General features: G+C 35.6%; 11 protein-coding genes, 1 non-coding gene and 1 pseudogene across 19 annotated transcripts; 9 read left to right on the forward strand and 4 right to left on the reverse strand.

Moving 5' to 3' along the window:
- The first annotated feature begins 357 nt into the window (after positions 1–357).
- LOC109013363 (BEL1-like homeodomain protein 9) lies at positions 358–6090 on the forward strand. The gene is made up of 4 exons (XM_018995423.2): positions 358–1829; positions 4716–5086; positions 5229–5289; positions 5401–6090. Exons 1-4 carry the CDS (start codon positions 897–899, stop codon positions 5956–5958), a joined length of 1923 nt encoding a protein of 640 aa, XP_018850968.1. The 5' UTR covers positions 358–896; the 3' UTR covers positions 5959–6090.
- A 3143-nt stretch (positions 6091–9233) lies between these two features.
- Positions 9234–15267, forward strand: LOC109013364 (mitochondrial substrate carrier family protein B-like). Of its 4 annotated transcripts, none has more exons than XM_018995427.2 (7): positions 9234–9896; positions 11260–11436; positions 11574–11720; positions 11898–11999; positions 12085–12155; positions 12266–12333; positions 14739–15244. In XM_018995427.2, the coding sequence occupies exons 1-7, from the start codon at positions 9669–9671 to the stop codon at positions 14747–14749; spliced, it is 804 nt and encodes a 267-aa protein (XP_018850972.1). In that variant the 5' UTR covers positions 9234–9668; the 3' UTR covers positions 14750–15244. The 4 variants fall into 4 exon arrangements, with proteins under 4 accessions (XP_018850972.1, XP_018850969.2, XP_018850970.2 ...); XM_018995424.2 differs by having other exon boundaries at positions 9429–9896; positions 14708–15267; XM_018995425.2 differs by lacking the exon at positions 14739–15244 and adding an exon at positions 12484–13675 and having other exon boundaries at positions 9476–9896.
- A 2008-nt stretch (positions 15268–17275) lies between these two features.
- LOC109013366 (uncharacterized mitochondrial protein AtMg00810-like) lies at positions 17276–18546 on the reverse strand. Its single transcript, XM_035689117.1, has 2 exons — positions 18394–18546; positions 17276–18295 (listed from the first exon to the last, which is right to left on the reverse strand). Exons 1-2 carry the CDS (start codon positions 18544–18546, stop codon positions 17276–17278), a joined length of 1173 nt encoding a protein of 390 aa, XP_035545010.1.
- A 21244-nt stretch (positions 18547–39790) lies between these two features.
- Positions 39791–41026, forward strand: LOC108990699 (annotated as a pseudogene).
- Positions 41027–46472: 5446 nt separating this feature from the next.
- On the reverse strand, positions 46473–52827 carry LOC108990705 (protein RETICULATA, chloroplastic-like). Its single transcript, XM_018964747.2, has 7 exons — positions 51943–52827; positions 51704–51802; positions 50103–50323; positions 49824–49893; positions 49662–49741; positions 48014–48078; positions 46473–46851 (listed from the first exon to the last, which is right to left on the reverse strand). The coding sequence occupies exons 1-7, from the start codon at positions 52540–52542 to the stop codon at positions 46658–46660; spliced, it is 1329 nt and encodes a 442-aa protein (XP_018820292.1). The 5' UTR covers positions 52543–52827; the 3' UTR covers positions 46473–46657.
- Positions 52828–57379: 4552 nt separating this feature from the next.
- Positions 57380–57453, forward strand: TRNAV-CAC. Its single transcript has one exon. It is a non-coding gene; the product is annotated as a tRNA-Val (tRNA).
- A 33-nt stretch (positions 57454–57486) lies between these two features.
- LOC108990704 (PRA1 family protein A1-like) lies at positions 57487–61544 on the forward strand. The gene is made up of 8 exons (XM_018964744.2): positions 57487–57814; positions 58381–58421; positions 58511–58589; positions 59665–59751; positions 59826–59914; positions 60038–60109; positions 60225–60353; positions 60839–61544. The coding sequence occupies exons 1-7, from the start codon at positions 57657–57659 to the stop codon at positions 60326–60328; spliced, it is 630 nt and encodes a 209-aa protein (XP_018820289.1). The 5' UTR covers positions 57487–57656; the 3' UTR covers positions 60329–60353; positions 60839–61544.
- A 4412-nt stretch (positions 61545–65956) lies between these two features.
- Positions 65957–75190, forward strand: LOC108979970 (RNA-binding protein cabeza-like). Its single transcript, XM_035689118.1, has 4 exons — positions 65957–66122; positions 66357–66535; positions 70302–70418; positions 74792–75190. The coding sequence occupies exons 1-4, from the start codon at positions 65957–65959 to the stop codon at positions 75188–75190; spliced, it is 861 nt and encodes a 286-aa protein (XP_035545011.1).
- A 7398-nt stretch (positions 75191–82588) lies between these two features.
- On the forward strand, positions 82589–82987 carry LOC118348138 (glycine-rich protein 5-like). The gene has a single exon (XM_035689119.1). It carries the CDS (start codon positions 82589–82591, stop codon positions 82985–82987), a length of 399 nt encoding a protein of 132 aa, XP_035545012.1.
- An 18894-nt stretch (positions 82988–101881) lies between these two features.
- LOC108990698 (protein FAR1-RELATED SEQUENCE 6-like) lies at positions 101882–102547 on the forward strand. The gene has a single exon (XM_018964736.2). The coding sequence runs from the start codon at positions 101882–101884 to the stop codon at positions 102545–102547; it is 666 nt and encodes a 221-aa protein (XP_018820281.2).
- Positions 102548–108886: 6339 nt separating this feature from the next.
- LOC108990697 (uracil phosphoribosyltransferase-like) lies at positions 108887–114635 on the reverse strand. Its single transcript, XM_018964734.2, has 12 exons — positions 114519–114635; positions 114284–114376; positions 113992–114070; positions 112860–112918; positions 112021–112098; positions 111651–111732; positions 111363–111411; positions 110513–110574; positions 110158–110225; positions 109268–109323; positions 109140–109187; positions 108887–109054 (listed from the first exon to the last, which is right to left on the reverse strand). Exons 1-12 carry the CDS (start codon positions 114597–114599, stop codon positions 109003–109005), a joined length of 807 nt encoding a protein of 268 aa, XP_018820279.2. The 5' UTR covers positions 114600–114635; the 3' UTR covers positions 108887–109002.
- Positions 114636–126137: 11502 nt separating this feature from the next.
- On the forward strand, positions 126138–135444 carry LOC108990701 (delta-1-pyrroline-5-carboxylate synthase-like). 2 transcript variants are annotated; one of them, XM_018964738.2, is made up of 20 exons: positions 126138–126327; positions 127392–127463; positions 127743–127846; positions 128522–128624; positions 128800–128961; positions 129674–129951; positions 130059–130209; positions 130337–130501; positions 130641–130718; positions 131015–131104; positions 132339–132425; positions 132546–132632; positions 132709–132805; positions 132882–132985; positions 133093–133168; positions 133605–133755; positions 133860–133928; positions 134694–134760; positions 134856–134926; positions 135093–135444. In XM_018964738.2, exons 1-20 carry the CDS (start codon positions 126145–126147, stop codon positions 135169–135171), a joined length of 2274 nt encoding a protein of 757 aa, XP_018820283.2. In that variant the 5' UTR covers positions 126138–126144; the 3' UTR covers positions 135172–135444. The 2 variants fall into 2 exon arrangements, with proteins under 2 accessions (XP_018820283.2, XP_035545478.1); XM_035689585.1 differs by lacking the exon at positions 126138–126327 and adding an exon at positions 126572–126848.
- A 632-nt stretch (positions 135445–136076) lies between these two features.
- On the reverse strand, positions 136077–139011 carry LOC108990703 (NADPH-dependent aldo-keto reductase, chloroplastic-like). Of its 4 annotated transcripts, none has more exons than XM_018964741.2 (8): positions 138980–139011; positions 138472–138597; positions 138310–138360; positions 137653–137729; positions 137395–137482; positions 136983–137258; positions 136458–136703; positions 136077–136327 (listed from the first exon to the last, which is right to left on the reverse strand). In XM_018964741.2, exons 2-8 carry the CDS (start codon positions 138589–138591, stop codon positions 136241–136243), a joined length of 945 nt encoding a protein of 314 aa, XP_018820286.2. In that variant the 5' UTR covers positions 138592–138597; positions 138980–139011; the 3' UTR covers positions 136077–136240. The 4 variants fall into 4 exon arrangements, with proteins under 4 accessions (XP_018820286.2, XP_018820284.2, XP_018820287.2 ...); XM_018964739.2 differs by lacking the exon at positions 138980–139011 and adding an exon at positions 138829–138971; XM_018964742.2 differs by lacking the exon at positions 138980–139011 and adding an exon at positions 138793–138834.
- Between the last annotated feature and the right edge of the window lie 5168 nt (positions 139012–144179).

Below are 144179 nucleotides of genomic sequence, written 5' to 3' on the forward strand. Positions count from 1 at the left end.
AAACAAAATTCAATCAACTCAAAGAATATGTTTGAAATTTTTAATCCAACACAAAAAAAAAAAAAAAACTAAATGATAAAATAACAATAAAGAACGTGTTATATATAATTGCTCCTTATTTAGAGCGTAAGAATGTGAGATTGCTCGTTTTTTAATTATATTTTTATATAAGTGTTTAAAAAAATGTGATTTTTTTTTTATTAAAATAAAATTATATATAATATAATATATTTTTTTATTTATCATATGTATATAATTATATATAATATATAATATAGAAATGATGAAAAGAATCTTTTAAAAAGATTTTCACAAGTTTTTGCAAATCATATCCCTCGTATCATAAATCATAATAATAACGACAAAAACAAAAATAAAAAAAGCTCCCCACTTGTCAGAAATATCTGAAACACAACACAATACAGTACAGTCAGTTAGTTCAATCATTACCGAAAATAGCCGGTCATCGTCCCGTTCCTCAAACGCTATGCGCTCTCACAGCCAGTTCCCCCTGAGGGAGAGAGGAGATCAAAGGATTTGGTCGTAAATCTGTATGTGTCTGTGAGTGAGTGAGTGATTCACAGTCACAGAGAGAGAGAGATCAGTGCGTATGAAGATGCGTGTGTATGCGTCTCTATTCTCCCTCCCAATACTCTCTCAATCACTTCACGTATCCCCTGGCTGCGATGAATAACCTCGTGTCAGTCTCTGCCATAACTTTTTCAGCTCAGAATCACATCATGATAGCCTCTCATTTCATCATCACCTCCCCCCATCTCTTTCACTGTTCAAGCTTCTCTCTCCTGTAATTATCCTCCTCTTTGTTACCCATAATAATCCCCGTAGGGCTTTTAATTCTTTACCCTTCTCTTTCCCCTGTCCCACTTCTTTTGTCTATGGCGGAGGGTTTCGAGCCCTACCATGTCCCTCAACAGAGCAGAAGAGATAAGCTCAGAGTAGTCATCTCCCAGAACCATCACGGTGATGTTGTGGAACCCACCACCGCGGCCAACCTCCAACACTGCGCAGGTTTACTCCCTCTCTACGATCCCGCGCTTCTCTCCACCGATTTTGTAAGTTGCGCCAACGCTTCCGCCCACGAGTTCCACCACCAGAACCTTCAGCTCTCGGGGCCCACTGCGGAGGCTTGTAAAGCAAGCGGCTGCTCCGTGAAAGAGGAAAGCGTCAATCTGATGGGGTTCGTGGGAGGTATGATGAACGGTGCGTCGTCTTCTTCCTCGGCTCCTCACCCCTCGTACTTAGATCGCCACCAAAACTCTTTGCCTAATATTCCGAGCTCTATCCAAGACATTAACAGTATCCCTTTTCTTTATCCCCCTCGAAGTCTTCAGAACCTTCGAGATTTCGATCAGAGCTATAGTGGTGGTGAGGTTATGGGGTTTAAGCCAGAACCACTCTCTCTATCCCTGTCTTCTCATGCGACCCAACAAAGCAATCTTCCACTGGAACTAAATTTTCAGAGATATGGGTCAAGTACTTGTGGGTATGTGATTCCCAGCATTGTTGGAGGCAGTGCCTCGGCCTCGAACGATGTGTCGCGGAGCTCCGTCCCGCTCGGGCCGTTTACAGGTTACGCTTCGGTTCTCAAGGGATCGAGATTCTTGAAGCCCGCACAACAGTTGCTAGAGGAGTTATGCGATTTCGCCGGTCGTGGAATTTACGCTGAAAAGATAGCAGCGGATTCGTCTTTAATGGACTCTCCCATGGAGTGCCTGAGTTCAAATGGAATTGTAGACACTCCGCTGAGTTGTGGGGATGGGGGGGAGATTCGGAGAAAGAAGTCTAGGCTTATTTCGATGCTTGATGAGGTATGCTTCACTAATTTGATGGGTGGAATTATACCCGTTTGCATTTTTTTGTTTGTTTGTTTGGTGCATCTTTCGAAAACCAATTTCTCCATTGAATAGATAATTCTTTTTTTTATTTTTTATTTTTTATTTTTTATTTTTTTTGTGTGGATTTTCTTTCTTTCAAATTTGGTTCATAGTTTTTTAATCTGATCTTTTATGAAACCCAAGATTCGTCTCTGAAGAAGCAACTTCTGGAATTTTTTTTTTATTTTGCTTGATTGGTTGTTGAGTTAACCAACGTGCAGTTTGTGGTGTTGCATGGATAAGTTTAATTAATTTACTATTTATAGCTTCGTCAGCTGTGTTCTTTGTGCATTAGATTCTGTTTTAAAGGATTGATAACATAATAACATTGGCGATCGCAAAATCGTCTTTTGGAAAAGGTGACAGTAGGGAATATATGCACTAATATTGGCATTCGTGTTTGACAGCCGTAGAATGAGTTCTGGTAGCTGGGGACATGTTGCCACCGAGTTTAATTAGGGAGTAATGTGCATAAAGTGAGTGAAGGAATCCGTTTGAAAAGATTTATACTTCTATAAAGTGCGTAAATAAAGCATATGATATTCCATAATTAAAGAGCACGAGATGAGTAGATGACAAGGTGTCTACCCGCGTTATTTGATTGGTCTCAGCCTCTTGAATTTAGGCGATCACAATAGGGTAATCTCTGTTTGGATTTAGAGATGAGTTGACATGATTTTAGTTGAGTTGAATAAAATATTGTTAGAATATTATTTTTAATATTATTATCATTTTCATTTTGTTATTTGAAAAAGTAGAATTTTTTATTATATATTGTGTGGAAATTTTGAAAAGTTGTAAAATGTGATGAGATGAATTGAAATGAGTTGAGGTGAGTTTTGAATCCAAACGAGGCAAATCTTGAACATATATATATAAATATATATATTTTTTTTTACGACGGGAAACCACTCTATGACAGATCCCTTTGGACTTGCCCAAATTAAATTAGAATAACCAAAGAAGAATGCCGTAAGGGTGGCTAGGTGACTGATCCATACACATGTATACTACACACGCACTAGGGTTGCAAGTTGCTCTTAAAGTTTGTAGGCAGCCATTTATGTTAGCTAGTTATGAAGAATTTGTGTTGGTAGTTAGTTGGTCTCTCCTATAAAATATTTTAAATAAAGCCTCATTTTATTAGAATTTGTGTTGGTAGTTAGTTGGTCTCACCTATAAAATATTTTAAATAAAATCTTATTTTATTGAAAATTTTGAAAAATATTCAATAAAGTAATTTATATTTTATTGTATTATAATGAAGAGTGACTCACTTAAATTTTGGCTTAGGCCTCAATTTTTATTGAGTCACCCCTAATAGGGAGTAGGCTGCATTATGATTCATTTCTTTAGTTTCTGGTCAATAAGAAGTGCTTGTCACTTCAAATTTGTTAAGAACTTAAGAGTCATGCTTATTTTACCCTTTTCAGTGAGGTTCTTTGAGCCTTTAAAATTCAGTAACCTCTCCCATTCACTAAGATTTTTACATCTGTAAACAGGACCGTAAGTTGCCTTCTGAGGATCCCTATATCCATCCATTTTATATAGAAGTAGCTCAATTACTAACCTCAATTACTAACTAAGGGCATGCTTGGGTAGTAAGATGAGATGATAATTCTGTGAATAGTAGTGAAATAGTTTGAAATAAAAAGTTTTATTGGGTTTTGGGATATGTGAGAGAAAAAGTTAAATAAAAATATTATAAAATTTTAATATTATTTTCGTTTTGAAATTTGAAAAAGTTGATTTTTATTTTTGGTGTTTTGTTTGGAAGTTTTGGAAAGTTGTAATGATTAGGTAACGATTAGATGAAAAAGTTGAAGATTTGAAACAAAAAAGTTTTTTTTTGTGCTAGAGTGATGTTCGAGAAGGAAATTATGAAAAGTTATGAGATGAGATGAGATATTCTCGAGTCATCTCACTTCCTAAACATGGCCTAAATCTATGTTAGTGTAGATTCTAGAACTTGAAAGGTTGACTGCATTCTGTGTATCTTTATTTATGTCAAGTTATTTTAAAAGCTCAATCTGTGAGATTGGTCTGATCAACACCTGGGTTATATTATATATAAGCTGACTTGGGTTCAAATCTTACCTAGAACAAAGAAAAAGGAAAATATCGTGTAAATGATCCAATTAGCCGGGGTTAAGTGTAAGTTGGGTTGAGGTGGATGCCTTTTCCTCGATAGTGATTTCAGTAGTCCCATGTTAGTTGTAAACAGCTATGAAAAAAGGAAAGCCCACACACATTTATAATGATTACAGGATAGATGAGAACGAGCATTAACTCTCTATAAACAATGATTGTGGTGTGTATACATTCAATGAAGTATTGTTTTAGGTGATTTTCTGCTCTTTTACCAAATATAAAACATGTTCAGCTAATTATGTGGATGCTTGTGTGCATGTGAAGCTGTAATAATATTTTGTATGCTTTGTTGCTTCAAAAGTACGAATTGATATTGCAGCCTTTTCATTTGTTTGGGCCCCGACCTCAGGATAGGTTCCTGTTCATTAGTAGACTAATTAAAATGTGTTTTTAATTATAATGTCATGAAGGGAAATACAGTGTTTTTCTTTTCTACCAAGCGCGCACCAATTTTTAGCAAATGAGGCTGCAATGAGAAATGGGTTGTTTTGAACTGCTTGCAGTTTGCAGCCTTCTAACCTGTAGAATATTCTCAAGTTCTCAGTAAAAGAAGAGAAATGAATAATGACTTGGAAAAGAAGAAGAGGATAAATGGATAATTTGATGGGATATGATTATCTTGTTCCATTCTTGAGTATTTTTTTTTCACTGTTTTCTCATTTCCACTAGGTGTACAGGCGGTACAAGCAATACTATGAACAGATGCAGGCTGTAGTAACATCATTTGAGAATGTTGCTGGGCTAGGCAATGCTGCCCCCTATGCGAACTTGGCTGTCAAAGCTATGTCCAAGCATTTCAGGTGCTTAAAGAATGCGATTACCGACCAGCTTCAGTTCACCAATAAGGCTCGTGATCATGGAACACATGGGAAAGATGAAGCTTCAAGATCTGGGAATAATGACAGAGGACTTTATTGTCAGAGACCTGTACACAGTTCAGGATTCCTGGAACACCAACCTGTTTGGCGACCCCAGAGGGGTCTTCCTGAACGTGCTGTAACCGTTCTCAGGGCATGGTTGTTTGAACACTTTTTGCATCCGTAAGTAGTTTAATGAGCTGGTTAATGATCAAGAAATATAAAGTTCCACAAATGGAATAACAAGTCATCCCCCCGTTCCCTCCCCCCTCACCCTCATTTATGATTTGTTGACATTCTCTCCGTTTACTATGTTATATTACAGTTATCCAACTGATACAGACAAGTTAATGTTGGCTAAAGAAACTGGCCTATCACGGAGCCAGGTGTGCCATTCCTCTCAAACCCTAGTATTGTGTTTCATTTTCACTCATTTCATGTCACGTTGATCTGAGGTGGATGTTCAATTGGTTTTGACATTTTCTATTGTGAGCCAGGTTTCTAACTGGTTTATCAATGCAAGAGTAAGGCTTTGGAAGCCGATGGTGGAAGAAATTCATACTCTAGAAACACGGCAAGCCCAAAAAGCTTCACAAAGGGATGAGCGAACTGCCAGCAGATCAAATGATCATTTAAGTTCGGCAAACACACATGGATCCAACAACCCAACCCCTTCTAACCAAAGGGTTCAAGACACCCCATCAAAACGCACCAGAAATGAAGTTCCTGATATACCTCTGGTGGGGAGCGAGGAAGCGCATAACTTATCCTTCAACTTCTCATGTCATTCTCATGCTGGTGGAGGTGTAGGTGTAGGTGTGAGCATGGCAGGTGGAAGTGGTGGTGGTGGTGGTGGTGTTTCTCTAACATTGGGTCTTCATCAGAATAATGGGATTGGTTTATCAGAGAACTTTCCCATCATTAATGCAGCTCAGCGCATTGGCCTCGGCCTTGAGACAAATGGTGAGGGATACGTTATGGGAGGTTTTGAATCACATAATCGGAATTTCGGAGATGTTATTGGGGGGCAGCTATTACATGATTTTGTGGGCTGAAGATCATATGTTCAGTTCAAGGTGATCTGTCTAAACGTCATTTAATTAATTGGATATAATTCCTCAGTTAGATGGGCTCTTACCAACTCCATATATAGAAAGAGAAGCCAGCTGTTATTTTAAGAGGTATTATTACATCATGATCATCGCATTGCCATACTAATGCTCTCATCTCAAAAGCGACTCTCTCCCTTCTCTCTCTCTCTCTCTCTCTCTCTCTCTCTCTGGCGACTACTCTTTTGGAGCTAGCGTTTCTCTTGTTTACTGAGTATATTTCCAAACATCAATCAGACAGTGGTGTAAATGTTTAACAGAGTACGTGGCATGGTAGAACAAGACAGGAAACTACAGTGTGGGCCATCCGTACGGTTGTCGTCTTTTGATTGAGATTTATACAGTTGTGTTTTTTGTTTCTGCTTTGTCTATATACGTACTATGACGTTACGATGAACGTTAACAGGCTCCTCCTACATTATAACAAAAAATTGCCATGGGATTTTAACCAAAGTTCGATGACTAGAGAAAATTTATCATTGGACAAAACGAGCTGCTGCACCGATCGACAGAATCTTAAAAAAAAAGGCAATTTTTTCTTTGGACCGATCCAGAAATAGAGTAAAGGGTAGCAAATCTTTTAAACCAATATGGTTTTCTAACCCATCAGAAAAAGCTTGTTTCGTAATGATTTCAGTGATCATTCTTTTTTTTTTTTGATAAAGCGGATGGTATCCTTCGTTGAGAGGACTTAAAAAATTGATTTGAAAAACAAGTCAATTATAATTGTTAGTATCTTTTCAGTACACTTTTGTGACTGACATGGTCTAGTCCAGACAGTAAATTTTTAAAGATCTAGATCTTAGAGAAAATACTACCTCTGTCCACGACAGAGATTACAAAGTTCCATATTCCGACTAAGCAGAGTAGGGTATACCAAATCCCGTCAATGCGGAGGGGAGACTAATATTCCATTCGGACTAAAGTCCGAAGACACTACTTTTTTTAAATTTTTATTAACCTAGAAACTATATTAAACAAACAAAACTACAAAGAAAAAACAATGCACCAAAAGAAAAACAGAACACAGGCTGCTGTGGCGCGTGCACTGCACGCGCCACTCTGGGAAAGGAACCGACAGTCGACCTTAGAGATCCCGGACTCATAGACTCCAGAAACACAACGAGTGGTGTTGGCAGAGGGCTTCCCGGTGGTGCGTGAAGACCACGCGCCAAACGATGCAGAAACTACGAGCTGCGCGTGCGGGCTACTCCTCGCTCCGTTTGGTACCGCATTCGGTGGTCTTTAAGATCAGTGGCAGGGCAACACCATGATAGGGCGCGTGCTGGCCTATGGGCGGCGGGAAGACCTAGATCGGTGGTTCACTCTTATTTCGCCTGAAAATACACAAAAACACAAAACAAAAACTACATAGAAGAGAAGGGATAGAGGAGGTGGAGGAGGAGGAGGAGATAAAGGAGAGAGTTTTCGAGAGCGAGAGCTTCAGTGATCATTCTTGGTTATATGGGTATATATTAGAAAAATTCATTTCATCAGTTACTATTTACTATCACACGTTATAAAAAAATTATAAGTGATATGTGAGAGTAAATAATGACTGATTAGTAGAATTCTTCTATCACACATTATGAAAAAATTATAAATGATATGTGATAATAAATAGTAACTGATGAGTAGAATTCTTCATATCTTAGATATCAATTTGCACTTAATACTTTTAACATTGATCAAATTAATTATTCTATTAAAATTTGTTACTAAACCGTTCTTTTCGTATTCTAAATAAAAAATTAAATAAATTTTATTTAAAAAAAAAATCTGACTTTCCAAAAATGTTTTTGAAAAAAAAAAAAACGTCACCCACGAGGTGTGCTCAGACCAAGATGGTCGTCGACAGCCGTCCTAGCTGGCACGACTCTCCCATGACATATAAGATGGGCCAGTTGAAGCCCGATTACTTTATGGGCTCCAAATCTCTACCCTGGAGGTTCGTTTGGGTTCCACTGTAATAAAGAGAAGATGTATGGGCCTGCAACCCTAATAATGAAATTTTACACATGAATTTTCATCAAACATTTCTTTGTTTTTTTTTTTTTTTTGTTTTTCTCATTATTTGTCTGCAATAAAGTGTTGGGAGCGGAAGATGTGAACTTGAATCTTTATAATTTGAAAACTTATAATAAACTTATAGTTATCATCTATTTTATCATCATTTTCTAAACATCTCAGGATGCAGTATCAAATGATTGATTCACAAATTGAATATAATACACTATCTTTAATCATTTAATATCACATAATGAGATGACGAGCGAATGACAACATTACTATTATAATTTATATCTTTTATTTGGTTTTTATGTTGAGACTAAGACTCGTTTGGATAGTGAAAGTATTTCATCTCATCTCACCATTACAATTTTATCAAATTTTCACACAATACAAAATTTAATAAAAAATTTATTTTTTTCAAATTCTAAAATAATAATAATATTAAAAAATAATATTTTATTCATCTTTCAATTTTTATCTCAACTCACTATCTAAATTACACTTAAGAGTATCTTAGATGATCTGTGAATAGTAAAGAAATAATTTGTAAATAATAAATAGTTTGTAAATAATAATAAATAATTTGTTAATAATAATCAACTAGACTGAAAATATTTAAGAACGTTTATATTTTAGCTAGGGGTGGCCCCGCGCCACCCCTTCCCCACACCCCGCCCCGCATGGGACAGAGGGTGAGGTTTTCACCCCCATCCCCTACCCCCGGGATGCGGGGGCGGAGTGCGGGGCAAATTTCCAATCCGTCCCGCATCCATCTACTTAAAAAAAGTAATACATTTTACTTGATTTAAAAATTAATTTTAAGTGTAAAAGTAATTAAAAATACATTTTTAGACCCAAATTATAAATTTAAATTTTGTAAATATGATTATAATTTAAAAACTATGTAATTTCTAAATTTACTAATGTATATTTTGTGTAAATTATAATGTATTAACTTTTAAACTATATAATTTTTAAATTTGTCATTACATATTTTGTGAACAAGTTTAATAAATTGTAATATATTTATATATAGACAATTTGTAAAATATAAATATATATGTTTTTATATATAATATATATAAAAAAAATGTAGGCAGGGAGGAGTGAGAGAAATGGGGGAAAGAGGTTGGACCCTCCCGCCACCCGTCCCTACCCCCGGCCCTGCCCCGCCCCCGCTAGGGCCTTTAGATGTGAGGTGAGAGGGCTCCGCCCCCGCATGAACGGAGCAAAGTTGCCCGTTCTGCCATGTGAAGGTAGGCGAACGAAGGCCCTGGGTGTGGAGCCCCCGTGCCCGCCCCTAATTTTAGCCCTTAAATTTGGAACAGATTCTAAACTTTGAATTTTAAATTAGATAAAAAGAAAACTATATAAAATAATGAAATTTATTTGAATGAAGAATCCAAATCGTACCTTTATCTCTTGTAGCTTATAAAAGCCCTCGTAAATGTCAGGCGTGATTGTCTGTCTCACGCGTTTTAGAAGTTAACGCAGTATATTCCTATTCCTTCTGAGTAGGATTTCCCTTTCGGTTTCACTTTATCTATCTTTCGATGAACATTCCTTGACCCCATGATCTCCCCATTTTTCCGATTCTTGGGGTCTCTGAGATTTCTTGCCTGTCTTTGAAGCCCGAGACTTTAATGGAAGCTCGAGTTGGTGTGGTTGTCGAAGGAGAGCAGAGAGCTCTGAACTCTGCTCACGGTTGCGTCGTCGACCGGAAATTTTTGCAGCAGCACAACCACACGAACCAATCACTGAAACAGAACTCTCAGATTGGGACGGTCCAACAGCTTCTCGCCGGTGGTATTGCGGGTGCTTTTGGAAAAACCTGCACGGCGCCTCTGGCTCGCCTTACGATCCTCTTTCAGGTCCGTTCTTTCAGTCTGTTTCTGATTTATAATCTGACATACGGAAACTTGTCGTTATTTATATTCTTCCGTGGGCCGTTACGGTTTGTGAATTTGAAACCTCACTGGGAATTGGGATTTTGGTTTGGGTTGGGGTTGGTTTCGTTGGTAGTATTAACGTTTCAAAGTTTTCTATTTAACGCGGATTTGTTAATTTGGGTTGCAATCTCTGTTAAAGAGGACACCAGAAGGTTTGGGGAAAAAAAAAACAGGCTTCATTTTCTTGGAAGCATACAACATAAATAATAAGAGAAGAAGGGGGGACAATGACAGAAGATATTATCTCGAAGCTCTGTACTATTTGATTGCATACATGAAACTGTAACAATCACTAGAGAAGATAGGATAGGAATTGCAACACAGCTCACTTAGAGGGTGAGTAGCCTCCAGGGAATGAGAGAGAAGAGAGAAATTCTAGAACTTTGATTCAAATAATTCTTCAGATGCTTTCTATAGGAATGCTGCGATGGATAATAAGTGGAACCTCTCTAACGGTTTTCCACAGAGTAGTAGCCAATCACTGGCCTTACTAGCTACAGTACAATTACTACTAATGGCCATGCAAGGCCTTACAGGAAATACAAGACAACAATTCCAAATAACCAAATAGGCTCGTGGCTCATAACCGAACTGACGCTTGCCTTCACTTCCAAACGGAGCTCACTTCATGTCCTGGCCCACGAATGGCCCAATGCGTGTGACAGAAACTCGTCTTGGATTTACAATTACCTCACTGTACCCATGTTTTAATCTTCGTGGGGAATATGCGAGGAATTGATAAAGAAAAGCAGTTTGATTTGATCTTTATCATGGACAGTTTTGTGTGAGTGCAACTTTTTTTTATTGTTCGGAAAGGATTGGTAGTAGGAAAGATTTCATATTGAGTTACTCACAAAGTTTGCTTATGTGATCATCAACCAATGGGGAAGAAGCTGGAGAAGCTTGCTTCATTTTTTACAAGTACGTAAACATTAGAAAGTGTTAGGTACAAATTAGCATGTACTGATTTTTTTCCAGAATGTTATATTTTCGTCACATTCATTTGAGAAATATGAATTCCAATTGTGGGGTTCAAATGAAAGTTTGTTAGTTTTTAATGACTAGAAGCACCTTTCTGTATGAATTTTTCAGAGAAGTAATGTTGATGGGTTTCATTGCTTTAATTGTTGACTATCAATTATAAATGATGCTAAGTATCATCATCGGTTTAATAAACTTCAAACTTAAACATGTAAATTGGTCTGTAATTTCCATCAACAATTTTTTTTTTCTTGGCACTTATTTCCTCCAACCGCTTAGGGTTGTTCTATATCATTCTTATTAGGTGCAAGGCATGCACTCTGATGTTGCAGCACTGAGTAAGGCTAGCATATGGCGTGAGGCTTCTCGAATCATCAACGAAGAAGGGTTCAGAGCCTTTTGGAAAGGCAATCTGGTTACGATTGCTCATCGTCTACCTTATTCTGCAGTCAACTTCTACGCATATGAACGCTACAAGAATGTGAGTGCCTATGTACTTTGAGTAATTCTGATATGCTGTTAAAAGTAGAATTTTTTTAATCGGTAAAAAAGAGTAGAATGGTATATTATCTTTGCAAGATGCGTAATATCATCTGTACATTTTTGTATGTTCTGCAGCTGTTGCATTCGATTATTGGGGAAAATCGTAGAGGTAATACAAGTTCAGATCTTTCTGTGCACTTTGTAGGTGGTGGATTGGCAGGAATAACAGCCGCCTCTCTTACATATCCTCTTGATCTTGTTAGGACACGTCTTGCAGCACAGGTAATGTTAGCATAGCTTGGGTGGTTTTTCTTATCCTGTCTCTGTGTGTGTATTCTCTCTCTCTCTCTCTTTGAGGGGTTAGAGTTAAATCAACTGTGAAAAAATGGCAAAAAGCCATTCCTTGTGTCTTTTGAGTTGAAAGTTTGTCTAAATTCAATTAATTTTTATACTCTGCAGACAAATTCAGCTTACTACAGAGGCATCTGGCATGCATTTCACACCATTTGTAGAGATGAAGGTTTTATGGGTTTATATAAAGGACTAGGAGCAACACTTTTGGTAGGCTTTTATACTTTTCCTATTCCTTATTTAAGGCTCCATTTTATTGACCTCAATTGGCATTCGAATGCTTTGTATGGTGCAGAATGTTGGACCCAGTATAGCAATAAGCTTTTCTGTTTATGAGACCTTGAGATCTTTTTGGCAGTGCCAAAGGTGAATACTCCATATTTTTGTTGAGGCATGATCGATATGGAGTTGTTTTTGCTGCATACTGTTCCGTGCAGCCTGGTTGAAATATTCTTACATTTTGATTTTGGCATCAGGCCCAATGATTCCACTGTCATGGTCAGTCTTGCTTGTGGCAGTCTTTCAGGCATTGCATCATCAACTGGTGAGTTCTCTGAGACCAACACTCCCTTTATCAGTCTTTGATGCATCAGTTACCTGGGTTTTGAAACAATGTTTTTACATTGCTTTGCAACTCTGATCATGTTGCTTGAATGTGTGGTTGCTGTTTTTTCTCACTCTAATTTTAATTCAGTCGCAGTAAGAAGAAATTGCATGCATAGATGGGACAAATCCAACCAAGAAAAAGATTTTACTTTCTTATTTCCAACCAAACCCTGTATTGACGTGACTTCATGGAAATGGTGTTGGAAAGTAGAGGAGTGGAAATATTGTTACACCACCTTCCTCTAGGGTTAGGAATGCTACCAACATTTAAAATATTTTCATGCAAGTCAGGTATAAAAGATTCCATAAAACGAAAACAATCCAAATTTTATTAGATAAATAGAGTCATGGTAGCACTTGTTAAAAACTTTTCCAAGTCTTGCACTTATTCACAAATTTTCCCACTAAATACAAAGAACATAAAATTAAAATCTCTTGGAAAGGTATAAAGTTCTAAGATCTGGTCTCATCCTCAGAAGCTAGGTCTGGTTCTCCAGCTCCTTTGTCATAATTTCTTCTCATGGGAATGTTAACATATAAACAATTGAATCACATACTCTGTAACCACATTGCACAATAAAAGTCATAGCCAATTTGGATTTCGTTTTAGAAAAGAACATGCTCATACATACATGTTGCATGCTTATGCACTTAGTTTCACTTTCCTTGTTAGTTGGTACCGCTGTTGACCCTTGTGAGTTAGGGTTAATGATCCTTGTATCTTGATTTTGGCCTCAACCATATGTTAGGAATCCATTCATGGGGATGACATCACTAGATGCACTACCACTTTGCCTGTCCTGGTGTTGCAATCCGTCCTTACCTTATGGGACCATCATACTTAGCATAGACAGTTCAGTAGAATCAGTATGTAGCGTACATGTCATACATTCAGCTATGAACTTGCTTTTTGCCTTGTCTTATCTTGTCTTATGGGATCTTATCATGCCTCTTCTTATCATGTCCTTGCCTTTCATTGGTGCATCACATAGTTTGAAGCATAGTAGACATGATCATCACATGCGGACGCACATTTACAATTTGATGCCGGACAAAATTTAGATTAATTCTAACGGCTAGTTCCAACAGATAATTGAAACAGAGAAGACGAGATTCTTCCAAAATACAGAGAAAACTCAAAATAATATTGATTAATAGTAAAATTCGAAAATTATTTTATGAAGCCTACAAGCTGGACTTAAATAGTTGCAAAATTCGTAATTATGAAGATTTTTCCAAAAAAATCTAAATTATTGTATGAGAAATAAATACATAAATAAACAAGAATCCAACTAAAAATTAGGCCAAAATCAAAATCAGAATCACTTCCAAAACTTGAAACCAAATATATACTAATAAGGTAAAAATGAGTATAAATATATGATTTGAGGGAAAATAAATACTATTGCCCTTAATCTAAGGAAGATATTAAGCTTTTCTTCTATATTTGTACAGATTCATCTTTTTAAGGTAGTACTTCAATGCAATCAACGTAGGATCTGGACGTAGATACCCCATATCAATTTTGGTTTGCACCACAAGTCCTTTGCATCCATTATTTTCATACATAAATAATAAAGGTGCATGGTACGTGGGCTATCAAAGAACAAGTCATGCTTCAAATAGCTATGGATCAAAATATGTGCATATCATATATAGATCGGAAAAGAGATCGCTTGTTTACAAATTTACAAAAGAGTGTGATTATAGCAAAATCAGTGGGACCATGATTTCTTACATAAAATAGATAAAAGGGTGGCATCACGATTACTTACAACTTCTAATGACCTGAGGAAAGCCAAAGCCAAACTAAGCCCATACTACAACAGGACTAGTCAATGTTAGGATTGAAGACCCTTAAAATCATTATGAAGAGCTTGAACTTCTCCTTTTCAAGTAATATGTGATCTCATTAATCAATGCCTTGTCTTATGTGGTACTCATTTGGCTTAGGCACTTACAGACGGGTAAACTGGTAAAGGCTAATAGGAACTTCTATTCTGAAGAGATTTGTTCGGAATTGCTGTTCTTTTTCTTCCCATGCTGATATCACTGTCGTCCACTGATATAAATAATTATAGACTTGGAACTTCTATCCTGAAGAGATAAGTTAGGGATTACTGTTCTTTTTCTTTGTTGATGTCACTGGCATACACTGATATAATTATGGACTTAACAGAGTAAATTCAAAAAGAAAGTCATGGCTAATGTGTACTAGACATTAATTATTTGTTGTTTTCTTTGTCAAAAAAATATTTTTTGTTTTCAATATATCTGTGTGAGTATCTTTTCCTCTCTTGATTACTTTCTAGCAACATTCCCTTTGGATCTCGTGAGGCGAAGGATGCAGTTAGAAGGGGCTGGTGGTCGAGCCCGTGTCTATAATACTGGCTTGTTTGGGACACTAGGTTACATAATCCGGAATGAAGGCGTGCGAGGCCTGTATAGAGGGATTATGCCAGAATACTACAAGGTTGTTCCCGGAGTAGGCATCATGTTCATGACTAATGAGACGCTAAAGATGCTTCTGTGACCCATCCCGGGAAGTTGTTAATTGCCAAAAGTTTCCCGTTTTCTGCCATTGACTATGCCACCAAGCTAACAAAGTCATAGACTCACTCTGTTTTGCAACATGGGAAGGTGGAGAAGAGAATGAAGTTCATAAAAGACACGAGGTAGGTAGAAGAATAGTTTCGGAATTTATGTTGAGAAATTATGTGGTGGTAGATTTTATCCTTGCTACCACGAGACCATATATATATATATAGATATTTTTTTGTATAGATTTTCAATGAGCCATACTAAAGCCTCGTTTGTTTTTACAAATGAGATGAATTGTGATAAAAGTTGAAAGTTGAATAAAATATTGTTACAATATATATTTTTTAATATTATTTTTATTTTGGGATTTGAAAAAGTTAAATTATTTATTTTATTTTATATAAAAATTTGAGAAAGTTGTAATGATTAGATGATATGAATTGAGATGAGTAGAGAAATTTCCTGAAAAAACACGAGGACCAAGTGTACCCAAGTCCAATATGATTAAGTAGTAACATATTCATGTTGCTGTTGGTGATCATATGATCACTATAGTTGTGTTGTTTAGCCAGCTTTTGTGTTACTTGCCTGCCCTTCTGCAGAATTACCTTTCCCAGGTGCTCATTTTGTTAATAGATCTGTATGTGTCCCATGTTGCAGAGAAATGATTACTTCTTTTAGATTAAGAAAAGGTATTAAGGACTCTTTTCATTGAAATATATTATGTTAATGTAATATTGGTTCTTTGGCTCAAGATAATAGACTTGGATTACAGAAAGTGTTTCGCCTTCTGCTATGGGGTATTGCCCTGTACATTCATTGAAGAAAAAAATTCAGTAAAAGGCAATCCAAGAAGATAATCTCTATGACGGATCCGTGCTCTGAGAATTACGCGACAAAATTTTCGAAACCATGTTACTAAATCCATATCTTTAATTAATTTGTTATATATTAATTAATTAATCTAGGTAGACTCTTACCATTTACTTATTTACTACATGCACTTAAGAAGTATCCTTGACATCTATTCACATTTCCCATTAGGTTAGAGCTGCTTGAATACAGGTTATGAATGCTATTTTGGCACAAGTATTTCTTCTTCTTCCTCATAAAATTTCCACTTTTGGATATTGCTTGGATCATTAAATGAATTATATGTTGCTTACAAGATTCCAAGAAACCAGATGCAGAAGAAAATTTTATTTTAGTTTTTGTTTAGATTTTCATGATGATATGTGAAAGGGGTATAAATAGTAGGCTCAACAGACCAGTCCATCAAAAGGCCACCACCAGGAGACAAGTGAGGAGATAAAGGAGGGGACAATGAAAAATAAATGTCAGATGGGAAGAGGAAAGAGAGGAAAATGAGGAAAAAAAATGAGAAATGTGAGGAAAACAAGTTAGATACGCGATATAAAGTTGATTTCCTCACCTACCACTGACAGGGCTACAATAAAAGGGAATTTGAGACCTGGGGAAAGGGAGACTTCTAGACTTCGAATGAATGATTAAGAAAAGATAGAGGTCATCTTCAACCTTAAGACAAGAGCTCTAAACTTCTCCAGAAAAGAGGTCATCGACCTCTATTGTACAGAGACAAATGAGAGACTCTAAAATAATCATATTATAGTGGATTTGTCCTCCAAATGATCCTGGACGTAGGTCATGTGTCGAACTATGTAAATCTGTGTGTCTCTATCTCTATTTACATTCCCAATATTTTTTTTTCTATTCACTGTTATTGATGTACGTACAAGCATTGTACTACCGCCTCGGACCGCCATTGAGGGTTTCAAACGACACCGAATGAGGCCCTGTTACCATCATGGGCTGGAAATGACTATTTCTCCTATTTCAGCCTGTTGTACAATTTTTAGCATTAACAATATGAATATGCAATCTAAAATATGTCTTGTTCTTTTCCTAAGTAAAGAGCTAATAGAAGAACACAGAGTTACACACCAACAACCTTCACCAAACAATAACACCAATGGTATATAGATTATCAGCACTTAAAAAAGAATCCAACTAGGGATACAGAGAAAGCAGCTCACCACCTCTCGAAATCTATCAAAAGGATAAAAGTTAAAACAAGTTATCAAGAATGAGAAACTAGAAGGTTCTTGTATCGATGAATACTGAAACTGCCCCAAATGTCCAAGTGAGTAAAAATAAAAATAAAACTAATACAAGTATTTATACTAAAAGCTAAATAAATCAGCCTAAAAGCTAAAGTGAATACAAATGAAATGTCAGGTAAATACAAAGGAAATGTAAAGTATAAAATAAAATGCAAGTACACGTGTGTAAAAAAACTATTTTACATCTTAATACACCCTTCAAGATGGAGAGTAAATGGAATGAACTCCCATCTTGGTGATTAAAAACTGAAATTGTTGAGAGCCATGAGGCTTGGTAAGAACATCTGCAAGTTGGTGCAGGGAAGAAAGATGAAATGTTTTGATGACTTCAGCTTGTATTTTGTCTCGGATGAAATGACAGTCTAACTCTATGTGCTTAGTCCGTTCATGAAAGACTGGATTGACAGTGATGTGTAGAGCATATTGACTGTCACAAAAAAGCTGAGCACTATGAGAATGAGAAACGTGAAAATCAGATAGAAGGGTTAGAAGCCAAACTATTTCACAAGTAGTGGATGCCATGACCCTATATTCAGTCTCAACTGAAGAACGAGAAACATTATGCTGTTTCTTAGTTTTCCAAGAGATCAATGTGTCACCAAGAAAAACACAGAAACCAATGGTAGATATTCTGCTGTCAGGACAAGAAGCCCAGTTTGAATTTGCAAAAGCCTTGATTGTTAGTGAATTATGAGCTGGAAAAAATAGACCAAGACCAAGAGTATTTTTAACATATTGCAAAATCCTATGAGCTTCATTCAGAAGAGGTAGTCTAGGTTGATCCATTAATTGACTAAGTCTCTCAATTGAGTAACACAAATATGATCTTGTAATTGTAAGGTAGAGAAGCCTACCAATTAACCTCCGAAATACTGTAGGATTTGGCAGCAAGTCACCATCATCTTTACTAAGCTTCAAATTTTGCTCCATAGAGAAAGATATTGGTTTACATGCTAAAAAATCAGCATCTTGTAAAATTTCAAGAGCATATTTTTGCTGACACAGTGAAATGCCATTGGGTGATCTGGCCACCTCTAAGCCAAGAAAATACTTGAGGGAACCAAGATCCTTGAGCTTGAATTTAGCATTAAGTAAAGATTTCAAAGACTTCATAGCTTCCAAATCACTACTAGCTATCAAAATATCATCAACATAAACCAATAGAGCAATAAAAGAATGACTAGTGGAGTTAGTAAATAAGGAATAATCAGATTTGGACTGCACAAATCCCAAATCAAGAAGAGTGGCAGAAAACTTAGAGAACCATTGCCGAGAGGCTTGTTTGAGGCATTAAGGGATTTATTCAATTTGCAAACTTGTGACCCCCTTTTAACACGAAAACCAAGAGGTAACTTCATGTATACCTCCTCCAAAAGATCACCATGCAAAAAAGTATTGTTGACATCAAGTTGAATAAGATGCCAATTCTTAACATCAGCAATGGCTAACAAAGTTCTGACAGCAGTCATTTTGGCAATAGGTGAAAAGGTTTCAGAATAATCTAAACTTTTTGTTTGAGTAAAACCTTTTGTCACAAGCCTTTCTTTGTACCTCTCCACAAAACCATCAGAAACGTACTTAATCTTATAAACCCATTTATAGCCTATGGGTTGTATACCTGGAGGCAAATTGACAACAGTCCAGGTATTATTGAATTCTAAAACATTTGGAACAAGAACTCGTACATGTCTTGCAGGCTAATATCGAGAATTCCTCCAGAATTAAATTTGAAAATATCTCAAAAATGTCGACTAAGCAAAATTAAGATTTTACCAGATTGATGTTAAATTTTTGCAAATACATTTAACTTTTTCTGAACAGCCATTTCTTCTTGAAATCATGACCGGTGGTGGAAATTCGTGGTCGTGGGTAATGTGTCGTGTCCAATTATGGACATTTGATTATATGGATTAATTAGAATACGATCCGTTAAGTTAAACGGGTCAAATATTCAAACTCTAACATGACTCATTTCAACCATGCATTTTTCATATAAATGGGTTGAACTAACCTCATAACTCATTTGACCTGATTAACATATATAATCTCACATAAAAGTTAAAATATATGTTTATTAGTAGCCATAGTATCTAAAAAAATAATAATAAGACTGCCTACTAACAAAAAATATAATATTTTTTAGATTTTAACCTATAATAAAATCAATATTATATATAAAATCAACAATAAACAATATGAGCATAGGTCTAGAAATATTACAATCCTAATAATAAAACATAAGTATATTGAGAAATACCAATATCACAGCTGAACAATAATTAAATTGTAATTTTGAAATAAAATTTAAACTGGTTATTGCGGGTTGATTTAAGGTTAAATAAGTGACTCATTATTGACCTGTTTATTAAACGTGTCTCAATGGGTCAACCTAGTTTTACCCAAACCCATTTATATCAAAACCAAACCTGCTAATTTCGTGTCGTAAGGCTTGCGGTTCATTCATCTGACCATACATAGATCCACTTGCAATATTTTGTTCACTAACTAATTAATAATTACCGAAAGTTTCTCATTTATGGTTGCTCACTAGGTTTGCTACCCGCGCCCCCTAGACAGGGGATGCACTTGCCCTGCCCCCCGCCCCTGCATGGGCAGTGGGACAATTTGGGCCCCTAAACCCCAACACCACCCCATAGCGGGTGTTTTCGTTTGGTCGTCTGCCCCACCTCGCCCACCAATGGCACTGGAAAAAGCCAAAAAATCTAAAAAAAACAACTGAAACATAGCAACAAATCTATATGTCCATCAAATCTATCATCCAACAACAAATCTAAAAATTACAAAGACCAAACAAGACACGACAATAAAATAAAATAAAATAAAATAAAGGCCACGACCCATGACAAGACCACGGCATGGAGAGAATGGCGGAGGGAGAGAGAGAAAAGAGGAGAGGAGAGAACTGAGAAGTTAAGAACAATGGAGAGAGAGAGAGAGAGAGAGAGAGAGAGAGAGAGAGAGAGAGTTAGGGTTTTCTAATTTATATACTCATTTGTAAGTATAAAACGACGTTATTTGAGATTTTCTCCAAAATGATGTCATTTTATACTTAGGAACTTGTTTATATATTGTAACACCTCATTCCCTTAGGATATGTATGTCACGTACATTCATAAATATAGCCAGTCAAGAGATCTTATAATTTAATAAATATTTATTTTATAAAAAGAATTATTTAATAAAATATGTCTCCCTTAATATTAAATAATAAAACTTTACTGAATAAATTGTTTGTCATAACGGAATTTATTCTAAGAAGTCTATAACTATATCAACTGCTCCATCTAAGCCTGGCCCACCTACTCACTTAGGTGGTTAAAAGAATATGAAATAAAACTAAAATGAATCGAAAACTCAATACGAAATCCATCATAACGTAAACATACTAATCGTAAGGTTTTTCATAAAATATTTCATGCTGAGAATTTAAAATCATGATTGTTCATACGTATGTTTATGGCATGCATGACTTGTCTTGAGTTATCTGATTATCTAATTGATCTGAGTTATCTAATTGTCCAACTGATATGAATTATCTAACTGTCTGAATTGCCAACACGCTTAACTTTGTCCAAGATTGTGTATAGGTCCACATCCTGTAGCCACATGGGGAACTACTGATCTGATTTAATAATATACTTTGGTGGATCACACTTGAGTCTGTGGCTTGCACATCCACCCTGACTACATTGGTACCATGCATCTGAATGACCATTTTATTAACTGTTATGAGGTCGTCTTACACTTGATCTTATAAAAACTTACGTGTCTTATGAAACGTGACATAAATGAGATTCAAAATACATATATAAGTATAATATGCGGAGTGAAACATGATATGAATTATGATGAATGACGTGCTTGCAGATATCATGACATGCATGGTACATAAATATTAGCTTCCAAAGAACTGACTTTAATAAAAATATATACTAGTTAACATATGCTAACTTTAATTTATGATTAGGTTACTTACCTCGTAGTGTTGCTTCCGAAATGTCACTTCATAACTGGTTACCGAGAGAAAGGAAAGAGAGTACGACAGTATAGATCTGAGGGCTGAGATATTCCATGACATCAACAACAAGAGAGGAAGGGTGGTCGTGTTCTTTAGGGTGTCTACTGGCTGATTCCGGTGAGTGGGTGTCTCGGTTTAAGGAAGGGAGGGCTACGGTGAGGGTGGTTTGTAGTGTTTGTGGTGGTTTGCCTTATCTACAGGGGATGAAAGTTGAGTGGTGGTCATTTCTGGGTGTGGCTGAGCAGCCGATGGTGGCTGGTGCTCATATGTGTGGTGCAACCCGAGAGGACGAGGGACTTTCAATGCTTGTAAACCGAGAGAACAATAAAGCAAGAACAGGGGCTTGTTGTGAGAATAGTTGTGTTTTGAATTCGTAGAGAGAGGTTGTGTATATAGAGGAAGGGCTCGACATGTTTGATTTGGGGTTGAACATCGACTGTTGTAATCAAAAGTTTCGGTCATCTTATTAGGTAAAAGATGGAGGGTGACTGAGAGTTGGATTTGATGTGAGTTTTATGTTTCATCTATATACAGTGGAAGGGACCGACTTGATGAGGTTAATGTTATTGATGAGGATTGTGTGTAATATGATGGTGGTGGGATTTGGTAATGGGAATTTGGGACCGAGATAAATATGTAAAATTGATCCGGTTAATAGCTAAGAGTTTAAGAAATAAGATGGAGAATTTCAGATCGAATCAGCAGTTCATTTGATGTAGGACTCGGAGCGACTGAGACTGTAGGGAATGTCGATTGCTGATGATTAAAATGAGAAAAATCTAATTTTCATGGTTTAACTGCATTTATCTTAAAATAATAATATTATTAGCAATAGTAATACTAATCTTTAAAAAGTTTATGATAACGTCAAAATTAATAACTAAACTAAGATTATTTTATTGTTATAGTTTTATTTCTTCTTATCATCATCATCATCATCATCATCATCATCATCATCATCATCATCATCATTATTATTATGATCCGTACGTTACACACACACACATATATATATATATTTTTATATATATGAATTTGGGTCGGCTGGACGGGATAAACCCCGGGCTATAGAAGTTTTTGAGAAATACTATCTCCAGGATGAGATAGAGAGAACCTTTTCATTAATGATTTATATTCATGTGATTACACAACTGTACAAAAGTTACAGTGGAAAAAATTGACGTAAAAACAATATATACACATGCAGTTGGTTATTTCCTAAAAATACATGCATGCAGACATATTTGACTTGGAGGAAGTTATGGGATTTTATCCTTTGTCATGCAAAAATTTCGGAGAAGATTCTGAGGGACGTTGCACAAATTGCTGAGTGTTCTTATTATCTATCGTTCAAGGATCCTGGGATTCCTATGATGCAGATCTAGCTTTCAGGCATGAGCCTAGCCGGCCCGGGCCCTATCCCCTGGCAACTAAAAACGTGTGGGCATCCGTTCACAGATCCCCCATTTGCGGGCGGGGCGCCACCCACCCCTATTGCTCATTGCTTTGTTAGAGCATCTTCATTGACTTAAATAAAGCTGAAGGATAGTTAAAATTTAGATAATTTATGTCAAAAAGACCCTACATGATAAGATTTGGCATCTCTAAAATAATTTAGATTTCTACTATAGTGGTTGGCTAAAGATTGAGAACCACAATTGATTCATAAAATATTAAAATATTAATTTATTACTCCAACCACTTGTAGGTGTTTATGTATGTGCATATTTTTTATTGACATTGAAATATTGGGTATGTTGTTAGATATTTGGTTAGTGAATAAGTAATTTAGATAGAATTTTAAATAAGTTTAATCTCAATTTTTGGTTATTAGCATTAAATGACGTTTGAAAATATAATTTTTTTAAATATTAATTTAATTAGAATATAATTATTATTAATATTAAATTAGTAGAATTATAAAATGTGATACAAATAAATTAAATAAAAAAATTATTAATTAAATAATATTTTATTATTATATAGAGAGTGAATGACTAATCTAATGTGGGAATTGAATTTAAATAGAATGGACAAATGCAAAAAAATATAATATTGGCTAAATTTTAAAGATGCATTTGGTCAAGCCAATGAGAATACTCTTAGATGCTGATTTTAAAAATATATGCATGATAAGTTCGGCTCCATCCTTTTTCACTATATACCATTGACTTCACTTTTTCACTTGTATGGTTCAATAGTACTGTTACGGCCTAATTAATAAACATGGAGTGCATTTTATAATTATCATAAAATCTACTCGTACTAGATTTGAAAAGAATTAAACTGCAATCCCCTTCAACTAAAAAGGCCTGCTGTGAGCTAGGTTACAATAAGCTAGCTAAAGAAATATGAGGTTTTAAGAATTTTGTCCGAAAAGGAAAAATCTCAATTATTACTTACATAAAAATAAAATACGTAATAAACTAAAAATCTTACCAAAAACCTAGCCCAAGCTGAAATAAAAATCATCTCTGAAAGTGAAAAAAAATATTTTCATAAAAGAAAAAATAACTTAAATTGATGATTTGGAGTAGGGGTGGGCAGCGGGGGCCCACACCCCACTACCCCACACTGCCCATGTGGGGCCCCTCGCCCCGCTAGGAGAATGCCCAATGGGGGTGGGTGGCGGGCTGACTCCAACGGGGCCCCGACCCCCCGCTCAGCTATATATAAAAAAATAAATTTTAAATATTTATATAAATAAATAAATTTTATAATATATACAATTTGTTGAAAACTTGAAGGTGTATTCAAGTTACTGGATTGCCTTGACCTCCTAGGCCAACCTTATAGGAGGTCAAAACAATCTAAAATATAACTTTAATGAGTTTAATTTTTTTTTTTTGTATTTATAAATTTTAATTTATAATTTGGGTTCAAAAAAATATTTTTGGAATTGTTTTAGACCCAAAAATAGTTTTTAGACACAATTAGTCATGGGTAAGTATTGGAATGGGCGAGGAGCGGGACGGATAAGATTTTTGACCCCACCCCCCAGCACCGTGGTGGGGTTGAAAACCCTTCTGCTGCATGGTGCGGGTATCACTCCTAATTTGGAGGGAAAAACGGCTGATTTTAGAGTAAAAAAAGAGACTATCTGTAATAACCGGGCTTAGGCCCAGCCCCTTTATTTTGGTCAGATGCAAGCCCAGCCCACGAGCTGGTTGAGTGAAGAACGGCGCCGTTTGGTGCAGGGATTTACTTCCCTTGCACTGTTTTTCTTTTTCCCCCGTAAACCCTCATTGCTGCAGAACGTGTTTTCCTCCATGCCGTGCAACTGCTCCCACGCCCAAGCCACGATTTTATGTGTTTCGGATCTGCACATGAGTGTTTTCCTCATCACTCTTCCGTATTAATTAGATCCTCTCTTGCATGAATTGATTTTTTCATCTTGGCTAGCATTTTCGGAGTCCCGTGAAGCTTGCATTGTTCTGGTTCTTCGAAGTGTTGTTCGGCCTCTTGAACAAGTTGGTAATATTTTTTTTTCTTCTTCCTTTTTTTTTCTTTCCTGCAATCCGAATCGCCTCCTTCATTCTTGTTTATTATTATTATTATTTTTTTTTCTTTCTCTGCTGTTGTTTTTTTTTTCTTTCTTTTCCAGTTCGCCTGGTTTGCACGCACGGCCTCCTTTGATTTTTTTGCTACTCGAATTTTTCTGCACACACACGGTTTGACTTGCACACACACATTCTGATATATTCGGATTGTTTATCACACACACACACGCTGATTGTTTAACCGTGCATTACACTTAGTTTTAAATTTTTCACTTTGTGCAAACCACTAGTTCTTTTCAGTGGAAGGTTTTGTGAAATTCATTTTGGGTTGGTGCATTATTTGTTAGAGCGGTGGAGTGTGTGGGAATTGTGGATGTGTAGGAGTATAGTTTCGGAATGATTCGTGAGACAGTTTGAATTTTATTATAATTTATTATTGTTTATTTGAATTGTATTATTTTTATTATTGTTTATTGGAATTTTATTATTTCAGACTCTTTAGTGTAAAACAATGGGAGTTTTGGAACTAGTTGTATTGGATTTTGTGCAAGTTTTGAATTGTTGAATGAGTAGAGTATTGATGCGTGCACTGAAATTGTTTTATTCGAAGTTTGGAAGCGAAGTTTGGATTGGATTATGTTTTAAAGATTGGAGTTGCTGTGGTTGGTTTTTGAAATGATTATAGTCGGTTGGTATTATTAGAAGGTGTGGATGTTTTGAGTTTCAATTGCGAATGGTTTGAAGAGAGTTGTTCGGATTTAATTGTTAGATAGTTATGGAGCTGTGAAGGGACTGTTTGATTTTTATTCATTAAATAGCAGGCTACTAGATTGGTTATTAAATATTGGATATATGTTCTTTTGTTTAGGTGGTGTTACTTTTAGAGTTCCGGCTCAAGGTGTTGATAATTCGAAGAAGTCAGGTAAGCGGGGTTTATATACTAGTTTTACATAAAATAAATGAAAGGAGGTTGACGTTGAGAATAAATGTGTTTAATTTTTGAAAGAGATGATCTGAAAACAACCTCAAATGTTTATTCTGCATATGCATAAATTCTATACAAAGGAAAGTGTTTTTCTGTCATGACTGGTGTAGACATGAGCTAGTTTTGTGTACTTTATTTCTGAACTATGTAAAGAGCGAATATGAAAATCTGGAAGTTTTGTTATGAACAAATGAGAATATTTTGTTTATGTTTATCTCGAACATGTGAAATGATCTGAAGCTTTTCAGTGTTTTGTTTTGATATGATGTGTCATCTGAGAATCTTGGCATGATGTTCTGATTCTGTATATGATTGTAACCGGATTTTCGATGAAATCCGTTCTGTTTCTGTTAAGGCCCAGCCACGGGTATAATGGTGGTTTATAACCCTACCACGGGGGTGAAACATGGAAAATGGCCCAGCCACGGGTATAATGGTGGTTTATAACCCTACCACGGGGGTGAAACATGGAAAATGGCCCAGCCACGGGTATAATGGTGGTTTATAACCCTACCACGGGGGTGAAACATGGAATATGACCCAGCCACGGGTATAATGGTGGTTTATAACCCTACCACGGGGGTTAAACATGGTATTGTCCCGATGTGATGCTAAGAGATGATTTAATTATAATGTTTCAGTTTGGAAATGCCAACGGAAGTTCTTTTTGGAATAAGTTTATTTTCTGAAAACTTCGCTCTAATGTTTTGTAAAAGTTTTGTTTCTGCATTCTGAAAGTAAATGTTTTGTTCGGCTTATCAAATGTTATAAATGCTCATGTTTACATGCTGGTATATGCTCCTTGCTTGCTGAGTTGTTGATAACTCACCCCGTTAATCTTCATAATATTTCAGATGACATCGATGGTTCAGCTGAGGATCAGTATTAGAGTCTATGGAGAAGATTAGCACTGATTTGTGGTTGGGTATCTCATGTTACTAGTGTTGGTGTTAGAGACTAATTATTTTCTTAAGTTGCATCAATGGATTTAGACGGTTTATGGAGATTTATGTTAATGTTTTATTATTTCTAGTTGTTATTTGAGACAAGAAGAAGAGTTGATTTTATTTGGGTTATTTGGATTGAATATTGGATAAATGAACTTATTTGATGTGTTTAATTGAAGTATTTACGTTCGATTTGAGTTTTGGGAAAGTGGATATATTATTGATTTTGGGAGTACTCTAGCCTTGTTAGAGCTGATTATCAGGTTTTATGAGTTAACTCTCCGGACCCTCGGGGTCGGGGCGTTACACTATCAAGCATAGCTTGGTGACCCACAATATGCATGCCGAAAAAATCTTTCCAAATTTGAGTCATATGCACTATTATGGTACCCGTGTCGAAAGTTATGGCCAAAATAGTACTACGTGTGTGCAATAATATTGCCCAAATCCAAGGAATTTTCACCATTAATTTTTGTCATATTTGCACTGATCTGTCTTTTCGAAATAGTCTATTGCTATCAACATCAAATCTGCAAACTTAGAATCATCGGACCCAGATCTTCTGCATCATAAAGATTCACATGATCAGATATATTCACAAGGCTTAAGATTCTTCAGTTACAGAGGTAAGCTTCAAGAACACTAAAGCACTTGGTTATTTATGCAGACAATTAGTTTCTGATATGAGGAATTTTCTCTTCAGTATCTATGAGTGTAATGATAATTTAGAGAAGATTTCCTGTAAGGAAAGATCTCTAATCCCTGAGAAAAAGCAGTCAAGGTAGAAGTTACTGCCTATGGAAAGTAAGGTACCTTGGAAAAATCATTGGTTATGAAAGAACAGAATCATTGATGATTCTGGTTAGAGCACCTTATCACGGCTTTATACCATATGCCCCCCTCGCAATATATTAATAAATCTCCACTTTGAGGATCATCATCATGTTAACACCATGAATCGTTATAAATTCCTATCATCATACACAAGAACTTCATCCCTTCCAGCTAGATAGTGGAAACCTTCAACAGATCACCAATTTGCTTTGTGTCTTCCATCTCTCTTGTTTGTTTCCCATTGATGTTCAATTGCGTCAGGTACAGGTAATCTGCATCCTGAGGTTTAGATCACTATCTTTCGTTGTATCTAGTCCTTGGGAAGCAGATTATCTCTTCCTTGCCCGCAATGAAAAGCTTGAAGATAACCTGTAGAGGCCAAACTTCTTGATGGTCCGCTAACCTGTCGAAGGAAATCTCTCTCTCTCTCTCTCTCTCTCTAAGATATCTTTGCTGCTGCATTTTCAGGTTAACATGCTTAAAGAGCTAGGGCAAAGAAGTAGTTCATCTTCCTGAACAGTGAGTCCTTGTGGTCGTGCTGGCACACTGCAGAGGAATTGCTGCTCACTAAATGAACTTCTGCCCTTGTTCTGAAGATTTTTGCTGCTTATGCACAAGCATGTCTCGTACATAAATGATAAATGTGTTGTACGTCTCCATTAATGGCGTGATCTCTACATGGAATGTTGGCGGACATATTCTTCGCAAATTACGTATAAAGTATAATGAATTATCGATCACAGTTTAGACATGCATGTATTCTCAGTTAATGACAGCGTGGTGATCCAGCTTCAATCTGCCTAACTCATGAAGATAAACTACGACAGCACAAGACAATAGTGAAGTACATTATTCATGCAGCTCAATTCAAATATCTGGCATGCATGCCTCATTTTAGGTTTGAATTAGTTATACGTACCCTAATGAAATGACGTTTTATTTCCTACTTCTTAGTTGCAGGTTGAGATTGTGTTCTTCACATGCTAAAAGAATCTTCTATTGTATTATCTTTATTACCACAATAAACCTACTCAATTTATTGGCAATAAGATTAAAAAAAAGAGTTTCGAAGATAAAAGGTTTGCTACCATTTATGACTATTAATTCAATATACAGGGACAAAATGACTTCATTTTCATCTTATATACAGTGATTGTTGATTTCTCATTGTTTGTCTTTTCTCACCACTTAACTTTTTCATCATTTTATTATTGCTTTTACAATAAAGAAAAAATACTATTAATCTTAGGGTTGTAAATAAAAAAAAATTATTCGACAAACCACTCCAGATCGGTTCAGTCAAGCTCGAGTTTGGCTCAATTCATTTATTCAATGAGCAGTTTGTGAATACAAAATTATGATCGATCATTAAGCGATTCAACTTGTATGGAGTTCGGCTCTATTCATATAAGCTTGTATAAACTCAAATAACTTTGTATTTATTATTCATTATTTTTATATTTATAATGAGAGGAGTTAAAACATTTAAAAACATTGGAGGAAAACATATTCCTGATACGCTTAGATGATCAACTACATTTGGGTAATGAGATGATCTTAGATGTTCTGTGAATAGTAGTGAAAAATGATATAAAAATAATAATAAAATATTGAATAATAGTAAATAATAGTGAAAAATAATGATAAAATATTGAATAGTAGTAGAGTGATCTTGAAATCACTCCACAAACACAAACCTGTTACTCAAATCAAAGTTTGTTAGCCAAAATTTGTAGATAAAGTTATAAAATAAAATATAAATAACCCATTTTTAATTGTTTAAACGAAGCAACTCGCAAATAAACTCGAACTTGCTTGAATATTAAATGAGTTGTTTGCAAATATATATAAAATCTAACTCGATGATAGATCAAACTCAATTTGCATTTGAATATTATAAATTAAATGATCGAACGAGTCTTGACTAGCTACTCACTGTTCGCTCCAAATCGACTCGTTTACACTTCTAATTCATCTTATTGTCCTAATTGGTTTTTTCGTTATTTACTCTTTTAGCCTCCTTACCTCTTAACAGTTTTAAGAATTTCTGAAACACATTTCTAATATTCCCGCACGTTTCGAAGGTCGATCGACGAACAGTTTTAAGAATTTCTGAAACACATTTCTAAAATTAACTTAAAAAAAAAAAAAAAAAATCTTCAATCGACCAAACGAGGCCGAAGTAGTGATATATGATCTCTACCCTTTTCTCAGCTTTCTGATGAACTCCGAAAGAAATATTGTATGCTCATCTGCAAAACTTAACAGTATCATAGATACCATATATATATATATATATCGGAAAAAGTACGTAGTACTCATGAAAGTCGATCTACTATATATATATCGATCCCTTCTCTTGCTATTCCAGATTTGACATCAGAATCTATATATCCACACAACCGACCTCCATCGATCCCTATATAAAAAGGGAAATCTCGTATTGATCAAATGGTTCCAAGTTAACTTTGAACATCTTTAGCCTAAAATAGCAGGTGACATCTCGTCCACATGATAAGATGTTTATCGAATTGAAGTAAAATATATAACTCAGAAAAGCGAGCAACTGGCGGAACTATTTGTTTCCAGATTCCAGAAATCTTGTCAGGCCAGCTGCATACGTAGAAAACAGTAGCATCGTAACTAATATTCCTGGCCACTAACTTAGCGTTCGGACCCCTCAATCCTTTTCCGGCATTGCTTTTGAACATAAAAAAGGGCTTTACATGAGTACTTTGTTTTTCTCCACCATCCACTAATCATTAATATTTCGTCACTCTACTATTTCATGATAAATGGCCAACCAAAGGTATTTTAATCTTTCTATATATAGTAGTTTTTCCTTGATCTGTTTTTTTCATAAAAAAGGGTTCGCTTTACATCCAAATACACCTGTTTGGTGTCTTGAGCAAAGGTTCTAAATACAAAGCCAACTCCGCGACTCTCTCTCTCTCTCTCTCTCTCTCTCTCTCTCTCTCTCTCTCTCTCTCTCTCTATATATATATGTGTGTGTGCGGCGCGCGGGGCATGTGCATCAGTGCATGTGTTAGATCTACATGCGAAGAAGTTTAATTTACACGCCAGCATGACTTAATATAGTATGTTAGATAATTTTATATTAAAACATTATTAAAAAGAGGTTTACAATCTAATGTAAAACATTAAACCACGTCATTGTAAAAAATTTTTTTGTGTCAGATTGGTGCATATATATGTAATTCTATAGTTAAAAGAGATTTCAAATAGTGAAGTCTCGGAAGAAGATAGTAAATTTGTCAACAGAAGTAAAAGAATATTGAATTTGGATGCTTAGATAACTGTTGCAATTACAACAAAACAATAGCAGTATCAAGAAAGTTACAAGAACGACAAAGTCGATGTAATGAATTAAAAGATTATATATGTAAAATTAAACAGCTCCGGTCATGACGTGACTTGGCTGATCTGCTGTACTCTCTCTTTCATGTTTGTTCTCGATCTTTCACTTGTATGTAAGGTTACATAAGCTAATACCTTAAAGTCTAACATATGTACGTCACAAAAAACAAAAGCAAAAACCAAAAAGGCAAAATAAAAGTGTAACGGAGAAAATTAATTGCAAAAACATTACGTACTAACCCGAGGAATAAAACGATAAAATTGAAAATTAGAGGAATAAAAAGGGCGTAAAACTCAAGAAATTGACTACGTGCTTAATCCAAATATTTGCATGGATATATATATATATATATATATTATATAACATATATTCTACGTTAAGAATTATACAGACTGTTAACGTCGTGTTTAATATGTTTTTGCTGAACATTAAGGACACAATAGTTTTTAGTTAGTTAATGGGGGAAAAGATGATTTGAAATCGCCATTTCTGCAGTGCATTAATCACCGATCGAGGACTTATTAAGTGGCTGATTTTCATCCTCCGGGTGACTTTCCCGAGGTGGAGGAAGATGGTAAAGGGTTTTGATCTGAAATGGAGGAATTCATGATGTTGCACCCATCTCTCCTTCTCTCTACTCCCATGGAGCGACTGATCGATTGAAATCATGGCGGCCTACGTAGAAGAAACATTTCTCATTCTCTTCATTCCACCTTGCATCAATAGGAATTAGCACAACTTCATTTTCCCAGAAAAGAAAAAGATCAAGATCACCAAACAGCCAGTTGCCTGCACTTTTCCTTCTCATAAATCGACCAATATCGTTCATGAGAGCCAGCAGGTTCACGACGATTTAACTGGGGCACTTCGATCGAGGACATACAAGAAGTATGGGACCCTAGACATTCTTCAACCAAGATCATGTTGCATGCAATCTTCATCTTCCACCAATTCTGGGCAACTGAGGAATTTCATGAATTCATTTTATTCCATCAAGAAGAAAATCGTACTAATATTCCATCAGATCTTTAGAAATTATTCCAAAAACAAAAAGACGAATTAAGTTGATACGAATCTTGTTGGTCGTGGGTTTTGTGTGTGGGTGGCAATGCATGTAAACGAAGACCATCCATGCATGCAGACGAAAGGGGTCTGCTTAGTGCGCAAGCAGCTTAATTTTGAAGCCCAGCTTTTCATAGAATATACAATGATCTATAAAAACCTTGAAAGAGATGCGTGAACGTACGCCACTGAAAATATTCAGCCTTTAATCATCAGTACAAACTTCCAATCAATTATCTGGTGAATGAAATATATCATATATATAACTCCGTGAACCCAGATGCCAAGAATTGAAATCCTAGCAGCCGTACTCCCCAAACACATTCAGAAAAATCGAAAGAAAAACAAACAAAGATAACATTCAAAAGAAATTCACTACAAGAAAACTGTTTATTTGCGATCAGTTAATTCTAGCGAAATGACTATTTGCAACTAAAATTGGTTACAAATAGTCTTTTGGTTGCAATAAATTAATTACAAAAATCTATTTTTCTTGTAGTGATATTAGACTTTTATGCATGAATTTTGCTACTCATCATCCTCACACATCATACATTACGCATATTTTTATTTTTTTTATGAGCTTTGCTATTCATTATCCCCACACACCACATAACATACTTTTTTTTTTAATTTTTTTTTGGGTTTTATTCTTACTAAACTAATTGAATTATTCTACTCATCATCTATATACCACACATTTGTTAAGAGAAAAAAAATTAAAAATTAAAAAATTATGTGTAGTGTGTAGTGTGAGGATGATGAGTAAAATTTTTCTTTTTTTCTTTTATATAAATAAGAGATTACTCGTGGAGATGGAAACTTTGTATTTGAATCTACAAAAGCTTTGTGAGATCTTAAACTAATTGTAATGTCTTTCTTTTATATAGTAATTACAGATATGGCCATAGTCTAAGCACTCTTAGTAATTTTTTCTTAGAGAAAAGATCTATTTATAAGGTCTATTTTTTTCATGCTCAGCACACTGCTGATGCTTTTAGTTAAAGAGTCAAAGACCATAGTTTGATTGATCGATCCACTTCGCCAACAAATCTCGTATTTAGTTTATTTCTATTCTTGTCAACTTGTAATTGGTTGAATATAATCAACAACTTTAATTGGCATAAATAGGTACAAATTATTTATTTATCCCCTTTAGGTGTTTTCGGTTCTGTTTCAAAATTTTCCAATTGTCTTTCTTAAAATCTTCCACTTTAGTATGAAGGAAATGCATGAAAAAAAATTATATTCATCATCCTCACACACCTGCATGCACACACCATACTTATTTTTATTTTTTTCTTTTATTCTTCTTAAACTAATTGAATTCTTCTACTCATCATCTATAGTACACCACATATTTCGTAAGAGAAAAAAAAAGTATGGTGTGTGATGTCCTGTGGGGATGATGAGTATAATTTTTCATATATATATATATTTATGATAATCAAAGCTTTGGATTTTTCTATATAGCACCTAAACCATAGGAACTCACCATTCCATTGAACTGCAACATGAAAAGTGATCACGAACTTATCAGAAGCAAATCAATCTTAGGATACTTAATTAAAAGGAACATCACGACAATGGTTAATTTGTATACGAGAGAGAACAACTGTTTGGTTCGAGAGCTAGCAGTACTCAATCTCACATAGGATTTTCTCTCGTTCTCACTAGAATGTTTGAAGGAAATATGAAGACATGCGGGCCTCAAGTATGGAAAATCGTGTATATATATCCTATATATATAGCATATTAATTATGTTTACTCGACAATTTCACCCTTTGGTGCTTGGCAATTTTATGACAGACAAGTTAAAACTACTTGAAACTTGGGTATTCGATCTTATGCGGTTTGCTAAGTTACTGTTTAAAAAACATGCTGTTTTCTTGAAATGATTAACATATCAATGAGTAGAGAACTAACAAGTTTAGAGACAAGCATCTGTAAGAAACTGAAGGTCTGTATGGATAAAAACAGAGGAGGCCAACTTGCCTTATTCCTTTTGCTATATTCATTTAAATAGTACAACTTTACAAGAGTTAAACATGGTAACATAGTAACGTACAAAACATAAATTAAATATGTCAATATACAAGATGGAAAGTATGACAAAATAGCAAGATACACGTGAAAGAGAAAATCAAGGAATTAAGGTTATGATGCACGCTGATTCTGGAGGAGATTAATTGCAAGAGCAGTTTTGGAAGGTTGTGATTCACGCTGAGTCTGGAGAAGATTGGCTGCAGAAGCACTTTTGGAAGGTTGAGGAATACTTGGTCTAACACCCCCCCTCAAAGTGATGGGGAGCAAAATCACCATTAGTTTGGACCTTAAGAAAGTGAATCTCGGAAATGTTTGACCCTTGGTGAATAGATTTGCAACCTGATCTTGTGTAGAGATGTGTTTCACTTGAATGTCTTTGTTTAGGACTTTTTCTCTGATGAAGTGATAGTCTACCTCAATATGTTTGGTCCGAGCATGAAATACTGGATTAGATGCCAAGGCAATAGCTCCAATGTTGTCACACCAGATTGATGGAGTTGAAGGTAGAAGCAGTCCTAGTTCTTTCATGAGCATTCGGATCCAGTATATGTCAGCAGTAGCAATGGCCAAACTTCGATACTCTGCTTCTGTGCTACTCTTGGAGACTATTGGTTGTTTCTTTGCTGTCCATGTGATGAGGTTTTGTCCTAGAAAGATGCCATAGCCTGTTGTGCTTCTACGGTCATCGGGATTGCCCGCCCAATCGGAGTCACAATAAGTTTGTAACTTTATATCACCAGAGTAAAATAAAGGCCATAATCAATACTACCCTTAAGGTAGCGAAGCACATGCTTAACAGCAATCCAATGGGGCTCACGGGGATTGTGCATGAATTGGCACAATTGACTGACAGCATATGCAATGTCAGGGCGCGAGATGGTACAGTATTGAAGAGCCCCAACTACACGATGGTATTCAGTAGGGTCAGACAATAATTCACCATCTTCAGTTGAGAGTTTCAGACCTGAGGTTGTTGGACAGCTAAGTGGCTTAGCACCCACCATTTTGGTGCTTTCCAGTAAATCAGTTATGTATCGAGCTTGACGAAGGTGAAGTCCATGTTGGTCATGGCAAGCCTGTACACCTAGAAAAAAGCTCAGCTCACCCAGGTCTTTAACAAGAAAAGAATCCTTAAGAGATGAGACAAATGAGTCAATCGCAGACTTACTAGAACCAGTGACCAATATGTCATCAACGTATACCAAGACATACAATTTTACAGAACCAGTAGCATAGATAAAAAGGGAGTAACCAGCAGTGGATTCAATGAATCCATACTCCAATAGCGATTGTGAAAGGCGTCGAAACCAAGCACGCGGTGCTTGTTTGAGGCCGCACAAAGATTTATGCAATCGGCAAACATAGTCAGGATGATTTTCATCAACAAACCCTTGAGGTTGTTCCATGAAAACCTCTTCATCTAATTACCCATGTAAAAATGCATTTGAAATGTCTAATTGGCATATATTCCAATTGAGAGAAACTGCTAAAGCAAGGATCATACGCACGGTTGTGTATTTCACTACCGGTGAAAAAGTCTCAGCATAATCAACTCCATATTTTTTATCAAACCCTTTTGCAATTAAACGCGCTTTATAACGCTCGACATTGCCGTCAGAGAACCTTTTTATCTTAAACACCCATTTATTTTGAACAATATGCTTACTTGGTGGGCAAGGACAGAGGGACCATGTCCCATTTACCATCAATGCGTCAAATTCATTCCCCATCGCAGCACGCCATTCTGGAGAAGAAACGGCTTGTGTGTAGGTGGAAGGCTCATTACTGGTGATGACTGTGGAGAGTACCTGCAGGGGATGGCGGTTTGAGTAGAAGACGTTAAAATCAGGGAAGACTCTGGGTTTGGAGTTGCCAGTCATCGATTGGGTTGTTATTCGGTGTGGGTCATTTGCTTGGTTGTTGGAGTTGGTTGTTTGAGTTGGTTGGTGGATTGAAATCGGTAGTGTGGGGATTTCAGTTGCAGATGTGAGGGCAGAGGGAATCGATGGTGTGGAAATTTCAATGGCAGATTGAGGGTTCGGTAGAGTGGGCGGACTGCTAATTTCTTGGGAAGTGGCAATATTTGGGTTGTCAATTGTTGGAGAGTGCGGAAATGGGACCGATTCGGTTTCAGGGATGGTTGATGGTTGGGGAAGAGGGAGGGGTTCGGTTGTAGATGTTGGAGAAGAATTAGAAAAGGTAGAGAGGGGAAGAAATGAAGTAGAAGGAGATATACCTGGGGGAAGTGTACTCGGCGAGGCAAGCGAAGAGAGGACTCCACGTTTTGCAGGGAAAAATTGTTCATTGAAAATGACACTACGCGACACATATACACGGCCGGTGCAATAGTCAAGACATTGATAGCCTCGTTGTTGACTAGCATAGCCGATAAAGATGCATTCCTTACTCCGAAAAGATAATTTGTGAGATTGATATGGTCTGAGTAAAGGAAAACATGCTGATCCAAAAATTTTTAGATGTGAATATTTGGGAACTTTTTGATGAAGAATGTGAAAAGGCGTTAAATTTTGTAGCACTTTGGTTGGGAGTCGATTTATGAGATAAATGGATGTTAGGAAAGCATCGGACCAATATGTATTCGGTAGGTGGGACCGCGCTAGAAGAGTTAACTCGGTTTCAACAATATGACGATGTTTTCGCTCAGCGATCCCATTTTGTTGAGAGGTATGGGGGCACGTTAATCGGTAAAAAATGCCATGCTCTTGTAAAAAAGATTTGAAAATGATGGAGAGAAATTCTCCACCATTATCAGTTTGTAATTGTTAGATTTTACGAGAGAAAACATTTTCAACTAGAGCCTTAAATTGTTTAAAAATTGCGAAAACCTCATTTTTAAAGTTAATGGGATATAACCAAGTAAAACGAGAAAAATCATCAATAAAAAGAACATAATATTTTGATCCACCAACCGAATACACATGAGATGTCCATACATCTGAATGAATAAGTTCTAAAGGGTGATTGGTTTGACGAGTTGAGCTACTAAAGGGTAATTGTTTAGATTTCCCTAAAGGGCATGATGAACAAAACTCTTCTTTATTGGATGTAGACACATTTAAATATTTGGAATGAATCAATTTATTTAAAACAACTTGAGATGGATGGCCTAGACGATCATGCCATGTGGCAAGAGTTGTGGACATGCCGAGTCTTGCCGCAAAGCAGGAAATTTTATTTGAACAAGATTTATTGTCTACAATTGGATAGAGTCCGTTCTTAACTTGCCCTTGGAGTAGAAGTCGCCCCGTGTTGTTCTCCTTCACAGAAAAATCATTTCCAGTTAATATAAAATAACAATCATTATCCAAACAAAAACGGTTAATAGAGATTAAATTTGAGGATGCATTTGGACAATGAAGAACATTAGAGAGAGTGAAATTTGAATGATTTGTGGTGAGAGATGTGGTACCCATATTTTTTATCACCAAACCTGAGCCATTTCCAACCGTGATTGTTTCTTCTCCTTCATAGGGTTGCGAGTCGGTGAGATTTGCCGTATTACTAGTAATATGAGCATTAGCCCCACTGTCTGCATACCACACCTGTTGAGCATAAAAGGTATTACCTTCAACAGCCATAGCAGCTAGATCTGATGGTGGGTGGCGACCTTGATAGGAGAAATCAAACCGATGGTAACAGTCAAGTGCCGTGTGACCCTTTTTACCACAAATTTGACAAATGGGACGATTATCAAGGGATGGAGATGCATCAGTCTTATTGTTTGAAGAGGCCGAATGGGTAAGTGGACGATTCGAGTGTATATGGGAACGAGATTGGGATGAAAAACCAGGCCCTTTTGTTTTCTTTAGGAATGTATTTTTGGACTGGGTTGCTACAAATGCAAAACTGGTCTCCGAAGGGACTGAGGGGTTTGAAGCCTCCATCAACGTCTCAAAGCTCAACAGTTCTATTTGAAAATCGTCCAGGGTGAATTCTTTGTCCCTCGTTGCAAAGGTGAAAGCAGTGACAAAGGGCATGAATTGTGGCTTGAGTTCGCTCAAGAGATATGTGATGAGGTCTTGCTCATCCACGGGTTTGCCGGCAGCAGACAATTGATCAGAGAAGAGCTTAGCCTCTTCAATGTACGAGAGACAGGATCGGTTGCCTTGTGAAATGGTTTGAGTTGCCTTTTGAGAAAGGCAATGCGAGAGTGTGAGGTAGAGGAAAAACGAGCTTGAAGAGCGTCCCATACCTGCTTGGAAGTCTCCAGATTGAGGACAGTGGAGACAAGTTTTTCAATGATAGAGGCATAAAGCCAACTGAGTACACTGTTATCTTGTTTAGACCAGTTATTGTACTCATGATTTATGGAGTTATCGGGTAGAGTCTTGGCTGGGGCAGGAGTGGTGCCATCTACTAAACCAACCATGCCGTGACTCTTTAAAAAAAACCAAAAATTGGATTCTCCAGGTGAGGTAATTGGAGCCATCCAATTTCTGAAATTGAGGTGTATTCGATAGGGAAGAGGCCATTGTGGTGCGGAAGTGTGGTTGTAGGATCTTACTTGTTGGGCGTGAGCCTTAGAGGCCTGATACCATGTAAGAAACTGAAGGTCTGTATGGATAAAAACAGAGGAGGCCAACTTGCCTTATTCCTTTTGCTATATTCATTTAAATAGTACAGCTTTACAAGAGTTAAACATGGTAACATAGTAACGTACAAAACAGAAATTAAATATGGCAATATACAAGATGGAAAGTATGACAAAATAGTAAGATACACGTGAAAGAGAAAATCAAGGAATTAAGGTTCTGATTCACGCTGATTCTAGAGGAGATTAATTGCAGGAGCAGTTTTGGAAGGTTGTGATTCACGCTGAGTCTGGAGAGGATTGGTTCAGAAGCACTTTTGGAAGGTTAAGGAATACTTGGTCTAACAACATCATCATTAGTAATATTTAAAAGACTAATCTGAATACCATTATAATAATATAAACCTTTTAATTATGAAGTACATTAGATTAGCAAACATGTACATGAACATATATAAAAAATGTATAACAAGAATAATTAATGGCAGTAATATTTTAACCTTCTAGATCGAGCATTGGCATCCGGCTGATCAAAACACTCCGTTGCCTAAATTATAGTAATTTTGAGTCTAACTTTGTGAACTTTGACCCTACAATATCCGATTAATCAAAATAGGGGATAGTTTTGGAGTTGCTACAGTTACTTCCTATTAAAAAGCATTCTCATCCGGTTCCCTAAATTTTTTCCTAAATTTTAGCTAAAAATAAAACTCCCTATAATTTTATCCTAAATTTTCCTCATCTTCAAAAAATATTCTACATCTCATTTCCTATCATTTATCTATTCTATTAAAATAATATTATTATATTATTTCTTTATTACTTTTTTCTCTCACTTCCATTTCCATTCTTAATCACTATCTCTTTTGTCTTATTCTCTTTTTTTCAAATATCACATTTTATAAATACTTATACGATTTTTTTTTTCTCAGATACAATATTATTTTTCAATTCAACAACGATATTAAAAATAATAATTTTTTTAATATGTGCATTTTCCAACATGATCGTATTTTTTAATATGATTTTGTCCGTATATACTTGAGTAATATTTGATTTGCATTTGTCTAACGATAACATTTTTTTCATTTTCATATAATGGTAATATTTTTTTCAGTTTCTCTAACAATAATACCTATCCGCGTATTGATGATAAAATTTCTTGCAAAATAGTACAACGGTAACATGCTTTGTCATTTCTCCAACAGTAACTTTTTTTTTTCTCAAACGGTAATTTTTTTTGTCTTTTCTCCAACGGTAACACTTTTTGTCTTATATTTAATGGTAATTTTTTCCTCTATAAATACGCATTATGCTTGCATTTAGATTCTCAAAAACTCAAGTCTCATCTCCAACTCCCTTCATCAAATGAATCGTTCTTTCTTTCGCAAATTGCTCACATACTTGTCATCTGATGATGGGTTGGATGTTGTTCTTAATGTTGAGGCTGATGGAGAGTCATCGAGACATCGTGGCAATCATCAACGTCGTAAATTTATTCGGCGTGATCATATTCAAGGGCATGAGCGCCTTTTCCGTCACTATTTCGCAGAAAATCCAGTACATCCCTCCAGTTTATTTCGTAGGAGATTTCGAATGAGTCATTCCCTATTTCTCTGTATTCTAAATGAGGTAGAGACTTATGAGCCCTACTTCGTCCAGAGAAGAGATAATGTCGGAAGAATTGGTTTATCATTTATGCAAAAGATAACCGTAGCACTTAGAATGTTGACGTATGGGGTTACTAGAGATTTTATGGATGAATACATATGTATTGGGGAAAACACCACAATGGAGAGCCTAAAAAAATTCTGCAAGACAATTGTAACTGTTTTTTCAAATGAATATTTGCGGTCACCAAATGCCAATAATATTGCTCTATTTCTTGCGGTTGGTGAACAACAGGGATTCCCAAGAATGCTGGGAAGCATTGATTGCATGCATTGGAAGTAGAAAAAATGTCTCGCTGCTTGGAAATATATGTACTTTGGCCACATCCGTGAATCAACTATTATTTTAGAAGCAGTTGCTTCATATGATCATTGTCTATGACATGCATTGTTTTGTATGTCCGGTTCACATAATAATATTAATGTATTAAAGATATCTTTTATTTTCACAAAACTTGTCCAAGGGCGTGCTCCTGCAGTCAATTACACAATCAATGGTAACAACCACACTATGGGGTACTACCTTGCCGATGGTATTTATCCCAAGTGGTCAACGTTTGTGAAGACGATTCCATCTACCCAAGGGAATAAGAATAAAAACTTTGCTGCAGTACAAGAATCCGCAAGAAAAGATGTCCAGTGTGCCTTTGGGGTACTTAAACAATGATTTGTACTCGTTCGTGGACCTTCCCGATTTGTCAAAGTCAATGAGCTAACAAATATAATGAAAGCATGTGTTATTCTATATAACATAATCATTGAGAACGAGCGTGATAATAGTCAGGGTTCGAACATGGAGTATGATCAAGTTGATGATATTCTAGAACTGTCGCGCAATCCAACAAACGAATTTATCAACTTCATTCAACGCCATCATGAAATTAAAGACAGCTCGGCACATCATCAATTACAAGCAGATTTAATTGAACATTAATGGCATACTTATTCCTAACAATAGAAGAGAAGGTTCTGCTGGAGTCCAACTCTATCTTCTCATTAGTAACGATCATGTATTCCTGCTTTCACAATTTCCATTCAAAAAAACATGTTTTCTTCAAGAACATGCTGATTGTTACTGTAATATTTTTATTATCTGTAATAGTTTAAAGATTTATAATGTCAAGCTGTAATTAAGCAATATCTATCAATGTTAGACTCAAATTCTTAGACCACGTTTTTCTATATTCTCAATAAATACTTGCTAACGTACAAATTATAAAATACAACAAACGTGCCAAAGTCCTTCAAAAAAACCCTCAACATCAGTCTCAACAATCAAACAATTTAGGCTACATTTGTATTTTATGATTGACACATTAGTATGAATACTGAATAAAAAAATAAGTTACAAAAAAAATGTAGCCTCAACTTTCTGATGCATTGTGTCTCACCAATATCTCACTTTGAAGTTGCTGGAAATATACCTGCAGAATGACAGGCAATGTACTCACATCGAGCAACATTATGCGCTCCTCTCTCTCCCACCGGGCAATTTCTAGTTTCTCCGCCTCCAACCTCAGTCTCTCGTCCTCTTGTCTACTTGTATTCTCCTCCATTTCTCAATCATATGCCATCTTCTTGACCTTGAGTGGAAAAAATTCTTTCTCCTGAGCACGTGACTCCTCTAGGAGAGTATACTTACGCTTGCTCAACTCCATAGGCTCATTTGATGCCCTGCCTTGGGCCTTACGTTTTCTTTTTTTAGCTTTTCTTCCCAAATTCGATGACATCATTATTTACCAGATTCTCGGCCTTTGTACCACCAACTGAATCCATAGGTGAATTAGGTGCAACTATTGAGATATGCGAATATGTCGGGGACATCGTCGACCTTCGCTTCATCCTGTCCTTGCAACGCTGATTCCATTTCGGCTAGTCCTTCAATAGCTGCCAACAATGCTCGAACTGAAAGGATTTTTTCTCAAGCGATTGATACATGACATTCGCTTTGTCAAACTTCCAATTCAAGCATAAAATCAAATAATTAACCACCCATTAAAGATAAAGGAAACATAACGCATAAATATCATAATTAAGTGTTGGAAATAATAAAAAAAAATGGATGCTTATACATTCTCTTGCTCAGTCATTCACTTTGATTCAACCATTCAACTTGGGCAAGTTTAGCATAAAATTTGGTCGTCGCCTTTTGAATGGTAGACCACCGTGTATTAAGGACCCAACACTCCGCTCATTTGTACTTTGTTTATACTCATTGAAGTATTGACTAATTTTTTCCTAAAGTTGGGCTTGTTTTTGGTCCATTTCTTGGATGGCATCAACGCTATTATTCAGCCATGCGGAGATAAGTAACTTGTCTTCTTCAGGGGTGAAGTGTGCACCCCTAGTTGATTTTATTTGATAGGGAGACTCTACTTAGGGTGGGGTGGAGAGTCATCCAAAGTCACAGGAGATTATTCACCTTGACCACCATAAATGTGGTCAGTTTTAGGCTCCTGAATCAGGAGGCTGGTGAAGAACATATTTGCATGCTCTTGTAAATCCATCTCTAAAAAGTTGTAAATATAGAAATGAGGTACACATGTTAGACAATTAAGAATAATATTTGCAAGTGATTTTGGTAGCCAGCTCAGGAATCATATGATAACATATGACCACACTTGACACCCTCCCTAGCATGGCTGCAACAACTGGTTGCCACTATTTATTGGTCCTTCGGGTTACTATGCCATGGAGGTGTGCGCCAAAGTGCCACTTCACCATTGTCAGATTTTCTCATCATCACAACTGAGGGTTTAAGACAACTCAAATCCAATAACAGAATCAGTTTGCAAAATAGAAAATAAGAGCATTCACATCCGCGTCCCTAAACACTTGTGTGTTTTAAATGTGGCTCATAATGGTTTATAGAATTTACATCGTGTGTGAGACAGGAGGCTAACATCAAATGGCTGCAAAACCTTACCCAAACTCTAATTGCCTTTTGTGAAAACTATCACAAACTGCAATATGGTCATCCAGGTGAGGATTATCCCGCCATATCGATGGGGCTCCACTAATATTTATGAATTAACCCTCACTAACACCATCATCATAGCCTAATAGTAAACATGCAGCCCTTCCCCCCGTGCCCAAGAAATAATTATTCATAGTACCAAACATTGCAAAAGTCCCAATAAACAGCATGCAAAATGAATAAGAACATAAAAACATAAATTAGAAAGTAACTCATTTAGTCCAAAGTAGGTAATTCAAACCAACAGCAGCTCAGTCCATGGGAACAATAAGCAAAGATACCACCAAATCAATTAATAGCAGGATAATATCAATTTACTCAAACCAACAAACACATGCAACAAACAAGTCTAAACTGTGCATTTCCACAACATTCTACAATGGCAGATTTGGATTTCAATGTGCCCTGAATCATATAAAGATCAAACATGCATACAACCAACGAAATACCATAATAACATAGATATAATTTGCCTAAAGAACAAACAATTTCCACAATCCAATTGGTGCAATGTCTCAAATTCATCCATGGCATATAGATTAGAGCACAATTCCAAGGATACACAAAGAGACTAATGATTCAAATCATGAAAGAATATTATGAATAATATGAAAATTGGGTGAAGGAAAGAACAGTTCAAAATGAACTCAGTCTACATTTTTTTTACAAGTTAATCAACATCCTTTAAACTCAATCAGTTACTTATACTTATTTATTTGTAATAATTTTCTGAACAAGCCACAAGGTGAGTAAACCAAAGTGATAATTGAAGCTAAACAAAGCCAAAGCATTCAAAGCCAATCAAAGTGAGGTGTAAGAAGAAGAAAAAAAAACCAATTATCCAAATCCAAACTAGAGCTGCAAAATTTTTAATCCGAATATTCCATTTTGAGTGCCCAGATACATACAACCAACAAGTCCAAACTGTCCAATTCCACAATATTCAACTATGGCATATTTAGATTTGATTGTGCCTTGTATAAATGGATAATAAAAAAATCGGGTGAAGGAAAGAACAGGAAAAAATGAACTCATTCGCAATTTTTTTGACAAGTTAATCAAAATTCTTTAAACTCAAGAAGTTCCATTAACTTATATATCTCCATTTTCTAAACAAGGTGACTAACTGGATGATAACTGAAGCGAAAGAAAGGCAACCCAAATAAAACCAATCAAAGTGAGGTGTAAGAAGAAGAACAAAAACCAATTATCCAAATCCAAACATATATGCCCAAATTTATGTTCACAATAATAGATTGAGTGCCCAAATACAAGAAGTCCAAACTGAGCACAAGTCCAAATTCGACCATGGTAGATTCAGATTTCAGTGTGACCTGAATCATACAAAAAGCCAACATGCAAAAAATACTCAAAATTTCTCAAATTTGCTCAAAGAATAAATAATTTCCTCAAACATGTAAGAGCAATGTCTCAGATTTACCCATGACAAATACATGCATTGAGTGTGTTGTGTATGATACATAGATCCATTATCCATTCAAACCCTAGAGCACCAAATAAAATGCAGGGTTCTCGAGTTTCAGTGGCCAAGCAGATTGATTGATACATACAACCAAGAAGTCGAAAAATGTAACACATATGAAAACCATGGCAGATACTTGCATGGAAGTTGTTGTGAATATGGGTCACAGATCCATGAATATTCAAACCCTAGAGCACTAATTTAAATTTAGGGTTCTTGAATTTCAGTGGCCAAAGTGACAAATACAATAATATTTAAACTCGAAAATGTATCAAATTCAGCCATGGGAGAGAGGCTCAGTGTGTTCGATTTGTGCGAGAGAGGACAAAGTCCTTCCATGGAGAGAAGAAGAGGAAATATGCAAGAGAGAATAGATAACTTACATATAATGTGTCGATGAAGAGAAGCCACCATCAATGGTGGCAAACGGTGCGAGAGAGGGCCTCCATGAACAAGGGCAATCGAGAGTGGAAGAGAAGAACACGCGGGACCAACAACAAAAAATGAAGAGGATTGTCAATTGGGGATGTACATTGATTCCCCAAATATGGGGAACGACTATAGCTCCCCTAATTTAGGAAATGGGATGGAAGGGAGCTTTTCAGCTTTCTCCAAATTTTTTCCCTAAATTTTAGATATAACAGTAGTTTAGAGCATTTCCATCCACTTCCTCATATGCGATACTTAGTTAAATTATAGGAAAAAAAATTAAAATGGAAGAAAAATTAGCTACATTTGGTTCCATATAGTAACTTTTGATTTTAGGATGTGTACATGAATTGCTCCCCAAATTATTTTATAGGGAGCAACGGCAATAGATGAGTGGGATATAAGACATTTTTTAAAGATGAGTAAAATTAAAGAAAAACTTTTAGGAAATGTGTTTTTTAGCCAAATTATAGGAAAATTTATAGGAAAGTGGATGAGAATGCTTTTATGGAGAGGAATATAGCTCCCCAAAAATTAAAAAGTAATTTTTTATTATCCCCATCGAGATTTTGGAAAGGTTTGGATTTAGAGATAAGTTGAGATGAGTTGAAATAATTTGTGAATAATAGAATAAAAATATTTAGTGTGAGAATTTGAGAAAGTTATCTTGAGATTTGAAAAAGTTAAATTGTTTATTATATTTTGTATGAGAATTTGAAAAAATTGTAATGATGAGATGAGATGAGTTGAAGTAGATTTTGAATCCAAACCTCTCCTTTCTCTCTCACATCCACTCTCATGCCCTTCTTTATCATTTATAATAATTAAACATTTTATATATAAAAAAAATCTTAGAATTTGAAAAAAAATGAGTTTTGAAAAAAATATTATCATTTTGAAAATATTACAGTTTTCAAGAGAAATAATTAATTTTTTTAAAAAATTATTAGAGATTATTAGTTCAAAACACAAGGAGAAAGATAAATAACTGAATAGTTAAGAAAATCTAAAAAGAAATGAGTTAAAAAATAATAAAGAAGAATAGAAAAATATTATTTTAATAGAATAGAGAAAGAATAGGAAATGAAATGTAGAAAGTTTTGGAAAGATGAGTAAAATTTAAGAAAACTTTTAAGGAAAGATGATTTTTTTTGCCGAACATTAAAGACATAATGGGATACTCTACTCCCATGCAGCGACGGATCACATAGAAGAAACATTTCTCATACTCTTCATTCCACGTTGCATCAGATAGGAATTAGCACAACTTCATTTTCCCAGAAAAGAAAAAGATCAAGATCACCAAACAGCCAGTTGCCTGCACTTTTCCTTCTCATAAATCGACCAATATCGTTCATGAGAGCTTGGTTCACGACGATTTAACTGGGGCACTTCGAGGACATACAAGAAATATAGGACCCTAGACATTCTTCAACCAAGATCATGTTGCATGCAATCTTCATCTTCCACCTATTCTGTGCAACTGAGGAATTTCATGAATTAATTTTATTCCATCAAGAAGAAAATCGTACTAATATTCTAAACTTCTTAAATGTCACAATAAAAAACCATCCAATGGATCAGAAGACTTCCATGCATCATATTATTTTAAGTCCCCCCATCCCCCCATTTAGGTTGTTAGAAGAGATCCTATGGAAAATAAGAAACACAAACACTTATTGCACCCCACTCCATCTAGCCCAGTCCACAAATTGCATCCCTCCATATACATTGTTGGCAAATCGCACACCAACTGTGAAAGCCATGGCGACGGATGGAACCTGCTTTGCAATAGCCGATCGTTCTACCAAACATTCCAGTCCATTTATGATCTGATAGCGGGTGTTGGAAGAAACTGCAAGAAATACACCTGCAAGTCCGGGAGAAAATTGTAACCTACTAGCAGAACGTAATAGATAGAAAACAACAACTCCCAATAATAGTTAAGATCTATTAATATGCAGATCTAGAAGAAGAGGTTGAACAAATTAGGAAATATGCACTGAAAAGGTACTAGGTAATAGTTAAGATGGACATATATCCAAGGAAGGTAACAGAAAGCATGCCGGTACTGATAGAAATCATCAAACCACGCACACTGGATCTTCATCTTTTTGGCAACAATACTTCCTTTGTATTGAGGTGTGAAATTCAAGGTAAGTACCTAGTTGGACTGCTGCTAGAAGCATACCATTCTCCTACTGTAAAGTCAAATTATTTCAGTTGGACCAGCAGCTTATCGTTTCACTGACCTTTAGATCAGATACATCAAACTAGTAGCAGACCATTTGTTGTGCTCTATCTAGCTTTCCTTGTTTGATAGGTATATTGGGAACGATAGATATGTGAGGCAGTCAAAACATCTAGCTAGTCGCATGGTTCAGCATTCATCCAGAAATACTAGTGTTTGGCATATAAGCTAGGGCCAAGGGATTGGACAACTGGTTCAAACATCATTTGCCTGTAAGGAATCTTTATGGAATAAATACCATGTCAAGCATACTTGATACATTATGCCTACATAATATGTCAAACTTCAAATTATTGACTTTGGTTTTAAATAAACCCAAGACCCATTCTGGACAGCAAATTTAAGAAGCTTAAGGTAGACACAAATCTATGACTATTGCGTCAAAGGAGCTCTCCCACTTTCTCTAAATTCCCTTGTTTTGTCTAGCACAAAAAAAATTGAGCCTTTGACCTCACAGTCAATACATTAGATGCAAAGAATAGAAATTTGGGATTAATCAGCTTAAAGATGCAGAACATGGAAACCATATCAACTCAGATCTTGTTCAGTATATAAAATAAGCATCAAATCAAGACCTTGAACTGCTATAAATTGGAAGAGACAAAAATAAAGAATAAGAGAAGAAGGAACCATGATTAAAGCCAGTAAAACATCAATGATGATGTTAAACAAAAGAATTTTAGATATCCCCAAAACTGGCAAGGAACTAGCAAGAACAGTAGAATTTGCACCAGCTCATGGACACCAAAATCACAAATCTAAACAGCTATCTAAGACATACCCCAAAGAACCGCACTCTTCAAAAGTGGTGGCACGGGAATGTCTTCTTCTGATTTCTTTATGCTCCTGACATATAAATCAAATATTTTGAGAAATGATCCATTGGAAGAAAAGGCAAACATATACTGAAAAGTTAAGCTATTCATTCTTAAAAAAAAAAAAAAAAAAAAACTACGATGCAGCTTAATCCTGTAAAATATATTGTTCCTTGAGCACATTTGGCATGCCATAGAGAGGCTGGATTGTATAAAGTTGTTCGTGCCTAATATTTAGCCCAATATTTGGAAGAAATAAAAAATTTCTTTGGATTTGTTAATCTTCTAGAGTGCATATATAACAGTACCATGGAGGAGGTAATGCCGGCAGATAATATCTGTACCTTATCAGTTTGGCCAAAATTTACAATCGATCACCTTGAGGTCACTGCTGATGATGTCAAGATTGCCGCCGGCATTTCAACCTTATCACCAGCAGCTCAAGTGGTCAAAGGCCAACTACTGTCCCACTTAAGCTTGTTGGCAAGGATCAACCCAAAAAATTTACACCATTGCTCATTTTCTGCTGCTGACAATCAGCCAGCAACAAAATATTCCCTAACATTTAATCAAACCCAAGTGTGTTCCAAACACTGGATAATATATTTATATCCAATTCAATCCAAACCTTTATATAAAGCGTGTCAAGGTACTCTTTAGATATACTATTCATAACACAGGACAGTTGTGGATACTTTCTATGTATATAATTTTAATATTGTATATGCAGCAATCCAATCCAAACCTTTGTATACCTATAAAGTGAACGTCAATTTTTTTTTTTTACAAATACCTACAAATAAAGGTGCCGTACTTTCAAATGCATTTTTTTTATTGGCACCGGGTGTTTAGGAACAAAGTCCTGACTAATCCTAGGGGTGCATAGGCACTCAGCAAGGAGTTTCTCACAAGTGCACCTCGAGTAATTGAAAGGGAAATTCTCCAGTCCAATGGCCTCTAGAAATTGTTTGCATCCAAGGGTCAAACCTTAGACCTATAGTGAGCATATCATCAGACCAAGGCCCTTACCACCTTTTTTTTTTTTTTACAAGTCCGAGGCCCTTACCACTTGAGCTAACCCCTAGGGGTTAAATACTTTCAAATACACTTAACTTGTACCAAAAAGAAAAATCTCTACATCAAAATCACCAACAGGTTTATTACACAGTTATAGTCACTTAACATGATAAAATAAGATAATGCACAAAGTCAAATTGTAGCTTCTCAGAGACCCCCTTCACATTACACACAGAATAGAGAAACAGTAGGCAACCAAAATCAGTCATCCATTTCCCTTTTAAGTGGAAAACAGGAAGGTATGGCCTATCATGGATTACTTGCAGCAAAACCATTACAACAAACAATATTTTCCTGACAAGTGAAGCCACATGGATGATAGCATCAGTAGTGAACCATACCAAAATCTGGAAAATGCCCAAAAGAACCTTGAAATTACAAGGATTCTCAAATTATTGATGAGGAAAATCAACCTCACCCGTCAAAAAAAAAAAAAGAGTACTTATTATGGATGCCATTCAAAATGACTGCATAATACCAACTACAGAATGAAAGCAGCAAGTAAGAGGTATTGAGTGCACTATGTAGGAAGCATACCGCTTGACAGTCATGATCAAATTTGCAATGCCTTGGCCAATAATGCCACAACCAAACCCAACCGATCCATACAGGATACTCTGAAAACAGAGTTTGTAATCAACAGTATGCAGAAAAACTTCAATAATTCCACTATGATTTATAACAGACGAATATACATACCTTATAAAAGTATGCAGCAATTCTCTGTTCTAAGGTAAATCTACATCCTGGCCTTTCAGCTTCAAATACACTGATTAAGAATATCACTTAAAAGACTTAATTGAATCTCCTTACATTGCAAAGCTGAATATGCAATTAAGATACAACAAGTATGAATATGATATCAGAATGCAAGATAAAGGATACATCCAGATCAAGAAAGTTTAAAGTGTTTCTTAATGAGGAAAAATATTTAATAACGTTCATTGTAAATTTGTAATAGCTATATATCAAGGAAACCTGCTAGGAAGAGCTCCATAAGCATGCTTCATTCGCCCAAGAAAGCCCTTAGATATAGTTGGTCCCCCAATACGAGCATAAGGTGCCATCATACCAACCAAAGCAACACAAACCACCAACCCAACCATGAGATCTGCAACATACAACTCAAATTCTGCCCAAAAGTCTTTGCCTCTCTTTTGAACTTCCGCAAAAGTGGCACAACAAAAATCAATGACAATCTGCATCACACTAAATCCTTGATGATATGTTTCTTATACCACTATCTGGAAATGAAAAAACCAAATTAAAAATGCCATAAGCTATTACACAACTGGGGGCCCCCAAGTATGACCAGTTAGAGTAAAACAGGAAGTTGGCCACAACTTTGAAAGTGCCTTCAGACTCAATAGAACAGGATGGGTGCTTGGCAGTCTAAGGCCTTGTTTGGATAATGAGTTGATCTCAACTCATTTCATCTCATCTCATCTAATCATTACAATTTTTTCAAATTTCCAAACAAAATACAATAAACAATTCAACTTTTTCAAATCTCAAAACAAAAGTAATATAAAAAATAAATATTCTAACTGTAAGGGGATTGATTGCCCCCCCCTCCCCCCCAATTGGCCCGTATAGCGAACCCATAAGGGATCTCTGGGGGAGGGGGAGAGAGAGCCCGATCAAGCCTAACAACCTTGCTCTAAAAGGAGTCAATGGGCCTCTATAGAGTACTCGACCCATGAGCAAAACCAACTCATGAAGCTACCATCACGTGGAAAAAATGTAAAGGCAGATGGAACTCGCTGCCCTGACACCCAGCTCTCGGGAACCTGCACAGGCAAGTGGGCGAGAGATGCGAGGAACCCTCGATCTCCTGACAGCAGGTATGGAGGGGTTTAACAATGAACATCCGCAAGATAAAGTGAGTCAGGGAGTCATGCCGCTCCCTGGACTCTACAACGCATTAATGACGTTGTCCCAGGAGCCATGCCACATTAAAGGATTCTGACTACGTGAACAGTTGAAGTGACATGAACTCCCTGAGGCAAGGCATGGGTTGTCTCCACCCAGAAACCTAGTATAAAAGCTGACCTCCAGGTATGAAAAACTCTCTCTGATTCCTCTAACCTCTCGCACAAAGTTTTTTTTTTTATAAGTAATCTCTCACACAAACTACTAAGGAGATATACTTAAACATCGGAGACTCCCCGGCCTCCATCAAGGCCCCCCACTCTCTATGTTTTCTCAAGTGTGCAGGTGCGAAGACCAAGACCCGAGTTGCTAGAACCCGGCCCAAAGGTGTATGAAACACGACGATAACACTAACAATATTTTATTCAACTTTTAACTTTCATTTCATCTCAACTTTCATCTGATCTCAATATTTTATTCAAGTTTCCTACTGCATAAATGCCTTATTAAGTACTTCTATACCTTGCAGTTACATGCAATAATGGGTAATTTATTTCATGGCATCGACCAACTTAATGCATGAGTTATCTATTTATATTTTCTAGACACAAGAGTTGATTAGTAGTAGACATGGCGCAGAAGTATGTCTACCATTCAGTTACAAATACACTTGCATACAGATTAAAAGAAAATAAAGACTAACAAACCTCTGTTCCAACTTTAAAGAGAAAGGATGGATCAGCCAACATTCGATTTCGAAGCATAGAGCATGACTTCATGAGAAAGCCCAGAGGCCAGACTGAACCCTACAGTTCAAATATTAAAATTAGCAGCAAAAGAGGAAGACAAAATACAATGTTGAACAACTTTCGGAGAAAAGACCTACAAATCGCAAAAACTAAAACAGCAAGATAAAGCTGACACTCAATCGTAGAATTAGTTGTACCTGAAAATCCAAATATCTAAGGAGAAGCACTTTACGGAGCCCGACGCTCTTCGCAGCCTCTAACATATCCGAAGGAAGACTCGCCCCCCGAGCCTCCGTCTCCTTCATCACCTCCTCAAACTTCAAAACTGGCCCAAACTCCTCTTCTTCTTTGTCATTTCCATCTTCATCACCGCCACCTCCGCCTCCGCCTCCACCTCCGCCTCTACTTCCACCATTAAATAATCCCCCATTTCCACCACTGCCACTAAGCACATCCCCATCACTCCCGCCGCTATAAGTTCTCGCTTCGTTCCCACTCTCCAAGATCGCAATACCCTTACCTACACCACTGGCACTATCGATATTGACTCCCTCTTTCGAAACGGCCACACCAGATTGCGATTCGCCACGGTGTTCTGACATTTTCACCTCAACCACGAGGCCCTGATGTTTACTCCTATTATTTCGAACTAACATTGGCAAAGCAACCTCCTTTACCACCCTCCTAAAGCCAAAGCTCTGCACAAACATACTCTGACCCCAAATCTTCCGCAGAACCACCGCGTTCGACGGACTCACGACATTTGACACTCCGAAACTCAGTAAACAACTCGCCATATCTCCCTCGACGAAAAACTCGGAGAAAAGTCGACAAATTATTGCCGCAGCTAACTGATTATAATAAGAACGCTATACAGGATAGGAAAACGCCGGGAAAATGAGAGAAGACGAGGGGGAGAGAAAGAAAGTGTGCACCTTGTTTGGTTACGCAGAGAGTTGAGAGGAAAATGAAGATCTTTGGTAAGTTGGTTGGTGAGGGTGGCGGCGGCTGAGACTTTGGGGGAGTAAAGAGAGCGGGGGAATCAGCTGTAACGGCTGAACCAGTGGGCTTGGAGTGTGTGTGTGTGTAGTATATCCCAAAATTAGAGATGTCACATTCAATGATCTTGTCCTTTAATTGTTTCTGGTCAATTATTGATCTCTTGTTTTGTGTAAGTGCATTGTCATTTGATTCTTCAGATTTGACTAAGGACTCGTTTGATTTTAGAGATGAGATGAGATGAGATTAAAGTTAAAAAGTTGAATAAAATATTGTTAGAGTATATTTTTTAATATTATTTTTGTTTTGGGATTTGAAAAAGTTGAATTGTTTATTTTATTTTGTATTGGAAGTTGGAAAAGTTGTAATGATTAGATGAGATGAGATGAGATGAGATGAAAAGTTTTCTCAAAACAAACTAGGCCTAAAATATCATGGAAAATGCTTGGACCACCTAAGCCATTTTTCCTTTTTTTGTTTTTTTTAATTTTATTTAATAATTAAATAAATATTTTTTAATAATATTATAAATTTTTATTTAAAAAATACTTAAGAATATCTTATTTGGTATTGTCGGATTTGCAGAAATTTACCATTTTCTTATTTCATTGTTATCAGATTCAGATGAGATTGGGATTAAATATTTCTTTTCGTTCTCTTCTGCCGCTTCCACCGCCTCACGCTTCATATAAGAGTGATTCTCGTCATCTTTACTTTCTACCCTATTTACTCTATCTGCTTTTATCACATGGTTCATACACATGCAAATTAAAAAATTACAAATTACAAACTATTTATCACATGGTTGGTGTACATGCAAGTTCAAAAACTACAGACTAGACTAAAAGAATAAAATTGCCATCTAAACAGATATGATGGATATCTTACATCTTCCTACTCTTAAAATTAACTCTGTATATAATTGTTTGCCTTTTTTTGTCAGTTAATTTTTCATTAGTTTTAAATTATAATGAAACTGATATACCTCTGTTTGTTTCTATTTTTAATTACATCATATATTCTATCTGCTTTTATTAGATGGTTCATACACATCTAAATTAAAAAATTACAAACTGCAAACTACTTAAAGTTATTTCTTTTGTTTACTTCTGTTGTTATATTTCAAATTAACCTTTGATAACCGGTTTATCCCAACAAACTGAATTTGAAGAATATTGATATTAAGCTTGATGATGAGGATCAAGCCTTAATTGTGAATTATGTTGTGTTCGTTGCCGATTTCATTTGATATTTTTGTGAACTTGATGTTGAATGGTAGAGATACTATCTCCTTGGTAGATGTAAAATCTGTTTGAATTCTAAGGAGTTGAGAACAAAATTGAGTGTACAAGGTACAAATTGTGGAATGTTCTTCTAATGGTAGATTCGGGGAAAGAAGTTCAGAAAAGAGTAGAAGTAATTACAGTGGTAGCTCTAAATTTAACAAGAAAAATATTAAATGTCACTACTGTCATATGTTTGGTCATTACAAGAATGAGTGTCTCAGATTAAAAAAAAAGAGGAAGATAAAAGTTCCTCCAATTTTGTTAGCGTTAAAGAACATTCTAACAACTCTGATTTTGTCACAGCAGTCAGTAGCTTTGATGGCTGTTTTGGTGACAAGTGGGTCATGGATTCAGCTTGTACGTTCCATATGTATTCTAGGAAAAATTGGTTCACTACATATGAATCAGTCAATGATGATTCTGTTTTGGTTGAGAATTATATGACTTGTGATATTGTTAAGATTGGTTCAATTGAGATTGATATATATGATGGAACCGTTAGAACTTTAATTTGTCTAACGTTCGACATATTCCGTCTTTGAAGAAAAATTTTATATCTTTGGGCATTCTTGATTCCTTTGGTTACCAGTATTCAACTGTAGGTGGAGTCATTCGAGTCTACAAGGGCTCTTTGGTGGCAATGACAGGGAAGAAGACAGATGATGACAGATGATCTCTATTTTCTTTAGGGTAGTACAATGATTGGTGGAACTGCATCTTCAGATGTTCCAGATTCAGGTATTACTCGTTTATGGCACATGTGATTGAGCCATATGGGTGAACGAGTGTTGGCATTCATGAGTAGGTAATTTTTTGCTATGTGATAAGAAGATAGAAAAACTTGATTTTTTGTTTTCATTGTATTCTTGTAAAGCAATGCAGAATCAGTTTTATTGCAGTTTATTTCTTTATGATTTTTCGGGTACATCTTGTGTGATGTGGTGTTTTGTTTGTACTTATATTTGTTGATAACCATTTGAGAAAAAGTCTAGGTCTATTTGTTTTTTAAAAACCTTTGTTTTGTGATGTGTTCAATCACTTGAGAAGGCTAATGATCTATAAACAAGAAGGTAGAGCGTTCTTGAAACCATGCAGTTTGGTCCACTCTACATAAATGAGGTAGCTGAATGGAATGAATCGGACTCTTGTGTGAAAGCCAGTAGTATGCTTTTGGGTCAGGCTTGTCTACAAATTTGGGTGAACCGGTCAACATAGCTTGCTATTGGATGAAGCTTCTCCTTTTATAGTTTTTTTTTTTCAATTGTATTTTCCACAGGAAAGGAGACCAGGGTTATAGCAAGAATGTGGAGTTGTTAGGAGAGCTATACAATAGAATGCAGGTGGTACTCTAGATCATACTATTGAAATTAAGCATGACTTTGATTTTGGCATTGGCACACAGTGAGAGCGGTCTACAATTTCATCTAATAGATAGAGGAGGCAGTTTGGCCACTTTTGGGATATACTCATGCAGATTTTGTGGTATTCTTAATTTGGTAGAGAATATTTATTGTTTGCCTTTATGTGTATTCAGAAACCGTTGTTAAAGTAAGCAGTCTATTTAGTGGTGCGTTGCCTTTGTGTGAAGAGGTTGAATCTTTTCATTACAACCAAGCTTGTGATTTGGTCAATTTGTCTATGAAATTAAAGACTTTTGGGTGGAAATTGAGTTTTTCAAGGATAGATGTTGTGTTTAGGGTTTGTGATTCCCTTTAAAGATTTGTTGGAGGGGGTTCTCTAGTTAATGGATTTTTTTTGCTTAAGCTTGACGAAATTCAAGCCAAGGTGAATATTTGTTAATTTTGGCTTTATTTCCTACTGAAGATGTGATTTCAGAGGCTTGGCTTGACTGTTGCTCGACCCTGGCTCGACCTTATTCGATTGTAGTTTGACTTTCATTCGAGCAATAAGTCAACCCGTGAGTTCGCTCGACACCCGCTCGACAGTTAGCTCGAGCAGGAGGCCAATTCGTGAGTTCGCTCGACATTCGTTAACAGTTAGCTTGAGTGAGTGCTTGCCCTAAATGTCCGATCAACACTCCGCTCGAGAGAATGCTATGAAATTAGGACTCTTGTGCTGTGGACTATAAATACATATTTTTCTCATATATTTTTCAACTCATTAGTAGCTTAATATTGTAGAGAGAGAGAGAGAATAATTTTGTGAAGAATCCTAAGTATTCATTGGGTGTATTAGGGCTTTGAAATTAAGGATTTGTGATTGATCTCTTGTACTCCACCTTTATTGATGGTGAATTCATTGAGACTAACCCCGCCAATGAATGTAGGCTCACATTGAGCCAAAACCACTTAAATCTTAGTGTTCCTTGTGTGATTATCATTATTTATTTTGTTTGCTCCCGTTGTTATACTTTCAATTAGCCTTTGATAATCAGTTTATCCCAATAGTCCAATCAATCTGATTGATTGAAAAAAATATTTGTATAAAAAAGAACAAAAAAGAACTGAACAAAAGCCTTTGATTTGGTCAAAGAGTCACTCCAATTTGAGGAAAGCAAGAGAACAAGGCTTGTGGGTTAAAAGAATAGTAGGTAAATACATTTTGAATACTTATACTTGCAAGTCGGTGTGGAAAATATATGGTCTAAACCATTGACGTGATAGAATTTGATTTACAAGAAATATGAGTTTTAAATTTGGGAAATGCTATGCATCTGCCCCACACCGGCACACACTTCACATCACTTTTTTTTTACACTCAATAGGTTGTGTGTGTGCCGGTGTGGGGCAGATGCATATATTTTTCCTTTAAATTTCTCTTAGAAGAAGTATAAGCGGTGTGGAGGGAGTGTTCCCTTCATTGACTTATTAATAAAAATTTTCATCCTTTTTACTTTGTTCTATATTTTGTATTTAAATTATTATATTGACACATTGTATTCTATAACTATTGTTGATTGTCAAATAATACTCTCTATCATACTCAACAGTTAAGATTGTATAAATCTCGTAGTGTTTATCTTATTATAGGTTAGACTTGGATGAATTGTCATATGAGAAGTTTAGGTTTAAACATGCATAAATTTTATACTAAGATAGTTTATACGTAGACGTGACTTAATGAAATAATTTAATTTCAATTTAAAATAAAAAATAGTTTTACAGTCTAATAGATCATATTAAACCACCACTATGTAAACTTTATTGTGTAAAACTTGTGTATAGACCAAGCATTTCTCTTGTCATATTTGTTAGTTCCTTGTAATTATTTAAGGATGAAAACTTTATTTCACTCAAAAATATTTTTTGTTGGTAAAATAGGTAAAAAAGAAATTTATTCCTATCCAAAAGTGTTAGATTTTCTTTTAAAAGGATGCTGAAACGTACAAGTCTGGGTGGTGTAGTTGGTTATCACGCTAGTCTCACACACTAGAGGTCCCCGGTTCGAACCCGGGCTCAGACATTCCTGACTTTTTATATCTTCAATTTTCTTTTTCTTAACCCCAAATAAAGCCACTCGTATCCATTTTCGATCCTTCAACGCTCAAATTACTGCTTCATATCACCATCTTCCAACCTCGATTCCTTCTCACTGTCATTTCTCTTTACCTCGTGTTTTGTAAGGTTTTCTTTTTAGGGCTTCGCAGCAGAATCCCCGAGACAGCCATGGATTGGGGCAACGTTACAGCGGAGGATCTGGTCGACGCCCTCCGCGAGGTCGACTGGTCGTCTCCACCGCGCCCTCTCTCGGAATTCTTCTCCAGATTCACCTTCCCCCGATCTTACGCCAAATGGAATAGCCGCCTCAAATGCAATCTCTACTAGTACGGTTCCTTTTCTCGCTGCTATTATCGTTTTCTTTCTTGCCTGTGCTATCGCGTTGTACTGATTTATTTTGCGAAATTTGCTTGACAATTGAGTCGGCTTGGATTTTAATCGCCATCTTCTATGGTCGATGAGTATGAATTGAAAATTTTAGCGTATCCTGTTTGTTCCCGTGTTTTGGTTCCTGAAAAATAATACATAACTGAATTAGGGCAAATAGTTGTATAACGCCCGTAAAGGGTATTTTTATCTCTCATCATTTCTAGATTCATTTAAGATAGAATATGCTATTAAGGAAATAGGAGCGGCTAGCGCTTTATTTTGCAGTCCTATGATTGTAAAAGTGTTTGATTTTACATTAACTATGCACTTCAAGCCCTATATCTCCCTGTTTTGTTCCTGTAGAGTGAATAGGCGACTCAACTAAGCTTTGTTGTTATGTCCGGCTCAGTGTAGGGCTTCGGTTATGGTAGATTACAAATAATGTAATGGTGTATATTTGTTTTACTAATTTTTATCTTCAATATACTAATTTGTTATCTTCAAACGCAAAATATGTTTGCAGCTATCGAACCAACTACTTCATTATGATAATATTCATTCTTGGTAAGTGAACAGGACTTTGTTGTCTTCTTCCTGTGGTATAAATATGTGAACTGTGTTTCTTTTATTAATATCTTACCTATGAATTTTAGGATTGGGTTTTCTTCGGAGGCCACTTGCTCTTGTAGCTGCTTTTCTGACAGCACTTAGCATTGCTTTTCTGAATGATAGGTAAGCCATTGAACATAAGTGTTTGTGGGTGGGTGTGTGAGTTACACTTGTCTTAATTGGCAATGGGGTTTACGTAGTTGGAATTGATTTTTTCATTAAGAATACTTTGAATAGTCATTTTCCTCCCTCTTGAGGTGTTGTAAGCATATATTTCATAATCTGAGTTCTTTCTTTTATATTATCATTACCCATGTTCATCCGTTTGTAAGTCTTTTAACATTTTGAAGTTTTAGGTTATGGGTAACATTAGCTAGATTTTAAATAATTTAGGTTGGAGCGAGCTATTGCTGCTTGAGTCCATATAGATCAAAGACACTCAGTAGTAAGAAGTGGGTGTACTATCTGTCATATGTTCCTCTTGATCTTGGAGGTATCGGGAGTATGCTTCTGTGCCCATAATAAGTAAAAATGCCAATCATTATTGTTTTACGTTAGTAGATATTACAACCATGCATATATGGACACTCACACATGCTCACCCAGAAAGTCTCGGCTGGAAATTTCATAAAGCAATTACCATATGGATTTTGGTAGAGTTCGAATTAATATTACATCTGAAACCAGTTAAGAAATCAGCTGACTTATTTGCATGCAATTAATCCATTGAGAAGTTTCTATAGCGTTTGCTGATGTATGTATGGTTGGACAAAGTGGTTTTTGTAAAGATCTGAACAGATTTTAAAAAGAAGTAATTGATCTCCATTGATTAACCTTTCTTTCTATGTACTTCAGAATGCCACACAAGAAAGTACTTTCCTAAATAAAAAAGAATGTCAAATGAGAAAGTAGCTTGACTTGGTTGCCTCTTTTGTCAAGATGATTCTTGATTGATCCTAATCTATTTTTTCAATTTCTTTTCTGCTGTACTCTCCATGGATGAGGGGAGGGTATATCATATTTTATTTTAATATTGGTCCCATTGACAGTAAAATAAGATGGCCATTTTATGAAGCACAGATAGTCATGCTTGGGATTTTTTTCTTTATGCGTTGGTACTGTTGTGATTATATAATTCCTTATTGGTAATAATCATGTTAGTTTTCCCATTTATGTATGCTAAGGATTATTTCTGCAGCTTTGCAGGTACTTTTAGTGAGAAGGTAACAAGAACAGTAAGGCAATTCTCCCCACACTTAGCTGCAAAGATGAGGCCTCCTCTTACGTAAGTGTGTTAGCTTATTATGTGCGTGCAAGTTTTCCAGAAATGTTGCTTTAATAATTCTTTGTTGTTGGCAGGCCTGTTATTCGTGGACGTCCATCAGCTAAAAGAGCAATATATATTTGTGGTCGGCCTCGTTGGGTGTTTGTTTTGATATTCTCTACTGGTATTTTAATTCTGAAAATCATTTTTTTTCCTGTATAGCTTGAGAGGAGTATAAATGTTACTTGATTCGCCCTTCTTTATAACTTATATAAATGTTTACTTAATATCCTTTTCATTTCTGTAGTGAGTTTCTTCCTCTGGTTTGTTTCCTGTGGTCTCTTAATGGTGCTATGGGCTCTTGCCATTGGACTTCTTGGTATGTTATGTGCTATATCTCTTATCAAAAAATGTTATGTGCTATATCTCACCTGGCTTTTTCTTTCATGGTGTATGCATGTTGTTAACTCTCTCTCTCCCTATCTCTCTTTCAGCCTCCATCCTGCATGCAAGTTTTAGAACACCTAATTTGAAAGCGCGTTTGAACACATTCCGTGAGGAATTTCGTGCGGTTTGGCGCAATTATAGCGAGCTGTAGCTTTCATGGAGTTTGTAGAATGTTGGTAAGCTTTTGCTGACCTTTATTTATGGTTGAATTCTTACCATATACCGTGTTTTTCTATGATGATTTTCATTTCCTTAATTCCGGTTAAGCCTTTCTAGTTTTCAGCAGAGGTTTTCTAATTTAAAATGTTTGGATTTAATTGAATCCAAGATAATATTTCCATTTACAAGTTACGAGGAATTGATGTGTAGCTTAAAATGTGGTCTTACAGCTGATTGGATGTGACATCAATTATTTGGGGCTTGTGATATCATGTGTTTATATTGCAATTACTATGTTACAGCGCCAGGTTTTGTATTTATCCTCGTCAATAGTTTGACATGCTAGTGTTGGTGCTGGGAGGTTTGAATACAATCCCAATGTAGGTTAATGCTTGCACTGATTAAATTGGTCATGCAAACTTGCTTTCTGGTAGTAATATTGTTTTTAGGCATCTGCATTACGAAAGCGTGAGTTTTCACAATTCATTACCTTTCTATTCAGGGGATGGTTGACTCTGAAGGTCATTCAAGTTGTCATTTTAATTTGGGATCAGCTACTGCTACTCTGGGTATAAAATAATATCACTTCGCTGGACGGGGTTCTTAGGCAAAATCTGCTGATATATACAGATCACCGAGTTGTATATTGATTGGAACTAAAATTTCTGTAGCAGACTGTTTCGATTTCTTACTCGGTATGTAGAAGAAACCATGGAGCATTAGAATGCAGAGAGGACAGATGTTCTTGGGGTACCTGGGCACGCGGTAAATGCCCACCCTAGTTTGTGATAGAATTTGATCTTTGGTTAATAGAAATCAGTAGTAAAAGTTGCCTGTACGGGAATGGTGAGTTTTTTCTGGTTTAAGTTTTCCGTGATCATTTTGTTAATTGGTTTATACTGTCGATAGATTATGTTCCCATTTTATTATGAAGAGTGTAACCAATCCAGAAAAAAGGTATCATATGGGGACACTATCATTGGAGCTTGTGCATGGGAAGTGAAGGTTTTGGTGAGATTGAAATCCAGAGGCAATACCAAGGAAAAGAGAGCCATATCTATACTTCCCTCGATTTCTAACTTTTAATCGAGTATGGATAAAATTCCTCCTGTTGAAGGGCATCGGGTATTTATTTTAAGTTGGGAGGTTGGCTTGCTATTATTGTATTGATTGGAAAGAGAAGGAAGTGGAATAAAAGATAATATCCCTATAAGCTTTTGTGGGTTTCTGTCTCATTGCATAGGTTTTGAGATTTCGTTGACGTTAAGGAATGGATGGATGAATTCTCTTTACGCGTGGTGATCACATGAAATGGCTTTTCAAGGAATGCAAAAAGCTTCCGTGTAACCTGTCATTCATCTGGTTTACTAGCGGTTTTGCGAACCCTTTCCTTGCATGGAGAAGTCGAAGTTGAAGTCTACACAACGAGTCAAATTCACATCTTTCCCCACAAAATCCATTGCCATTTTCCCTCGATTTTTGATTTGTATGAAGTGATAAGAAAGATTTTCCAATCTTACCTTGGTCAGAAATCTCGACCTCATTAATTAGGGTGTATTTAATGTGTTTATTTTTTTCATTTGAATCTTATAAATTCAAATAATAACTTATGTTATTAATATTGGAGATAATATCAAATTAAAATGATTTTATAATTATGAAAATTAAAACTAAGATAATATCAAATCAAATTATATTATCTCATAACTAAACATAATAATTTTCTCATTGTCCTAAATTGGTGTTGTATGTGTAAGAAGCATGGAGAGTCATGGCCAAAGTTCTGGAATGATTTTTTCTCAAGAGTCGGATTGTCTTGGGTTATGCCGTGTAGATTGGTGGATTTCCTTGCAAGCTGGAGATGACTACACGATGATTTTCAGGAAGTGACAATTTGGAGATTAGTACTAATATGTATGTGCTGGTGTATTTGGAGCGAGAGAAATGCTATAAGTTTTGAACATCAAGAGAGAACAATGGATGACCTAAAAGTTTTCTTTTTCAAGTCATTATTCTTATGGGTGGTTGCCATAGTTTGTAACAGATTTAGTGTCCATGATTTTCTTCTTTCTATTGTAATCTCTAGATAGACGTTTCTTCATGTATACTTCCTGTGTACTTGGGCTTGGTATATTTCTATGAATATAATATCTATGATTACCTATTAAAAAAAAAATTCTCATTATAAGAGGAATCTGAATCCACAATGTCATGATGGTAAAATCAAAAGCGTGATGTATATTGGTCGGTAGTATTGCATTTAGGCTACAATGAGCACATTCCATACAAGCCCTTTAACGACGTTATTAAAATAGTAAGCAGGCCATTGTTATTAAATAATGCATAGATTTTGGAGGCTTTATAAAGATGAACAGCTGGGCATTTCCCTATACAATATCTATGAAATTCACAAGCTGGCCTATGTTGTTTCGCCATCTTCCAAGCTCAATTTAAGTGTACCGGTTCTCTCTCTCTCTCTCTCTCTCTCTCCTCAGGAGGATCAGCATCGATCGTTCTCCTCTTTTTTCCCCTAAAAGAGCAGATACCATTAATTAATTCCAGGGTCGATGATCAGCCTCAGCCCTGCAATATGACCAGAAGAAGAAAAAGCAGTAAACTTGTTGCTTGGTGCCTTGAGACGAGGGGAGGCCTGGCTGTCAAATAATATAAAAAAAGGTTCATTCACAATTAGGTGGAGCTCTAGTGAAAGTATTAAATAAAGATATGGTGCAATATTACTGCGGGAAGTGGGCACAAGCTTTAGCCTCAGCGGTGGGCTTCATGTTGCTGTTGCTTCTCGTGTGTTGTTGTCTCAGCACCAAACCTCGCCAGCTCGCCACTCTAAGCAGCGGAACCGACGGTTGCGGTTGTGATGGTGGCCATGCTTGAGTTCAATGATGATATTGGTCATAGTCATCTCTCTCTGATGACTTCCTTCTTGGAATTATTTTTTTATCTTTTATTATTATTTATTTTTTATCTTTTTTTTTTCAATGTTTGCTAAGCCAATTTGCTAGTTGCTACATGAATTTATTTGATTAAGCATATAAAATTAATCGGTGTTAATTTCCTGTAATTATGTGGGATATCGTTATTTTATTTATTTGATTTATTGCTTATTTTAGCTGATATATATATCTTTTACCATTCTTCCTTGGACTTTACTACCTATTACTAAGGGTGAAAACCGAAGGTATCGGTGCGGTTTTGGTCCAAAACTAAAACCGCACCGATCCCTTAAAATTATGTAAATCTCGACTGAAACCGGCTGGTGAAGGGGGAGAAAACCGTCTATATTGGTCTCGGCGTAACTACGATCGGTTCATCGGCGTCTTCGGTTGCGACGGAGGTGATCCTGCCGCTACGTGCGAACTGCGAAGCCTTGGTGTGTGTGTGTGTGTGTGAGAGAGAGAGAGAGCGATGCGCCATGAGAGAAAGAGAGAGAAAGGAGGGGGCGGCGTGAGAAATGAAGAAGAAGAAGGAAAAACGAGGAAGAAGAAAGAAAGGTGCTGAGATTTAAAACCCTAGAGGGAAACGATGCCAAGCCAAACGACACCGTTTGCTTTATAATTTTTTTTTTTTCAAAAACTGAGTCTTAAAACGATGTTGTTTCATATATGTATAATTTTCTTAAACAAAACATTTTATCAGTTCGGTCAGTTCAGCGGTCCGGCCCAGGATCAAACCGGGACCGAACTGCTGGACATCAGTTTTTGGCAAATTCAACTGCTAGCCGACCGGTTCTATGCCTGTTTCGAGCTTCGGCGGCCGGTCTGGGTCGGTTTCGATCGGTTCTCCAGTTTCTTGTACAGCCCTACCTATTACTCTGCATCTTCTGTTGATAAGTCATCGAGGAAAAGATCAGAAAGAAAAATTCTACATAAAAGACTTACACCACACATCTCCACCTAATCAAAATATAATTTGTTATTTTTGTCATTCTATCTTAATGCTTAAATATATGCATGTTTAAGGATAGAAATGACAAATTATATATTGATTAGATGGAAGTGTATTATATAAGATTTTGTTGTAATATTTCTCAAAGAAAAAAACAACCTACCTTCTTCGCCACAGGGTTTGAGAGATGTTTTTTTTTTGGGTGATGCTACAACCACAGGGCACAGACCAGGAGTCCGTCCCCACACTCCAACACACGGATAGGGGCCCTGCCTCTGAGATACGGTGGCGGATTCCGCGTACAAAGCCCTCCTTCCCCATGCGGGATTGTGTGTACCCTAATATTAAGAAATTGTGTTTGAAACGAAAACTTTTAATTTGCACCTGAGGTCCTCTTTCTATGAACTGGTGGCTGTTTTTTGGTTTTTGAGGTGACTGAGGGATTGTGTGTACCTCACAGGAGCAGCGGAGCTGTTTCTTGCGTGTTTTGTCCCTTTGATCTCGTTTAAGGTTTTCTTGCGCATTCAATATTGCATGGATTCTTTCATTTAAAACTTGGCCGGTTTCTGGTTGCTTTTTTCAGCCATATAGAATAATAAATGTTGGCGCATCTCAGTCCCAATCTCATACCATTCCCTCCAGGTCTATGTTGTCTTGCTTATAAATCGTCTTCATCTGATGATATGGTTGTAGCCTTTTTTTTTTGGTCAGAATCTAAATTTGTTTGCAGTTTTTCACGAGTCGTGATCTCCACTAGGCCAGCAAATTATAAAAGATCATATATAGGATGCTGGATCCCTTTAATCATATATTTCCTCGATCTCGGCCATGTCAAGATCTGGACCAAATAAACAATTAACACCCTGATTCATGAACATCTGCTTGAACTATTTTAATCTATAATTATGATGATATGATGTTCGTCTTCAGTTAATTGCCACCTATTAATATATAATCAGTGCATATGGCTGCGTTATGATTCTTCCCTCATACAGAAACTCCGGTTAATTTCCATGCTAAATTAATCATCATCACTTATATATATATATATATATATATATATATACATATATACACACACATACGTACGATATTTACTATATAGATATTTTTATAAAACGACTTACAAAACTAACATCACTAATTTATAACTTAAATACGTATCCTCATTTTAAAATATAGTTATAAAAAAATTATTATATAACGTATATCATTATTGAAAATATAAAAATTGTGCAAATTTTAATCAATATATATTTATTATTTGATCGCAATAAATTAATTGAACCGTTGATAATGACCCAAATAAAAGGCAGGACCCCAAACAATCTTCAGGTGTTCAATTAATAAAAGTATATATATATATATATATATATATATATGTATGTGTGTATATATGGACAATGATACACCACTAACTATATTACAACTTAACTACTACTATATATTAAAATATTAATATTTTTTACTTTAATTCAAAATTTTTGTACTTGCAACCGTTCAAAATAAATAAAATAATAATTTTTTTTATAGTTAGTTGTAAACAAATTATAGTATAGTTTTTTTTTTTTTTAAGGAAATTATAATATAGTTGTTCTTATATCATTTTTCTACACACACATATATATATATGTATGTATGGGCATCTAGGAGGTGAACGCGGTGGTGAGGGAGGGAGGTGGTGAAGGCAGTGGTGAGGAAGGAGGTGAAGGCAGTGGTGATGGTGGAGAAGGTGGTGATTGAGGTTGTGGTGGTGGTGGAGGAGGCGGTTGTGGTTACGACAATGGTGTTGGAGGAGGTTGTGGTGTCGAAGGAGGAGGTTGTGGCGGCGGCAATGACGGCAGCAATTGTTGAGATTATATATATGATTGGTTTTGGTGATCTACGTTTGGCTCAGCTCAATTAATCAATCATGTTTCTGTCGGTGTTGAGACTTAAAAGTGTTATGATAATAAAGTCTTTCTTATTTTTCATTCTTTCGAACTCGTAGAATTCCTTTTTTTGGTAAAATTTTATTTGAATTTTGAACATGAAAGGAGGGACATAGAGAAGGAAAATAAAATATTTGTTATAATGTAGTTTATATTTGTGGGGATCTCAAACCTCTTTTGTTGGTGGAGGCAAAGAAGGCATGGGAGACTACGACATTTATGTGGGGACAATTGAAGAAGGCTGGGGAGGAGAAGATTTTGGAGGTGGAGATGAGGGGGAGGAGGAGATTTTGGTAGAGACTGTGGTAGAGGAGATTTTGGTGGAGGTGGAGTGGGAGGTTGGGATAGAGGAGATTTTGGAGGTGGAGGTCCTGTAGAGGGGGAGCTTTTGGTGGTGGAATAGATATGGAGGTGGAGGTGGAGGTGGATTAGGAGTGGAAAGGGTAAAAGTACCCCTGGCCAATTTGGCATCCAGGCCCAACCCAAAAGGGAAGTGGGGACAAAAATTGAGAATGTGACACAAAGGAAAAATGTGTCATTGGAGAAATGGGATGTGATGAGGGTATGGGACATAAAGTAAGGGTGATAGGGAAATAATAGAAAGAGGCAAAACTAGACAAGGGACTTTTAGGCTTCTTCTACATAGCTCTTGGGTGACTGAGGTCTCATTTGTTTTTGTAGATGAGATAATATGAGTTGAGATTAAAGTTAAAAATTGAATAAAATATTATTAGAATATATTTTTTAATTTTATTTTTGTTTTGAGATTTGAAAAAGTTGAATTGTTTAGTTTATTTTATATATAAATTTAAGAAAGTTGTAATGATTAGATTAGATGAGTTGAGAAATTTTCTAAAAACAAATGAGGCTTGAGTGAGAGAGAGAGAGAGAGAGAGAGAGAGAGAGAGAGAGAGAGCGAGCTTATTCAACCTCCCAAATTGGAGACACAACTTTTTCACATGTACAATGAGCTAAAAGAGACCATGAGACTGTAAAATACACTATTTATAGTGGACTTGCACTCCAATGATCTGTAAACGTAGGCCCAATATTGAACCACATAAATCTTATTCGCTGTGCCTATCTCCTATTCGCTGCAATTGACGTACGTACGGGCACCGTATTGCCACTTCAGATAGCCACCAGGCACCCAAATCTAGACTGATCGAGGCCCGAATTGTCACTGCAGGCCGGTAATGACTCATTCTCCCTCTTCAGCTTGTCTTTACAAAACATGCTTTAATCATTTAAATTAACTCCCTCATTGTTACTATTCAAAATTATCGCTAAATTATTTTAATTTTTTTATCTAAATATTTAAGGAAGTGATTATTAGTGAAGTTGTATATACTTTTTAATTATTTTTAATAATTCAGAATGTTGAAAAAATATTTTAAAAAAATAATTAAAAAAAAGACTACAAATTTGCACGGTCTATCTTCTCTATTGTGTGGTTGTGGACGCGAGCGTACTGGTCGTCAATTAACTGTATGCTTATACACGAAAGCTCAAAGGGAAGCTGCCAAGCAGCTTCCTGTGCCATTATTATACCCTGATCTGTCTCCTCCACCGTTAAAGTCGTCGGCCTGTGATCTTCTGAATCTCTTTGAAACTTCGTTTGAGATAGAACATGATTTCATTAGTCTAAGCTGCGTACATATAAAAGGAAAGCCATTGGTAACTTGGTAACTTCGTTGAATGAAATATTACTCATAAATAATATTTTAATAATGTATTAATGTGGTTCTATACAGACTCCTATATATGTGGAGGGACAGATTGGGAAAACATCGTTGAAAACATTGTTAAAGCAGAGAAATAATAGGACAGTAAGTTTTCAAATTGGGAAACGAAGGCAAGGAGTTTGAACTTTGAATTTTGACAACGCGAAGATGCTAATGAAACTATTATTGTTAATCAAATGAAGTGAAGATGAGTTGAGATTATATTTTCTATGTGAAAAAAAAAAAAAAACTAGGTTGCCATTTTTTTTGTTCTGTTTGAACTTTGGCTTGCATTTTCTGAAAGGGAGAGTGCAGTAGACGGGATTAGATTGATTTCATTGTAGAAAAAACAGTAATTACAGAACCCTTTTTCACACAAATGTATGGCTATTTTCAGCTCTATTTATTCAATAAATGACAGCTCGCTATGTATAGGATTGGGACACAGCTTGGCACCACAACCATTACAATCCGTTATTTTGGACTTTTGCATAGCAACAATTCTGGACTCTTCTGATATGCACTGCTATAATGGGGACGTGCCTTGTGCTGTTTCTTGAGCCCCAAGAAATGCGATGAGAGCCAAGTATACGCAGTATCCTCCTGTAGACTTGTGATCAACAGGACAATCAACCTAGTCAGCATCGGAGAATGCAGATAATTTTAAATAGACAAAAGGACCAAAATGCAAACCAAAATTACGAGTAAGGTTGAGATACCGAAGAATTCTTTTTACAATTTGCTAATGGGGCAAGCGTGGAGAGTGTATATATTGACAAACTTTGTTGACAGCGTAGGAAATATCTGGCCTAGTGAAGGCTAGATACTGGAGGCTGCCAATAATTCTTCTGTATAGATGAGGATCTTCAAAATAAGATCCTTCAAGTGCAGACAATTTAACAGAAGGTGACATAGGTGTGGAAACAGTTTTGGAATTGTGCATATTTGTGCGGGTCAGCAAATCAGATTAGCTTGAGTTAGAAAAAGACCATTTGGATTTTGGGTTGGTTACCTCTATTCCAAGAAAATAATGAAGTGACCCTAAATGTGTAAGTTCTATGCATGTACTTTAAAAAAAAAAAGTGGTTAAATTTGAGGAGTCTACGTGAAAAACTCATGTTTATTAACGATGATCAATTCTACTTATTTTAAAGAGAATGTACGAAACTTATGTACTCGGGATTGTATCTAGCATTATAGTCAAATTTCAAATAAAGAAAAAAAAATACTTCATCATCACAATTTTTTGAATTGACTAGGAAAATGATCAAATTCATAACCAGCTATACATATGTTAATGTTAGAAAGCCAGTCTTGACTCTTATATATAGTTTGGTTAAAATAAAATAAAATATTATTATAATATAATTTTTATTTTAAAATTTGATAAAGTTAAATTATTGTTTATATTTTATATTAGAGTTCAAGAAAATTATAATGATTATATAAAATGAGATGATTTAGATTTTGTAACCAAATCAACCTTATTCGTGAAAGCCACGTGATCATAATTTGCTCGGGAGGTCAAAGAGACGCATGCAGCTTCTTAATTAATTTTATGTTTCGCATGACGGCGTGACGTCCTACCCTTCTGTATGAACGTCTCCTGAAAAAAAGAACTAATTTCAATTTCTTTGAAACTTCGCTGAGAAAAATTAAAAGATCAACACGATTTGATTATTCAGCGTAAAATAACAGCAATTGATGACAACCATAAACAGAGTCGGTCTCCTGGAAAAAAGAACTAATTTCAATTTCTTTGAAACTTCGTTGAGATAAGATCAACACGATTTGATCATTCAGCGTAAAATGACAGCAATTGATGACAACATGATATTGGCTTGCTCTGCGCATACTTTAGGAAGAGTTAAAAGATCTTTATCGTGATAACATCCTCTTCTTTGTTAACTGTTTTAGAAATATAATACAAATAGTTAAATATAATTTTTTTTATCAATTTAAGTTTTCTATACAAGTTCTGATTTTACATAATATCATAGTAGATTTTTTGAGTTTGAATCCTAATTATACATTCCATTAAATTAATTAGTTAAATATTTCACGTGTTAATGGACCTACTAATTGAGATAGAGCCTAGCTTATACATAAAGAGAAGTGTTAAAAATAAAATACAAGTAATAAAATTTACATCATTTTATTAGTTTAAAATTTTAGAACAAGTGGTGATTTCACAGGCTGTATTCATTCTATTGAAGTTGCTCTCTAAGATATTGACCATGCATCAGCTGTATTGGTGACAACGACAATGGTACGTAATTACTCAACAAATTCACAGAACGAACATTATTAACATCATCTGAAGTAAATGCAATTTGAGCCTTTTCATCACCTCTTGGCTCATCTCCATTGTCAATTAACATTAAACTTAAAATATTCTTCACATTATAAGGACATTGATATTGGATTAGTCAAATGCCAACTAAACAAGAAATATGCCTCAAAGAGGAAAGGAGACGCTTTACCTCGCCAGACTAAAAAGGAAGAGGAAGATGCATTACCAGAACAGGTGAGAACCTGGTTAATTAGATCGTCAAGATAAGCTATGGAGATGGCGAAAGTAGGCTCAGAAAACTCGCTAGAGGGACTCGTGAGAGATGTGGGACTCTCAGTATGAGCAATAGCTACATAGGGTTTGGAAGCCTTTGGGCGCGCCTAGTGTAACCCCCCCTTTCCCTAGGATTAGGCATGTCACATATTTTTCATAAATATAGTCTGGCAAAAGACTTGCATAATTAAAATGGAGAAGACAATCATAAAATAGAATTCAATAAATCTCATTTGTCTGCTCCTTCTAAGTCTAGCCCGACTGCTCGTAATCATCATCATCCTCACTTAGTTGGTTAGAAAAACTTGAAATTAAACTAAAATGAGTCGAGAATTCAATAAGAAACCTATCACAATGAAAACATAATAAACATAAGGCTTTTCATAAAAAAATCATGTATGAGAATAAATTTCATGACTGTACTTCATACTTATATTTATGTTGTGTATGACCTTGATTTATCTTAATTAATTGATTGATATAAGTGGCCAACACACTTAACTCTGTGTGCAAGGTTTTGCACTGGCCGATCCCACATCCTTTGGCCACTAGGGGAACCGTTGAGTAGTATTCTACCATACTATCATGAATCACGCTTGAGTCTGTGGTTTGCACATCACCCATGAATCTGTATTGGTACCATACATTTGAATATACATCTTATTAAACTATTATGATCTTACCATACACTTGATCTTAAGAAAATTTACGTGTCTTATACAACGTAAGATGTGTGACATACATAATTATAAAATGTTGAATTAAATATGATGCAAAATTAACATGATCATGTACTATGATGAATGACAGGCTTGCTTAAATCATGACATGCGTAATACATAAAAATTGGCCGACAAAGAACTGACTTTAATAATAATTTATCTAAACTAACTAACGTGTGTTAATCCTAATTTATGAGCAAACTACTTACCTTGTTGCGCAGCTTGCTAATCTTACTTTGTAGCTCATTACTTATACAAAGTACTAAACGCTACTAAAGTTTCTAGAAAACATGTCATAATATTATACATAATTAAATTCTTACTAGAAAAACTAATCTAATAAATATTCAATTATATACTAAAATAAATAACTACTAATATCATATCGAATCTTCAAATATAATTTAGGGAGGAATATATTTTTACCTAAATCTATAAAATAATGGTGGAAACATTTAGTTCATAAAATAAACTTAATAATACTTAATATTAAAAATTCTTGTAAACTAGTATTACTACATGCTAATCATAATTTTAATGCTTGGTAATTTGATTTAAAATCCTTAAGCATTTTCTAAAGAATAAAGTTTATAAATTAACATATTTATCCAAGTAAAATTATGCCTAACTTAAAATATTAAAGCCAGCCCAACTTAAAATAATATAATAGTTTATGAAATACAATAAAACCAAGCCCAACGTATAAACGAAGCCCATGTAATCAGTCCAAGCCCACTTAAAATAGTTTCTATTACTATTCCAATAAGTGGATAGGAATGTGTGAAGTGCTTATCCAGAAAATAATCCTAGTGATTTTAAGTCGATTTAGACATCCCACGTAGTGATTTGACAATAGTTTAAACCAAGTGCCACGTGGCGCTATCTCATATGTTACTATTCACCCGAAAAGGTAACTTTGTCACCATAGCGGGTTGGAATCCAACTCACAAAGGTTTGAAGATTCGGTTGATTTTCTAATTGGAAAAATCCTAGTATGACTCTAAATATGCTCACTAAATGTGTCCACTCATATATTTTAATTTTTTTTTAATGGTTAAAGAAGTGACTATTAATTAATTTGTATTTTTTGTTATTTTTTCTTAATAGTTAAGGGTATATGTTTAAAAATTTCTTAAAAGAAAAAGAGAAAAAAAAGGAAACAACTATTTGCACTTGTGTACATATTTAAAGTGCACATTTGATGTGTACTCTAATATTGTTGCCTTCTAGTGAAGTTGACACACAGATGAAAGTTCTAAATAATTATCCTGCAGTTAATGTCAAAAAGCCTGTTATAGTATGTCGTGGCACTATCACAGAGATACAATTTTCTTGTAGAAGCAATTTGACCCAGCTGTTATTTAAAAAATAAAAAATAAAAACAAATTTAAAAAAGAAAAAAAAAACAAACAAACGGTCGGATCTTTGTCTGTCACCCATGCTGTCGGGCCGGGTCGGGTCGGGTCGGGTCGGGTCGGGCCCAAATCCAAATCGATTTGATCGGGTTATAGGCCTAGGTAGAGGTGGAGGTGATAGCGGTAATGGTGGTGGCCGTGATGGTGGTGGAGGAGGTGGTACGTGGTGATTGATCAGGAGTTTGTGTTCGTGGGTGCATGCATGGCTGCTAATTAAGATCAATTTGATGGCCATCTTTAGTAATATAAGTTTGGCTTGTCTGTAATTAGGTTACCCATGCAATGTCTGACGTTGGTGCTCATGTGCACGTGGTTTTTTTTTATTTTTATCTTTTCGTGCTACATAAATTATTTTAGTTAATGTATTAAATTGGTCCTTTATTACGTACTGCTTGTATTAATTAAATAGTTAGTCTATTACTTTGATTTCTGTTCTTTGATAGATTATATTTTTACGATTAACTAAAACGCTAAAATTAAATTGCTGCAGAACATTTTTCCCGTTCCTTAATTTGTTTTCGCCGCTAGGAGACAGTTACAAAGCGTCTCAAAAGGTATATTACGGCAATTTCATTTTTTATGGCGATATTTGTTGCTGTAAATAGTCATATGTTTTCCTGTAAAAAGTTTACAACCATGTTTAAATATGGTCGTAAATAATTATTGTAGTAAAAAGAATCGCTGCAAATATGTGATTAAGTATGTCGTCACAAATAAGTACGTGTGATTAAAAAAATTATTTGTTTTGCCGCAAATAGTAGGTATTTGCGGGAATTCTTGCACAAATAACTAATTGTTTGGTCACAAAAAATTAAAAGTTATGTCGCTGCGAAGAAGTATTAATTATGATTAAAAAAATTATTTGTTCTGTCGCAAATACCTATTTGTTGCCATTCAAACAAATGAGAGTTCCCAATTGTCGTAACCAGGCTGGGGCGAACAGGTTTCCATCGTTTGTGTCTTCTAGTTGGAAAATAGGGTGGATCGAAACGTCATTTTAGTTGCGGCTATTTTAAAAATGCTAGGACTCACTTGTGAAATTATCACTTATCCCAAAATTTTAAGCTTATTATAAGAAGAGGTAGATTTTATATATTATCTTAGATCGTAATGCTCCACCTGATCACTTGTGGGCCAAACTTTCCCTCAATGAGTAGGTCTAACAAGTGAAATATTTAATTAAATGAGATAGAATATAGAGTCAGGATTTGAACTTAAGACCTCTGCTCTGATACTATGTAAAATTACCACTTATCTCAAAAACTTAAACTTATAAAAAGAGGTAGATTTTATTATTTTATATCTTAACGTCACTTATGTATATACTATTGCTAAATGATTAATTAATTTCTAAGGTAGTTTTCTGACTTTGGGTCATTGGGTGTATGTCATTTATATTTTTAACCTTAAATTATGACAATATTTGGTCGGAAGTTTTACTTAATTCCGACCTGACCCGTGTTTTTTTTGGCCGAAAAAAATAATTCCGAACTCATGTAATTGTGTCCGGCCGAATTTCCATCCGGACCTGCTTCCGATTTCACTTCTGTATTTATTTTTATTTTCAATCAAATTTTAACGACGTTGATTAACACATATATTTTAATCAATTCAAAATATAATCGAAAATTTTCCCATTTTTAAAACGTTTTTAATCGGGTTGCTTATTTTGGGTTCGGATCGAGTTGGCCACGTGGCTTTGTTAATGTGCACTCGTGAGATACCCAGTTGAATATTTTCCTAGTTTTTCTGAGCAACAGGTTGCTATATCTATTAGTAATTTAGTGTATGATATTTTCATCCTAAGAAAGAAAGAAAGAAAGGACTTTTCTAGCCCGACTTGGTGCCGATTAAAAACTCCATATGCGCGTATCGTGAGAAGTGAGAATACCAGCATGACTTGCACGTAAACAACCAGTCGATGTTTTTATTTGAACGTCTGCAGAAAGAGAATCCTTGCTTCATAAAATGAACTCTGAAAAATTCAAAGCAGACCAGCTTTTCATGTCTCCGAACAGCGCCCTCTCTTTAAGCGTTGGTCAAATATTTCCACAGAGAGAATGTTTGAAGCTTTCAATTATAAACTTCTATTTCGAAAGTCAGATCATTACGATTCCTCCCTTCAGTACATATAAAAGGAAGGCTAGCTACGAGGAATTCATATCCTTGACGTTGATTAATTTAATTTGCTATGAAGATGGATAATACACCCTTTATAATTATCCCGGCCGTTTTTGGGTCGATGATCTTGATACTTATGATTCTGGGTTTCTTGTGTGGAGGACGTGGAGGTTCTGGGAAAACGGGGTCTGGTAATGGTCCTTTTGGAGGTGGTGGTTTTGTTGGTAGAGGCGGAGGTAGACGCGGACAAGACAAGGGTGGCGGTGATGATGGTGGTGATGATGATGATGGTGCTGGGGCGCTTGAAGCTGGCTGGGGATCAGGAGGAGATGTTGGTGGAGGTGGAGGTTGGGGAGGAGGAGGAGGGGATTTTGGTGGCGGCGGTGGAGCTGGTGGAGGAGGAGGAGGAGGAGTGGGAGATTTTGGCGGCGGCGGAGGTGGAGGTGGAGGAGGAATCGGCGGCGGCGGCTGTTGAGACAAAAGATGTTTCAGATTCTGACCAAATGGTGGCCATAGTGATCATAAAACTACTACCATTATGGGTCATTTGTAAAGACCTTTCGTTTCTGCCTTCTGGATCTAGAGATCATTAGAAGTTCAGCCCATGTAATTAATTATATCACTTTGCTCTTCTTTTTTTTTTTCTTTCTATGTCCCAAGGGAAATTTGAAAGATTTTGGTTGCTGTAATTTTCAAAATACTGAATATGATTTTCCAGTATTAATTTCCACTTCATGATCAAAATAACATTTGGAATCCTGAATGGTAACTAGCTAGCAGGGTGATAGTTTGATCCTCTTGTGTGGGTGTGGCTTATTGCATGACCAATTCAAGATCGAGCTCCTGAAAAGCAAAACGTCAATTAACTGTACGCTTATACACGAAAGCTCAAAGGGAAGCTGCCAAGCAGCTTCCTGTGCCATTATTATACCCTGATCTGTCTCCTCCACCGTTAAAGTCGTCGGCCTGTGATCTTCTGAATCTCTTTGAAACTTCGTTTGAGATAGAACATGATTTCATTAGTCTAAGCTGCGTACATATAAAAGGAAAGCCATTGGTAACTTGGTAACTTCGTTGAATGAAATATTACTCATAAATAATATTTTAATAATGTATTAATGTGGTTCTATGCAGACTCCTATATATGTGGAGGGACAGATTGGGAAAACATCGTTGAAAACATTGTTAAAGCAGAGAAATAATAGGACAGTAAGTTTTCAAATTGGGAAACGAAGGCAAGGAGTTTGAACTTTGAATTTTGACAACGCGAAGATGCTAATGAAACTATTATTGTTAATCAAATGAAGTGAAGATGAGTTGAGATTATATTTTCTATGTGAAAAAAAAAAAAAAAACTAGGTTGCCATTTTTTTTGTTCTGTTTGAACTTTGGCTTGCATTTTCTGAAAGGGAGAGTGCAGTAGACGGGATTAGATTGATTTCATTGTAGAAAAAACAGTAATTACAGAACCCTTTTTCACACAAATGTATGGCTATTTTCAGCTCTATTTATTCAATAAATGACAGCTCGCTATGTATAGGATTGGGACACAGCTTGGCACCACAACCATTACAATCCGTTATTTTGGACTTTTGCATAGCAACAATTCTGGACTCTTCTGATATGCACTGCTATAATGGGGACGTGCCTTGTGCTGTTTCTTGAGCCCCAAGAAATGCGATGAGAGCCAAGTATACGCAGTATCCTCCTGTAGACTTGTGATCAACAGGACAATCAACCTAGTCAGCATCGGAGAATGCAGATAATTTTAAATAGACAAAAGGACCAAAATGCAAACCAAAATTACGAGTAAGGTTGAGATACCGAAGAATTCTTTTTACAATTTGCTAATGGGGCAAGCGTGGAGAGTGTATATATTGACAAACTTTGTTGACAGCGTAGGAAATATCTGGCCTAGTGAAGGCTAGATACTGGAGGCTGCCAATAATTCTTCTGTATAGATGAGGATCTTCAAAATAAGATCCTTCAAGTGCAGACAATTTAACAGAAGGTGACATAGGTGTGGAAACAGTTTTGGAATTGTGCATATTTGTGCGGGTCAGCAAATCAGATTAGCTTGAGTTAGAAAAAGACCATTTGGATTTTGGGTTGGTTACCTCTATTCCAAGAAAATAATGAAGTGACCCTAAATGTGTAAGTTCTATGCATGTACTTTAAAAAAAAAAAAGGTGGTTAAATCTGAGGAGTCTACGTGAAAAACTCATGTTTATTAACGATGATCAATTCTACTTATTTTAAAGAGAATGTACGAAACTTATGTACTCGGGATTGTATCTAGCATTATAGTCAAATTTCAAATAAAGAAAAAAAAATACTTCATCATCACAATTTTTTGAATTGACTAGGAAAATGATCAAATTCATAACCAGCTAATACATATGTTAATGTTAGAAAGCCAGTCTTGACTCTTATATATAGTTTGGTTAAAATAAAATAAAATATTATTATAATATAATTTTTATTTTAAAATTTGATAAAGTTAAATTATTGTTTATATTTTATATTAGAGTTTAAGAAAATTATAATGATTATATAAAATGAGATGATTTAGATTTTGTAACCAAATCAACCTTATTCGTGAAAGCCACGTGATCATAATTTGCTCGGGAGGTCAAAGAGACGCATGCAGCTTCTTAATTAATTTTATGTTTCGCAGGACGGCGTGACGTCCTACCCTTCTGTATGAACGTCTCTGAAAAAAAGAACTAATTTCAATTTCTTTGAAACTTCGTTGAGATAAGATCAACACGATTTGATCATTCAGCATAAAATGACAGCAATTGATGACAACATGATATTGGCTTGCTCTGCGCATACTTCAGGAAGAGTTAAAAGATCTTTATCGTGATAACATCCTCTTCTTTGTTAACTGTTTTAGAAATATAATACAAATAGTTAAATATAATTTTTTTTATCAATTTAAGTTTTCTATACAAGTTCTGATTTTACATAATATCATAGTAGATTTTTTGAGTTTGAATCCTAATTCTACATTCCATTAAATTAATTAGTTAAATATTTCACGTGTTAATGGACCTACTAATTGATATAGAGCCTAGCTTATACATGAAGAGAAGTGTTAAAAATAAAATACAAGTAATAAAATTTACATCATTTTATTAGTTTAAATTTTTGTAACAAATGATGATTTTACAGACTGTATTCATTCTATTGAAGTTGCTCTCTAAGATATTGACCATGCATCAGCCGTATTAGCAATGGTACGTAATTACTCAACAAATTCACAGAATGAACATTATTAACATCATCTGAAGTAAATGCAATTTGAGCCTTTTCATCACCTCTTGGCTCATCTCCATTGTCAATTAACATTAAACTTAAAATATTCTTCACATTATAAGAACATTGTTATTGGATTAGTCAAATGCCAGCTAAACAAGAAATATGCCTCAAAGAGGAAAGGAGACGCTTTACCTCGCAAGACTAAAAAGGAAGAGGAAGATGCATTACCAGAACAGGTGAGAACCTAGTTAATTAGATCGTCAAGATAAGCTATGGAGATGGCGAAAGTAGGCTCAGAAAACTCGCTAGAGGGACTCGTGAGAGATGTGGGACTCTCAGTATGAGCAATAGCTACAGTGGGTTTGGAAGCCTTTGGGCGCGCCTAGTGTAACCCCCCCTTTCCCTAGGATTAGGCATGTCACATATTTTTCATAAATATAGTCTGGCAAAAGACTTGCATAATTAAAATGGAGAAGACAATCATAAAATAGAATTCAATAAATCTCATTTGTCTGCTCCTTCTAAGTCTAGCCCGACTGCTCGTAATCATCATCATCCTCACTTAGTTGGTTAGAAAAACTTGAAATTAAACTAAAATGAGTCGAGAATTCAATAAGAAACCTATCACAATGAAAACATAATAAACATAAGGCTTTTCATAAAAAAATCATGTATGAGAATAAATTTCATGACTGTACTTCATACTTATATTTATGTTGTGTATGACCTTGATTTATCTTAATTAATTGATTGATATAAGTGGCCAACACACTTAACTCTGTGTGCAAGGTTTTGCACTGGCCGATCCCACATCCTTTGGCCACTAGGGGAACCGTTGAGTAGTATTCTACCATACTATCATGAATCACGCTTGAGTCTGTGGTTTGCACATCACCCATGAATCTGTATTGGTACCATACATTTGAATATACATCTTATTAAACTATTATGATCTTACCATACACTTGATCTTAAGAAAATTTACGTGTCTTATACAACGTAAGATGTGTGACATACATAATTATAAAATGTTGAATTAAATATGATGCAAAATTAACATGATCATGTACTATGATGAATGACAGGCTTGCTTAAATCATGACATGCGTAATACATAAAAATTGGCCGACAAAGAACTGACTTTAATAATAATTTATCTAAACTAACTAACGTGTGTTAATCCTAATTTATGAGCAAACTACTTACCTTGTTGCGCAGCTTGCTAATCTTACTTTGTAGCTCATTACTTATACAAAGTACTAAACGCTACTAAAGTTTCTAGAAAACATGTCATAATATTATACATAATTAAATTCTTACTAGAAAAACTAATCTAATAAATATTCAATTATATACTAAAATAAATAACTACTAATATCATATCGAATCTTCAAATATAATTTAGGGAGGAATATATTTTTACCTAAATCTATAAAATAATGGTGGAAACATTTAGTTCATAAAATAAACTTAATAATACTTAATATTAAAAATTCTTGTAAACTAGTATTACTACATGCTAATCATAATTTTAATGCTTGGTAATTTGATTTAAAATCCTTAAGCATTTTCTAAAGAATAAAGTTTATAAATTAACATATTTATCCAAGTAAAATTATGCCTAACTTAAAATATTAAAGCCAGCCCAACTTAAAATAATATAATAGTTTATGAAATACAATAAAACCAAGCCCAACGTATAAACGAAGCCCATGTAATCAGTCCAAGCCCACTTAAAATAGTTTCTATTACTATTCCAATAAGTGGATAGGAATGTGTGAAGTGCTTATCCAGAAAATAATCCTAGTGATTTTAAGTCGATTTAGACATCCCACGTAGTGATTTGACAATAGTTTAAACCAAGTGCCACGTGGCGCTATCTCATATGTTACTATTCACCCGAAAAGGTAACTTTGTCACCATAGCGGGTTGGAATCCAACTCACAAAGGTTTGAAGATTCGGTTGATTTTCTAATTGGAAAAATCCTAGTATGACTCTAAATATGCTCACTAAATGTGTCCACTCATATATTTTAATTTTTTTTTAATGGTTAAAGAAGTGACTATTAATTAATTTGTATTTTTTGTTATTTTTTCTTAATAGTTAAGGGTATATGTTTAAAAATTTCTTAAAAGAAAAAGAGAAAAAAAAGGAAACAACTATTTGCACTTGTGTACATATTTAAAGTGCACATTTGATGTGTACTCTAATATTGTTGCCTTCTAGTGAAGTTGACACACAGATGAAAGTTCTAAATAATTATCCTGCAGTTAATGTCAAAAAGCCTGTTATAGTATGTCGTGGCACTATCACAGAGATACAATTTTCTTGTAGAAGCAATTTGACCCAGCTGTTATTTAAAAAATAAAAAATAAAAACAAATTTAAAAAAGAAAAAAAAAACAAACAAACGGTCGGATCTTTGTCTGTCACCCATGCTGTCGGGCCGGGTCGGGTCGGGTCGGGTCGGGTCGGGCCCAAATCCAAATCGATTTGATCGGGTTATAGGCCTAGGTAGAGGTGGAGGTGATAGCGGTAATGGTGGTGGCCGTGATGGTGGTGGAGGAGGTGGTACGTGGTGATTGATCAGGAGTTTGTGTTCGTGGGTGCATGCATGGCTGCTAATTAAGATCAATTTGATGGCCATCTTTAGTAATATAAGTTTGGCTTGTCTGTAATTAGGTTACCCATGCAATGTCTGACGTTGGTGCTCATGTGCACGTGGTTTTTTTTTATTTTTATCTTTTCGTGCTACATAAATTATTTTAGTTAATGTATTAAATTGGTCCTTTATTACGTACTGCTTGTATTAATTAAATAGTTAGTCTATTACTTTGATTTCTGTTCTTTGATAGATTATATTTTTACGATTAACTAAAACGCTAAAATTAAATTGCTGCAGAACATTTTTCCCGTTCCTTAATTTGTTTTCGCCGCTAGGAGACAGTTACAAAGCGTCTCAAAAGGTATATTACGGCAATTTCATTTTTTATGGCGATATTTGTTGCTGTAAATAGTCATATGTTTTCCTGTAAAAAGTTTACAACCATGTTTAAATATGGTCGTAAATAATTATTGTAGTAAAAAGAATCGCTGCAAATATGTGATTAAGTATGTCGTCACAAATAAGTACGTGTGATTAAAAAAATTATTTGTTTTGCCGCAAATAGTAGGTATTTGCGGGAATTCTTGCACAAATAACTAATTGTTTGGTCACAAAAAATTAAAAGTTATGTCGCTGCGAAGAAGTATTAATTATGATTAAAAAAATTATTTGTTCTGTCGCAAATACCTATTTGTTGCCATTCAAACAAATGAGAGTTCCCAATTGTCGTAACCAGGCTGGGGCGAACAGGTTTCCATCGTTTGTGTCTTCTAGTTGGAAAATAGGGTGGATCGAAACGTCATTTTAGTTGCGGCTATTTTAAAAATGCTAGGACTCACTTGTGAAATTATCACTTATCCCAAAATTTTAAGCTTATTATAAGAAGAGGTAGATTTTATATATTATCTTAGATCGTAATGCTCCACCTGATCACTTGTGGGCCAAACTTTCCCTCAATGAGTAGGTCTAACAAGTGAAATATTTAATTAAATGAGATAGAATATAGAGTCAGGATTTGAACTTAAGACCTCTGCTCTGATACTATGTAAAATTACCACTTATCTCAAAAACTTAAACTTATAAAAAGAGGTAGATTTTATTATTTTATATCTTAACGTCACTTATGTATATACTATTGCTAAATGATTAATTAATTTCTAAGGTAGTTTTCTGACTTTGGGTCATTGGGTGTATGTCATTTATATTTTTAACCTTAAATTATGACAATATTTGGTCGGAAGTTTTACTTAATTCCGACCTGACCCGTGTTTTTTTTGGCCGAAAAAAATAATTCCGAACTCATGTAATTGTGTCCGGCCGAATTTCCATCCGGACCTGCTTCCGATTTCACTTCTGTATTTATTTTTATTTTCAATCAAATTTTAACGACGTTGATTAACACATATATTTTAATCAATTCAAAATATAATCGAAAATTTTCCCATTTTTAAAACGTTTTTAATCGGGTTGCTTATTTTGGGTTCGGATCGAGTTGGCCACGTGGCTTTGTTAATGTGCACTCGTGAGATACCCAGTTGAATATTTTCCTAGTTTTTCTGAGCAACAGGTTGCTATATCTATTAGTAATTTAGTGTATGATATTTTCATCCTAAGAAAGAAAGAAAGAAAGGACTTTTCTAGCCCGACTTGGTGCCGATTAAAAACTCCATATGCGCGTATCGTGAGAAGTGAGAATACCAGCATGACTTGCACGTAAACAACCAGTCGATGTTTTTATTTGAACGTCTGCAGAAAGAGAATCCTTGCTTCATAAAATGAACTCTGAAAAATTCAAAGCAGACCAGCTTTTCATGTCTCCGAACAGCGCCCTCTCTTTAAGCGTTGGTCAAATATTTCCACAGAGAGAATGTTTGAAGCTTTCAATTATAAACTTCTATTTCGAAAGTCAGATCATTACGATTCCTCCCTTCAGTACATATAAAAGGAAGGCTAGCTACGAGGAATTCATATCCTTGACGTTGATTAATTTAATTTGCTATGAAGATGGATAATACACCCTTTATAATTATCCCGGCCGTTTTTGGGTCGATGATCTTGATACTTATGATTCTGGGTTTCTTGTGTGGAGGACGTGGAGGTTCTGGGAAAACGGGGTCTGGTAATGGTCCTTTTGGAGGTGGTGGTTTTGTTGGTAGAGGCGGAGGTAGACGCGGACAAGACAAGGGTGGCGGTGATGATGGTGGTGATGATGATGATGGTGCTGGGGCGCTTGAAGCTGGCTGGGGATCAGGAGGAGATGTTGGTGGAGGTGGAGGTTGGGGAGGAGGAGGAGGGGATTTTGGTGGCGGCGGTGGAGCTGGTGGAGGAGGAGGAGGAGGAGTGGGAGATTTTGGCGGCGGCGGAGGTGGAGGTGGAGGAGGAATCGGCGGCGGCGGCTGTTGAGACAAAAGATGTTTCAGATTCTGACCAAATGGTGGCCATAGTGATCATAAAACTACTACCATTATGGGTCATTTGTAAAGACCTTTCGTTTCTGCCTTCTGGATCTAGAGATCATTAGAAGTTCAGCCCATGTAATTAATTATATCACTTTGCTCTTCTTTTTTTTTTTCTTTCTATGTCCCAAGGGAAATTTGAAAGATTTTGGTTGCTGTAATTTTCAAAATACTGAATATGATTTTCCAGTATTAATTTCCACTTCATGATCAAAATAACATTTGGAATCCTGAATGGTAACTAGCTAGCAGGGTGATAGTTTGATCCTCTTGTGTGGGTGTGGCTTATTGCATGACCAATTCAAGATCGAGCTCCTGAAAAGCAAAACGTCAATTAACTGTACGCTTATACACGAAAGCTCAAAGGGAAGCTGCCAAGCAGCTTCCTGTGCCATTATTATACCCTGATCTGTCTCCTCCACCGTTAAAGTCGTCGGCCTGTGATCTTCTGAATCTCTTTGAAACTTCGTTTGAGATAGAACATGATTTCATTAGTCTAAGCTGCGTACATATAAAAGGAAAGCCATTGGTAACTTGGTAACTTCGTTGAATGAAATATTACTCATAAATAATATTTTAATAATGTATTAATGTGGTTCTATGCAGACTCCTATATATGTGGAGGGACAGATTGGGAAAACATCGTTGAAAACATTGTTAAAGCAGAGAAATAATAGGACAGTAAGTTTTCAAATTGGGAAACGAAGGCAAGGAGTTTGAACTTTGAATTTTGACAACGCGAAGATGCTAATGAAACTATTATTGTTAATCAAATGAAGTGAAGATGAGTTGAGATTATATTTTCTATGTGAAAAAAAAAAAAAAAACTAGGTTGCCATTTTTTTTGTTCTGTTTGAACTTTGGCTTGCATTTTCTGAAAGGGAGAGTGCAGTAGACGGGATTAGATTGATTTCATTGTAGAAAAAACAGTAATTACAGAACCCTTTTTCACACAAATGTATGGCTATTTTCAGCTCTATTTATTCAATAAATGACAGCTCGCTATGTATAGGATTGGGACACAGCTTGGCACCACAACCATTACAATCCGTTATTTTGGACTTTTGCATAGCAACAATTCTGGACTCTTCTGATATGCACTGCTATAATGGGGACGTGCCTTGTGCTGTTTCTTGAGCCCCAAGAAATGCGATGAGAGCCAAGTATACGCAGTATCCTCCTGTAGACTTGTGATCAACAGGACAATCAACCTAGTCAGCATCGGAGAATGCAGATAATTTTAAATAGACAAAAGGACCAAAATGCAAACCAAAATTACGAGTAAGGTTGAGATACCGAAGAATTCTTTTTACAATTTGCTAATGGGGCAAGCGTGGAGAGTGTATATATTGACAAACTTTGTTGACAGCGTAGGAAATATCTGGCCTAGTGAAGGCTAGATACTGGAGGCTGCCAATAATTCTTCTGTATAGATGAGGATCTTCAAAATAAGATCCTTCAAGTGCAGACAATTTAACAGAAGGTGACATAGGTGTGGAAACAGTTTTGGAATTGTGCATATTTGTGCGGGTCAGCAAATCAGATTAGCTTGAGTTAGAAAAAGACCATTTGGATTTTGGGTTGGTTACCTCTATTCCAAGAAAATAATGAAGTGACCCTAAATGTGTAAGTTCTATGCATGTACTTTAAAAAAAAAAAAGGTGGTTAAATCTGAGGAGTCTACGTGAAAAACTCATGTTTATTAACGATGATCAATTCTACTTATTTTAAAGAGAATGTACGAAACTTATGTACTCGGGATTGTATCTAGCATTATAGTCAAATTTCAAATAAAGAAAAAAAAATACTTCATCATCACAATTTTTTGAATTGACTAGGAAAATGATCAAATTCATAACCAGCTATACATATGTTAATGTTAGAAAGCCAGTCTTGACTCTTATATATAGTTTGGTTAAAATAAAATAAAATATTATTATAATATAATTTTTATTTTAAAATTTGATAAAGTTAAATTATTGTTTATATTTTATATTAGAGTTTAAGAAAATTATAATGATTATATAAAATGAGATGATTTAGATTTTGTAACCAAATCAACCTTATTCGTGAAAGCCACGTGATCATAATTTGCTCGGGAGGTCAAAGAGACGCATGCAGCTTCTTAATTAATTTTATGTTTCGCAGGACGGCGTGACGTCCTACCCTTCTGTATGAACGTCTCTGAAAAAAAGAACTAATTTCAATTTCTTTGAAACTTCGTTGAGATAAGATCAACACGATTTGATCATTCAGCATAAAATGACAGCAATTGATGACAACATGATATTGGCTTGCTCTGCGCATACTTCAGGAAGAGTTAAAAGATCTTTATCGTGATAACATCCTCTTCTTTGTTAACTGTTTTAGAAATATAATACAAATAGTTAAATATAATTTTTTTTATCAATTTAAGTTTTCTATACAAGTTCTGATTTTACATAATATCATAGTAGATTTTTTGAGTTTGAATCCTAATTCTACATTCCATTAAATTAATTAGTTAAATATTTCACGTGTTAATGGACCTACTAATTGATATAGAGCCTAGCTTATACATGAAGAGAAGTGTTAAAAATAAAATACAAGTAATAAAATTTACATCATTTTATTAGTTTAAATTTTTGTAACAAATGATGATTTTACAGACTGTATTCATTCTATTGAAGTTGCTCTCTAAGATATTGACCATGCATCAGCCGTATTAGCAATGGTACGTAATTACTCAACAAATTCACAGAATGAACATTATTAACATCATCTGAAGTAAATGCAATTTGAGCCTTTTCATCACCTCTTGGCTCATCTCCATTGTCAATTAACATTAAACTTAAAATATTCTTCACATTATAAGAACATTGATATTGGATTAGTCAAATGCCAGCTAAACAAGAAATATGCCTCAAAGAGGAAAGGAGACGCTTTACCTCGCAAGACTAAAAAGCAAGAGGAAGATGCATTACCAGAACAGGTGAGAACCTGGTTAATTAGATCGTCAAGATAAGCTATGGAGATGGCGAAAGTAGGCTCAGAAAACTCGCTAGAGGGACTCGTGAGAGATGTGGGACTCTCAGTATGAGCAATAGCTACAGTGGGTTTGGAAGCCTTTGGGCGCGCCTAGTGTAACTCCCCCTTTCCCTAGGATTAGGCATGTCACATATTTTTCATAAATATAATCTGGCAAAAGACTTGCATAATTAAAATGGAGAAGACAATCATAAAATAGAATTCAATAAATCTCATTTGTCTGCTCCTTCTAAGTCTAGCCCGACTGCTCGTAATCATCATCATCCTCACTTAGTTGGTTAGAAAAACTTGAAATTAAACTAAAATGAGTCGAGAATTCAATAAGAAACCCATCACAATGAAAACATAATAAACATAAGGCTTTTCATAAAAAAATCATGTATGAGAATAAATTTCATGACTGTACTTCATACTTATATTTATGTTGTGTATGACCTTGATTTATCTTAATTAATTGATTGATATAAGTGGCCAACACACTTAACTCTGTGTGCAAGGTTTTGCACTGGCCGATCCCACATCCTTTGGCCACTAGGGGAACCGTTGAGTAGTATTCTACCATACTATCATGAATCACGCTTGAGTCCGTGGTTTGCACATCACCCATGAATCTGTATTGGTACCATACATTTGAATATCATCTTATTAAACTATTATGATCTTACCATACACTTGATCTTAAGAAAATTTACGTGTCTTATGTAACGTAAGATGTGTGACAAAGATAATTATAAAATGTTGAATTAAATATGATGCAAAATTAACATGATCATGTACTATGATGAATGACAAGCTTGCTTAAATCTTGACATGCGTAATACATAAAAATTGGCCGACAAAGAACTGACTTTAATAATAATTTATCTAAGCTAACTAACGTGTGTTAATCTTAATTTATGAGCAAACTACTTACCTTGTTGCGCAGCTTGCTAATCTTACTTTGTAGCTCATTACTTATACAAAGTACTAAACGCTACTAAAGTTTCTAGAAAACATGTCATAATATTATACATAATTAAATTTTTACTAGAAAAACTAATCTAATAAATATTCAATTATATACTAAAATAAATAACTACTAATATCATATCGAATCTTCAAATATAATTTAGGGAGGAATATATTTTTACCTAAATCTATAAAATAATGGTGGAAACATTTAGTTCATAAAATAAACTTAATAATACTTAATATTAAAAATTCTTGTAAACTAGTATTACTACATGCTAATCATAATTTTAATGCTTGGTAATTTGATTTAAAATCCTTAAGCATTTTCTAAAGAATAAAGTTTATAAATTAACATATTTATCCAAGTAAAATTATGCCTAACTTAAAATATTAAAGCCAGCCCAACTTAAAATAATATAATAGTTTATGAAATACAATAAAACCAAGCCCAACGTATAAACGAAGTCCATGTAATCAGTCCAAGCCCACTTAAAATAGTTGCTTATCCAGAAAATAATCCTAGTGATTCTAAGTCGATTTAGACATCCCACGTAGTGATTTGACAATAGTTTAAACCAAGTGCCACGTGGCGCTATCTCATATGTTACTATTCACCCGAAAAGGTAACTTTGTCACCATAGCGGGTTGGAATCCAACTCACAAAGGTTTGAAGATTCGGTTGATTTTCTAATTGGAAAAATCCTAGTATGACTCTAAATATGCTCACTAAATGTGTCCACTCATATATTTTAATTTTTTTTTTAATGGTTAAAGAAGTGACTATTAATTAATTTGTATTTTTTGTTATTTTTTCTTAATAGTTAAGGGTATATGTTTAAAAATTTCTTAAAAGAAAAAGAGAAAAAAAAGGAAACAACTATTTGCACTTGAAGTGCACATTTGATGTGTACTCTAATATTGTCGCCTTCTAGTGAAGTTGACACGCAGATGAAAGTTCTAAATAATTATCCTCCAGTTAATGTCAAAAAGCTTGTTATAGTATGTCGTGGCACTATCACAGAGATACATTTTTCTTGTAGAAGCAATTTGACCCAGCTGTTATTTAAAAAATAAAAAATAAAAACAAATTTAAAAAAGAAAAAAAAAACAAACAAACGGTCGGATCTTTGTCTGTCACCCATGCTATCGGGTCGGGTCGGGTCGGGCCCAAATCCAAATCGAATTGATCGGGTTATAGGCCTAGGTGGAGGTGGAGGTGGAGGTGATAGCGGTAATGGTGGTGGCCGTGATGGTGGTAGAGGAGGTGGTACGTGGTGATTGATCAGGAGTTTGTGTTCGTGGGTGCATGCATGGCTGCTAATTAAGATCAATTTGATGGCCATCTTTAGTAATATAAGTTTGGCTTGTCTGTAATTAGGTTACCCATGCAATGTCTGACGTTGGTGCTCATGTGCACGTGGTTTTTTTTTTATTTTTATCTTTTCGTGCTACATAAATTATTTTAGTTAATGTATTAAATTGGTCCTTTATTACGTACTGCTTGTATTAATTAAATAGTTAGTCTATTACTTTGATTTCTGTTCTTTGATAGATTATATTTTTACGATTAACTAAAACGCTAAAATTAAATTGCTGCAGAACATTTTTCCCGTTCCTTAATTTGTTTTCGCCGCTAGGAGACAGTAACAAAGCGTCTCAAAAGGTATATTACGGCAATTTCATTTTTTATGGCGATATTTGTTGCTGTAAATAGTCATATGTTTTCCTGTAAAAAGTTTACAACCATGTTTAAATGTGGTCGTAAATAATTATTGTAGTAAAAAGAATCGCTGAACATATGTGATTAAGTATGTCGCCACAAATAAGTACGTGTGATTAAAAAAATTATTTGTTTTGCCGCAAATAGGTATTTGCGGGAATTCTTGCACAAATAACTAATTGTTTGGTCACAAAAAATTAAAAGTTATGTCGCTGCGAAGAAGTATTAATTATGATTAAAAAAATTATTTGTTCTGTCGCAAATACCTATTTGTTGCCATTCAAACAAATGAGAGTTCCCAATTGTCGTAACCAGGCTGGGGCGAACAGGTTTCCATCGTTTGTGTCTTCTAGTTGGAAAATAGGGTGGATCGAAACGTCATTTTAGTTGCGGCTATTTTAAAAATGCTAGGACTCACTTGTGAAATTATCACTTATCCCAAAATTTTAAGCTTATTATAAGAAGAGGTAGATTTTATATATTATCTTAGATCGTAATGCTCCACCTGATCACTTGTGGGCCAAACTTTCTCTCAATGAGTAGGTCTAACAAGTAAAATATTTAATTAAATGAGATAGAATATAGAGTCAGGGTTCGAACTTAGGACCTCTGCTCTGATACTATGTAAAATTACCACTTATCCCAAAAACTTAAACTTATAAAAAGAGGTAGATTTTATTATTTTATATCTTAACGTCACTTATGTATATACTATTGCTAAATGATTAATTAATTTCTAAGGTAGTTTTCTGACTTTGGGTCATTGGGTGTATGTCATTTATATTTTTAACCTTAAATTATGACAATATTTGGTCGGAAGTTTTACTTAATTCCGACCTGACCCGTGTTTTTTTTGGCCGAAAAAAATAATTCCGAACTCATGTAATTGTGTCCGGCCGAATTTCCATCCGGACCTGCTTCCGATTTCACTTCTGTATTTATTTTTATTTTCAATCAAATTTTAACGACGTTGATTAACACATATATTTTAATCAATTCAAAATATAATCGAAAATTTTCCCATTTTTAAAACGTTTTTAATCGGGTTGCTTATTTTGGGTTCGGATCGAGTTGGCCACGTGGCTTTGTTAATGTGCACTCGTGAGATACCCAGTTGAATATTTTCCTAGTTTTTCTGAGCAACAGGTTGCTATATCTATTAGTAATTTAGTGTATGATATTTTCATCCTAAGAAAGAAAGAAAGAAAGGACTTTTCTAGCCCGACTTGGTGCCGATTAAAAACTCCATATGCGCGTATCGTGAGAAGTGAGAATACCAGCATGACTTGCACGTAAACAACCAGTCGATGTTTTTATTTGAACGTCTGCAGAAAGAGAATCCTTGCTTCATAAAATGAACTCTGAAAAATTCAAAGCAGACCAGCTTTTCATGTCTCCGAACAGCACCCTCTCTTTAAGCGTTGGTCAAATATTTCCACAGAGAGAATGTTTGAAGCTTTCAATTATAAACTTCTATTTCGAAAGTCAGATCATTACGATTCCTCCCTTCAGTACATATAAAAGGAAGGCTAGCTACGAGGAATTCATATCCTTGACGTTGATTAATTTAATTTGCTAGGAAGATGGATAATACACCCTTTATAATTATCCCGGCCGTTTTTGGGTCGATGATCTTGATACTTATGATTCTTGGTTTCTTGTGTGGAGGACGTGGAGGTTCTGGGAAAACGGGGTCTGGTAATGGTCCTTTTGGAGGTGGTGGTTTTGTTGGTAGAGGCGGAGGTAGACGCGGACAAGACATGGGTGGCGGTGATGATGGTGGTGATGATGATGATGGTGCTGGGGCGCTTGAAGCTGGCTGGGGATCAGGAGGAGATGTTGGTGGAGGTGGAGGTTGGGGAGGAGGAGGAGGGGATTTTGGAGGTGGTGGAGGAGGAGGGGGAGATTCTGGTGGCGGCGGTGGAGGTGGTGGAGGAGGAGGAGGAGGAGGGGGAGATTCTGGCGGCGGTGGTGGAGGTGGAGGAGGAGGTGGTGGTGGCGGCTGTTGACACAAAAGATGTTTCAGATTCTGACCAAATGGTGGCCATAGTGATCATAAAACTACTACCATTATGGGTCATTTGTAAAGACCTTTTGTTTCTGCCTTCTGGATCTAGAGATCATTAGAAGTTCAGCCCATGTAATTAATTATATCCCTTTGCTGATCTTTTTGTTTTTTCTTTTCTTTTCTATGTACTTTTCCAGTAAAAATGCCAGCATTCTTTGATTGTAGTTTTATAAGATTTATTTATTTTTTATCCCAAGGGAAATTTGAAAGATTTTGGTTGCTGTATTTTTCAAAATACTGAATTTGATTTTCCAGTATTAATTTCTGGCCACTTCATGATCAAAATAACATTTGGAATCCTGAATGGTAACTAGCTAGCTAGGTGATAGTTTGATCCTCTTGTGTGTGGGTGTGGCTTATTGCATGACCAATTCAAGATCGAGCTCCTGAAAAGCAAAATGCAATTCAACGCCAACTTTTCCCACCACCGTCGTAACAAAAGTTTGCAATTGCGACGATTTTTTCCTCCGCTATATGGTCCTAAATTGCTGCAAGAAACAAAGATATGGAACCACCGCCTTAATTTAAATTGCAATTTGATGTTAAAAGACAGCGGCGAGTTGAAAATCGTTGCAATTAATGAATTATTGAATAAATTATTTATTTATTTATTTTAAAGAAGAGAATGATACCTCAATTTTATTGATAACCCTCATAATTTATGATAGAAGAATACCTTATACAAAAAGAAACTCGGGGCTTACTTTCCAAAATCTCAAAACTAAACTCCTAAAAATTACCTGAAAACTATTAAAATAATAATAGGTTCATAATCAGAAATCTAAAAACAAAAGCAAAAACAAAAAGAGAAACAACTAATGCCTGAACTTTGGGATATTGGCACGATCCAAATTAGCAACAAGACCAACCATATGTTTAGGAAGTTGTAAAATAGAAAAGAAACGTACCGTATTACCATGCGTATCGAATGAGGCAAGACAATTAGCTAAAGCAGTACATTTGACTGATGAAAAACTTATGAGTTTCAACCCACAATTTTGCACATCGTCAAAACTAATTACTAAATTATTTGGTAATTACTCGAAATTAAATGGAAGGTCATGCTTCATCTAAAATATTTTGTTAATAATTTCATTAATATTAAAGCAAATCTCGGATTAAAATGAATAATAATTTATTGCTAATAATTTATATTATTTTGAGAAATAACTTCTTGATCAGGATCATCTGAAATTCACATACTTATATCATGAATCAAATACTTGTTAATGACAATGGATAATTTTGTAGTTTTGCTTTCTTTTATTACTTAGTTGACAATTGATTTGAACATAAGATCACATTCTGCCTTTTTATCAGTTTTGACACGCATCAAGCTCGCTTTTTTTTTTTTTAAGAGAAGAGAATAGGTCACATGTCTAAGAATGATCCCTTCCGGCCAGTTTATTAAAAAATCATCGTTTATGGCAAAAAAAAACCGTGATAACAACCAATCCAACCAATAACTATGCATCAAGCTAGCTCGCTTGATAGATATAAGCTTTTTTTCTGCATGTTGAATTATATATGATTATAATTCTTGTTTTGCAGCATATAAGTATAACGGTATGTTATTAATAAGTGTTAGACAGAAATGGTTTTAAATGGTTTTCTGAATTTTCATCTTATTTCATTGGTAATGTGGCAGTGTATATTTATACACTTTTACAAGAGGAATAATTTTGTTACAAAAGATTCCTAATAATAACATAAAGGTAAAAAGTCTATATTCTAGAGTATTCCAAGAGACTAAGGTATTGTGCTAATACGTCCCCTCGAGTCCAGTGGGGTGTCAACTACATTGAGACTCGTACGGAAAAGAATAAAATTATTTGAAACTAAAAGTTTAGTAAAAACATCAGCTAGTTGATCTTTTGAGCTGCAATGAGAAACTTTGAGAGTATTTGCAGCAACCCGATCTCTAACAAAGTGATAGTCGACTTCCATGTGCTTTGTTCGCGAGTGGTAGACTGGATTTGCTGTAAGAAAGGTTGCTCCAATGTTGTCACACAAAAGAGTAGGTGGCTGTGGCAAGAAAATACCAAGTTCACGGAGAAGTGTTTGTAACCAAATCAATTCAGCGGCAGTAGAGGCCAAGAATTTGTACTCAGCTTCAGTACTGGATCTAGCAACTGTTTTCTGCTTCTTGGAGCTCCAGGAGATCAAGTGCTCTCCAAGGAAAATGCAAAATCCACCAGTTGAATGTCTGTCATCCGGACACCCTGCCCAGTCAGCATCGGTGTAGGCTTGTAGGTTGAGTTTGGAAGACTTCTTAAAACTCAAACCAAAATTCAGAGTACCCTTTAGATATCTAAGGATCCTTTTGACAGCAGTCTAATGAGAAAGTTTAGGACAATGCATGAACTGACATACTTTATTTACAGCAAAGGCAATGTTAGGACGTGTCAATGACAGATATTGTAACCCTCCTACAACACTTCTGAACAAAGTGGAATCATCAAATTGTGGTGAGTCATATTGAGACAGCTTAAGAGAAGCTGCCATAGGTGATGCTATGGCCTTGGCTGAAAGCATATTGCTTTGAGCCAATAGATCTTTGATGTATTTACGTTGTGACAAAAACAGGCCAATATTAGTGTAATCAACCTCAAGACCAAGATAGTAAGATAGTTTACTAAGATCTTTAACAGGAAAAACAGTAGCCAAATCCGAAATGAGAGAATTAATAGCTCACGACTGTGAAGAGGTGATAACCATGTCATCAACATAAATCAGCAAGTAAATGATCAGATCACCACGAGTTAAGATAAATAATGAAAGATCTGCCTTTGAAGCAGAAAAACCGTAGTCCAAAAGCCAGGTACTGAGTTGGGCAAACCAGGCACGTGGAGCCTGCTTGAGACCATAGATTGCCTTATTTAACTTACAGACATAGTTAGGGTAATTAGAATTGATAAACCCTTGAGGCTGCTGCATATAAACTGTGTCAGTCAAAGTGCCATGTAAAAAGGCATTTTGAATATCAATTTGGCGCAGAGGCCATGCTTGACTAACAGTTAGAGACAGAATCAAACGGATGGTGGTTGCCTTAACAACAGGACTAAAAGTTTCATTATAGTCCAAACCCGATTGTTGGTGGTAGCCCTTGGCTACCAACCGAGCCTTTCTTCGAGCAAAAGATCCATTAGAGTTAAGTTTAGTTCTATAAACCCATCGGCATCCAAGAATATTAAAGGTTGGGAGAGGGGGTACCAACGTCCAAGTGTTATTTTGAATCAAAGCATTATACTCAAGAGACATAGCATCATACCAGTCAGGAAATTTGGAGGCAGTTGAGAAGCTGGAAGGTTCATCTGAAACGGCCACCGTGATGTTGAGACAAGTCCGTCGTGGGTAATGTATCGTGCCATCCGTGAGATTCCGTGGACAAGAGGAGTTGGTTTGACTCCGTGTGATGATAGGGGACCTGAGAGGAACAAGAGATGTAGAAGAAACTTGATTTTGTAAGGGAAGAGTGGAAGTCGAAGAGTTCGTGTGAGAGGAAGGAGAGTTGAAGGGATGAGTGTTGGCGGCAGAGGAAGATGAGAGTGGAATGCGAAGAGAATTAGGGTTCGGAGTATTGAAAGGGGATGGGCTAAGAGGATGGGCTGGGCTAGGGCCAAGAATGGATTGTTGAAAGAGAGGGAGAGACACTTGAGTTTGGGTCAGACTTGATGGAGTGGAGCTAGGTTTCGGTTTGGAGAAGGGAAAGGAGCCCTCATCAAAGGTTACATCTCTAGAGATGTAAAGTCTATTTGTGTTGGGCTCAAAACATTTATAGCCTTTATGGGAAGTGCTGTACCCTAAAAATATACAAGAAACAGAGCGAAAATTGAGTTTATGTTTGTTATAGGTCCTTAAGTTGGGCCAGCACTCACACCCAAAGACTTTCAAGGAGAAGTAATTAGGATCTTTATTATACACCATAAAATGAGGAGATTTGTTTTTGAGTGATTTGGATGGAAGCATATTTATTAAATGGACCGAAGTTTCAAAGGCTTCTACCCAGTAAGTGGTGGGTAGAGAGGAATGGGCTAGTAGAGCAAGCCCAGTTTCGACAATATGCCGATGCTTACGCTCTACTAGTCCATTTTGTTGATGAGCATATGGACAAGAAATTCTGTGTAAAATGCCAAGTTGAGAGCATAAAGTAGCTATGGGCTTAAATTCAGCACCACCATCAGTTTGGAGAGTAATTAATTTACAATCAAAAAGAAGCTCAATGAAAGGTAAAAATCGAGAAAAGACTGTTTGAACATCTTATTTCAATTTTAATGGAAAAAACCATGTATAACGAGTATAATGGTCTACAAAAGAAACATAGTAACGAAAACCATTGTTCGAAATAACTGGAGATGGGCCCCAAAGATCTGCACTAATAATTTGCAAAGGCCTAGTGTAAATGGATCGACTCGGCCCATATGCTAGCTGATGGCTTTTCGCAAGAGGGCAGGCAGAGCACTTTCGGGAGGGTCTACTTGGAGAAAGTGGCAAACAATTGGCGTGCACGATGTTGGAGACGAGTTGAAGAGAGGGGTGTCAGAGTCTTTGATGCCAAGTTGGAAGAGTGGTCCGTTCTCCGATGTTAAGAGAGGCAGCAATGGATTTTATTGAAGGAAAGGCATACAAGCCATTACGAGTTGGACATGTGAGGAGGGTTGTCCCCGTCTGAGAATCCTTCACAGAGAAATGAGTTGCATGAAACTCAAAAAAGCAAGAGTTATGGATGCAAAATTGTAAAATAGAAACTAGATTTTTAGAAATAGAAGGAACGTGAAGAAGATTTTTCAGAGTAAAGGAAAAAGAGTTAGAAGTAAGGGAGCTGTCACCAGTATGTTGGATGGGAAGGCACGATCCATCACCGACGTGAATTGTATCTGCACCAGAGTAGGGTTCACTGTGAAGGTTGAGGTTATTGAGATCATGCGTAATATGGTGAGTGGCTCCTGAATCTGGGTACCAAGTTGGGTCTGAAAAGGATGTGGAAGAGGCATGATTTGCAGTATGATTGGCAGAGAAAAAGGAAGGGGGTTCCATTTGATATGAGTGGTCGAATTTGTATCTGCACTGAAGTGCAATATGCCATTGTTTATTGCAAACTTGGCAGTGGGGTCTTTGGCCACCATGTGTTTGAGAAAAGTTTCCTGAGGAGTTATATGAAGTGCGACCACCCCGGTTGTTGTTTTGAAATCTACCACCACGTCCTCGGCCTTGTCGGCCACCACGAAAATGACCTCTTCCTCTTTGATCTCGGCTATTGTAATTAACAGAAGACTCAATGGAAGATTTAGTAATGTTAGCAACATGAGAAAGTCTACTTTCTTGAATCAGTAGTAATTGATAGAGCTCATGTGATGTGAGAGGGTCAGATCTTGTGGTGACTGAGGTCACAAAAGCTTCATATGTTGGTCCAAGACCAGTGAGAAGATAGGTCACAAAATCCTTGTCTGGAAGAGGATTACCCGTTACTGCCAGTGTGTCAATTAGGTTTCTGACTTTTCCAAAATATTCTGTAATAGAAAGATCACCACGGGAAAGATTTGCAAGCTGAAATTTAACTTGGAACTCTTTGGCTTGTGAGTGAGATGCAAACATTGATTGCAAAGAGAGCCATAGCCCTTGTGCTGTGCTTGATGAGAGCACTTGACCAAGAATAGAATCGGAGAGGGAGGAGAACAAAACACTGAGCACCAGTTGATCTGTTCTCCGCCAGGTAAGGTAATTTGGGTTTGTTTTTGGCTGACTAGTGCCATCAACAGATAAAAATTGTTCAGGGCAAGAAATGGTTCCATCAATGTATCCATAGAGGTCTTGACCTCGAAGATATGCACAGAGTTGAACTTGCCAGAGCAAATAATTTTCTGTAGTTAGTTTTGTAGTAACTATGTGTGAAAAAGAAGAAAGTATGGAAGAGGGAGGCTGGGAGGCTGGGACGGAGCCATGGATCACGAGACAGCTAATCGAGCTGCTCTGATACCATGTTAGATAGAAATGGTTTTCTGAATTTCCATCTTATTTCATTGGTAATGTGGCAGTGTATATTTATACACTTTTACAAGAGGAATAATTCTGTTACAAAAGATTCCCAATAATAACAGAAAGGTAAAAAGTCTATATTCTAGAGTATTCTAAAAGACTAAGGTATTGTGCTAATAATAAGAATTTTGCAATTTTAAAATGTGCAAGTTCTGTGCATATACTTCTTTGAAAAAAAAAAAAAAGTGGCTAAATTTGAGGAGTCCACGTGAAAAACTCATTTTTATTAACAACGATCAATTCCACTTATTTTAAAGGGAATGTACGAAATTTATGTACTCATAATTGTATCTAGCATTATATTCAAATTTCAAACAAAGAAAACAAAAATACTTCATCATCACAATTTTTTGAATTGATTAGGAAAATGATCAAATTCATAACCAGTCATACATATGTTAATGTCAGTCTTGACTCTTATATATGGTTTGGTTAAAAATTAAATAAAATATTATTATAATATAATTTTTATTTTTAAATTTGATAAAATTAAATTATTTATTATATTTAATGTTAGAGTTTAAAAAAATTATAATAATTATATAAAATGAGATGATTATTTTATAACCAAATGAACCTTATTCGTGAAAGCCACGTGATCATTAATTTGCTCGAGAGGTCAAAGAGACGCATGCAGCTTCTTAATTAATTTTATGCTTCGCGTGACGGCGTGACGTCCCTACCCTTCTGTATGAACGTCTCCTGAAAAAGAGAACTAATTTCAATTTCTTTGAAACTTAATTCGTTGAGAAAAGATCAACACGATTTGATCATTCAGCGTAAAATGACAGCAATTGATGACAACATATTGGCTTGCCCTGCGGATACTTCTGGAAGAGTTAAAAGATCTTTATCATGATAACGTCATCTTCTTTGTTAGTTGGATTAGAAATATAATTTAATAATTGAATATATATATATATATTTTTTATCAATTTAAGTTTTTTATAAAATGTTGATTTTACGATATCATAATATAAGATTTTTTGAGTTTGAATCGTCCTAATTCTACATTCCATTAAATTAAATAGTTAAATATTTCACGTGTCAATAGACTTATAAATTAAAATAGAGTCTAACTCACACGTGAAGAAGAGCATTAAAATATATAATACAAATAATAAAATTTACATCATTTTATTATTTTAAATTTTTGAAACAAGTGACGAATTTACAGATTGTATTCATTCTATTGAAGTTGCTCTCTAGGATATTGAACATGCATAAGCCGTATTGGTGACAGCGGCAATGGTACGTAATTACTCAACAAATACATAGAACGAACATTATTAACATCATCTGAAGTAAATGCAATTTGAGCCTTTTTCACCTCTTGGCTCACCTCCATTGTCAACATTAAACTTAACATATTCTTCACATTATAAGGAACATTAGTATTGGATTAATCACATTATTAGGAACAGTAAATCAGACCCACGGGTCATATTTGACGTGACCAAATTTATTTATTAGTTCTTCTAGGGGTAGACAATTTGGGGGACACCCTGCGCACCCCCTGCTGACATGGCTTTAGAAAAAAAAAAAGAAAAAAAGAGAGGAATTCAAAGAAAATTCTGAAAGGAATAGACCCACCACGTTTCACGAAGAAGCTTATGAGAATGGTTTCCTGCTCACAACGCACCAGTGCACCTACGTTTGGCCCGTCTCCTCTCAGAACTCCTTCGCACGTCTCTCTCGCGGGAAGAAAACCATAAAGAAGCTTCAACTTGCTTTCTCGCTAACGAACCAGTGCACCATTTCTCAAAACAGAAAAATCTGTTTCTCCCGCTGCCAGTCCTTGCCGTCCATCGTCGGAAGTGGTTGATTTTAAGCTTTATATTTTCTAGTCTTCAATTCTATTCTAACTTTCGTGCTTCTTGTGCATATATGATTATTGTTAAGATTGAAGTTTTTTATTTGTTATTCATGGTTTTCCCCTATTTTTACCTATATATATAGCTTATTCCAAACAAAGTCCCATTACAGGAACTTTTGAGTTCTCCTAATTCCTTTATTTTGGATGCTAAAATAATTTCCCCAAAAAAATGTATATATATAAACATGCTCATTTGATATTTCTCATTTTCAAGTTTGTATGTAAAATATAATATGTGTAGTTGAATGAATGGTTTTTGTACTTTGGTTCAGGTAAAAGTTTTGATTGTTCAGGTAAAAGTTTTGATTGGAGTCCTATTTGGGTTGAATATGGATCACATAGTTTTGATCTAATATCAATACAGATGCCCTTGTTCTAAATTACTGGAAAGAATTCTATAGTCCTATTACTACAAATATTTTGCTACATTCCAATTCTTGGATGCAATGAACATGTCCAATATGTTTGACTGCCGACTAGATGCTTAGATTTGGCTAATTATAGAACTCATGTCTCTTGGTTCCTTTAGGAGTTTTGCATCCATTTTTGGTCCAGGTTTTTTATTTTTATTTTTTTGTTCTAATGGATTTGAAATGACAAAGTAACAATTAATGTTTCAACTTCACCGGGATTTATTTCTATGCTCTATTTTCTTGTATCATGATTATATATTACTAATAAAATATATATGTATATTTTATATATTTCTATGTATTTGTATATAAAATCATATTGATGTAAATGACATTTGAAATATGGTGAATCCAGGTAATTTTTATTTTATATACTGATAACATAATTTTTGTAATAGAATTTAGATGGAGAAAGGGAAAGAGCACGCATCTCCGTTAACACCTCCTACCACAGATCCACTAACAAATTCATGAATCCAGGTATTCATAACCATGCTTAAAATTCAGTATAACTATTTCATTTTATGTCTACATTTATTACACAAGTTTTGGTTCACTCTTCAACTAATGGTTGGTTTATATGTTGGGTAATAGCAAGACCCTTTAATCCACAATTCTCAATACCTCATACCACAAGTCCAGCAACACAGGTAATCTGTTATATTATTTTTGAATTATTTATTTGTTTTATTAATATATTTATCTTAGGTCTTCAGTACATTATCATTATTCATTTAACCAAGGCCATGGTATCTCGATTTACCAGCACCTCCTACCACTGATCCATCAACCAATATAGCATCGCAGGTATTTTGAATATTAATTTTGAACTATTAAACTATTCTGTTAATGACTATATTTATTTTTGGTCTTCTGCACATTATCACTATTGTTTCATGTGTTAGGTGATACCGACACTATTTTATCCGAACTTCCAAAACTATATGCATGGTTTGCATGCACAAATGCCATATGTGTAGTTACCACCATTTATTTCTCGTCCTGATTCCAACCCAACGAAGCTGACTAGTCAGGTGATAGATTTGTTCTTTACGTAAATTGCTTATTTCTCACTGTGCTTATATTGATTTACACATGATTTTTAATTGTTGTAAACTACAGGAAAATATTGTGTCTCCATTTCACTCTTCAACTACTCCTTATGTTGGTATAAATTTTGCAAGTTCAAGCCATGTCGAAGAAATTCAGGACCCCACACCTGACTCTGGGGAAGCTGAGACTTTGTCTATGCCCTCTGTGCGTGATACTATTGAATCCAAAGATAACGAGGCGTCCAGGATACAAAATGCAGCGCCGACTGATGGTGGTAATAGTATTGAGGAGCCCAAGTTGGGGATGGTGTTTAGATCCGAAGAAGAGTTAGTTTCTTATTATAAGAAATATGGAAAACAATGTGGTTTCGGGGTAACGACGCAAAGGAGTAAGAGGGATGAGAATGGGAGTGTGAGATATGTTACGTTGGGTTGTGCTCGTGGTGGGAAGGCACGAAACCGAACCTCAAATGTCGCAAGGCCACGTCCAACATCAAAAGCAGAGTGTAAGGCGAAGATAAATGCTACATTTGTTGATGGGATGTTGAAAATATTAACAGTTCACAATACACACAACCATGGCCTATCCCCACAAAAATCAAGGTTTTTTCGCTGCGATAGAGAAGTGAGCGAATCAGCAAAGAGAGTGTTAGATATAAATGATCAAGCTGGCATCAGAATGAATAAGAGTTTTGCTGCTCTTGTGCAAAAAACTGGTGGGTTCGAGAACTTGCCGTTCCTAGAAAAAGACTGTCGTAATTATATCGACAAGGCACGTCACCTTCGACTTGGGAAAGGTGGCGCTGGAGCCCTTCGTGAGTATTTTGCGAGGATGCAATACAGGAATGACGGGTTTTTTGCAATGATGAATTTCGATGATGATGGCAGATTGATAAATGTTTTTTGGGCAGATGCACGAAGTAGGGCAGCTTACCAATATTTTGGTGATGTCGTCACATTTGACACCATATATTTGACAAACAGGTATGGGATGCCATTTGCACCATTTGTGGGTGTAAACCACCATGGTTAATCAATCCTTTTGGGAGCAGGATTGATCTCTAGTGAGGATACAGAAACGTTTACATGGTTGTTCCAAACTTGGTCGAATTGTATGGAAGGTAAAGTTCCGAATGTTATCATCACAGATCAAGATAGAGCAATGAAAAATGCCATTGCTATCGTCTTTCCAAACACCCGACATAGATTCTGCCTTTGGCACATATTGAAGAAAATACCTGAGAAGCTCGGTTCACATGGTGCATACAAAACTGGGTTGAAAAGTTAATTGTTAAAGTGTGTGTATGACTCTCAAACAATTGACGAATTTGAGAAATGTTGGGAAGTGTTAATTACGACATACAACTTGCAGGAGAATGCCTGGTTGCAGAGTTTATACATGGAGCGTACGTATTGGGCACCTGTATTCCTGAAAGATGTATTCTGGGCTAGAATGAGTACAACCCAACGAAGTGAGAGCATGAATGCTTTCTTTGATGGGTATGTTCATGCTAGGACAAATTTAAAAGAGTTTGTCGATTAATACGATAATGCGTTAAGGAAGAAGATTGAGAATAAAAATGGGACGGACTTCACTCATTTAATGTCACAATACCCGTGGTGTCAGTCAATCCACTTGAGAAGATATTTTAGGAATTGTATACGAACTCTAAATTTAGAGAAGTTCAGAAGGAGATAATGGGGATGCTCGGTTGTCTTCCAATTTTACACCAAAAGGATGGTGTAATTGCAATATATCATGTAGAAGATGAAGTTCGTGTTGATGGTTTCATCAAGGAGATTACTCATCACGTGTACTTTAATGAGACTACGTGCGAGGCCAAGTGTTCATGTGGATTGTTTGAGATGAGAGGGATCCTATGTACACATGTATTAGTCGTTTTCAAAATGAACCGTGTCCATGATGTGCCAGAGAAGTACATATTGGATCGATGGAGAAAGGACATAAAAAGAAGATACACTGTTATGAAAAGTAATTATGATGTAGCTGATACGAGGCCAGAAGTGAGCAGATATGCACATATAATCAAATTGTGTTACAACGTGGCAACAAATGCAGCATCATGTGATGACCATGCTGAGGATATGATTGCCAAGTTAACTGCAATGAACGAGGTCTACTGCACCAACAGGTCGTCACAACAAACTGGTTCTAACGTAGCAGTTACAATTGTTGATGCAAATACAGTTGGGAGTTCGAAGAAGGCACTCAGCCCCCATGTTGTGAGAGGTAAATGCAGACCACCATCTCTTTGGAAAAAATCAATGATTGAGAGAGTGCGCAAACCCACGATAAAAAAATCTGCTCAGAAGGGAAAACGTAAACAAGTAAACTCACTGTAACTTTGTAGTCTATGTATTAGCCATTTATCTTGTGTAATTGTTTGTTAGATGTAATAAGGTATTTCCTCCATTTCGTAGCAGCATGGAAGAGATAGCGAAGTTGTTGACACTTGCAGGAATTTATTTGGCCAAACATTTGTTAGGAATGAAGAGAATGCTCCCTTTCAGGTTACATACCTATTATTGCCTTTAAAATATATTGTATTATTATACTTGTTCAAATTATATGATTTATAATAGTTTTTAAAATAAATAAAAACTTTTTGTCTTGTTGAATTCAGAGATATTGATCACCAAACAAAAACTTTTCTTGTGGTGGCTGTTTAGGTTGATCACTTCGTGTGGCTCTTTTCTTATAGTCTATGTATTAGCCATTTATCATGTGTTAATTGTGTCCTACGGGTTACTTTTCTCTAATTTTTTTTTTTTTTTTTATCTATTGTTAGCCACCCCAAGACCCTGTCAAAGTGTTGGAGTCAAGTGAAACCCAGTTTGGCATTGCAGTGCTTGAGACTCAAGAAAGTGTACTTAATCTTGATTTATTCCGTCATTTTATCTAAAGTGATTGAATTTGTTATATTATATTCGTCTTTAACTGTCTATATTACGTTCACATATGCAACTTGAGATAGATGGAACCTAACTGGATAGCTTGCCTGGCCCACAGTTTGACATTTCAGTGATTGAGAGTCAATGAAGTTGGGAAAAATCTGGTTGATGAGTAGAAGTAGCGAAGCCTCCATTTTTATGAAGTGTTTTGTAAAGTGGTCATATTATGTTCACAATTTTGTCAAGTGTTTTGTAAAGTCATTGTTATATTATATTCAATGTATATAACTTATGTAATTTTAGTTCTGTTAAGCAAGCCCTGTAAATAAATATGTTCTACATCTTCTGATAGTATGAGTCCTATCCCTTAATGTATATACTTCAATGGTTGAGTCACTTTCAACAGTTTGATTAATGGGAAAAGCTGTATTTTGGAACAATCTTTGTTAGTGCACGAGATTTTTATTACTTGTTAAATGAGTAAAAGAAGCTAGTATGTTCCCAACAACAAACATATTCCATTAGAAAGACCTGGTATATTCCCAACAACAAACCAATTCTATTCCTAGTATGTTCCCAACAACTCACATATTCCATTACATTCATTTCATTACAGGGACTATGTCCATTACAAAGACTACGTCTATTACTGAGATCATATCAAGTACAGCAAAATTAATACAAAGGATGCCCAATAGATACGAAGAAGTGTGCATTCACGCCGGATGTTTGCATGTTGCCTTTGGCAAATGTTGGGAAGTGTTAACTGCTATGATCCCTTTCAATCTGTTTAATAGCACTTCTAATTGCATTATTTGAACTTTCAGATCAAGATTGTCCATCTTATTTCCCAACAAATTAAAAGAGCTGCATTGCTGTTGCTATTAGGTGTGGTAACAGCTTTAAATTGGGCTACATTTTGTTCTTTCAGTGCAAACCCAACTCTCTCCCCTTCTTTGTATCCTTTTGCAACCTGTCAACAGGAATGACAAGAAATAAAACTATCATCTGTCTATCAGAAAAATATTGATGGTATATCAATATTGAAATAAAGTTCATAATGAAGAAAGATAATATTGAAGCAAAATAAGACCCCACCATGTGGGATCAAATAATAATATATGTTGTCAATGATCTAATCTAACCTATAAAATTAAATTTGTTAAGGGGACCATATTATAATTAGGCAAGGCTACAAATATATAACTATATGCATGTTTAATTTAAAGGGCAGAGAATGCAGGTCTCTGCATAGGCAGCCTGATTTTTATTTATCACTTAACCTGCCAACTTTTCTTTTATCATGTTAGCAACCAAACTGGTTTTAATCAAATTAGACAATTGATAGTTATAAACATTTCCTTCTCTCATGCAACCAGACAAATCTCTAACTGTCCATAAACCCACACCCCTGTACATCTGGTGCACAAGTTTCTGTTATTCAAGATCTCTATGATCCAAACTTCCAGCCAATGGTGGATCAAGGACCAGACTAGACATGCAACTCATCCATTATCTACCTGAGCTAGGTGCTACCAAATCATTAGTGCCAAAGAGAAAGGTCAAATTTGCTCAAAGTGAAAGCAAATTTCCCTTAATGCAAATTTCTCCATTCACCATCCACTGCTCAGAAAGCATTTAAATAAATAAGTATTTATAAGAGAGTAGGAAAATTGATTAATAATAAGATTTGGGGATTAAAGCTCAAGCACCCGAGCTTCATGAAATGAGGTTAAAGGTGCATTTCAAAACAATCACCAAAACTACCATAACTTTTTTTTATGCATAAGCAAAGATTCTTGTTTAAAGACGCAAAAGTAGTAGCCCTAGTATACAAGAAATACACAAAGAGTAACATCTAACCAGAAAACCAGTAAGGAAAAAAATATATCAATGCAGACATTAGCAAACTTTGTAGATTTTTCCCAGCCACCAATTGTCATGTAATAAACACATTATGAACAGGCAAACCTCGTCCAAACTTAGGTTCCTCCACATACTTCCAGAATTTCCATTCTCCCCCATCAGTTACCACAAGCCCCATTTGATCCAATGCCTACAAAACCATGTACTTTCAAACTGGAACTCAGTACCAATATAGATGCAAACAATCCCACATTTTATTACACCATAATTTATTAAAAAAAAAAAAGAGAGAGAGAAATCGCATTGTAAAAAAAAATAGCCGGTCCAGAGCAAAATCGAAATCAAGTTTCCTAAGCTTGATCTTCTCTGAACACGATTCGGCACCTACGACGATAATCTGGGACTCGGATTCTTCCTCCCAAAGGTTCAGCCGTGTGGAAGGGAGGTCCCAGAGCTCGGAACCCATGAAGGAATCGTACTCTTCTTCACCAAATCTATTCGGGCACGTATGTTTGACGAGGAGGAATTCCGCGTGGTTTAGCGGATTCTTGAGAATCACCTCGAGGTTTTGAATTGCCACCATCGAAAGGGGAACGATGGGAATGGAAGAGGTATGGAAGGTTAGGGGTAGGTGGAGAGGAATGGGGTTGTAATCGGCCTTGAGGAGAGTAGAGGATGGACTGGGTAGTGCCATGTTCGCGGGATGGAGAAGAGCAGATGGAGTGGGAATGACTAGTTGTCTGATTTAGGGTTAGGATGAAAACGGTGCGTTTTATTTAGTTAGTTTGAAATGTCATCCGTTTCCTTACAATTCGTCTCTCGCTGGCAACGATCCACACCGTTTCATTTAATCTACTGGCATGCCAAGTAAGGGGTGCGCAATGGGAGTGCGCAAAACGGACTGGCTTCAAACTTTTCCTTTATTTTTTAATCCATCAAATCCCAACAACGGCCTTTTTCCTTTCCCTCGTATTTCCATTATGTTTTCTTTTGCCCCCACGTATTTCATCTGAGATTGGACTTTTTATTTATTGGTGTCCTTGAATGAATGTTCGGTTGGAATAGAAAAATTTTGGTCTTTCATCTGAGATTTTAGCAATTTTTATAGATGGTGATGAAAAAGCATCATAAGTAGAGATCAAAGTCGTTTATTTTATCTGGAGATTGCATAAATTCTTGGATGGCAGTGGTATATTTCCATGTACCATAAGTTTCTTGGGCGTTCATATATACATGGCATTCAATCCTTTTATGCAAATGGTATCAGAGTCATTTATGGACTCTGATGGGGAATTTACGGCATGAATATTTCAATTATTCTATTACTCTTCATCTTCTAAATCCTGTATTACTCTTCAATCTCAATATTCTACAATTACAGAGTGTAATTCCGTAATAGACTATTGAGATCCATAAGAAGTGGTATCTAGAGCCCAACGATCCTTCATGGGGGATGGGGTAAGCTTCAAGAAACAACAAGGAAATTTGTTGTTGATGAAAGAGATTCTTGAAGCAATGCTGCAACTCAAGGAATTACTCAACCAAACACAAAAATTATAAGGTTTTCAAGCAATCCCTCATGAAGTGGCAACCCTAGGTTGCAAAGGAGGACCTAGAAGGTCCAGCGGCGATGGAGGAGATTGTGGCGGTGTCCACAGGCGTTTACCTAAAAGAAATCACTCCATCTATTCTTAGAAATCCATATCCAAAATTATTTTCTCAACTCTCATATTTTCCTTTCCAACTTTCGTTTTCTTCCTTTCCTCTCAGATTTTATTGTCTCTTTCCTTCCTTTCCATCAGTTAATTGTACTTAGCACAAACTATACATTGACCATATAAGGAGAAGGCCTAGCCATCAGATGGAAGTTTGACACCGGTACTGGAATCAATTTTCGGTTTCTCGACTCCTCACTTCCACCACAAAAAACCAGCCATACTATATTTTAACCCATAGATCTCTCAAAATTTTTAATCCTAGGTGCGGTTCCACATCCACGTGAGTTGTATTCATCCATGGTGGACAAGGCAATCCTATCGGCCTCTCAGTCACCTTCGTCAATGTCGTCGACCGCGCTACTAGGCCATTCGGGGAGTTTCAGAGCCCTGCCTATGGGGAGAGGATCGAGTAGCAGCAACAGCTTCGGCTTCTATACAGAAGACCCAGGTCTTCAACATCAACCTCAAAATCTACTGCAACTGCTTTAGTCTGTGGTTCTCCAAATCAGTTTTTATTACATGAAGGAACAAAATGAGGCCTAAAGTTGCTCCACAACCTTAACTTGATCATCTCTTGAACCACGAGATGTGCCCCGTTATTCCATTACTCTTCATCTTCTGAATCCTATATTGCTTTTCAATCTCTGTATTCTACAATTACAGAGTGTAATTACGTAGTAGACTACTTAGATCCATAACAATTACCAAATGTTTTGGATTAGAAGTCCTAGAGTTTGCCCATGAGATTTTGTGAATTAAATGCCATTGGTTTGACAATGCAAATCCAATCTAACATGGGGTATATATGTTCAAATTTTATGTTGATTGCGCTGAATTATCTTAAGAAGGTAAATTTATCCAAATATGACAAGAAAAGCTTAATCTTCCTTAGATTTGGGCAGCATCAACCGTCTTTTACCCAAATCTTCTATTTACGTTCAATTTTACCTTGTTAAGAAGTATTTCGTTTCAAGTTTTGTAAATGACGTATTCAAATTTCAGGCAATAATTTAGATTCTCTTTTTGGAAAAAAAATATCATAATTTCGAATTTTGAAACTATTTAAGTCTAGTTTGTGTGGTTCATATACTAATTTTCTCTATTTTGTATCTTTTCTCAATCTTAATCCCTAATTTTTGTAATTACCTAACCATCATGATAATTCTTATTCTATCCGACATCATTGATGTTTCAATTAACGAAAATATGCTAAGAGATCAATGCAATTCATGTACGTATTTTATTCCTATGATCAATTACACTTCACCTTCATATTCCATATATGCTAGGAAGCAAAATTATTGTTGCGGGGGCCAATGCATGCCGTGTCCCCAAAGGTTTGAAAGGTGCCTGTAACAAAACTCATCTCAATTCATCTCAATTCATCATTACAACTTTTTCAAATCTCAATACAAAATATAATAAACAATTCAACTTTTTCAAATCCCAAAATAATAATAATATTAAAAAATAATATTCTAACAATATTTTATCATCTCAACTCAACTCACTTCAACATCCAAACACAACCTAATCTAAAACTCTCTTTATTGCCATTTTCGTCAAGGATGAGTAGAGATATGACATTTCTCTTATACCAGATAGCCATCTCATTTGCTCACAAGGTCTATTTTAGTTAGCAACCTTTTCTTGACTCCTAATTTAAAAAAAGAAATGATACTTGCAGTCGTGAGTATGCAAGCGTCGTGCAGTCACTTTAAAAAAAGTGAATAAATATGAAACCTACATAAAAAGAAATTAATTTTTTATGAGTGGATCTCACTCTTTTTCAAAGCGATTGAATTCTCGCGCTTGAAATTAATTAGGAACATGATGATCTCGTTGAGATCTAAGCCATAAAAAGGAAATGCATGAATGTCAAGCTTATTTCCTTATGTAGCGTGCGCACAGATGGTACGAAAAGATGCAGGAAGTTTTTATGATTTTTCTCATTGTCTTTGCTTTAGTGCTAGTTTTAGCTATCTTGCTGAAATTTTTCGGTGGAGAACGCATAAGATTAGCAAGCGGATTTGGCATTAACGGTGGTCGTCGCAGTACTGCAGCCACTAGTGGCAGAGCAGGTATAGGAATGAGTAAGGTTGGTGCCCATTTTGGAGGAGGAGGCGGAGGCTGCAGTGGCGGCGGCAGTAGTGCATGTTGATCACATACACGTGCGTACGGGGCTTTTGCACAAGAATTAATAAAATTTGTAAAGCAAGTTCGCTGATCAAACATAGAAACTCAGCAAGATTTTAGTAATTGTCCAATATGTCAAAATTGCATGAGGTAACAAGCATTGGCTGGATAGACATTTTGGTGAATTCAAGTACCGTAGCTACGGTCTCCAACATCTCCAAGTCCCGGAATTATGAACCTAGGAAATCCCAGTCAAAATATTAAAAAAAAAAATAGTTAAAACATGGGAGAGTGTAATTAAAAAAAATGGGGGAGGTGCTTACCCTTTGTCATCGACTGTGGGATCAATGATTCCAGTGTAAACATGAAGCCTGCAAAATTATAAAAACAGAGAACTTGAGGAATGCCGATTTCATTTTTAGTTGCGAAATCTGATTGTTAATGTCATTACCCAGGGAAGTTCTCACTGAGCTTTTGAAGAGCTGGAGGGGCGGCAACAGCTGAAATCTGCATCGTATCAGTCCCTTTAGTAGTGTGCTAGTCAAGGAATGTAACACAAATGACTTCCTCTGTGAATGATTGCACGCAAGTGTAGGTGGTGGAGGAATATATTTTGCGCAGAAACAAAAGCATTGCACACCTTCTCCCCACTTTATATCACCATTAACAGAATAAATATTCACAAAACATACTGAAATTCAAATAATGCAAGTATTATGACAATGAAGGCCAGATAATACATACATCGCAAACTAGGCAAGACAACATCAACACAGCTCTGACTACAAGATTCCTTTTTTGTTTCCATAAAAATTTTGTCAAAAAAAAAAAAAACCACTGCTACTACAGGCATATTGATCCATCCATTTAGCTCACGCATCTCAGTTTGGTAGTAGCAGCATATAAACTTCAATAGTCCAAGGTCCTTTATATCAATTGGCAACACCTTGGTTTCTCACTAAGAGAACCAAGGATAAATATAAACTTCAATAGATACACACAGGATAGTCAATGATACTTTTTTTTTTATAAGGAAACAAGAACTGGTTAACAGTCAATTATACTTGATTACATATTGATCCATCCACTTAGCCCATACATTTGAGTTTGGTATTCGAAACTTCAATAGATACACAGAGGATAGTCAATGATACTTAATTACATATCGATCCATCCATTTAGCCCACGCATCTACGCATGGTAATTAGCAGCATATAAACTTCAATAGATGTACAGAGGATAGTCAATAAAACAATCTCAATTATATTGGGATTGGGTTTGCTGAAACAGAAACGTGTATGATATCTCACTAAAAAGTTTAAACAGGAAAAAAATGTTTACCACTCTAATTTGATTGTTATCAATCCCACGCTCCTTTAAGAGGTTGAGAGCTGCTACAATCGTGCCGCCTGATATTGATTATCAAAAACAATGTAAGAAAAATCAAGCTCAATTTCTGGCCAAGTATAATTCCAACTATATAAAGGACAATATGTTGCAAACTGTAACAATATGAGTTAGTGACATTATAAACATGAGAGTATTAGTAAGATAGCATAGAGAATTGAACCCCCCCCCCCCCCGGGCCCGGGGCAAAATAAATAAAGACAAAACTTGATCAAGCAATGTTATGAACCATCCATATTAGAAATAGGACTGAACACAGAACTAGGAGCTCCAGCCATTAGTACTGTACCTGTTGCCAGCATGGGATCAACTACAAATACTCGAGACCCTTCAGGAAATTTGTCAGGTAACCTATGAAAAGTGATGATAAGAAGTGTAAGAAAATTTCTTCAACACTAGCATACAATAAGATCCCCCACCCTCCTTTTCCTTTCAACTTTGACCATTTTAATCATCCTTACACTTCTCCATCAATCCCACTAGGATCTCACGCCACGTAACACAACATCACATCAAGACCAATGGGATGCTGAAACATGTCAACTTAAAAATAATAAACATCTTAACTTCAATTTCTTTCAACCTTAAAACTTTTTATAGCCACCATTCAGATCCAGAAGTGGTGCAGTGCCCCCATTCACGTGTGGACGCCGGGGGGAGCCACACCCTTCAGATTCGAGGGTAGCTGCATGGCCACTCACTTCCTATTTTATTTTTTAAGTTCAAAGAAATAGTTTTTTCCTTTCAAGTATTTTTTACTTTTAGTTCATGCGTGTCAACATCCCATTGGTGCTGATGTTTTTATTGTGCTGAAGTGGCAGGTCCATTAGTGGGACTAATAGAAGGGTGACGGAATGAATATCAAAATTGGAGGCACAGGCATAAAAAAATATAAATAAATATATAAAGGAAAGACCATACTCAGTATGCCAAGATTAAAATGACTAAAAAAGAAACAAAGAAAAATATGAAACAAAAGCAAAGCAATGAACAATAACAGAAGTTCAAAAAAGTGCTCAATATCGCTAAAATATCTCAAATAGAAGCAATGTGAAAAGTTCCTCGTGACCTTTGCCTGAGCATTTAGAGATCTAACAAAGAAAAAAACACGTTCTCATTTCCATGCAAGGCTTTCTTACTTGTTCAGATATATTGAAGGCTGAAGTGTCTCTTCATCTCTGCTTAACCCTTAATTTGCAAAAAGGAAAGAAAACCACCAAAGTAGTCAATCACATTGCAAACCTGAAGAAACGAGAATTCAAGTCTAAAAGAACAATTGATAATGTGGTTGAATTAAGTCATTGAAGGAGAGCATCACCATTGTATCAGTGAATGCTTGAGAAGCACTAAGCTTACCACAATTTATAAACATCCTCATCCCTGACCATCCCCTTCTACTATAACTACATGCATGAACCTTTCCTCACCCAGATGGTATGTTTTTGTTGCTGGCAATATAGAAGACGCGTGTTCTGCAAGAGCTAGACCAGCTCTTAGGATTGGAACTACCTGCAAAAGTAAAAGACAATATAAGTTGAAGGTGCAGCCTAAATTTAGGCTTATTCAGACATCATTTGACTATAAAAGACCTCACAAGATTGTGTCACACTAACCAGCCACAATATTATAAAATCCAGGCCTCATGCCACTCCTAACAACTATGGTTTGGAAAACATTGTCAACAATATACAAGCATCAGACCTAGAACCGATTCCACATTTACAATGACTCCATGAGCAACAAAGAAAGGGGAAGAGACAAACACACATAGAAGTGAGATTGCTACCACAAACTCACCACCATTGGCTCCCTCGGATCTATGAACTCAACTGAGGCAACACCCATTGGTGATTGAATTTCCCCATTGACAATAGGCTGATAGCGGCAAAACCACAGGAATGCAGAATTAAAATATCAGTGAAAACATGTAAGAAGAAAATGCGAACACAAAGAAGTTTACCCTGAAATAGTACAATCATTGGTATATTTTCCACAATCTAGTCTTAAAAGCAAATAAAAAATTAAAAAAAAAAAAAACTCAAAAAACAAACAATACTTTTAGCTAAAGTGAACAGAGAACACAAAGTATATCAAGTGAAAACTAGGTGAAATGCAGAAGCATGGAAATTTATATGAGTTAGCTAAAAATACATCGTACTACCAAAACATACACATGTTTGTGTTTGCTATCGATTTGTTCCCGTACGACAGATAACTTTGTCTACTTTAACACTCAGTGATAAATTCCAAATTTTCTGCCAGTGGGGCGAGCGAGCGAGAGAGAGAGAAATCCCATATAACAAGAATGGCTAAGCAAGATAAAAAATATTTTAATTGCATTGGAAGCTGAAAAGCTCTTGAATTTTTGCATCCCTTGTGCCGTTGATGACAGATGACAGTTACTTACTATGTCTGCTCCAAATCTAACTGAAAGAGCTAGCTGGACACCCTATACCACAGATTCTCTTAGGCTTTCAACATTAAGAAATACATAAGGGCACCTAGGACTTATATGTTTTACAAAACATAAATTACTACAGATGGCATGCATATTAAAATTAAATCGGTATCACAAAAACATCTATAAATGAAAACATAAATTACTACAAATTTGCATGCATGATGTATCGACTAACCAACCAATCCCTCGAAGCTTCATACAAAAGTAGCCTCCCCAACTCAGCCATTGCATTCCCTACAACATTTAAAGTTTAAAACGTCAAACCCAACTCAGAATCAAGAGCAGAAAAGAGGACCAACAAATAAGGACAATAAATAACTCTAAAACTACTGAAAATAAGAGGACGTTATGATATGTGCTACGGGAAACAATGTCTACAAGCATCGAAAATATTTCATCCTAACAATGAAAATCCAAGTCCTGTTCTAATTATTCTAGTCATTTTTTGTTTTTTGGATCAAGCAGGAACTATCACTACTCGCATTTAGGTTGGAGTAGACACCATGGTACAGATTTCAACCAAAAAAAAATGAGACATCGTTACACCCACAACCTATCCAACACAGGTTGGTTGCATCGAAAGTATGGTAACCCAGATCTATCAACCACCAAGCAACCTTTGATCTCTCTTGGAAGCTATTTAAGAATCAGAAACTCCTTAGATACTCCTTGTGCTCCCTACTTAGATAGATGATCAGCAACCTGGTTCGACTCCCTATAGATGGGGTGTACAGGTAACCTTTAACAAGAAGTAAAATTTGTTCAAAAACATCAGATGGTGACCAGTGAACACAGCCATTACAAGAGTTACATGTTAGAGAGACTTATAAGATTGAGATTTCATCTACAAATACATATTATTTTGTAAGGAGCAAGATTCCCTATGTTCTTGCTTGAATTATAATGCCTAGAGTGGGAAACACGTAAACACATAGAATAAGTCCTATAGCCTTTATATGTATTGCTGCCCGGGTGAGTTTCCAGGCAGCATCAAATCTTAAATAAATGCTGAGACAAGAATTATTAGCTATTGCTATATATGTATTAGTGAACAAGGAATCCCATTAGAGTCATTGCGGAGAAAAGGATATGTGGGTATTGACGACTAAATGACCAAGATCTTTTGGCAGCTCCCTAGGAGCTAATGGCCATAAAAATAATGCGCATAACAGCCTAATTTAACCTATGGTTATGAGTAACTTGTGCAGTAAAGGGTTCCAATGGAAATCAAAGTAGCCGTCCAAATTTTTTAGCGGATGGATCGTCGATTAGTCTTTATAAACACACACATTCCAACTGGTACTTACTAAATATAGGACAATGAGTTTGTACATTCCTTAGAAATGAAACCCAATGCTTGATCAATGGATGCGGAGGCACAAAGACCTGAAATTCAAAATTTTAGTGTACTTGTCAGTTAGTCGAACCAATCCTACAACGAGCAATATGACCAAGCAAAGTTGTATAATGCTGTCCCATTTGGAAGTTAGCACATAGTTCGACAGCATATTCCAAAGACACCATTCAAATACCAGCCAAATGCCGATTGCATGTAATAAATAACATCCAAACAGAGGAGAAAAGTAAGAATGAACAGACCAGCATTCGGTCCTGCGATGTGGATTTCTCCTCGGAAACCACGTGAGCCCTCGCAGCAAGAATATTACGGCGGCGAGCATTGGAATATGATATCTGCGGGAATAAGAGGAATAGCTTTTATTACAGAGAAGTGTAACTACCAGGGTTTTAGAAAATTGAAATTCTTCACTGTACATAACACTACGGCTTTGACACTGGGGGAAGAAGAAGAAGAAGAATAAGAGGGAATAAATACAAAATGAACGCGAGGATGGATCTTAGGGCGACACGTGAACGAAAAACGCGGTGCACCGGCCGGGCACGAAGCCATCGCCATTTTTTCTTGGGAGGCAAACTGTTACGAGCAATCAACTATCAAGAGTGTACTGTTAGCGGAAATTTGGATGATTCGGTCGGGAGGAAACGGTGGTGGGTTCGGCCCATCTGTTGTTGGACTTTGGGCTTATTTTAGGATCTTAAATAGAGAAGAGATGAGATACATCAAATCAATATGCTATTTGATGCCAAAAACACTTGGGCCGGATGTCAAAGCGGGAAGAACAAGTGTTCAGTCCCCAAGTTCTTGGGCTTGAAAGTTAGTGTGTAAACATATATTCCATGCTGTTGATATGAAAAAATTTAATTTATAAGAAAATTTTAAAATAAATCTTCTCAATCCCCACACTAATATCTAGTAAATTAATATCAATAATAATAAATATTTTGAAGAGTAGTCCTACATGTATATACAATTTTATACATATCATTATACATATTGAGTAAAAGATTCATTTTATCAGTTTTTTCTTTTTTAATTTAAATTTTAAATTTTAAATTTCATAATTTTCACCATATCAATAACTAACACGTCAACATATAAATAACATTTTCCATGTTTTGAGATCTTACTTTATCAAGAATAAGGCTCTGTTTGAATGTTAAGAGTATCTCAAGAACATCTTTAAATAAAAATGAAATAGTTTATGAATAGTAATAAATAGTAGTGAAATAATAGTAAATAGTTTGTAAATTGTTTATGAATAATAGTGAAGTAGTATGAAAATATTTAAAAATAGTTGTGTTTCCAAACAGACCATTAAGAGTGTAAGAAATAAGGTGGGTCATGTACACTTAAAAAGTATATAATAGTACTTATAATTTTACTTATAAGACTCATTTTATTAATTTTATTTTAAATTTTAAATTTTAAATTTTAAATATAATATTTTTATCATATTAATAACTGACATGTAAAGAAATAAGTATAATTTTTTTATAGGTACAAGTAATATAAGTCATACACGCAAGACACTTTTTGGAGTCTCAATCAGTGTACGTGTATTTGGGAGCCAACCACTCACATTTTCAACGTTAATCATATCTTTGTTGTAAAAACCCTATGGTTCCATCTGTTGGATCATCGTCTTCCTTGGACTCTATTGGACCGTACATCAACATCCACCATGCCAAACTAATAGTAACTCGAATATCAAATGTTAGATAAATGTCATATCATACACCATTATTTGCGACGAAGAAACACGTGCATCCACCCATCAAAACCATAATATATACTTTGGATCTTGTTCTTCGTCTTTATCAGAAGAGCATGTCCATCTGTTAAAGCAGGCTTCTCTATTTTACAATATTTTATAAAATAATTACAATATGTCAAAATAAGGTTTCCATTTGATTATGTAAAATCAACGTAAAATACATATATGAGTTAAAAAGTTCTTTTTTCCGAATGTTTCTTTATATTTCTTACTTTAACACTTTTATTTATAAAACATCAAAAAGTTATACAAAAACATTGGCATGTTCATGATACATATACTTTCATACCTATAATCCCTGCTATTAGCGATATTGTGTATTTTAAAAACAAAAAATGTTAAAGATGTTTAAAAAATATTTGAAAAAAAAAATACAATTGCACTAGTGATAACTTTTGAAGGAGCAAAATTATTAGATTGAGTAGCGGCGCCTAAATAAAAATTACAATAAAATTAAAATTGAAACAAAACTAGTTTAAATTCAGACACGGAAATCTCTTTATTTTTAAAGAGATTCAAATCATTTGTGGTAAATTACGTTTCAAATGAACCGATGTAGTAAACCTCATTTTTAACTTGTCTCCTCCAAGATATATTTTTAGTCCATAAAAATATGTAGACTACCTAATTTCTATATTCAGAAAAGTTGAGAAGCCTATAACTAGTAGTAAAATATGACCTCAAAAGCATCCCCTAAAAGAAACAAAAGAACAAAATGCTCGACTTAAAAAATAGCATCCCCATCACATTATCTCTCTTCTTCTTTCCCACTTCTTCAAAACCCTTTTAAATTTTTCTCACATTGGAAACTAAGTCGATTTAAATAGTGAGACATGTAAGAATGAATAGCCTTGCATCAAGCAATGGCTGATACTTTAGTACTTAAATAGCAATTAAAGAGGAGTAAGTTACATATTACAATTGTACAGAGAAGTAAACATAGAAATATACAAGTAGTCTAATTAAAGGTAGCAGATACGCTATTTACACATATGCTAAAATGGTGCACGGCCGGAATCATGGAGGAGGGATTATAGTGACCAGTGATAGAGAGCAATTGCAGCAGCAAATCATGGAGATGCCTCTTCATTCTCCCTCAAACTCAAGGTGGGATAGGTCCAACACAGAGCTTGTTTCGGTTTGGCAAAAATTTGGGACTACACAAAAACTTGGTGAAGATATCGGCAACTTGATCTTGGCCAAGAATATGAGCAAGATAGATGACTCTGCGTGCAACTTGTTCATCGAAGATTTGGACCCATAAATATTGCAAAACCAGTAGTGGAGAGACGATCATCCCGTGAGCCCGCCCAATCTGCATCACAAAATTCGATAAGATAGGTAAACAGACTCTTGTTAAAATGAAGACCAAGATTTATGGTCCCTTTTAAATATCTAAAAACCCATTTGACAGCAACAAGATGGGGTTCACAAAGAGCTTGCATGAATTAACAAACAAAATGAAATGCATAGACTATATCCAATCTTGTGAGGGTGAGATATTAAAGAGATCCAACCATTTACCTATATAAAATTGCATCGAGGAGAAGATTACCATCAGTAGCAGAGACTTGCAAGCCAGAGACATGAGGTGTGCATATGAGATTTGTGCTAGCAAGACCAAACTTCTGAAGCAATTGGAGCAAGTATCGAGTCTGACTAAGTGTAATAGTGCTACTGTCATGTTGAACCCGTATGCCAAGAAAATAGTGTAAAGCTCCAAGATCTTTCATATGAAACACTTGGAACATGTGAGGTAGAAAACTATTAATTGAAGAATCGGATGAACCCATAATAATGATGTCGTCTACACAAATCAAGATAATAAGAATGTCAGATCCTTGATGACGAAAAAACAAAGATGTGTCAGACAGACATTGCTGAAAACCCATCTACTGGATATAAGAACTAAATTTTAGATACCAAGTGCAGGGAGTTTGCTTAAAACCATAGAGAGCGTTGTGAAGCCGACAAACATGTTCAGAATGTAAGGAGTCCTTAAAACCAAGTGGTTGAGTGAGAAAAATTCTTTCTTCTAAATCACCATGGAGAAAAACATTACTTACATCTAACTGCTTTAAGGGCTAATCTTGAGAGAGAGCCAAAGTTAAAATAAGACAAATGGTCCCAGGCTTTACAACGAGGCTAAAGGTTTCATCATAATTAAAACCAAGAAGTTAAGTAAAGCCGCGTGCAACAAGATGAGCTTTATGACACTCAATAGAACTATCAGCCCGTGTCTTAATTTTGAAGACCCCTTACCAAGTTCATATCCTTGGATTATGGAACCAATGTCCATGTATGATTGGCATGGAGAGCATCAATTTTAGATTCCATGGCCTTTTTCCATGTGGGATCTTTAAGGGCCTGCTTATAAAAGCGAGGCTCCGAAGGTTAGGAATATAAATCTGCCACAAAATGTTTTGGAATGGGATGACGGGTGGAGAAAAATATTTTGGGTCTCTTTGTACCATCTTTGTTTTTAGTGATCATGGAATGAGTCCATATTGAAGCTGAACTGCTTATGACCAGTACTGAAGAAGGAGTGGGACACTCGAGTGATGTAGAGGGCTAGTCCACGGGACTTGTAGCAGGAACAAAGACTAAATGAGCTGGAACAGTGTTGGAAGATGGTGCAACTAGCGGAGCAGAAAGAGTTTGAAGACCTGGAGGTATCGGCCGAACTCTAAACAGATTCAAAGAGGGTTGAGACATGAATTTGTGATCAGAAAATGGAAAAGTTTTCTCATAAAAAATTATATGTCTAGAAATATACACTCGACTAGAGATTAAATTCATGCAAAAATATCCCTTGTGGATCAGAGAATAGCCGAGAAAAACATATCGGATAGATTTGAAATCAAGCTTTGAACGACTAAAAGGAGTGAGATACGGATAACAAGCACAATCAAACACACATAAAAAAGTATAATCAGGGGGTGAGTGGAAAACAACCTCATAAGGAGACTTGCCATTAAGAATAGGAGTTGGCAAACGATTTGTGAGATAAATTGAGGTGGTGAAGGCAGCTGTCCAGGATTTAAGTGGTAGAGACGAATGAGCCATGAGAGTTAGACCCATTTCAACAATATGTCTATGATGTCATTTGGCTAAACCATTTTGTTCGGGAGTGCCAGGACAAGAGATACAAAGAAATGTTTTAACGATGTGTTGACAAACTCACCACCTCCATCACTTTGAATAAATTTAACTAAGACTTGAAACTGTTTGTCTAACATTTGAAGAAAATTAGGAAGAATCTAGATTACATTAGACTTGCAGGTCATGGGAAAAAACCAAAGGTAACAAGAGTACTCATCGACAGTAATTAAATAAAACCAGTAGTCATCATAGGAAGAAAGCAAATTCGACCCCTAAACGTCCATATGAAGTGTGTGAAGAAAATGTGGAGCATGTATTGAACAAGCAGAAAAAAGCAGTTTTGTAGATTTGCCAAGAGTGCAACTTTCACAAAAACTAAGATTTTTTTTTCAAAGTAGGTAAACAAGAAAACAAAGAACTTAGAGTCTTGGAGTTGGGATGACCCAAACGTAGGTGACATGTGATGCCCGAAACTTTTGTAGCTTGAAGAGCAACGGGAGAAGGAAAATTTGGATTGACACGTAAGGGATACAAGCCTCCTTCAACCAAGCCTTTATACATTACCCAATTCGTCGCCAAATCCTTGATCAAAAAACCCCACGGATAGAAGGTAAAACAATAGTGACGGTCAACAATAAATTGAGAAACAAAGAGAATCTTCCGTTTAATTTCAGGAACAATAAGTGCATTTTGGACTATAAGAGATGTATTCAAAATTTTAAAATGACCAATTGCAGAAATGGGGAGACCATATTCATTACCAACCATGACTAAATCAGCTCCATTGTAAGGAATTATACCTTGAGCTTCATTGGTGGTAGGAGCCATATGTTGGTTTGCACCAATGTTCGTATACCATGCATCAGGCATGGTCTCACCAGCTTGAACAGAGAGGAAAGCCTAGTAGTGTTCAGCCTCTTCATTAGTGACACAACATGCATATGCCTTGCTATTGGAACTTCCACAACCAATGCATGTAATCTGTTTTGCATGAGCAGCAGCACGACCACCACCCTTATTTGAAGTTGGCTGAATTTAGCCTACTTTTGCATGACCACAGTTGCCTTTTGAGCATCGCCGATTTGGTTGAGATTGCCCACGGCTAGAGTTAAACCCACAAGTGCGATTTGTAGAAGAAGCATGTTGGTATATAAGGCAACAATTGTGTTGAGATCACGAGCAGCAGAAATGAGAATTTCAAAGTCACATAATTTTCCGATCACGACCTTAAGTGAAAGGAAGCTATCTCAAGCATTGATAGCAATGACAATAGGATCAAACTCGGAGCCTAAGCCGCGGAGTAAACAGATAATAAGATCATCATCCTCCATGGGTTTTCCAGCACCATGGAGAGCAAGAGTCAAGGACTTGGCTTTTGTGAAGATATTCTTCCATTGAAAAACTACCTTTTTGTGAGTGATTGTAGTTCAACTTTCATTTCTTGAACAAGATCACGTGTATGTCGACCATACAAGGTTTCCAACATTCCCAAGTATCATGGGAAATCTCACTATTGATCACCTAAGAAAGAGGAGCATCTGACAGTGAGCTGTTAATCCATTCGAGGATTAGTTGATCAACACGGATCCATTTGTTTGCAGCAAGATTGACTGTGGGTTCACCATTATCTCTGAGAATAAAAAGGGGGAGGGCAAGAATACTCATTATTAACGTATCCAAGATGACCATGGCCATGTAAAATTGGAACAACTTGAGCTTTCCAAAGGAGATTATTAGTGGAGGCTAGTTTAATAGAGATTTCAGGAAGATTAGTTTTGGAGAAAATTAGATCAATAGAGTCAGATAAGCCCACATGTGGGATCTGTGAGGTTGTAGAAGATGAATCCATTGATAGAATCTCAGTAGGCCACTGATACCATGTAAGAATGAATAGCCTTGCATCAAGCAATGGCTGATACTTTACTAAAATAGAAATTACACAAGAGTAAGTTACATATTACAACTATATAAAGAAGTAAACATAGAAATATACAACTGGTCTAATTAAAGGTAGCATATACACTATTTACACATATGCTAAAGTGGTGCACGACTGGTATCATGGATGAGGGATTATAGCGACCAGTGATAGAGAGCAATTGCACCAGCAAATCATGCAAATCATGGAGATATCGCTTCAAGATAAAATCAATCAAATTTTATTTGATTAGCTAATATAAAATGATTTGAAAGTTAAAAAAGATTTAATTATATATGATCTATGATAATAGAATATATAAGCAGTAACTGGGTGCATGCATGAGACACCCCAGCCCAGCCCTAACCTTCCTATACTAAGATATCATATATTTCTCTTCTGCTAACTGCCATGATTTGCAGTGGCATGAGGCTCCTCATCACGTCACCTAGGGCTGGGCTTCAACTTCGACTGAGTCTGAAAGCCCAATTTTGAACTCTAACTTCAACAAAAGTTGGAGGTGAAGTTGGGCTTCTATTCCGACTCAAATCAAAGTTTCCAGAGTCGGAGTCGAAGGTTGGAGGGCTGTTCAGAGTTAGGTTTTGTTTCCAATTTTCTTATCACTTTCACAGAATCCAAACAACATCCAACAATTCTTGTATTTGCTATTACAGTTTTAATCTTCTTTTCATCTTACTTTGATTTTTTTAAACAAATAATAAGACCATCATAACATTGAGATGTGAAAGATAATGGCCCAGCTCTTACAGAACTTCATCATATTATGTAAAACAAAATCCACCTAGAGAAAGCTACAAACAAGCAACAGAAACAAAAATATTATTCATATGAAATCCACCATGTTTGCTCGCCTAACTCAGAATAATTACCATACAAAGTTCTAGTAAGATTCTGCACCAGAATCACTGCCCTTCAGCCTCAGGTTACTCCAGAAATGTCCTCTTCAATTAGTAGAATGGCTAGACATGCCAAAGAGCAGAGGTGGCACTAGTGACACCCCACAACATGGCAAATTGGTAGGCCAAGGCCGAAGTTTAGGTTAAGAAACTTCAAGAGGCCTTTTGATCTCGATGCGATTCTACCACCAGCCATTGTTTTAGACTTTTCTCACAAAGCTTGATGAAGGTAAGCATGAGAGACTCAAAGAAAGAGAGGATGCGAGGCTAAGTAGCTACTATCAGCTAAGGACAAGAGAGAAAACAGAGAAAGAGAGAAACGACGTAGGGTTTTAATTGAAATGAATGGATGAATATATAGGAGGTGTAAATGGCATCGCTTTAAGAGTTTCTTAAAAGAAAGTTTGTAAAACATTGTCTCATACGTTAGGGGGCTTGAACCCTAGTTAGCATGTTTGCAAAATGCATGCCTGCATCGTTAGGCCACCCAACTCTTTATTACTTATATTACAATATTAAATATATTATGTATAAATATCAGAGTTGAAATTCGGATGTCGAAGCTTGTATTGGCTTCAACTTTGACCAAAATCACAGCCCTAATACTACAAGAAAACTGCTCATTTATGGCCAGTTAATTCCAGCGAAATGACTATTTACAGTTAAAATGAGTCTGTTTTGGTCATAAATAGTCTTTTCGCCTCAATTAAATGGTCACAAAAACTCATTTTTCTTGTAGTGTAACGTCACCAACGATCATCCTCCCTCATTACGTCATTTTTTATTTTATTTTATGATTGAATATGTTGACACAAGTGTTTATTTGCATTTTCCATGTTGGGTGACATCAGGATCAGGCATCTGGACCTTGGAATTGGAAGAACGAAGTAAAGTTGTTCTCATGCAGTATATGAGACTCACATATTGTACTTAGAATGACGCATACATTTGTTAATTTGTTGATTTGTAGTTAATATATATGCATAGATTATAATACTATATGCAAGAATTTGGAATGTTGTGACAATGGCATAAGGTGGAGTACTGAGGATAATCACATGATATTGGATGCTATAAATATTTGGGGAAGAACAAAGGATGCGGCTTTTGAGGGGCCGAATATATATAATTTTATATCAAATATTATAATATATATTTTTTAAAATTAATTTATGACTAATATCTAAAAAAAAAAAAAAAATCTCAAATGATGATTCGAAGAAAGTGAAAAGGGTAGAAAGTACGTACCATTTTTGTATTAAGAATACATAAGATGAAGCAGATGCACATCTTTTTTAAAAAATAATAAATTTCTCAGTACTACTCACATAAAATCTGAAAAAAATAAATAAATCGATTTTCATCCTCTATGATCTTTTCATTGATCATGAGTTTATCAAAAAGTTTAAGATATATATATAGAGAAATGATCAAGCCTTTCTTTTAATTTTTAATAAAAAATTTTGATAAAGCTTTTATATCAATAAGAACTTAAGCTTCATTACACACGAGATGCGCGCAAGTCTCATTGCCAGTGCAAGAAACGAGAACAAATATACAGGAAATGAAGAGAGATCAGAAGAGTGATTTGGAAAGGCTATAGGGTGTAATTTTACACACAATATTATACGTGACAGTCTCATTTTATAAATATTTTCTTTTTTATTTTAAATTTTAAAATTTTTACTATTTTTAATAGCTCACACGTTGTCACTTGTGCAAGTAAAATTATAAATATAGATAATATTTTTCTTTTGAAAAGATGTTTTGAATATGGAAAGTCAGACTACATAAAGCAATTATTGTCCCTTTAATATATAGAAAGTTGAGGCTTATAAACGATGATAAGTTGAGTTGAATTTTTTATAAATAGTAATAAATTGAGATGGTAAAATAAGTTTTATGGAACCACCTAAAATGTATTTAGATATTAAGATGAGTTTAGATGTATTTATGATAAATTGAAAAAAGTTTTGAATCCTCTATGTAAAGAGGTGTTGAATTGAAAAAGATGGTGAGTCTCACATGTAACAAAATTTTGAGTTGAGATAAGTTTAGTGATTTGAAAGTTAAGTGTTTGGATGCATTACACAGTGACGGACCCACTTTAGACTTGAGGGGGCATCCTCCCAAAAAAAAAAAAAACTTTTTGAAAACACAATATACCCCCTAGATTTTATACATAATTCTATAAATATATAAATTGGCTCCCCAAAAAAATTATAATCTCCATATACTCTCTAAAACTTTCTAAAATTTCAATATACCTAAAAATGCCCCTCTCTAGTTTTTTTTTTTTTTTCTTATAGTCCCAAAATTCTATTTAATTTCTATATATTATTTATTTTTAAGGATGTGGCCTCTTTAAAATTAAACTTAAGACTAAGTTTATGAGAAATAATAAGCTTATTAATATGAATCCCAAAATTATTTGTTATACAATATTGAGCTTATTAATATGAAATACAAAGTGAAAATATAAGAAAAATTATTTAAGTTCGATGATCTATATGAACAATAGTTGCGAGATTTTATCTTCTAGACTTCATTGAGTAAGAAAAGAATTTATTTAAACTTTCAAATTATAGCATTATATGTTTAATATGATACGAAAATATCTAGATTTTGCATGAAATATGATAAAGTAGCTTATATACTAAAAAAAAGATGACATTCTAAAAGATCTCTTGATAATTTATATGAAGAAAATAAATTCTAAATATTTCATTACAAAAATAACAATAGATGGATATTATTTCATGAAACATTATCGTCAGAATTTGAAACATATATTAAGTTGTGTTTTTATAATTTTATTTTTACATGTACATAGCAAATTACCGAGATATAATTTTATATGTAGTTATGTTTTTATGATTTTTCAATCTCTTTTTAATTTATATAAGAGAAATGATATTGGCAATCTTAAGATGTACAAATTCCGTCCACTCATTTTAAGTAAATCTATAATTTATATAAAAAAATTATTTTTTAATGATAAATCTCATCTTTTTTTAAAAAAAAATATATAATATTTACTGTATCTATTATTACTCTTTGCTGCCTGGATGTGTTATAGTTTAAAAAAGTTGATCCCCTCAACATATTTACTGTATCTGTTGTAGTACAATAGATGGAAGAAGGAAGAGCCGAGAGGAGAGGAACCCGTACGTAGGAGAAGAAATGGGGCAGGACTCAGGACTCTGGAGACTTCACATGCACGTAAAGTGTAAAGCTCTCTTCCTTTCTCCCGATCCTGAGAGATTTGCAGAATAGAGTCAATGTCTGTTTGGTAAACAACAAAACTCACGTGCACCACTTAAGATGCATGTAACCATTGCACATGCTAATGCTTATAGGGAACGGCTTTTTGCCCTATAGGTTCATTCCATAGCCCCGGTTTGGATTCGGAAAATGAAATGAAATAAAATAAAATATATTTTCTTTTTATAATAATAAAAATAGAAATAAACTAATTTTACGTCATATTTCATAATTATTTAAAAATATTATAAATAAAATATATTTTTAATTGATATTTTTTATATAATTTGATTTTATAAAAATATTAACATCTTATAATATTATTATGAATTATATTATAAAAAAATTAGGTATGTATTTTAAAAAATTATTATTACTTATTTATAAATCTATTTATAAATAAAACAAAATCATTACAAATACTATGAAATCATTTGTAGGATCCATATCTATTAATTCTCCAACAACTTATAACTATCTCATTTCACTTCTAATCCAAACATTTAAAATTTTTAAAAATTATCTCAACTCATCACAATTTCATGAAACTCAAATCGAGTTGTAAATATTGAATAACTCTTGTTATTCTACTAACTGGTTATTTTAAAAGAAAAAGCACACATAATAATGTGCTTACGTAACATAATTTTAAAATTTAAATCTCATAAATTAAATTTTTTTATCAATATATATAGTGTACTATATTTACCGGCTTCGTAATAGAATAACTCTGAAATATAAGAAGTTAGTCACAACTCAACGTCTAAAAGTGAGTAATCCTCACCTATTAAGAGTTAAAAACCCGAGTTAGTCAAAGTGAAAGAGATCTCATGATATCTAGAATTAGCCAATTCATCGCCAAATCTATTTATTTTGTTAAAACTGGCTTTGGATGAATCATATCTTATCATATTAGTAGAAATTTAAAACTCGCTACTTTTGAATTTAAATCTGCTATCTTCAAGTTCCAACACCCCTCGTACTTCCGCTTCTTTTATTGGGTTGTATTTTTGTAACTGTTGTTGTGGGTCTGGCGGCTCTGGCCCAAAACCCACTTCACGTGAATCTCAAGCAGCGTGCAACAAAGGAGTATGCCTCTAAGCCAACTTCTTCACAGCCATTCGTATGGTAATCATTAATCACTATAAAGAACGAAAAGAAAAACCAATACCCAAAAACCATCGCTCTCTCTCCATGACTCTTTCAGACTCGCCTCGCTGCATCCCATTCGACGCAAGTCGTTCGATAGTGGACTCCATGGATCCTACTCGGGAGTTTGTCAAGAATGTTAAGCGTCTGATAGTTAAGGTTACGTATGGAAACACGCATTATTCTCTGCACCACTCAACTTTTGCTTCTTATTTCTTTTTATGTTCGTTAGTTTTTAGTATATTTGGGGCCGTGTTCCACTGTTCTTGGCATTTGCTTTGGCAGATTCTTATGTCTGTTTGCACCAATATGTTCACTTTTTTAGTTAGGCCTTTAGTGCTTTTCTGTAGTTAGGACTATATATAATAATTATGTATTGATTTTGAATGAGCATTGAGAACATTGTCATGAGCATTGAGAGTGCTCTTAATGTTGTTTTCTCATTTGGGGGTCAAACCTTGAACCCAAAAATAATTTATGGTAGCGAGATCATATAGGTGCCAGGTTACAATTTAAAAAATCAAATCTTTTCTAGATGAAAGGAAAAACCCATTTGCCTTTTAACTTGATATGATAATGAACCTTCTGACTTTTCCTATTGGCTGCGATTGCATGCGGAACCTCATACTCCTATCTCGTGTTCTTTGGGATATTTTCTTCTTCTTAGTTTAATGATGATGGTAATGATGAAGACGCAAGGCTTTTTGAACATTGCTTATAATGTTGGGCCTTTTCTGTGTGTTAGAGATAATGCCACAAAATAGAAAAATAGATCGACGATGTTCCAATTGTAATTTCCAGGGCATGTTTCATCCACCAGATACACCTTGAGAAGATTCAAATACTTTTTTTTTTTTTTTTGGTATGTGTTATTAGAAAGAGTATTGCTTGAGACGACTGGAATACAATTCTAGCTACCTCCTTGCACGATTGACTCTCGATTGGAGGTCTATGAATACTTTAATAGTAGACAAATGAATTGAAAGATGTTTAACTGAGCAGCAAATATTACAAAAATTTCCTGACATGCATAAACATCATATGAAGCATTTTTTATTTCCTCCATAGAAGAAACTCCGAGATTTACTGAAGGGGAAAAGAAAAAGAGAAACTTCTTTTCAAATTTCTCTCTTTTCGTTTTCCCAGATTTTTGCATCGTGATAATTAATTATGGCTTAACTGAGATTTGCTGATTCTTGCTGTTTTTGTCTGCATCATTGAAGGTCGGAACAGCAGTGGTTACCCGAGCTGATGGAAGACTGGCACTAGGAAGACTAGGAGCGCTCTGTGAGCAGGTACGTTGGGCTTAGCATGAATCCTTTTTTAAAATTAGAGAACAGATTTTCAAAATCTTGCGTGCTTTTGGAGAGGAAGTCTATATATGCTGTGAATGAAAAAGGAGAAAACATAATTGAATGGAAAAAAGAATCTAGGAAGAGGCAGTTTTGTTGGTGTGATCATGGCAAGCTGTTCCACGAATTCTGAAAAGAGAACTTATTAATAATGCATGCAATCCCATAAAAGCTATAGTTGGTGTAGCTGATTATATTACCTTTCCAATGAAATCCTTGCAGCTTAAAGAATTAAACTCTCGAGGATATGAGGTTATTTTGGTTACTTCAGGCGCAGTTGGAGTTGGACGACAGAGGCTTAGATACAGAAAAGTTGCCAACAGCAGGTCCTTACTATTTCTATTTTCTTTTAACACATGCAAACACAGAATTGATATCGGCCTCTTCCAATGGAAGTAATTACAATTGAATGTCTTCTGAACTGAAATTTGAGGGGGATACCAGCACTGCTATTCATACAAAATAGTAAAAGTAAGCAAATGTTGTCTTGGTATCTTTAATTATGGACATACGTTTTCTGAAGGAAAAGCTCTTTTCTTCATCCTAGATTTTGTCAGTCTTTAGTCACATCATTAGCCATGATTCATCTTAAGTAGCTTTTTATTTAAGTGGTTAACATATAAAACTACTTAAAATGTGCCACATAGCTAATCTGATTAGGGATGACAAAATCTAGGATGAAATATAGCATTGGTTGTCTATGCCGTTTTCTTTATTTTAAAACTGTGGCATCTTGTACTCCTTGCCGAGCTGTGCACCCTCGGGATTAGTTGTAATGATGTTCCTGGACACCCGGTGCCAATCCAAAAAAAAAAAAACTGTAGCATCCCCTTATTCTCTTGTTATCATCCTTTTTTTTCTCTGTCCCTCCCTGTCTCCCTCCAAAGTGGTGGATTTCACGTACATATACCATCTACAATTATTAATTTTTTTGGAGGTGGGTATTAAAGAAACTGCAAAGAGAGTGCCTTGCCTGAAAAGAATCCTTTCATGTTTTGCAGCTTTGCTGATCTGCAAAGTCCACAAGATGAATTTGGTGGAAAGGCTTGTGCAGCCGTTGGGCAGAGTAGTCTCATGGCTCTTTATGATACCATGTTCAGCCAGGTATCTATATCATATTGAGTTTACTTTAGAAAAATGTGTTTGTCGAGATTTTCCTAACTTCACACATGCATTAGCATGTTAGGAAATATATAACAATTGTCACACTCCACACTTATTTTTAACCTCGCTTTTTCTATGGACTGAATTGTACTAATAGGGTCTCTTGTGTATGCAGCTTGATGTGACTTCTTCTCAACTTCTTGTTACTGATAGTGTTTTTAGGGATGAAGGTTTTAGAAAGCAACTTTCTGATACTGTCAACTCATTATTGGGTTTGAGGGTTATTCCTATTTTCAACGAGAATGATGCAGTGAGTACTAAGAAAGCACCATACCAGGTAAGCAACTCCTAGTTGTATCTGAATTAGCACTTGAGATTTCACTTTTATTCTACAAGTTGCTCGTGATCTTTTTCCTTTCCGTTATTCCCCTTTGGTAAGGGATATTTGGCTGTGAAAATATATTGTGTTTTTTTGGTTATTTCTGCTAGTTCTTGTCATCATTCAGAGTAATGTTGTACACCACACTCTCATCCTATTTTGATTATACTAAATAATATATGGCACATTCATCACCAATAGATGATAAAAAAAATATGCAATAAATAATCATTTAATGGTGATAAATGTGTCACATCTTACTTAGTGAGATGAAAATAGGATGGTAGTATGGTATATAGAATTTTTCTATCATTAAATAAGGGCCGCAATTATTGCCTGTGGCCTTTTGGCTTCCAAATTATGTCAATTTCTAAGCAAATCTAAGAAACTAGTCACCTATGGCTGTTTTGGTTCCATGCAGTCTCCAGTCACATTTTAAACTGGGCTGACCACATGGGGCTTGATCCATAGCTATCTATGGGAAGTCATGTATCTAGTGCCCAAATTAGTGAAAGGAAACAAACCACACTAATGCCCACAAATGCTAATGCCCTTGGTGGGCTCCCTTCGTGATCATTCTTTATGCCTATTTTTGCTATTATTTTTCAAATCCTTTGTGTTATTCCCTTTATAATATGCCTCTTTATTCTGATCATAATAATAAATGCAGGATTCTTCTGGTATATTTTGGGATAATGACAGTTTGGCAGGGTTATTGGCTTCAGAACTAAAAGCTGACCTCCTTGTTATGTTGAGCGATGTGGAGGGCCTCTATAGTTGTCCTCCGAGTGACCCAAAATCAAAGCTAATTCATACATATATAAAAATGAAACATCAAGAAGAAATCACATTTGGAGACAAGTCCAGGTTGGGAAGGGGAGGTATGACTGCTAAAGTTGAAGCTGCTGTATGTGCAGCTGATGCTGGCATACCTGTTGTTATCACAAGGTATTATTTCATCATTTGGTTATTTAAGTCATGGTTTTGGATGTTAAAATGTTGGATGTTATGTGCTGTTCTTGGTCACTCTATATTGATCTTGAACTTCTTTGAAGTGGTTATGCCACAGACAACATAATAAAAGTACTTCAAGGTGAGCATCTTGGTACCCTCTTTCATAAAGACGCACATTTATGGACTTTAGCCAGAGAAGTTGGTGCACGTACCATGGCAGCTGCTGCACGGGAATGTTCTAGACAGCTTCAGGTAGTAACATCTTGTTTTCTTAAGTGTCAAAAGTTCAAAACCAGCTGGATACTTGAAATCTGTTGTATATCATGGAGGCAGTTTATAATGACAGCTTCGGCATGTTTTCTGGATCACTTCACTGCAGGCCCAACAACCTCAAGCAAGGAGGAAAATACTGCTGGACATAGCAGATGCCCTGGAGGCTAATGAAAGTATGATTCTGGTTGAGAATGAAGCTGATGTTTCTGCTGCACAGTTGGCTGGATATGAGAAGTCACTAATATCTCGTTTGGCCTTGACTCCAAGGAAGGCAAGTGCTTGTTGCATACAGTCATTGAAATTTTGACGATGAATTTGAACATCTATTTACACAGTTATTTCGTGTAATTTTCTAATGATGTTCTGTATACTTTTAGAAGGCTGTCTCATTTAGTCATTGTGTTGTTCAGATCTATAGTCTTGCAAAATCTGTTCGCAAACTTGCAGAGATGGAAGAACCCATTGCTCGTGTTTTAAGCAGAACAGAGGTCAGGACTCCTAGAGCTTTGTTGATTTGGTAAATAGAACCAAACATGGATAAGGTTTTTTTTTTTTTTGCTAATGAAAGATCTTTGTCAATCCAGAAGTATTTCAACCATATATGATAATAAATTAGAAATTCTTTGAAATTGAGTCATGTTGCTTCCAAGGGAAGTTTAGGATTTGAACTATAATCATCTGGGTAGATGTGAAAATCATGCATATGTTTTTCTTTCAACAACATTTGAAGCATATTTGAGTATCGTTAGGTCATTTGGTACTTACATTGGCACTTTGCTTCCAGCTTGCAGATGGGCTCATCTTAGAGAAAACAACAAGTCCTTTGGGTGTCCTCCTGGTTGTTTTTGAGTCTCGACCTGATGCCCTGGTACAGGTGAAAGTCAGGATCCCTTATTATCACAACAGAATTCATAATTGCTAAGGACGCTGAAGACTACTCTCTGAAACAAATTTTTTATCTGAATGGTTCATTCTGTTTTATTGGGCAGAACTTGCACATCACTTTCCCAAAACGTTGAATGATTGGCATGGACTTTCTTGGAAAGGAATTGCAAGGAATAGTGTGTCTTGGGAGTGATGTGTCTCAGTCAGGCCATAAGCCGAGCAAAACTTCTTGTGTCAACCCTAATGAAATCTTCATGCTAAAAGATCAACTAAATCTGACCATGCTTTAATATAAAATGAACCAAATATGCGATTTCTTTCATCAATACACTAGAATGAACCCTAATGAAATCTTCAAGGTAAAAGATCAACTAAATCTGACCATACTTTAATATAATATGAACCAAATGGCCCCAGTGATTTTATTAATGCACTAAAATGAACACCGACTCGCTAAAAGTAATTAGACCGTTCCTACAACTCTTAACAGATAAATATGAACGAAAATCTCAGAAGACTTTATCCTAGGTACTTGAAGACCTAAAATCTACTGCTAATTGGAATGACTTTTTATTTTCATTTGCAAGCCTTTGATTTAGGTGTCCAGTGATTTCATCAATACACTAGAATGAACACTGATCTTGTTAGAAGTGATTAGATCATTCCTACCACTCTTAACAGATAAATAAGAACAAAATCTTAGAAGACTTTATCCTAGGTACTTGCAGACCTTAAATCTACTGCTCATTGGAATTTCCTTTTCATTTTCATGGGCAAGCCTTCATTTTAGGTGCCCAAAGGAGGACACATTTTCTGTAGTTTGGTATAAGGAGTAGGAGAGGACTTCGGATATATGCCCTACTGAAACCATAGAAGTAGGAACAAAAGCAGAAGTCATTTATGGGATTTTCTATGCCATATGCACAATTCTCATGCAACATAGACTCATACTCACCTTGCTAGAAAACTTCTAATCTATTTGGTATGTTATCATCATCAATTTTTTTTTTTTTTTTGTTATTGTTGGTGGTGGTGGTGCTATTATTGTTGTTGTTATTGTTATTATATAATTGTTCAGTCCAGTTGGTGAGCTGGGTGGACTAATCTAACATTTGTTATGTGACAACTGGTTCAGCTTCAAGCTTATGTCTACAAAGGTTTTGCTACATGTTTTCCATATTATCTTGATAGTTACCATTTTACTTTCTATAAAAATTTAATAGATAGCTTCACTTGCAATTCGAAGTGGGAATGGTCTACTGCTTAAAGGAGGAAAAGAAGCCAAGCGTTCAAATGCGGCATTGCACAAGGTTTGGTTCCAGAAGTTCATGCAATTTCTTCTTGATCAAGTTGGAGTGTAGCATTATCTGCTTTTCCTTTGTTCAAGCTATTGTTTCACTATTTCTTATTCCTTTTCTTTGCTTCCATAGGTCATTACTTCAGCAATCCCAGGTAGTGTAGGTAGCAAACTTATTGGACTTGTGACTTCCAGAGAGGAGATTCCTGATCTGCTGAAGGTCTGTACTGACATTCGATACTATTATGGTTCTTTAAGGAAAAATAAATTATTTAACTTATTTTATTGTGTGACAGCTTGATGATGTGATAGATCTTGTGATCCCTAGAGGCAGTAATAAGCTTGTTTCTAAAATCAAGAGTTTGACAAAAATTCCTGTTCTTGGTCATGCTGGTAAGAAGAATAGAATGACTAATTTTTAATTTAGTAAAATAGAGCTTCAAGTAAAGGTGCTATATTTACTATGCAGATGGAGTTTGTCATATTTATGTTGATAAGTCAGCTAATATAGATATGGCGAAACACATTCTTCACGATGCAAAGCTGGATTATCCTGCAGCCTGTAATGCAATGGTATTTTCAGTTTTTCGGTTTGCTTTCCAGAACTGTTACAGAATAATCTTCTTCACTACATCATTGATTTGTTACACTCTTGGATTTATGTACTATTCAATTCTCAGGAAACGCTTCTTGTACACAAAGATTTCCTAAGTGAAGGTGGACTCAATGAACTTCTCCTTGAACTCCGATCGGAAGGTATGACTTTTGTCTGTCTAAAGACCATCTTTTTAAAAAGTGCGTTCATGTCATAAACGATATAGCTTTGATAACCTGTCTTGGTGTTTGAACAATTTCCATGAAATACTTCTGTTAATTTGACAGCTTTCTTGATTTCTAGATAGTATCAATGGACCTAGGTTTTTGTAGCTTGGCCTACGTTGCATGAGAATTTCAAATATTTTTGTTTGTGGTTAAAAAAATCAACATGAGTTGGACAATGTCAACAATGATTTTAAAACTGAACTGGACCAACCAGCTGTTGAATTGTATGGATTGTATTTGTCACATGCCCTCCAAGTGTTTTGATCATGTAGTAGTCTCTGAAATTGCAAGCAGCCCTTTGAAAAAGGGACTTTGGTGTTATACCGAATTATAGGGATTCTCCTCTAATGCAAGTTCATCTGTTGCACAGCTGTTACTCTATATGGTGGGCCAAGAGCCAGCAATTTGTTGAAAATAGCAGAAGCAAGTTCGTTGCATCATGAATACAGCTCAATGGCTTGCACAATTGAAATAGTAGATGATGTGTTTGCTGCCATTGACCACATCAATCAACATGGGAGGCATGTTGGAATCCCTCAGATTTCATTTTCTTGTGTTTCTGTTTGTACATAAATAGGTGAAGGTTGTAATTAGTGTTTCTAATTCTCTCTCTTCCTCAATGTAGTGCTCATACTGATTGCATCATTACTGAAGATATTGAAGTTGCTGAAGCTTTCCTGCGCCAAGTTGACAGGTAGCCTTGCTTTTTGCCAACTGATCAGTTTATGGCATAAGAGAGAATAAATAGGATCTATCATTGGCCGCCCATCAGCAATTGACAAGTAAGCACACAATATAAAACCCGAAAGAAATCCTTGAAAAGCATTGAAATGGTGTTATTTTGGAATCCCAGCAATCACCAGGAACCCCCATACCATCGGTATCATCATTGCTCACACAGTTCTTATTAACCAAACTTGATTCTCTAAGTTCATAACGTTACGTCATACCCTTCATAGTAGCAGATTTGACCATTGTCCAGAAATTCAGAAACCAATTCAAGAAGTATCTCTTTCCCTATTTTCTCTGTAACTAGCAGCAAGACCATTGTTATTTTCACTACTCCTACCAACATTGTTGGGCCTCTAGTCTCTAACAGCTGGTCCACTCAGCTTAGCTTCGGTAATTTAGTTAGTCTGGAATCTGGATTACAACCTTTCATTTCACTTTGATGATTGCTTTTCCTTTTTCCTTAGATTATTATTTTCAATTCTATTAAGACTATGATTTCGCACCTGGACTTTTCTAAAAGGTCCTCTGAATAGCATGTGACATTTAAATGAACTTTAGAGATTAAGGTCGTACAGGTACTATAATCTTTAAGTGAATTTTGATACTTTAAAGTGCTAGTAATCTAATGATCATGCCCTCATTAAATACTACTGGTTCAACGAATAATGTCTCCTAATTTTTGCACTCCTTTTATGTTCTCGTTGCAATCTTGCTTTCCCATCTACAGTGCCGCAGTGTTCCATAATGCAAGTACACGATTCTGTGATGGAGCACGCTTTGGACTTGGTGCAGAGGTAATAGGATCTTCAACTGTCCTCGTGTTTTAAGAAAAAATTTGCTTTGCTTTCTCTCCATTTCAATCTGCTGGTTCTAATTAACTTATGAGCAGGTTGGTATAAGTACGAGCCGGATTCATGCTCGAGGTCCTGTCGGAGTAGAAGGACTACTAACAACACGATGGTATGAGACTTCTGCAAGTTTTTTTCTTACACTACGATTTACTGACATGAGTAAAACTTGTCATGATATGATCAGGCATAAGATCTCAGAATTCAATATCAATGTTCTGTAAAAAAAATTAATTTATGTTCTTTTTGTTATGGCTAATCCTCCATTGTTAAACCAGGATTCTGAGAGGTTGCGGGCAGGTGGTGGATGGTGATAAAGGGGTTAGTTACACGCACAAGGTTCTGAAACAATCCTAGCTTTTCAGCAACGCATCTGTACAGGACATTGCAACTTGCAGCTGTTTCCCTTGACATGCCATCATGTCTTACTTTCGGTTTAGCTATAATATCCAAATGCTCCTGAGATATGTATTATAATATAAGATAGAAGAACATATATTTTTTCCCATTTCCAGATTCCAATTACTCTGGAATCATTCTTGGTGCAAAACTAATTCAAGTATCTTTTTTAAATGAATGATTTTCCATAATGGGTGGAAAAGGATATCGTGATTAACAGTTTTGGTTGAAGCACTAGTGATAGCCATTTGAATACCAGATTATAGGGGATTTAGCTTATTTTTGCATGACATGTAGCACACTGCCACCTAGAGATGATTGACTAGTGGCTGGGTAGGCTGCTTTCCCATACCCCAGCCCGCCTGATATATAAACTCACCAGTTTACACTGGCTGTTTAGATAATTGGGACAGGAATCTCTCGAAATGTAAACAAAACGACCCTGCTACTTAATCCTCAAACAACAGAGTATTTGCACTAAAAAATGCTTCCCGTGATTTGAACATTGGTTTTCTTTTTGAGTAATGCTAGAGCCTAGATAAAGTCCTATAGTGTGCAAGTCTCGTCCATTCCTTTTAAAAAAAAATGGAATTCATTGTTAAAAAAAAAAAAAACAAATTTCATGTGGTTTCCAAATTTAAACAATTTTTTCAAAAAAAGTGCGTAAGACTTGCACACCCTAAGACTGCAAATATTATTTCTCTTGCTCTGATTATATCCAACGTTTACCCCCCTTTAACTGCAAATCATTGTTACAAGAGGGGTCTTGTATTAAACTCTACCACTGGAAAACCCAAATAAATGAGTAGTTGAATTATGTCAAATCTTCTTTGGATTTGTATCTGCAAAACAGGTTCGAAGAAATGAAACTCCAAAGGAAAGCTTACGATAATGTTTTGGGGTTCTAGTCAAGTACTAGTAACCAAACATACAGCATGAGATTTTTGGTTTTCAAAGGAAAAAAAAAAAAAAAAAAAATCCTGAGTAATTTGTTCGACCAAATAAAAGTGAGAGTTGGTTTATGGTCTCATATTTCACCATCCCACAGTTCTTGGAGGCTTTTGTAAGGACTGCAACTCTCGTGGATGGCAAAATCACCTCGGAGGAGCCTTTGCTGCATTACACAACAGTAGTATAAAACAAGTTTGTCTTCAACTATACTGTATACGAATGTAATTAAGCATACAATTAAGCTCGTGAACACATGCATTGTTTGGAAGCGTGTGTATATAATTATATAATACCTGGTGGATTCCTGATAATTTTGAGATGAGTTCTGGAGGAATGAACCAGTCGAATAAACTCAAATTCTCCTTGATCCTAGATTCATTTACACTCTTTGGTAGGACACCGTGACCGCTCTGGATACCCCATCGCAGAGCTACTTGTGCTGGCGACTTGTTAAGCTTTTCAGCAATTTCAATCAGTATTGGTTCCTTCAAGACTTCCCCCTTTACCCATGACCCTGGAGATCCTAGAGGAGAATAGGCCTGGAAAGAGAAATTGCATTAATATCACATCAAGAACAAAGTCTCAGCCTGTAAGTTATGCTAAATGTCTAATGGTGATAAATTTAGTTACACAATGAACGGAGAAATGTTGTATTTGATCCTTAATTTTGTCATCTCTAGTCACGCTTACCATGTTGCATGTTTTAAGTGGCTACCATTGAAGTGGTTGACATATGAATCCATGCGCCACATCAACGAGCGTGACTAAAATGACAAGATTTAAGGTGAAAAGTATCATTGCTCTAATGAAAGTAATACCGAGAGGAGAACGCCAGTTGATTTGCACAAGTTATGAAGAGCAGGCTGCTGCCAGACAGGGTGGCATTCCACTTGATTGACTGCAGGTGGAACTTTTGCATATTTGAGCAAGTCTTGCAGCTTCTTCGTGGAGAAGTTACTGACTCCAATCGCGCGTGCCTGACCGGATGAGTAAAGGCCCTCCATCGCATTCCAGGTCTCTGGAAGACATAAGGGAGCCATGACTTCAGGGTCGAAGCCTCGTGAGCCTGGTTTTGTCCTAATTGGCCAATGAATCTGTAGCACAACATCGTATATTCCAAAATCATTTCAGACCCTTCAGTCAGTGCAGTTGATCTAGCTCTCAATATATGCAGAACAAAAAGCCGCACATAAACCAGAGGAAATTTTTCATGGAGTGCTAAAGACATACAAGATAGAGATCAATGTATTCAAGTTGCAGATCTTGCAAACTCTTACTCAAAGCCTTTGAGACGTCTTCAGGAGCATGGTCACTACACCTGAAAACATTGCAATTTTTAGTCGGGAAAGCCAATAGTCTTTTCACAAACAGAGAGACCCATACGGGCTTCAAAACAAAATTCACTGAGCTGAACTACTCGATAATATCAAAATGAAAGAATCTAAGGGTTAAAGATCAAATAAAACCAGCATGAGATGAAATAGATACCAAAGTTTTGATGTGATAAACATCTCACTACGCTGCACCACCCCAGAGGAAAATAGTTCCTTCAGTGCCACCCCAACCTGCATCATGTCAACATAACTCAAATGACTTGTATAAGATTTATGAAAAACTTATCCCCTCAAACTCTCACTCTTTTTATAATGTGACATAAACTATCCAGAATTGTCTCCAAATTTGAAACAATAATAAGGAAAAATTATTCCTTACTAAGATCTAGTGCTTTAAACGGATGAAAATATATGATATGATATTAATGATTGGATCTGAAAGGAAAGTGGGAATCTTAGAAAGAGATATGCTTTGAGGGGTAAACCGAAAAACTTTAATAGTTTGGTGTTATGCTAGAAAAAGAACTAACGAAGTTTTTCTTTTTTTTTTTTCCTCCAACTAAACCACGGGACGGTGGTTTACTCTATAAGGGTGAGTCCGAAGGGCCCAGTTTTGGAGAGGTTTCACGACATTAAAAAAAGAAAAACAAGATTGCATTCTTAACTAGAGATAGCTGGTGTTGAGAAAAGAAGTACTAGCAGTAATAAAATATAAACCAACGTATATATAAGAAAAACTGTTGGAAAACGATTACGATTTCATGGGCCATACATAAAACGACCTATATAAAAGTAGGAAAATAAAGGGTACCTCTTTCTCATTGTCATATACACTAGCACAGTCAATATGCCTATAACCAGCCTGCATAAAATTGAAGCACAATCTCTGAGGAATTTAATTTTAACCATACCGCTTTTTTCTCATACAATGTTCTGAAATCAAAGAAGCAAGAACCCATATGAAAAAGGGAACCTTGACTGCGGAAATGACAGCTTCACCTACAACACCTGGAGGAGCTTTCCAGGTTCCAAGACCAACGGAGGGAACTTTAGCTCCGTTATTGAGATCAAAGTATCGAGTTTCTTGATCCATAATCTTCTGCAGAAATATATAGCCAAAATCACGATAAAGACCAATGCCAACTTCGAATAGAAACGGGATAAAATATCATTAAGAAGATAAAGAAAGAAAGAAAGAAAGAATATAGAAACAATGACAACAACAATATGGGAAACCCCTACTTCCAAGTGCAATCAATTCTTTTGTTTTTTCTTAGGTTTTTAAAGGGCATACATTGTCGTCCCAACTGGTGAGAGGACGCTATTATACCTGTTTTGAGCAGACGTTTCAGAAGAAAGAGATCTGAGAACTAAAATGGCGAGTAGGTAGAATAAAATTTTAGAGCGACATCACAGCAACAGGTGATTGTTTGTTTGTTCATGCCCAAACCGTTCATTGAAATGATTGGAAAATTGCTCACCCTTGAGGCATTCGCGGCAAAAGAGTAGGATCCATCAATGAGTCAGGAGGCACATAGATTAATTTGAATCCAACTGTTTAATTGATCACGCTTTAAACACTTGGCACAATTCGTGTAAACAAACAAACTTGGGTGGTATAGCACCTTTTGTTTGGTTCAGCCCACCCTAGTTTGATTTTTTTTTTTACGATGAAGCGAGATGACTTGAAATTAAAATTAAAAATTAAATAAAATATTATTAAAATATATTTTTTTAATATTATTTTTATTTTAAAATTTAAAAAAATTGAATTGTTTATTTTATTTTTTATGAAAATTTAAAAAAATTGTAATAATTAGATGAGATTGTAAAAAATTGTTATAAATTTTAATGATTAAATTTTTTTTTAAAAATTAATATACTAGTTCTGTCTATTAAAAATTTTAATTAAATGATTATAAAGTAGACTATAAAATAATTGTATGAGAATAGTTATTCTTTTAAACCCATTTATAACGTGCGAGATATCTTTGTATTTACTGAGTTCACAAAGCTGCAGCAGACATAGCAAATCGAGATTTTATCTATTCTTTTTTATTCTTTAAATTATTAAAAAAATTAAGAAGCACATATTGAGAGCCTCTCCGGTTCTTATTGGTATTGATTTCATCAAAATTATCTTTAAAATTTAATAAAAAAATACATAATTTTTATAAATGCAAAACTTCTCTAATCATAACCTTACATTAAATTAGCTATTGAATTCATCAATATAATAATTTAATATTACTTTTTAATAAAAATATTTGTATTTTATTTTTCATATTTTAGAATTACTCTAATCATATGTTAATTAATAATTTAATTTGATTCTTATATTATTATTACAAGACGGTTGGAGATTAAACGTGAATAAAAAATACTTTTAGAGATTAAAAGTGAATAAAAAATCGATTTGATGAGTGAATAGTAATCCTTCAAATTTGAAGAAATTCATCTATTTACTTAGTTTAAAGTTTCACACTTATCTCTTTGGCTAATTCAATGCAGCTTTATTTTGATGAAATTTATTATATTTTACATTTAACTAGACTTTTGATGAAGCTAATACTAATACTCTTATCCAATTTGAAGAAAAACATATTTATTAGTAGAGATGTGCTACGTACAGGCCCGCATAAGCAGTCCCCGCGTACACTAGTTTTTGTCGTTTGTCCATTTCAACTTAGGTGAATGACCAAATTAACCTCCACCCAAATTTCCTCATTTCAGCTTTTCACGAACGAGCTACGGAATTCAAAATTAGAATTCATTTTGCCGCTAATCCAGCCCACGTGAGACCCAGATTTTTTTTTTTCCTCCACCACCGGCATCCTGCTCATCTCCTCCACCACCAGTGTTGTGCTCAACTCCTCCACCACCCTCATCTGCTAAGTCAATTTATATACTTGCTTGCAAAATGAACTGAATAATAAATCAACAATATAAACTGCTTTCATGAGAGAAAAAAAATTTATAACTTAAGAAGAATGGCCCAGAAAAAAGGGTAAATAAGAAAGAAAAAAAGAATGGAACAGGTAGGCGGCATTAACCCTTTTAGAACATACCTCAGTTTGATTCAATACAACTCACTTTCTGAAACATAACGGAGTTAACAACATCCTTTACAATGATACAAAAGCATTCTCGGCAAGAATTAGGCATTAGAGTGGACTCTCACATTTTCTCAAACAATTAGACTGCAGCTTTCCAATAAAATTGTGTTTAAAACTCCCAAATTCAACACATGCCCATTAACTTGTTTATTCTATTCAACATCAGAAAGCAGACCAAGAGCATTTTACAAAGATGTAAAGAATCTGAATTGCTCCGCTGGAAAATCACATTGCAGAACATAGAAAAAAATCAAGATGTATGAACCAAGGGTTTTAATAAATCAACATATCCATATGATCAGACCATAACAGAGGAAACATTGCCATAAAAAAATCCATAATAGAAATGCCATAAATAAACCTATCTCACGAATGGAGTGGAATTAGGGCTCAAATAGAATGAAGTTAGGGCTCCAACGGAATGAGACTTGGTTGTGCAGAGCTTCGGTCTCAGGGAGGAAGGAGGAGAACAATCTCTCATGAGGTCTCGGGGAGGAAGGAGAAGAGAAGCCAAACGAGGAAGGAGGAGAGCCATCTACCATGAAGAGTTGTCTCACAAGACGACGTCGTCCAGAAAATTAGTGAAACGGGTCGTTTTTGCCACGTTGGGCGTGCGCAGCCAGGCCTCTAACACGGGACTGCATAAAGAATTTTCCTTATTAGTAAATACTCGGGCAGTCTACGCTATCAGAAACAATATCATTAGAACTCATATTATTTCATATAATATCATCATTTACTTATATTTCAATCATTTTATATCACACAAGAAAATGATAAGGAAATAATAAAATATAGTATGTTTTTTTAATGTTAAAATAGTCATTTTATCATCCTTTACTTTTGACTTGGCCTACAATATTTTAAGATTTTGAGATTATATTATTCTTTCTTTCCAATATTCTATTAAAAAATAAATGGAGATTAAGAAATGAGTATATTTTTCTCCGAAATCTTGCAATCTTATCAAATTAAAAAATGGATTGCTTTCGGTGAATGGATTTGGCCTGCATCATCCAAGACGACATTATTGTTTCAAATGCTAAAAAATATTAAAAAAAATATCATATTAAAAAATGTATGCAAAAGATTTCTTTAATGAGAAAAATAGAATTAAGTAGAGTTTATCTCTAATCTTCTGATCTTACCAATGCACGACAAGACAACATTATTGTTTCAAATGCTAAAAAATCATTAAAAATGTCATATTAAAAAATGAATGCACAAGATTATTTTAATGAAAAAAATAAAATTATGTAGAATTTTTCTCAAATAGTCTCATCTTGTCCATATTTTTTTAATAGGAGATTTTTAATTAGAAATTCACCTGAAGTAAATTAACCAATAAGAAAAATTCTATTTATAATCCCCTACACCACACACCAACATATAATTTGTCACTTTTGTCCTTCTATTTAAACACATACATATTAATGTGTAAATATGTGTGTTTAAATAAAAAGATAAATAACAAATCACATATTGATGTGTAGTGTGGAGATCATAAGTAACATTTCTCAACCAATAATTAGCCATAATTAGCGCCAGTTCATACTATTTAGTAACCTTTGTCACTACTACTTCATTTTCATCCTCTGCCCATAATGTTATCTCATCACTTCCACATTTGCTACAATTTCAGAATTATGTAATTTTTTCTTTATCAAAAAGGATAAGAGAGGATAATCGGAGATTCGGAAGTGACTTCCTTAGTCGTAACTATAGTAGTACCCTATTTACTAGGAACTAGACGAGATGTCTGATGGTAGGAAACCATACGGACCCCTCAAATTGGGTTTAAGTCAATGCTTAGACTCCAAGCTTATTAAAGAATTCACTAAAATCTCCAAATGACTAAAACCTATAGTTTAAGCTGATTTCCTATTCGAATTTGAATCCAGTACTTAATTTCAAGTATGCTAGTTTACGGCTGATTGTGGGCTATGTAATGTTATGATAGAATCGGTGATCATAAATGTTGGATTTGATGATCCTAATCAAGCATAGCGATGACTAATAAGACGTCAAGAACAAGATCTCATTTAGAATATGATGATTAAGATAAATATGTAGCAATTGGAGAAGAATAATGCATAAAACGCAATAGTGTCATCTGCTATGTGGAAACAGTTGAAGTTAACGGATGACGAAACTACGATAATCGAACTTATGAAGGGGTTTCTAAGATAGTACAGAAGAAAGGGAAAACATGCTTGATAAGGAAAGTGTGTCTTGAACGTCAAATTAGCAAGTTGATTATATCTACTATGATGACTAATATTTGAAGATTAGCCAAACCAGCCATATTTCAAGAGGTAGGAGTTAATATGTTCATTATCATTTTTTACACTCACGCGGACAAACAGAGGGTTGAAGAAGGCAAACCGTGGCTGTTTGACAATAGCCTGTTTATTATTCAGAAATTTGATGGGCTAACATAGCCACAAAATATGAAATTTGATCGAGAATCATTATGGGTACAATGACATAACCTGCCTCTGGCTTACTTGAACCGGGATACAGGGGAAACGGTAGGAAATTCGATTGGCATAATGGAAGAGGTAGATGTGGATGAAGATGGGGTAGGATAGGGGAAATATATGTGAGTAAAGGAGGAGATTAATCTGACCAAAGCAAGCGCCAGAAGGAGAACGACTAATGTCAATGGTTTTAGAATATGGATTCCTTTGAAGTATGAAGAATTACCTAATTGTGCATTATATGCAGAAGAATAATACATGATGCTCAATGGTGTAAACAATTGAGGGACTCAGTGATAGGAAGGGGCAACCAATTCAGGCCATGGCTTAGGATCGAATCCATAGGGAAGTCTTAGATTAATCAGGAATTTTGGGTGTAGTTTATGGGATGGGGTTGGATTTACAGAGGGAAGTAGATGAAGTTCAGATGAGGGGAAGTGTTTAGATCATGAATGCATCAGCGGGGATGGACGGCGAAGTGGGGCAAAAATTGAGGAAGGAAAATCTGTTGAGAGCCAATTAGAAGGAAGTAGAGTCAAAGTAGAGTCCGAGAAGGAAGGTGAGAAGGGGGAAGTACAGATGGATGTATCCTATCAGGATTTTTTTTTTTAATTCCGTAACAATGGAGAAGAGAATGGAGAATGGGGAAAAGAATTGGGGTAACTGAGTAATTTTAGGAGAAAAAATAGCAGAAGAAGAAATGGAAAATCATAAAGAGATAGGCTTGGATGAGAGGCCTAGTAAAGTTGGTCGTTTTCAGAAGAAGTAAGAGGAAACAAAGAAAATAAAAAAAGTGATTTCTTTAACTGCAGAAGATGAAGATGAAGAACAACGATATGGAGGACATAAAGAAAACAACCAAGAAAATGGGAGAGGGAACTGGAAAAGAAGAGCGAGAAGCAAAGGTACAAGTTCTACTCCATTCCTGTTACAATTTGAAAAGAAAAGAATATTGGTTGATGAGGAAGTAGTTGATGATCGATAAACTATTGTGAAAAAAGTGAAGTTGGGAAATGATGAAATAGTTATTGAGAATGAATAAGAATTGGTGGAGCCCTCGGATAGTCCAAGACCTTCTCTTGTTA

This window comes from Juglans regia, chromosome 4 (genome assembly GCF_001411555.2).
Source record: "Juglans regia cultivar Chandler chromosome 4, Walnut 2.0, whole genome shotgun sequence".
Lineage (NCBI taxonomy): Eukaryota > Viridiplantae > Streptophyta > Magnoliopsida > Fagales > Juglandaceae > Juglans > Juglans regia.

Excerpts from the sequence above, each read along its gene's own strand:
- LOC109013363 (XM_018995423.2), top strand. The coding sequence starts at position 897 with ATGGCGGAGGGTTTCGAGCCCTACCATGTCCCTCAACAGAGCAGAAGA. Across the intron at positions 5,087-5,228 it reads TTTGAACACTTTTTGCATCC|TTATCCAACTGATACAGACA; the intron begins GTAAGTAGTTTA and ends GTTATATTACAG. Across the intron at positions 5,290-5,400 it reads CTGGCCTATCACGGAGCCAG|GTTTCTAACTGGTTTATCAA; the intron begins GTGTGCCATTCC and ends ATTGTGAGCCAG.
- LOC109013364 (XM_018995424.2), top strand. The coding sequence starts at position 9,669 with ATGGAAGCTCGAGTTGGTGTGGTTGTCGAAGGAGAGCAGAGAGCTCTG. Across the intron at positions 11,437-11,573 it reads CATATGAACGCTACAAGAAT|CTGTTGCATTCGATTATTGG; the intron begins GTGAGTGCCTAT and ends TATGTTCTGCAG. Across the intron at positions 12,334-14,707 it reads AGGCATTGCATCATCAACTG|CAACATTCCCTTTGGATCTC; the intron begins GTGAGTTCTCTG and ends ATTACTTTCTAG.
- LOC109013366 (XM_035689117.1), bottom strand. The coding sequence starts at position 18,546 with ATGACTGCTGTCAGAACTTTGTTAGCCATTGCTGATGTTAAGAATTGG. Across the intron at positions 18,296-18,393 it reads GTGTTAAAAGGGGGTCACAA|TCCAAATCTGATTATTCCTT; the intron begins GTTTGCAAATTG and ends GGATTTGTGCAG.
- LOC108990705 (XM_018964747.2), bottom strand. The coding sequence starts at position 52,542 with ATGGCGAGTTGTTTACTGAGTTTCGGAGTGTCAAATGTCGTGAGTCCG. Across the intron at positions 51,803-51,942 it reads TTAGATATTTGGATTTTCAG|GGTTCAGTCTGGCCTCTGGG; the intron begins GTACAACTAATT and ends TTTGAACTGTAG. Across the intron at positions 46,852-48,013 it reads GAAGAGTGCGGTTCTTTGGG|GTGTATTTCTTGCAGTTTCT; the intron begins GTATGTCTTAGA and ends CCGGACTTGCAG.
- LOC108990704 (XM_018964744.2), top strand. The coding sequence starts at position 57,657 with ATGGATTGGGGCAACGTTACAGCGGAGGATCTGGTCGACGCCCTCCGC. Across the intron at positions 57,815-58,380 it reads CTCAAATGCAATCTCTACTA|CTATCGAACCAACTACTTCA; the intron begins GTACGGTTCCTT and ends ATATGTTTGCAG. Across the intron at positions 58,590-59,664 it reads ATTGCTTTTCTGAATGATAG|CTTTGCAGGTACTTTTAGTG; the intron begins GTAAGCCATTGA and ends TTATTTCTGCAG.
- LOC108979970 (XM_035689118.1), top strand. The coding sequence starts at position 65,957 with ATGGTGGAGAAGGTGGTGATTGAGGTTGTGGTGGTGGTGGAGGAGGCG. Across the intron at positions 66,123-66,356 it reads GATTGGTTTTGGTGATCTAC|GCAAAGAAGGCATGGGAGAC; the intron begins GTTTGGCTCAGC and ends TTGTTGGTGGAG. Across the intron at positions 66,536-70,301 it reads AGGAGATTTTGGAGGTGGAG|GACATTGATATTGGATTAGT; the intron begins GTCCTGTAGAGG and ends TCACATTATAAG.
- LOC118348138 (XM_035689119.1), top strand. The coding sequence starts at position 82,589 with ATGGATAATACACCCTTTATAATTATCCCGGCCGTTTTTGGGTCGATG.
- LOC108990698 (XM_018964736.2), top strand. The coding sequence starts at position 101,882 with ATGGGGATGCTCGGTTGTCTTCCAATTTTACACCAAAAGGATGGTGTA.
- LOC108990697 (XM_018964734.2), bottom strand. The coding sequence starts at position 114,599 with ATGGCGATGGCTTCGTGCCCGGCCGGTGCACCGCGTTTTTCGTTCACG. Across the intron at positions 112,919-113,991 it reads AACTCATTGTCCTATATTTA|GGAATGCAATGGCTGAGTTG; the intron begins GTAAGTACCAGT and ends TAAATGTTGTAG. Across the intron at positions 111,412-111,650 it reads AACAAAAACATACCATCTGG|GGTTAAGCAGAGATGAAGAG; the intron begins GTGAGGAAAGGT and ends TTGCAAATTAAG.
- LOC108990701 (XM_018964738.2), top strand. The coding sequence starts at position 126,145 with ATGGTAATCATTAATCACTATAAAGAACGAAAAGAAAAACCAATACCC. Across the intron at positions 128,962-129,673 it reads CTAAGAAAGCACCATACCAG|GATTCTTCTGGTATATTTTG; the intron begins GTAAGCAACTCC and ends TAATAAATGCAG. Across the intron at positions 133,929-134,693 it reads TTCCTGCGCCAAGTTGACAG|TGCCGCAGTGTTCCATAATG; the intron begins GTAGCCTTGCTT and ends TCCCATCTACAG.
- LOC108990703 (XM_018964741.2), bottom strand. The coding sequence starts at position 138,591 with ATGGATCAAGAAACTCGATACTTTGATCTCAATAACGGAGCTAAAGTT. Across the intron at positions 136,704-136,982 it reads CAACTGGCGTTCTCCTCTCG|GCCTATTCTCCTCTAGGATC; the intron begins GTATTACTTTCA and ends TTCTCTTTCCAG. Across the intron at positions 136,328-136,457 it reads AATTATCAGGAATCCACCAG|CAAAGGCTCCTCCGAGGTGA; the intron begins GTATTATATAAT and ends TGTGTAATGCAG.